The sequence below is a fragment of the Centroberyx gerrardi genome, chromosome 10 (genome assembly GCF_048128805.1).
Source record: "Centroberyx gerrardi isolate f3 chromosome 10, fCenGer3.hap1.cur.20231027, whole genome shotgun sequence".
NCBI lineage: Eukaryota > Metazoa > Chordata > Actinopteri > Beryciformes > Berycidae > Centroberyx > Centroberyx gerrardi.
In genome coordinates this window covers 29,262,990-29,369,747 of record NC_136006.1, presented here as the reverse complement: position 1 = coordinate 29,369,747, position 106,758 = coordinate 29,262,990, and the positions used below count along the sequence as shown (strand labels likewise).

At 41.8% G+C, this 106,758-nt stretch overlaps 5 protein-coding genes across 5 annotated transcripts; 3 read left to right on the top strand and 2 right to left on the bottom strand.

Annotated features, from left to right (window-relative positions):
- Window positions 1-1,226: 1,226 nt before the first annotated feature.
- chpfa (chondroitin polymerizing factor a) lies at window positions 1,227-10,391 on the bottom strand. The gene is made up of 4 exons (XM_071915602.2): window positions 9,952-10,391; window positions 7,451-8,015; window positions 5,493-5,675; window positions 1,227-5,293 (listed from the first exon to the last, which is right to left on the bottom strand). Exons 1-4 carry the CDS (start codon window positions 10,239-10,241, stop codon window positions 4,031-4,033), a joined length of 2,301 nt encoding a protein of 766 aa, XP_071771703.2. The 5' UTR covers window positions 10,242-10,391; the 3' UTR covers window positions 1,227-4,030.
- Window positions 10,392-12,906: 2,515 nt separating this feature from the next.
- LOC139924650 (pyridoxal kinase-like) lies at window positions 12,907-24,312 on the top strand. Its single transcript, XM_071915745.2, has 11 exons — window positions 12,907-13,125; window positions 14,426-14,480; window positions 17,162-17,266; window positions 19,191-19,274; window positions 19,371-19,405; window positions 19,999-20,084; window positions 20,345-20,390; window positions 20,588-20,699; window positions 22,073-22,209; window positions 22,554-22,620; window positions 23,457-24,312. Exons 1-11 carry the CDS (start codon window positions 13,045-13,047, stop codon window positions 23,567-23,569), a joined length of 921 nt encoding a protein of 306 aa, XP_071771846.1. The 5' UTR covers window positions 12,907-13,044; the 3' UTR covers window positions 23,570-24,312.
- Window positions 24,313-28,284: 3,972 nt separating this feature from the next.
- On the top strand, window positions 28,285-51,124 carry LOC139924487 (1-acyl-sn-glycerol-3-phosphate acyltransferase gamma). Its single transcript, XM_071915524.2, has 10 exons — window positions 28,285-28,473; window positions 38,610-38,667; window positions 38,929-39,161; window positions 42,603-42,772; window positions 43,404-43,565; window positions 45,168-45,321; window positions 45,432-45,534; window positions 46,235-46,310; window positions 46,806-47,004; window positions 47,220-51,124. The coding sequence occupies exons 3-10, from the start codon at window positions 38,984-38,986 to the stop codon at window positions 47,309-47,311; spliced, it is 1,134 nt and encodes a 377-aa protein (XP_071771625.1). The 5' UTR covers window positions 28,285-28,473; window positions 38,610-38,667; window positions 38,929-38,983; the 3' UTR covers window positions 47,312-51,124.
- A 406-nt stretch (window positions 51,125-51,530) lies between these two features.
- LOC139924711 (GTPase IMAP family member 8-like) lies at window positions 51,531-54,711 on the top strand. Its single transcript, XM_071915828.2, has 4 exons — window positions 51,531-51,558; window positions 51,970-52,686; window positions 53,324-54,065; window positions 54,138-54,711. Exons 1-4 carry the CDS (start codon window positions 51,531-51,533, stop codon window positions 54,709-54,711), a joined length of 2,061 nt encoding a protein of 686 aa, XP_071771929.2.
- Window positions 54,712-68,841: 14,130 nt separating this feature from the next.
- On the bottom strand, window positions 68,842-106,310 carry LOC139924527 (aryl hydrocarbon receptor-like). The gene is made up of 11 exons (XM_071915593.1): window positions 106,270-106,310; window positions 101,640-101,827; window positions 87,868-87,974; window positions 82,503-82,592; window positions 80,499-80,631; window positions 78,425-78,558; window positions 74,180-74,382; window positions 73,552-73,661; window positions 72,439-72,580; window positions 70,497-72,108; window positions 68,842-68,991 (listed from the first exon to the last, which is right to left on the bottom strand). The coding sequence occupies exons 1-11, from the start codon at window positions 106,308-106,310 to the stop codon at window positions 68,842-68,844; spliced, it is 2,910 nt and encodes a 969-aa protein (XP_071771694.1).
- Window positions 106,311-106,758: the final 448 nt, after the last annotated feature.

The following is a 106,758-nucleotide window of genomic DNA, read 5'->3' as shown; positions in this document are numbered from 1 at the left end:
GGGTGATGCAACCAGCTGTCAAGATTTCAAAGTCAAGAGGCAAATCCATCCCGTATGACTGACAAATGGAAATGGACAAATCACTCCAATAACAAGGAACGCTTACATTTTGTACAGAAGTCTAATCTTGTGACTGTTTCCTCTGTTAGAACACATTTTATAAATGTTAAATATGGTAAATACGATGACTATTAAAGTTTAGATTGGTAAACCCAATGCCTCCTAAATCCAGAGCCAGATTCACTTTGTAACTCCATGGCAAAGCTCATTCATTTGGATCAAAATGTTTTTATTTCATTTCTTTTCACTCATTTTCACCCCTTTCCACCCCCCATTAAGAGCCGATTATGATTATGATTATTACGATTATCATTTACAAGGTTCCAAGAGGAGCGAGGGCATCTCAAAGGTACATTTTGTTAAGTGTGGGCCAACTCATAGAGGAGGAGGGTATTTCAAGAAGTACGATTATGCCAGATAAGTGTGGAAAGCCACACCAACCGATAATCCCTCATCATGATAATCACTTGACAAGTGATTTCATGATCATTCTTTGAGTTATCTGCCTAAACGTGTGATCCTGCTTCTTGAAACGCACCCCCCGGCCAAGTCTTAAGTCGCAGACATAAAGAACCGAGTTGTGCTTCTTTTAATTCTACTATTCCGAGGACTTGAAACAACCCTGTGCCCCTGTGTGGGAGGAGAAAGTCCTGGGATTGTATGTAAAACAAAGTACAAAATAATGACATACAATTACGTCCCAGCTGCTCTGTAGTCATGTGGTTTTACAGCATGCCTCAGGGTTCTGCGTATAGACCCCTGAAATAACTAAAGCTGTAATTAGGCTCGCAGCGATTTCGCCGGTACTACCCGAGCCAGACGTCAGGAATACCTCAGGTCAGACATCACTGAGACCCTAATGTTCCCACTCTCTGGTCAACACGGGGAGGAATGTTAACTCCGGCCCTACTGAGTACATGCTGGGAAAAAAACGACTGACGCAACCATACCAGCTTGCAATAGAAATGTTATTTCTAAGCGCTTTCACTACATTGTTCACCTGAGCAAGCAGCAGAAGCCCATACTGGTCCACAATCTGTGCTGCAGACAGTAAACATGCTCTTCTGCTGACACCTAAAGGACAAACTGGAATTTGTAAATCCAATGCCCTCCTCAATCTTGAATAGGAGAAAATAAAACCCAAACGCCTGTTTATAATTAAATATTCTTTATTTCATAATTACAATAATTCACAGTTCATTGAGAATTTCAGCATACATGTGAATGTGGTATGTACATTTCAAAGCACTCGAAATGGTGTGAGTCGGCTAAAATAATTTATAGGCAAGAATGAATTAAATTAATTGCTTTGGTTACATTAGTACCCATATGCATACACTGAACATGTGAGCCTAAGTATTCGCCTGCTGTTGATAATGATTTGAAGTGATTAACATTCAGTTTGGAAACCCTCACTCTATAGTGTGCCACTCAAATTACAATTACAATAGAATGATTGATCAGTTGTAACCAAATACATTACTTCATAGTAAAATGACATATTCAACACACAAAATACAAAATATAAAGCAAGTTATATCTTTGATGTTATGTCAGCAGAATAAAATATCAATCGGTGTGTAAATAAAGCTAAACAAATTTCAGAGTCTATTTATATATTTATATACACGGAATGCGATGGAAGCCTCCGTTCTGAATCTGCATAATTCAATCTCGTGGTCTAGAGGAAATGATGGACACACGTTATGGTCAAAACACAGGAAACCCCAACATGGAGACTTCCCTCAGTGATGGTGGCTCTGTAACAGTCTGCCATGGTCTCAGTCTGCTTCATTCCAAGAGGGCAAGGTCAATGCAAATCACTACAATCATTCCATGTCTTAATCTGGGCCCTCCTCCTTAAACAACGGTTGTGGAAGATTCAGCGTATCATTAGTGTCGTTTTCTTCAAAGCATCGAGGTGAACATTTGTACTTTGTCAATTGAGGCATTGTCACGCTGAGCGACGCTGCTGTAGTCGGGAAAGAAATGCATTATGGGAAGGTGAAAGCGATAACTCACAAATGTAAACTTGGTGATTAGAGTTCAACTGTTTGCCATTTTAGAAATGACTGGGTTCCCATGGCAGTAAACAGATCCAACACAATTGAGGACCACTGTCGATGTTGCATTTCCACCATAGATTTTGAATGCAGTTACAGTTAAATAAAAAAGGACTTGCCTTAATTTTATCTGTATTTTAGTTATTTGATGATGAAAGTGTCTAGTGTTTATCGCAGCAAAATACAGTAAAGTTTTTGTCCAATAAATTTACAGTGTATTTAATGAACAAAATAGAAAGCATGAACCCTAATCTTAATTTAGGCAATATCACATACAGTGTTATGTTCTAACAGAGTTGTGTAAGTAAAAATATAAAAAATAACATGTTGCTGTACTAGCAGCACACGTCATTTAACTTAAAAGTCCCGTCCTCGATTGGACAGCTATCCGATTGTGTAATCTGTACAATATTGCACATTATAGTTAACTTAAACTGACACTTCAGGTGTCCAGTACCTGCTACGTCCACCACCATTGTATACTGTAGAAAAGGCCTCTCATTGGATTACACTAGGACGGGGAGAGAGCAACTATTTCTAACAGAGCACAGTTGATAGAGGACTACGATTTCAATAATTTACAAAAAACATTAACACAACCCAAAATGCCTACTGTGTAATGATTAAACATCTTTTAGAATATAAAAACTGTCTGAGAGACATGAGATGACATGGCCAAAAGTTAATTTGTTGAAGAGGACAGATAACATTCATGTAATATATGCAATCTTACAATTACATTCTTAATCTCAATAAATTCTAAAGAAAAACATTCTGGTTTCAACTAGTCCTGTTTTGAAAATACAAGGACTCTTGAAAAGAATGAAATATCCAGGCAATGACCACAGATATTTATCAAGGTGACCTTTTTCCATCGTTTTAAAATCCTCATTGCATTGAATTTTTCTTGCAATGTCAAGGAAGCGTTTTCAGGAGAAGAATCCAACTCAAATACACGCTCCTGGCTTACTGGGACACACCAGCCTTCGTCTATGACCTTTGGAGACATAAGGTAGACCCTGTCAAGAAACTCCAATCCCCACATTTGAGGCGCACATACAAGCTGTGGATGGATGGGATCAAGATAATTCCAAGTGACCTATAAGGAGTGCAAGGTTAAGCTACAACCGGTGCACTCTGGAGCTAACCGATACTTGATAATCTGGACATGGGCTTTCTGTTTTATTTTTTTCTAGACAGTGTGCTTGTAATAGCAAAAAGAACCATCTTCTCTACAAAAGAGTAATCTCTGTAAAATCATCTGAAAAATAAATCAGTGCCAACACTTGGTGCCTCCAATGAAGCATTTCCACTAAAATGGAATACCACTTGAATTGATCAAAGTCTCCTGGCTAAATAACAGGGTTAGGCCAGAGTGACAGTCAGATAATATCTCCTGCCCATTCAAATCCGTTGATCATATTTTGTAACAATATGGAAATTCAAATGGAACACATGCTCTGCACATCTCCAGAAGTGTTGGATTGCATAACTGCACATCCTAATGATGACTGCAAAAAACAAGAGCCAGCATATCAAAAACCCATGTCGAAGGCACATATACAAGGTTGTGCTTTGGTAAATACTCAAATGAGCAAATATCAAAAGCTCGATGTTTCAATGCCCTACCGTAAAGAGACACATGAATTGTGGTGCAATATAACAATGGATACCTACTGGAATTGCCATTTCAAAAAATTTCAGCAGAATAGTTCAAAAGCAAACACATTTGGTTCTAGCACCTCTTTTGTATGGACAAGTATTGTAAACATTTAGAAAAAGGTTTCATTAGGAATGTACTGCATTCATTTTTCCAAACTAGCTAAAAACCCCTAACAAACACATACAAAACACGCAGCTTTTAACACCCATTCACACACAGGAGCAACACGTTTCACAAGGCGTGATCAAGTGCTGTTTCCTTGTTCTTGCTCGAACAGCAACATGGCGAGCTGGGAGCGAGACCCGAGACCTTCCAGGTTGCTCTGAACGCACCGATGGTAGATGTCTTCGCTGAGCCGTGGGTTGCAGGCCTGGTAGCGGTACTGCTGGTGCAACGCCGGCTCCACCGCCCTGAACACATGCAGAACCGAATACTTTACAAACATGTCGTAGATGTCCAAGGTCTCTAGAATCTCCTCGTTCTCCTGGACGTCGGACGCCATTCGCGTGCGCGTTGCCATGTAGTCTGAGTTGTAGAAGCACGCCTCTTCGAATGTGCTGCGGTCAAAGTGGCCCGCGTCCTTGACCAGGTCGACTGTGGCCGGGGGCTGCTGGCTGTGGTAGGCCACGTCAGGGTTGTAGTCCTGGAAGTGGACGGGGAAGAACACCTGCCAGTTGTTGATGGAGTTCATGCGGCAGCGGTTGAGGAACTCGGAATTGATATTTGTGTTGACATTAGCCAGGAAGAACAGCGTGTCGACGGGGTGCTTCTTTGAGATGATGTCCATGAACTTGAGCTGGGACGGTGTCTCCGTCTTGACACTTATCCATGGGATTTTCACTGCAGGGTATTTGCGTTCGTAGGCATTTATTTGAGCCTTCACACTGGCAAATATATCGTTCTGGTTGACTTGCTGCGCCTCCACTGGGTCATAAATAAACAACAACGTCAAGATGGCATTTTCACTGGTCTCAAAGGCGTTTGAGGCAAAAACTTCGAGGAAATGGTTGACGTAGCTCCGGTCCTGAAGTGTCAGAGGGATAATGATGTGAACCCTTGTAGCTTCGGTGACATAGGGCATCGGGATGATCTCTATTCGGCTCAAAGGTCGCACCAGGTGAACCCGCTTGGTGATGGAGCGGCTGTGACCTTTCTGGTTGACCACCTCCAGCTGCAGGTCCAGCGTGTACTCCATGCCCCTGGTGGGGTCGAAGCGCCTGTAACCGTTAATCAGCTGCTGCTTCTTCAGATGCAGGACCGGCTTGTACTTCTTGTTCAGCTCTCCCATGGCTATGTCGATGACGTCAGCCACATCCATCCGGTCAATGCCGCGCAGTTCGCACTTGGGAGAGTCGTCGATGCATGAATAAATCTGCTCCTCTGTGAAGTATTCCCACCTCAGAACTTCAAACCGAGATTTAGGCTCAAAAGGTGGATTGATCCCCACCGGCCACTGGGCGCTTCGGTTGCCCTCAAAAGCAACCACGCTCACATTCTTTATTTCTGCCTGTGGAAACATTGGAAAAGTGTTGAGATCTATCGCCAACTCAGGTCTGCCCTTGCCTGCACTAGGTCTAGTAACTAAAATCAAAGACTCAAATTCTAATCTACTGAAATCACATGTTTTGAACCTATAGCACAGATGAGCAGGGGGATTTTTTTTCTCTGGACAGTGGATGATTTGTGACACTTGGAATCAGCCTTACCTGCAGTTTAGCAATCTCATCATAGGTTCTCTGGAGCTCAATCTCAGTGAAGTGTTTGTGCAGCCGGTACATCTGCTCAGGGTCAGACACTGGATGGACAGTCAGGGCGTTCTTAAACTGTTCATTCTCCTCTTTACTTGGATCGGAGTTCTTGCCCAACTCATAGTGGTAGTACTGAAGCCCCTGCGAAGAAATCGAGAGGTCTTTTCATGAGGAGACTTAAACATGACAGGAACATGGCTAATGTGATTCCATACTCAGTTGTTATGCTGTGCTACCTCCATTCATACAATCTTGACACGCTATCTAGGCAGCATCTCAGGCTCATCTCCACTGCAAATAGTGTGGTTTCAACCATAATTATACATTGGAGATGAAGATCCATTTTGTAAGAATATAATACTCTGTTGTTCTCCAACAACAGATTTTATTGTCAGTGTTTTGGTCAAGTTCAGAATCAAGAATTTGTTTCTGGTATTCAAAAAGTTAAATTAAGTTAAAGAGATACTATAACTTTACATTATATGGATAAATTACAGCCCTTGCAGTTAGGGCTGTTAAAAAGGCAAGGAAAAAACTAAGGAGTAAGGAATTTAAAGTCAACACTAAGGAGTAAAGAACTTAAAGACGATACTGTAGTGATCACCATTTGCGCCAGAATCCCACTTAAAGAGTCATTTAAGCTAAAACAGAGGAACAACCTAAGCAGCTTGAGTGATTAAAAAAAAGTGAATCCAACCTGATCAAGCTATTAAAAGAACAAGGAATTAAATCACCGCTTGACTGAGCAGTGAGGCCACTCCGTCTTGCCAATGTTTGCCAACAGCTTACCGTCTTTAGAAGTGCACTTGGAAGAAGCATTGTCAGTGCCTAACTGTCATCAATGGGCTCTCTCAGCAAAACAGATGTGTGGCTCTGTGCTCTTTATCAGAGGTACAAACATGGTGAAGTGGCAACTATTTTCAACTCCCCTCCCAGGCCGTTCTTTCAACTTTTCCCTCCCGACATCTCCCTTAACAAGGGTCTCTCTGCTGGAGTTATTCTGGCCCAAGGCACTTTGTTGGCCATGTAACTCTCTCTCCGTTTCTGACCGTTTAACAAAATGGTTTCCCGCTCAGACTATTAGCCACAGGAGAGAAAATGGAAGCAAAGCACATGGAAACATCCGTGGCATGACACTACTTAATAATCTAGGCCCACATAGCTCTTGTATGAATAGGACAAGGCTTATAATAACAGGGTGACTTTAAATTTGATTGCTGTTGTTAGAGTAGCTTATCAAGTAAAAATGATGGATCAATGTTGGTGCAGATATATGATATTTTTACTTTAGTGTGGTGAAGTAGACCAAAAATCTGTTTAGCATGGATCAAGCAAAGTGCACTGAATGCATCCTATAACAAGGCCATTGCCTGAACAGGTACTGGGACAAACCAGGCTTCCACGGAGCTTGTTTGACCTTCAATGCTAATGACATTACATGAGTAGAGCATGTTGACCCACAAGGGATTTTCACACCATTGAACCTAACCAAGGCTGAACTCGGTTGCACTGTGTTGACCTGTTTATCTACTCAGTACAGTTGCTGGAGCTGTGAAAACAGGCCACAGGGTATTAGCAACCTACTCTATAATACAGCTATCACCTCTGTTTTAGCACTGTAATTACAGTGTTATACAGCTGTCTTTCACTTGTCAGTGTAGCCCCAGAGGCGAAGCATGATTTCTGCTGTGACAGTTCTGTTTTCCCCAAGAAGATGTTCTTTCTGCCTTCACATTCATTTTATCAATTCCTGCACATTTTTCCCAAAACAAACCACGGGTAAAAAGCAATAGAGCTTTACAAATTAAGAATTCTATGGAAAAGAGATGTATGGCTTTCTTTAGAGAAAAAAGACAAGCATATTAGGAAATTGTAAGAAGCATCTCAACAGTGTCATGCACAAACAATCAACCTACCTCATGTTCATTGACACAGTTTGTGTTGGCGTAATCAATGATGCATCTTCCAAGCCACTCGTCGGGCCTGGCGCTCAGGATGTCATTCCTACAGTTCTCCAGGAAGTGCTGCAGCCGGAGGAGCAGGGTGCGTGAGAGGAGGTACCCAAACCCCCCATAGCAGTACCTGCCTTCCATCTCGCCACCTATGAATTCCTCAGGACTGCCCATGTAAAGCTCCCGATCCATACTCAGGTGACCCACCAGGTCTTTGATCCGGTCCGCTTCCGTGTAGGTGTCGTCTTGGACAAAGTAAAACCAGTCATACTCACTGATGTAATGTTCTAGAATGTATTTGATGGTCTGAAACATGTTCCATATCAGTCTCTCGTCCCCGTGAGTGACGACAAACATGCCATGAGGGATTTTGCGGTTGCGCATGCCGGTGAAGAAGACCACGGTGTCCAGGTGGTGGCTAATGGTGCGGTTGACGGCCACGCCCAAGGTGTTGATGGTGTTTTTGGACGTCAGGACCCCGACAAACAGACGCTCTCGCATCCCCAACTCTGTGCTTATGTATTTTGCCCTGAAAAATACACAAAACAGGTTTTGATAAGTTACTGCTTTTAGTAAAAATTAACACTCGGAGAGCGCAAACCTCCGCCAATGCTGAACAATTCTCCAAGTTGCCGTTACACCCAAAGACATGATCTTGATCACTTAAATGTTAAGTTAAACTGATTTCTTGACCCTGCAAACATACCCTTAGGATTTGGAATCAATTCTCTGTCTCTGTTACTTTCATAGTTATAAAACGATAATCGCCAAATAGCGTGAATCCCACATCACCACCAAAATATTGTTGTTCCTTGGCTCAAGGCCGATCTGTCCACCAACGTTTTTGTGATATCTTGCTGACAGACTAACTGATAAAAACATAACCTCCGTAGCAACATGCAAGAACTTGCATTGTGGAATGTCATTGCAACCAGTGTCAGGGTAAAGTCCCAACCACAGGTATTGTTGTTTTTGCGGTACGAGGCTTACTGTATAACACACTGAATGGGACAGGTTGCCTTTAAAACTTGGATGTTGGATACAGTCCAAAAATTACCACAGGTGGGCCTTCTACAGGAGAAAGCACTTTCTCAGGATATGGTGCAACCAGTTTGGGCAAGACGGCAGGTTACGGTTTGCAAATTGAAACGTCATATAGCTGATGAGTAAATGTGCACTGTGAACATTATGCAAACTATTTCAGTGACTTTGTTTGTTTTGGATGTGTGTGTCTATTAGTACGCCATGATTCACACAGGAGCCCAATTCAGATATTAAAGAAATTGTGTACCCACTGCAAATAGCTGACCGTGCATCATGTCGATATTGCTAACCAATGTTCCTGATTAAATACAGATGCATGGTTAGCTCTATAGACCTTGTAACATCAATGGCGTAAATGTGTGTTCCTATCATCCACGGACCGATGAGGACACCGCGGCCTCATCAGTTTTCTGACTGGATTTGTGTTGTTGATTAAATCTAAGTGTCTTAAATCTAAGTTTTTTGCTCATTTTTTGCTTGTACATTTTAGGAGTTACACAGGAAAAGTGGCCTGTAGACATTTCATCAAACCTTATGTGGAAACAAGAATCAGTTCCAATGATGATGGCAGGGAAAAAGATTACATTAGAATAATGAAAGTCTTTTATCTCAATGCTGGATTTTACAAATGATGCTGTATTGATTTTAGGCTTAATAGGTTAGTTAAAGGGTAACTCCTGATACATTCATGCAATGTTTGTTCAGGTGGTTCTTTGGCCAGAGAGCAGTCTAAGAAAGAAAGTAAGAATCAGGTGAAACTGGAAGGCCTGGCTTGGTTCTCTGGTAGCAGCCTCACAAACATCAGCAAAAATGATCCACCACTAATGCTACATGACTGGGGGTCAAAGGCGCAACCCTGGCATGTTTCAGATTTTGGGCAAAAAAAAACATAATTTAAGGTGAAACCACGTTTAAATTTAAGATGATTTAAGGAAAGAGACAAGAGCCATCTGAACATCACATGAAAATAACAACCATTATTATCCTTCAGGGCTGACTTGGGCAAGGGAACATGAGGGAGGAACTGACAAAAAGCATGTGAGGAAAGGAATGTAGAGGGCAGAAAAAAAAAAAGTTAATTGGCATCTTCAAAACGGCATGTTGTTAAGGAACTGAAACCTTCAAGGAGAAAATAGGCTGGGCCATCGTGGAATAGCTGGTTCAGTTTTTTATATCTTGTCAGTTTTGAATCTCATAACCACTTGGCAACCTTGTACAACGGGCACATTTGCACTAACAAAACTATATCAGTCATCATTTACTTGCAGTTGAGGATGAGCTGCATGCAGCTAGCTACTGTAGCGTGCCATGTTCTAATATGTAGCCTGTAAACCAAACAGTATCCGCAATGTATGGTATTTAAGGAATGTGTTCACTAATAAAGGAAACTTTAAGGTCTTAAGGGGAAATATAAAGCTTACCTAAAAAGTTTCTTCGGGGCACTTTGTTGGACTTGTTTATATGGGACTATTCTTGGTTCAAAATCCTCTTCGGACTCCACATCGTTGCCAGTCGATATGGAGTTGGGTTTTCGGGCTCCTTTCAGCTGTCCATCTTGAGCCACAGTAATATCATCGTTTGCTTTACCGTCAAGAAAGCACGATTCTTCCACCCAATTCACACTCAATAAACTCAACGTAAACCCCAAAGAAATACCGATTACAATCGGCCCGATCGGCCTCAGGACAGAAATAAACATTGAAAATCTCATCTTGCGCGTGTCCCCTCTTTGTCACTCCCGCGTCGCCGAATGCCGTCCAAACAGGCCTCTGCTCCTACAAAAATCAACTATACATTAAGCCAGGCGCAAAGTAGATGCATCCACACTTAACTTAACGAAAGATGTTGCTCCTTCCTTAAAATTCACGCAGGATTCTTACGTGTCAAGTATAGTCGCTAACTGGCTCCTCCCAAACCTAACGCAACGTCAGAAACGGGGTTTGTTCCAGACTGTGTTGCGCGGTCAAGCTGCGCTGGTCGAGCTACTATAAACCTCCTTGGTCGGCTGCGCTGACTCCATAGAAATGGGAACTGGAACGCAACCAAGGTCCCGCAGACTCCCTCTACCAGCTGTTGCTGCCTGTAACAAAATTATCAGAATGAAGCATTATTATTATTAGTAGTAGTAGTAGTTGTTGTTATAGTAGGAGGAGTAATCATCAATCATTTTATGTAAGAGGCCATAACTCCCATTTTTTCTACTGTCTATGCTCCCATGCCACAAGTCTGGGTGACACCAAACTTTGCAGCTGGTTTTGGTCTACAGCCTTGCAAATAGGACCATTAATGATGGTGGATGGATTTTCTGGTGTTCTGAATTTTTTGTAAAAACACATTTTTAACTGCTCCTCCTCCTCCTACATTGTTAGTCCAATTGCCACCATACTTGGCATCATCTCTGGACCAAGCTCTTCAATAAAACAGCATGACAGAATTTTGATATCTGTAATCATTTGGCTGTTAACCAGTGGATTTGCTAGCAGTGTCTATCACAAAAAGGGTCAAAACAGTTGATCTGATCATCATCATCATCATCATCATCATCATCATCATCATCACCACACAGTACCGCACACTAGAACTGCATAATACCGCATAATACCGCATAGTACTGCAAAATACCGCAAAATACCACATAGTACCGCATAGTACCACATAGTAGTACCGCAAAATAGCCTGTTTCGTGTTATTGCGCTGACCATGGTGCTGACTGACAAGTCCTTTAATCAATCATATAGAATTATGGCAACATTTTTAAATACACACAAAATTAATAGAAAATTGGATTGGACTCGATGAATCTTATTTGCTAGTGGCAAGTTGTCTCGTCAAGGTGGTAAATAGAAAACTACAAAAACTACAAGAGGCACCAGAGTTGAGTTGAGTTTTTCTCTTCATAAATATCTAGTTGTTAGATCCATTTACCTGCCAGATATGTTGTGCCTGTCTTTTATATCTTGCAATGATTTGATGAAAGCTATACTGCTCTGGATTCAAGTCTAAATGACAAGCTTCATTTTATGGATTATAGCAGTGATTTTGTGAATCATTATTATGGGAGCAAATTTAAAACTAGTAGCACCAAAGATCATAAACTAGCAAGAAAATTCACATCCAGTTTATGGAGACCGGAACAGCGTACAGTCATTTAAAAAGTAGAATGGTCAGCTTGCTAATGCAAATAGAGGTTAATTTATGCAAGAACCCTCATGAATATTCAGCCATAAATAAGCATGGTGATGACGCGGCAAAACCACGCCTACAAAATTCGGCACAAGTGCCAAACCCTATTCAATTTCTACATAAAAAAACAAAACAAAACAAAAAAAACATCAACAGTTTTTGTTGTTGCTTTTTCTGTTTTAATAATTGATGTGAAATGTATATGGTGTAAATAATTTGTCGTTTCTTGTCACGGTTGTCAAACAACAGCAGGATAATTAAAATGTTTTTTTCTTGAAGTCTCAAAATGCTAACATGACTCCTCTCTTGTACGAATGTTTGCTACCTTGTTAGCAGATTGTGACTTCCAGATAAGTTAATTATAATGATCATGCAGTTGTTTGACAGTCGTGAAAAGGTTAATTGACAACATCATATACATTTACGTATGTTACTAAGACCTTAAACATTAAGCCCGTTTGGCTAAATCCTACGGAGCCCCTCTGGGGTCAAATGGCAGAAAAAAAAACTTGTATGGTAGAAAAAAAAACTCGATGTGTAAATCCATCCGAACGGATTTGTAAACTGTGTGAACGGATATCTAAACCGTGCGAACGGATTTGTAAATCGTGCAAACGGATTGTGTTGTGACCATGTGACCCCAGAGGGGCTCCGTATAAATCAATTAAGCCTCTGGCAGAAAAAAGATAAGATAGTGGACCGAATATGAGGCAGCGTTAAAAACAAGCAGTGTAGGCCTAATCTCCCTAATGTCATTTAAACGACGACGGACGTAGGCAGGAGCGAATGCTCTTGCTTCACTTGGAGACTCTCTGGCAGCACACGCATGCTGCATTCAAGTCCCATGGGAATATCCATCTAAGCGAAAAGCAACAACTTGCAAGAGTTCGCGCGTTCAAAACCTATGGTTCGATCAATACACCATGATCGAAGTTTTCTGTCGCCTTTTTTGGACACATCTGAGTTAATATTTAGAAACCAGAAATGAAAATTACAGCAAGTAAGCTAACGTGAACGGCATTCTCCACTAGGAAGGAGACTCGTATCTACCATCTTTCTCTTGAGACATGAATGCAGCGCGTACGACTCTTGTTAGCTGTCCATGTAGCTGCCTGAAGAAAAGCTATATCCAGCAGTAGTAAGTCTCCTGGAAGTGTCAGCGGCACCGTTTCTGTCCTTCGATGTCGGAGTTGTTCTTCACACGCCAAGTTTCAGCGTGTGAGAGCCTGTCCATGCAGCTCCTCGCACGGCTTTGAATGCTCTATTAATATTTGTTACATATTGTTATATTGCTTAACTGTCTCGTAAACGCAGCCGGTGTCATTTCGGAGATGGAGTGTCGCGTGTTGTCTATTCAGAGTCATGTTGTCAGGGGATACGTTGGAAACAAGTCGGCAACATTCCCATTGCAGGTGAGTACTGGGTCTCCCATATGCAGCGGTGTATAGTAAAACGTGTCCAGTTCTGCACCAACAGACAGAATAGTAGAGTTATAATGAAATAGCCATGTTTGAGTGAGATTTGAAGTCTGGGCTTCCTGAATTGTGACATGAGAGTCTCGCACCAGTAACTGAATTTAATGAGCTATGTCTCTGGGTCCTGCAAAAACGTCCGCCGATCCTCCTTTTTTCAAATCTAACGAAACTGTAATTGTCAAACCAGACTTTTTTGGAGGTTTGTAAGACACAAAATACATAAACATTGCTAGTCCTAATACGTGCCGGTGTCTCATACATGGAGCGAACGTAATGCAAAACTGCATTCAAAATCTGGCAATTTATTAGTGGCTTTACTAGGCTAAAGTCCATACCTGGTAGATCATGACTTAAGACCTTTAGCAGCCACTCTTCAGTTCGGCATACAGCCAAAACACCAAGCAGCACTTAATTCAATAAAAGTTCAACTTTAAATTATTCCCACTGGCCTATAATAAAGTGTTATTCCCTGACAATCTTCCACCAACATACACCGTGGAGGGTGGTAGTGAGCACTGTGAACTAGGGGTGAACCGATCAGTCGATTAATCGCTTATAATTTTGATAATCGGTTAATCGCTTTAGTCATTTAACAAGTAAAAATATCAAACATTTGCTGGTGTTAGCTTCACAAAGAATTGCTTGCTTTTCTCTGTTTCATATCATTATAAAATGAATAGGCTACTTTGGGGTTTTTTGGTTGGTGGTCAAACTATGTAAGCAATTGTAAGACTTCACTTTGAGCTTTGGTAACTTGTGATGGGCATTTGTCATTATTTATGACATATTATAGCCTAAATGATTAATCGAAAAAAATAATCGATAATGAAAATAACCGTTAGTCGCACTTGCAGCCCTAGTGTGAACCAATTCTAAAAGTTAAAACATTATTGAAATCAAGTGCTACTTGGTGTGTATTGGATGCCGAATTTACCAGCAGCGACCAGCAGTGTTGATTCATAAAAAGTCCTATTCACAGGTGTACAAGCTGTACTTATGCCAGTTAGCAAGGCAACAGTAAATTACCTGATTTTTTTCAAGGGAGTGTGACGTTCTCTGCATAAAAGAGAGAATAGGACACATTTGGGTTAGAACTGTCATTGCTACACAATAGCCCACTATGTATTTCCCACAGTACAACCAAAATCAGAAGCTCATTTAGATGCAATCATGTAGAAACACACACACTGCATTGTTCACTGTTTTAACACCTGCCTCATTATCGCTCCTTTCTCAGGTGCTGGGCTTTGAAGTGGACTCCATCAACTCCGTGCAATTCTCCAATCACACAGGTCGGCTGAGCACTCTTCAATTGCCCTTTGTGAAACAGCTGAGTCGTTTTATTAGGCTGCACAAGTAGAATTGGTGGTGACTCATCATCGTCCCACTCCCGAACCACTCGACCTTATTATTCTAGTGCCAGCAAGCCATACATTTGTTTGTGTTATTACTGTGGTACTACATGGATGAAGAATGAGTTCAGGTCATCGGTTATCGTAATGAAAAATCATTCATTGAGATTCAAGATGCAGCTAGTGGTGTGTCACCCCTCGAATTGTGTGTGTGTGTGTGTGTGTGGTGGGGGTGGGGTCTACCCATCTATCATAAATGGAGACCCACTGGCCCAGTTTCACTCCGAGAAGAATCCCCCCTTTGTGCTTCGCCTTCAGCTATTTGGTTCCGCCAGGCTTAGGTAGCAAACTCTGCGTGTCACATCTAACATGAGAAGATCAGATGCAGAATAATGAAATGAAAAGTTTCTAAATATCCCAAAATGTACTATAAAGAGCAGTCTACTGACACACTAATGCAGAAAACAAATAAATAAAGATCTAAGACAAGTCTAAACTGATGATAACAAGCACATTTGGCAAAGCAAAATGAGGTACAAAACATTTTAAGGAATATTATTTGAAAAGTTCAGTTTTCTTTGACATCACACCTAACATTACCATTCAGTTCAATGGGATGAACAGTAATTTGCTTATTTAACGTGATTTTGCATATGTGAGCCATATTGTGATATATATCGCTATCGCAAAAAATTATTATTGTGATATTGATTTCAACCATATCGCCCAGCCCTAATGTAGATGCATCTTACACTGTTATGTATCATCAACATGTGATGTTCAATGCATTCCAGGAGTTCTTTTGTGATGAAGTGTTTGCATTGCATTCCTGTCTATTGAGGCTACTGTCAGCGGAGAGATTGGTATCTCTGCTGCACTGATTAAAACAGTGTTAAAGTGTTTCAGGGTGGATTCTGATTGTCCCTAGAGCTTTTAAAGGCGACATGTGTGATATGCAGTGACAGTGTGACAATGCACAAAAGAGTTAATCACAGTCCAGTGCTCTTTGGACTTTGACATAGCTATGTAGAGTCTGGAGGAGGGGATTCAGATACTGATACAGATTAACTCAAGAAGTTAATACGCTTTCAAAGAACTTGCCGTTCAGAGAGCGGCGTGCACTCATCAGTAGTTGCACTTTAATTTTATATTTTAACTTCAGGGCATTGGCATGTCCTTAAAAAGTCTGAAAATATCTCAAATGATCTTAATTGAAGGTTTGAAAAAGTATTAAAATGTCTTAAATCCTGATAAAATAAAATTCTTAAATTCTGGTCTGATGTTTTTTCATCATGTAATGCCAGGTTCCCTTGCGCTACATCACTCTTATTAATCCAGAACAGGGTTATTAGTACAATATGCATCCTATCTGCTTTACGAAACACAGATGGACTTCATACAGTTTCACAACTTTTATTAGCTGTGTTCAGTCAGTAATAGCCTTTGCTTCTTTATTTTGGTTTTTAAATTGCTCTTAAATTCCAAGTAGCAATAAAAAGATCTTAAATTTGGCTCTCTGAAACCTGCAGATACCTTGGACTTCAGTCATTTCAGTCACACACACTCACATGCACACGCACAAACTAACAAGTAGGGTACTTCTCTTATAATATCTATAATAACCTTTAGAAGTTATTAGCTTTAAGATGAGATTAGTGTACAGAAATTCAAGCTCATGCTGTTTTTAAGCAAATAGGCTCGAGGCAATACTGGTAATTCCTCCGTTAGATGAGTCCCATATATGTACTGTAGCAGAGATGGAAGTGTTTGCCCCCCTATCCCCCTCTACTTTCAGGGGCCAGAAACGGGCCTCCCCACAGACTGAATGGGATGTCTGTGTCCTGGTTGTCAGCTTCCCCCCTTTTCTTTCTCCCCCTTTCACCATTTAACCTAGAATAAACCTTCCTGGCTCTATTGACCGCAAATGACCGAATACAAGATGGACACACACACACACACACACACACACACACTTGAGTTGTTGACTTGTTCTCAGTGCACAGAGTTCTCACCGAACCCCAAATCTGACCCTGTGCCAGCGATTGCGCCTCCTGCAGTGACGGCTTCACAGAAAAGCCTGTGGGAAAGTAGAAGGACGTGCTGCGGGTGGAAGAGAAAGTGTATTTCTCAATTCCAGCAACGCTTTCCTGACTATTAATGTGTTGTTTAAGCACAGATTGATCAACTAGATGTGGGATTACAGTGCGATTTAGTCCCAACGCTCAACATAATATGCTGCAGAATGTCTGAGCGGCCGTTCCTGTTAGAATTAGCCCGTGCTTGTGGTTTAATAAGTTTCTGCACGAATGTGTCCAGCCCCTGTGGTGAAAACACATTCCTCAGATATTTTGGCACTTGAACCCGTAGATTGTATTTTTATTCACTCCGCAGGTGTTTGAGCCAATAAATTTCGACTTAACGAATGAAGTCCACCGTCGTTCTTTTCCATAAAGGGGCGACAAGTCAGGTTTTTACTGTCTCATTGCACAAAATGACCATAATAGTATCTGTATTAGGTTTATAGGTTTGTTAAAAGGTCTTAAAAAGTCTCAAATTTGTCTTTCTGAAACCTGTGGATACCCTGTGGTTTGACTCCTTCTGTTTGACCCCTTGTATCCCAGGCTATGCCCACTGGAAGGGGCAAGTACTGACGGCGGAGGAGCTGAATGTGCTTTACGAAGGCATCAAACTCAATAATGTCAACCACTATGACTACGTCCTCACAGGTGAGTCACGGGAGTGTAGCCACGTACACTAAAGGAACAAATGTACTCCAGTGTACTATGAGCTGTAACTTGAGGATTCAACATGGTGAACTTAAACAGTTGTTTTTGTCTTTGTTGTTTACATGCAGCTAGCTACTAATAACATTAGCTTCTACTAGATATCAGGTTCAGGTTCAGGTTACTTTATTTGTACCCGTAGGTAGATTTGGTTTGCAGTAGAGAGTCATCTATCTTGACACAGGATATGTTAGCTAGTGTGCAAATCAGATGTGTTTACAACAAACAACAATGTGTTTACAGCTGACCAGACACTGTGGTTAGCTAGCTAAAAAGTTGAAATTATCTTAACATAAAATCAAGCAGTGATAAAATAATCAGTTCCCAGTCAAAAAAAATCCTGTTGTTAAACCAGTTGTTAACTTCCAATATGGCCGCCAGAAGGTGTGTTGCGTCACCTGAAAGCACTGTATAGAAGAAAAGTTGCAGTAATGCTACATACTTCATACAGGTACACACAGTGGTTTCCCAGTACAACCACAGTCTTCTACTAAAACTATACAGTACAGTACAGTAAAGTACAGTACAGTATAATACAATACAGTACAATACAATACTATACTACTATACAACTTCAGCTCCACTGTACTGTACGATACTATACTATACTATACTAGAGCTGTAACGATTAATCAATTAATCGATTAGTTGTCAACTATTAAATTAATCGCCAACTATTTTGATAATCGATTAATCGGTTTGAGTAATTTTTTAAGAAAAATAAGTCAAAATTCTCTGATTCCAGCTTCTTAAATGTGAATATTTTCTGGTTTCTTTACTCCTCTATGACAGTAAACTGAATATCTTTGGGTTGTGGACAAAACAAAACATTTGAGGACGTCATCTTGGGCTTTGGGAAACACTGATCAACATTTTTCACCATTTTCTGACATTTTATAGACCAAATAACTAATCGATTAATCGAGAAAATAATCGACAGATTAATCGACAATGAAAATAATCGTTAGTTGCAGCCCTATACTATACTATACTATACTATATTATACTGTACTATACTATACTATACTACCGGTATACTATACAACTTTAGCTCCACTGGAGCGTTGGAGATTAAGGGCATCTTGATGGTAGTTATTAAGGGAGTGGTGAGTGTTTCTTGACTTTCCCACAAGTTTGCTTATCCAACCTTTCCACTACTGTTGCTTCAGCAGTGACACGTCATCCATGTGACTAGCAAGCTGTATAGCGCCTCCTGTTTTGTAACATTATTACAGAACAGGGTTTGATAACAATCTCATGGTACAGTCTACCAGTGCCTCCACATCCTAGTGTGACACTTCTTGCAGAATGTGCTGTACTGTCACCTACAGGGACTTGGTCAGTCCGTTACAAAACTTCTAATGATCCTTCTAGCTTTCCTTTTTAACCTTTGAATGCCTCTGGAGTTACGTCTTGGTGTCTTTACTGTAACCGTTAAACAGTACAAGATACAATCTCTTTGACAACATGTGTAGTGAATGCGTTGACCCAATTCTGTCATCATTTACTATAGTTTGATCTGTTTTCAGCATCTGTGCTACAAGACTTGATTCATGTTCAAATTGCAGTAAAGGTAGTTGTGATTATTGATTGAATTCATGTGCTGTGTGCAGTTTACAGTCATGTTACAGGGTTTCTGAGTATTGAAGTACAGATTTCCAAACGGTTACCTCTTGCTGCTATTTGGAGCTGCCAACAAGCAAAGTTTCCTAGTGCAGCTTTAACAAGATAATAGACTGCAAGTGGAATGGCGATGAAATCACGATACCATTGATGGTATTGCATTATGTTTGGGGGGAAAGCATGAAGCGCTATAATGTAATGTCTGTGATGTTGTCTTCCTTCTCATTGCGTTCTCTTCCCCAAGGCTACAGCAGGGACACGTCTTTCTTGGAGATGGTGGTCGACATTGTTCAGGAGCTGAAGAAGGCCAATCCCAGCTTGGTGTATGGTCAGTATAAGATGGGTCCATCCAATCTGAATGTAATTTTATGGAATGCAAATCCAAAGTTTGATTTTGTCCTCTCACTGTCATGTTTCTCCTCAGTTTGCGATCCAGTTATGGGCGACCAGGGTGTTATGGTGAGCATCCTACAGTCATTTCCTCCTATTCTTCTTCTTCTATCTTTTTCTATCACTGTGTATTAATTTTGGAAAAAATCACAATTCAAAGATTGTTATTCAATATCCCAAACAAAGAGGATTCAGTCTGTAAAACTGACATCATTTTGTAGGACATGGACTTAAGTTACCTGCTATCCTTTTAACAAGTATCATTTGTTTTCATTTTGGGTAATCAGTCATCTTGTAAAAGTACTCTTTGAAAATGGTAAATATTAGGGATGGACGATATATCGAAATTCAATATATCGCAATACAAAAATGTGGCGATATGCATCATGGGGCAGAAAAATGAATCATGGTATTAGCTCCATTTTATTCTGCTGTAGTAATCACAAATGAGACGCTTGACCATCACAATCCCAAGCTCTCCATCCAAATTATATTATTTGCACTTTGGAATGACATTTTTAAATTGTTATTTATCACATCGTATCGTGGTTGTATCGAATCATGAACCCCATATTGTGTATCGAATCGTATTGTGAGATAAGCATATCATCCCATCCCTAGTAAATATCTCAAGAAACTCTTGTATTTGTTCCATATTTCAGTATGTCCCAGAGGAGCTGCTGCCAGTCTACAGGGACAAAGTAGTACCAGTGGCTGACATCCTCACCCCAAACCAGTTTGAAGCAGAGTGTGTGCACATATGATCATTACACCAAAATAAATATTACAATAGGCAACGTAATTTGATAAAAACATTACAAAGTCCTGTTTATATTGATCTCCAAATACTTTGCCTGAAGTTGATGTACCTCTATGAAAAATCCTGTTCCTCTTTATAGAATGACATGTTTGCTAGTGAATAGATGATGGTAATGAGAGAAAGGGTATATTTGCCTTTTTGTCATCTGTGCCTGCACTGTGTGTCTAACCACTGAATGTTTCTCATAGGCTATTAACTGGGAGGAAAATCACCACAGAGAAAGATGCTGTTGAGGTGAGTATCATGATAAGTATTTCCCAGTGTGCTGTGTTTGGGTTTGGTTCGTGACACCAAGCAGAAAGCTTGAGGAAATGGCGGCACACTTTTAGTTAAACAAGTGTCATTTTACACTTTCCATGATAAAGGTGCTACTTCTTCCTGCGTGGTTGTCACAGCAGTGTCAGTAACAGTGATCCCCTCCTGTTCTCCAGGTGATGGACTTGCTTCATCAGATGGGCCCAGAGACCGTGGTCCTCACCAGTTCAGACCTGCCCTCCAAACATGGGGACCAGTTCCTGGTGGCCCTTGGTAGTCAAAAAAAAGGTAAAATACAGGGCTGCTGTTGGTGTTACAAACTGTTCATACAGTAATCTACTCTCCAGCCTATATGCTTACAGTCTGTCAGTACTGTGTCATCATTGCCGTTGGCACTGGAAGACCCGGTAAAATAGGAATGTTAAACTTGCTGCAACCTGTCAGGGTCTAACCACATTGCTTTTAATATAAAAAAAAAACAAAAAAACTTTTATTTATTCAGGGAAAGTCAACTGAGCACATGTTATGAAAGACGTGCACAGGTTATGAGGGAACGATATGTAACATGTGCCCCTAAAATGAAATAAAATGAGGACACAAGGCTTGCGTTGTACACATACAATACCATTTCATGCCCCCGCTCACTGCTATTTAGGAGACAGTTTGGATTACACTTTAGTGGTATACGCTGCTCTGTGCAACATACCACTACAAGGACAGTGGTTTGTCACTGACCATTGGCACTGCTCAGATCTTTGATATGTCACGTAGCAGCAGGCAATTAGGCAAATGCCACTTAGTACAAAAAGCCATATCAATTTGATGCTTGATTGAATTCCTCAAGCTTATCCAATAGGCCTACAATAAAGACTGACAATTTTCAATAGGTTAGTCTTTCAAATAATAGGTAGCGGGCTGGGCTTTGGGTTAGCTCTGGCTAAAGTATTAGCCTAGGATATTTTTTTTAATCGCCATAGACATTTAAAAATGATCTTACAAGCTACGTTACGAAAGCATCACACATAAGCTACTAGCTAGTTCTCAATCCTGATCCTCTGGATCCAGAGTCCTGCTGGTTTTCTATTTTACCTGCTAGTTGATTACATTCATCTGGTGCCCCAGGTATTATTCAGCCCCTGATTACATTTCAAGTGCATTAGGACAACAAAAAAAGAAGAAAAGACAGAAAAAAATACAAATGCTTATGGCTTCACCTGTTGTAAAGTGACACCGGAAGTCAAAGCGTATCTTATTTGAATATGCATGTTTGGGGTTGGGCTGTCGGTAGAGGGCGCGCCGAATGCCATTGACTGGTGTGGCATCTGCCAGCAGAAGTGCAGAGTTTAGTGACATAGCAATACTAACCAATAGTGGCATACCAGTAGCCACTTTTTGTTCTCACCGTCACTCTCTTTAAGTTCTGATTCATCATTTCCTGTGTGGAGAACATTTCCCACCAGTGTCCGTACCTGAATTCCAGAATTTAATTTAGGCAAATAGGGTGAATCTGTGGCGTCTCATTTAGGAGGGATGTGATGCTCTTCTCTGTTGCAGCCCCACTTTGTGATACAGGCTGGATTTTTACATAAAAATCTTGCCAGCTTTAAGTATTATCCCTGCCAGTTTTGACTCCACTACGCTGTTTGTCCTCCTCACTGTAGTGAGACCAGATGGGACCAACACCAGCCAGAAGATCCGCATGGAAATCCCCAAAGTAGATGCTGTGTTTGTTGGGACAGGAGACCTGTTTGCTGCCATGTTGCTGGCCTGGACTCACCACCACCCCAAAGACCTGAAGGTCAGAAACACACACTGGTCCTGTCAATCAGTACGCTAACATAGTATACACCATACATTTAAAGTACTTTATGCTGTTGTACTGTGCTGTTGTTGTGTAAACACCTCATAAGTTCAGTTTTGGTGAATTTCATGTTTTCACTTGAAGAAAAAAAAGTTGAAGGTGGCCCTACTGCCTTGCTCTAGCTATTGAGCATATAGGACCACCATAATGAAACAATGCTGTTATAGAGCCATCGAATCAATTGCTTACTAAAATAATTCCACTTTTTAAAATTATTTCCAGATGTAACAGAGATGATTTAATATGACAAATGACTTATTCTTCCTTCTGTTTTTTCTCAGGCTGCCTGTGAAAAGACCGTTTCAGTCATGCACCATGTCATTAAGAGGACCATTACTTACGCCAATGGTATGATCTGTGTGTGTGTATATGTGTGTGTGTGTGTGTGTGTGTGTGTGTGTAGACTTCTAATTGTCATGTGGTCTTCCTAGATTACCAAGAAGTCATTCGAGGAGCACTGTTTGCTTTCCTTAACTAGTAATACTGTTTTTCTTTATGGGGTCAATTTGCAAGAAGTCTACAATATGTGTGAAGAGGTCAGTCACATGTTTGGATAGGCTTCAATAGATGGGAGTGATACCTAGGTGTGAACTGGCCTGTGACCAAAAACAATGGCTATTGAGTTCTGGCCAGAAAGGCGAAGAAGAAACCACTAACAACTTTTTATCAGTCTTCTTAATTTGGATAATGCTAGTGACCTACTATCACTCAACATAGTGTATGTTGAAGTGTTTGCACTGGAGCAAATGATCTACACATGGATGGTTTTAATGATTTCCAACCATGGTGAATGTTAAATGCATTTTCCAGAGTGCCGTCGCTCCTTTATGAAGTTCCTCTGTGTTTTTTTTTTGTGGTAACCTGTAGCTAGAGAGATTTCATATATGTCCAAAGTTCAAAATTTAAGTACTGGAATACCTGGAAAACCAGCCTGTTATGTGGAGAAGTGCTTAAAAAGACCTTGAAATAAATAACTAAAATGTTTGCAGTGTTTGACAAAATGCAAGTCAAAACAGAAAAGAAGACCAATGTCGCATTGATGGTTGTTAAAACACAGTAAGGTTTACGGAAATGTCTCTTGCTTTTGTGTGGAGTCCTTCTGAACAGAAAAATAGTGCTGGAAAAAGTCATTGAAAGTCCTTGAATTGATTTAACATTGTCTGTATGAACCCTGTCTCCTCCAGACATGGCTGGCCCCGGGGAGAGGCCCAACCCCGCACAGCTGGAGCTGAGGATGGTTCAGAGCAAAGCCGACATCGAGAATCCTGCCATCGTAGTGGAGGCTACGGTTTTATAAAAGCCCGGTGGGACTGTAATATGTGTGTACTGTGCATTTGTGTCGTGCGGGTCTGCAATGACCTTAACACCAGGCAGTCAGCCAAACACATGTAGGGTTTTTACATCACGGACTGTCATGTGTCTCTGCCTTATAGGATCTCTTAGGGAGCGCAGCTACGTTTTCATGACAGGTCAGCAGTCCTGCACATACATACTGGAATCACTGCCATATCTGTGTCTGTACTATGGCCTGTGTTGACATCATTTACCCTAGGTAAATAAATGGGCATTAGCCAACTATGCTTAGGTTTAAAGATAGTTTAGGTGTCTCTATGTGTACTTGAATCCTCTTTCACATAGTGAAAGCTAATGATGCTGTACAAACACTGATCTTGGTTAAGAATGCAGAAAAACAGCGATGGGTGCATGACCTCTACCTGCTTTGGGTATGATCGTAAGTCATTACCAGAGGTGGGGACTCGAGTCACATGACTTGGACTCAAGTCAGACTCGAGTCACAGTTTTAATTGCTTGAAACCTGACTTGATGCATGAAGAGAAGACTTGAGACTTGACTTGACTTGGGTTCTGGTGACTTGGGACTTGACTCTGACTTGTACTTTGATGACTTGAAAAGGTTTCTAAAGTCTTGACAAAAGATCTTGTATTTGTGTAAATGACTTAGATTGAAAGTGATGAGATTTGTTCCAGCAGACGACTGAATTTAAATTCTGTTTTCTGAATTTGTATGGAATGATTGAATTTATTGGAGTTGAAACTGATTATAGAAATCAAACTCATGATGCTCTTACCAAGTTTTTATCCTATTAAAACCATATTGCATTGAAAAGTCCTAGGGTATGTATGCGTGTAATGTGCTTATAATGCGCTTGATGTCTGACAATGTACTTCAAGTAAAGTGTTACCGCCTTATCAGCAGCCAGATTCATCAATATGGGTTATAATCCCATAAAATATCAAACATCTTATGCAATACGAGTCTGTACATGTTTCCAGTACCATGATTCTTTTTACGTTGTTTTTACTTTAGACAAATTAGTCATTGTTGATTATTTAACATGATATGACCCTCATCATTAGTTGACACCTGAAATATTGCTTTCAATCCTTTTTTATGTCAATGTTTTCCCCCTCTTTTTTTAATTATGCATTGCTCTCTTACAGTGACAGATACTTAACATGTTATATCAATGTCTTAAACATCTCAAATTGAGGTATTTGCACAGATAATCATGAATATATTTACTAATGACGATCATTGTTTTCATTTGTGTCCATTGTCCATATATGAAGAAAATAGCTGTCCATATGAGAGACCACGCTGTATAATGGCCTTAACAGGGTCAGGCAGAAGAACAGTGGTAGTGAATGTTTTTTATGCCGATGTAAGGGAGTCGATCCTGACACACGACGCTAGAGAAGTTAAGTGCCAAACCTTAAGCTGCTGCTCTGATATAGAGCAATATATGAAGAGTAATAATAAATGACTAATCTTTTCATTAAACTGCCTTGTTGTTTTTGTCTCTAAGTGTTTGAGTCTCCCTAGGGTGGGACGTCCCACGGTATTGAGACCTGTGTCTTGCCTCTCTAGTCTAATAAGCCTGGGTGAGGGAGCGCAGAGACAGATACTGTTTTACATGATGTTTACATCAGGGAGCTAATTGATACCCGAGCTCTTGATACGATGTCTGCATACTAATAAGTCATAATAATGGATACTTTTTACTTTTTTGAATGTGCAAGCTACAGAGTTAGCATTTCAGTCCCAATAGAAACTTGATGTTTGGTTTTGAGAGAGGAACATGCCGTCTGTAGGGGAAAAAATCCATCTACGACATAAAGAAACTATGTAAATCTATATGTGGAACATTGTCAATATGTTTGGTCGACTGCTACTTTGCTGTAATTTTACCTGGGCGGAAGTAAAATCAAATCTACTTAAGAAAAAGTAAAAAGTAGCTCATTTAAAATGTAGCATAAAAGTTAGTTTAGTTAAAAAATGCCATTACACTGTATCTTTCCCATGCAGTGCAAAGAGGATGAAAGGAGTATTCAGACTAGTTACTTAAAAAAATACAACTCGACAAAATAAAGTGCATAAAGAAAGTAAAGCGTGAATCAACAATAATTTATGGATAGTGGTGGTGTTTGTACAGACCATTCCTCTTATCCTAATCAACATATTCAAACTGTGTTTAAATCTAAATCTGTTGATTTTCACTGACTTTCCCTTGCCCATTACTTCCACCCTTGGCTTTAGGAACATAGCAAGTTTCAGAATTCATCACCAGGAACTAAGCATGGGACAATATATCGAAATTCAATATATTGCAATACAAAAATGAATGGTGAAATTAGCTCCATGTTATTCTGCTGTAGTAATCACAAATGAGACGCTTGACCATCACAGTTTCACAAGCTCTTCATCCAAATGACACTATTGTCACTTTGTAATGACATTTTTAAATTGTTGTTTACATTCTAACAAGCCAATGGCATCGCTAGAAAGATTTGTGGCTCAGAAATAAACATAATTCATACTTTGTCATTGAACTTTTATTTATTACATCGTATCGTGGTTGTATTGAAGCGTGAACCCCATATCACGTATCGAATCGTATAGTGATACAACTCCTTGCTCTCAAGTCTTGGTGCTCCTGCTACCGAGTGCTTACTATATTGTGTGATTAGGGGCAGGTTACACAGCTTCGTTTTGCCAACACTAATCCACAGTATGGATAGCCAGCATTAACCCAAATAACCAGACAGGCCAATATGTCCGTCCAACTACAGCAACACTAAGAGGATGAGTCATGTTTGTGGATTGCGAGTGAGAAATTCCAGGTTATTATTGCGATAGAGGAGGGATGGATTTATCGTAGAGAAGGGGTCACATGTCTCATCTGCAGTTCAGATGTCACACAGCATAATAAAATAATAAGGTTATGGATGGACTTGGAGATTTGTCACACAAAAGGCCACACAGGCTACAGGCTCCTAATCCCTCAGCCTCTTACACCTTGAGCTGAAACTGCAGCTGTGCCAAAACGCCAGCAGAGGGCTAAAGAGGTCTGAAGATGATCAAACACTCAGGTTCCATTTCTCCTGTAAGGTCGAGACCAAACAGTGAATGCAGGGCCCCAGACATTAGGTGTGAAACAAGACGTGCAATCAAAGCCTAAGAAAGTGTTTAGAGTTATATTTCAACTATACAAAAACCGGCCAGGAAATGTATTTGTACATGTAGATAGCATTCATTAGGAAATAACTAATTCCTTCAGTGCATTAAGCCCTGTCAACACAATGCATTCTAACTGGTGCTATTTATTAAGACAGGGTTCACCCAGGTTCAATCCTGATTAAGTTATGGATCGCCAATCTGAGAAATTCTGGAAACATATGACATATATACAGTGATGTGGTGGTACATAAAAAAAGTGGGCAAACTATGACCTCCAGTCGGTGATCACCATAAGGAAAACAATCACCAATACAAAAAAATCAATTATATTTTCAGAAAAAAGTTTTGATGAATAATAAAAAAAAGTTAAAAATTTGCTTATATGAATAGACTAAATTTCTGGGGACTATGTGGATAAATTGACTGACAAGATATTATTTGGTCAATGTGATAAATGATTAGTAAGTAGGTCACCAAACTATCAACTAAGAACATTGGTCCTGAATGCTCCCCTGGTGTGACCTTTTTATATATACATACATATATATATATATATATATATACACACACACACACACATACAGTATACATACTATATATATTTACTGTATAGCCTCCAAAGAGATTTCTGGTGATTTTTGCTTGATCTTTGCTCTCCTTTATAATGATAAAAACTGCTAAATCAAATTTGGACTCAGGCAAACGTAATCACCACATACCCACCCATACCCACCCATACCCAAATGCCATCCACAAATTTTTGCCTTTATGACTTTTTTCCTCCCTTTAAGAGACCCTGACCTCATATAACTATGAATAACATCAGTTTGATACTTCTTACTATTATGTACACTATGAATTGGGGTTTTATTTAAGCCTAAAAAGGTGGTAAACGCTATTCTGTAAATTAACAGGGGGGTAAAATGAGTTTATCTGGGTTTAATCTCCACTACACAATGATACAGAGTTTGGAAAACTCAATAAAGGTTAGTTATTGATTAAGATACCTGTAGGCTAGCATAAATTCACATATAATCCAACATATGTAGGAGTATGAGTCATGTTTACATGACAAATAGCAGACTTCAAATTGTCTATTGATGAATACCAAGAAAAAGTGCCAGATAGTAGAAGTCTGGTAAAGTAGCCTTTTTATTTTCACCAGATTCGTGTAATGGTATAATCAATTTTCATCCTTACAACTCCAAAATCTTTCATGTTGGATTCACGTGACTCAAGGGTCTCCTGAAGTCTGCATCCACCAGCCAGTCAAACAGCCCCGTTCTGCTGTTGTCTGGTGCTAGGATTAGGAAATAGGATTAGGAAACAAAAAGGTGGGTAAATTGAGTTTATGTGAGTTTATGGTTTATCCTCCATCACACCCCTGCTTTGATACGTAACTAGTTGTCTCGCTGGCTGGTGTTGGGCTGAGGAGAGGATGCCCCTGTTTAAAAAGTTGGTATATTTGTGTGTGGATGGACGAGGGGCCGGACCGGATGTAGGGCATCTCTCCTTCTGATGGGCTTTGAGGGGCTGTGGGGCTTTAACCGACAAACAAAAGCACTCTTGCAAACCGTATTACCTCAAGTCATTTTTGCTGCGTTTTAGGAAACGGTCAAATTAAGAAGACTGTCTCCAGAGGAATTTCTTAGTGTCGGAAGGCATCTAAAAAAGTACAAAAGATCAAGGGACTCGTCAGACTCCCAAGTGGACTATTTTCAGGTAAGCCCAGGCATAGTGCCGTTAGTGCTGTCAGCTAGCCGGCTAACTAGCATAGCATAACGTTAGCAAGCAGCACAGGCCAGCTGCTAAATTACAGATATTCTACATGGGAAACTTATTAAAGCCAACTAACATTTGCCAGTTAAAAATCATGTCTCCAACTAGATGAAAATCGCTGAAATAAATTACCTAGCTAACTTACACAGCGTTAGCTAGCTAACGCTATTTGTTAGCAGCTCGCCCTGTCCTTGTGCTATTCAGTTTGTACATTAACACCAGGTTCTGGCTTATGTCAGCTAGCTAGTTTGCCAGCAGTAGTTTGACGGGTGTGTTCATTTTCTTTTCTCAGTTGTATATGTGCTTATATCGCTATTTGCAACTTTGCGTTCACTAGGAGCTAGCTAACGTTTGCCGGCCAAAGTCAAGCCATGTGTGTCAAATGATGAGACAGACCAGTCGCTAGCTAACGGGAACGCTGGCTAGTTGGTTATTGTGCACTGAGTAAGCCATACCGCACTGCCATGTACAGGGTCCAGTTATGCATTTTTATTCATGATTTGTGGAGCTGTGGAACTAAGTCGGTTAGATATCCAAGTAATATTAGCTAACATTACAGCATGCAATAGAGCAGATGGCAAAGAAACACCGGGGCGTCTTTAGCCTACAAGCCGTGTCCCTGGCTGCACGTCATGTGCGCCTTTTGGCGCTGACTTGACGTGCGTAACGATGTCGTACCACACAGAGGTTACTGGAGTTCACTCAAGTCTGCGGTTCTTTAAGCCAAGGCTAACTTTAGACATGAGTTTTAGCTAACAAAGCAGCCAGTGCACCCACTAACAGGCAAGTACCGTGAACATTCCAGTCAGATTTGGTTACCAATGATATACTTTATGGTCTGATGTTTAGCAGTCATCAGTGCTGATAATGATGTTATGATCTTTTCATCTTTTTGTGCAAAAGGCAGCTGCTCTTTGGTAGTGCTGAGATCTATTCCGCACAGCTAGTCCGGGTATATATTGAGTCTTTGGCATCCAGCCCAACCTCACCAAGTGGAATCTTAGAGATGCACTTAGAGTGCGGAGGAAAATGAATATCAAGTGGAAATGTATTTCCAGATTCATTTGGTTCCCATGCTATTATAGAGCCAGTCGACTGGTGTCATGAAATGTTGTATGTGTCTGAATGCAACAGAACTTGTGTAAACTGCAGTGCAAAGAGAATCGTGGTGGGGGTCTCAGATCCGGGTTTGGGGACTATGCTCATTAATCCCATTATCCTGTAGAGGTGACTGGAGTAGGGGGTTGTGGGCCAGACTTGGACAATGAACAACTGTGTTGCCCTTGGGAGTGATTGGAAAGCAGGGGCATAGGGAATATCACGAATACGAATATTCTCTTGGCCTATGTAGACTGTTATCACTGTTAAGCATGGTGCCAGCCTGCTGTCGACAGGGAGTAATTGTAATGTAATTGCTATTTCTGTTAATTGATAATGTGTATAGCCAACAATACACATTTGCACACCTTGCATATATGTATATCTGTATTGGTCTATACATATGTAAATCTTCTATGTTTTTGTTGGCATGATAAACACACTGTATCTTTAATATGCTTTATTTATTAAATTTTTATATCCCTTTCTTACCTGATGCAATGGTTCAATTTCTCTTCAGGGATCAATATCTTATCTTATTTTAGCCTAACTCTCCCTTCACAGTTCACAGTACTCCTGTGTGGGTTTATGGATGCAGGTATAACGGTGTAACTAGCATGTCCTAAAAAATACAAATAAAAAAATCTTTGGGTGTCATAACCCAAAATGCCAACACGACTAATATTTAGACATGCATGTGTTGTGATGACTGTGTTTTGATAAAGGCCAAATTGAAACCTCTACATTACCCCTCTTAGGTATTATAGGTTTAAATTGTACTTGTTTTATTCACTAATTAATAGGCCTACCTCTAGAACAGTATGTCTGATTGTATTGTTTTGGAGTCCAATAAGATGTCTGTTTAACCCACATACTGGAAATGACATGCCCATATCAGCCACTGAGCTCTTATATCAGCTTATCAAGTCAAAATATTGCTCTCCAGCACTATGAGGGAGGCATGCATAGATAAGCCTACATCTGAGTGCCAGAGAAAATCAATGCCAACTTGGGTTGTAATCCCACGCTTCTCTAGCTATGGGAAGCATTATTAACCACTTGCTCATGTTTTGTGACACTCCTCTGGTAAATTGCAAAGTAACTTGGAGCTTCCAGACCTAAGCAGTCTTGCTGCTTCCATCCATTCACCCCTTCGTCCCCCTGCTCCTATTACTCTCCCTCTATCACTGTTTTGCTGACGGCAGCGAGAAGCTCCTCTTGGATCCTTGAGTCTTATCAGTCATCGCTGCCTTCAGGTCATAACTACAGCTACGTCAAGAGCCTGGAGGGAACCTTGGAAAGGAGGGGGGGGGGGGGGGTGTAGCTAGAAGTGCTGCAAGGCCATTCTAGCACAGCCAGCTCTTAACCATGCACAGCCATGTACAACAGTGCTATGTTTAGGATCCAGAGCTCTTCATGCTTTGGAATCTAAATGACCTTCACTGTCCACCCATCACAACGTATTCTCATCTCCCTCCATTCATACTCTGCTTTTAGGCCCAGTGGTGAGGCCTTAGGACTGTACTCTGGCTCAGAGCCTTTGACCCGTTTGCTTCAGTAACGGCTTGACAGTTAATTTCTGTCTCTCTCTGCCAGCTTGTATGAGCCACATGGCTTGGCTTGTTTTTTTTTTTTGTTTTTTTTTTTGTTTTAAGATACATTTTTTGGCCTTTATTTGATAGTTCACAGTGGTAGGAGACAGGAAAGACTGTGAGAGAGAGGGAGGGGGATGACATGCGACAAGTGGGCCAGATTCAACCCCAGGATGTCGCGGAGACATGCTATGCGCCCTAGACCGCTGAGCCACCGGGACACCCCATGCTGTTTTGATAACCCAAAGGCTAGGAATGGGACAATATGCTAATCTCACAATTAGGGCTGAAACGATTCCTCGAGATACTCGAGTAACTCGATTACTAAAAATCATCGATGCAAATTCTTTGCATCGAAGCTTCGTTTAATCCATATAACTATATACACACTCAGTGTTTCGCACGGATGATTATTACTGTTGCACAACGCGCTGGAGAAAGAGAGAGAAAATAGCGAGGGGCGAAGAGAAGAGACAGGCCAGAGAAAACGACAGAAAGTGTCCAAAGTTTCGGATCCAGTGTTGCCAACTTGGCGACTTTGTCGCTAGACTTAGCGACTTTTCAGACCCCCCTGGCGACTTTATTTCTCAAAAGCGACTAGCGACAAATCTGCCGACTTTTTCTGACCATGGGAAGCAATGTTAATGTGTTGAATCTCAAACCATTTGGCAATAAATTGGTTCGGCTGATGCCGGTTTTCTCTACTTGCTTGTCTAATCCAGAGAGGTCTGACGGTCACAGCGCTTCCCACACAGTGTAGCTCCCTCCCTCCACTGAGAGCAGGGACTGTAGGATAGGGTCCACTTGTAATTGCTACCGGCGTACGCCGAAACTGGCCGGGTGGGCGGAGTCAGCACTTAATATTAAAACGGGATGAGATGAAGGCTAGTAAAGAATGCACGTTAATTATGGCTATATGTAATGGCTAGTTAAGAACGTAAATCAATATGGTGGCTAGTTATGATGTCCCTAAGTTAGCTAAGTTTTGCTCAAGAAAATAACCAGAGAAAATAAAATGCTGCAGTCAATTTGTGAAAGCCTGAGCTTCATTCATGTTATTATTATGATAGTCACACACACATACACACACACACACACACACACACACCTACTCCCCTCACAGTGATGCATAAAATACCCCAGAAAGCAAAATATCAGGTGGTGTAAGTAGCAATTGGAGCCTAAAATGCACCAGTCCAATACAGCAGGTATATTCAGTTTAGTTTGATTGCAGTGAGTAGGGTCAGCAGGTGTAGGGCAACCCTTCAACATAGTAAATAAATGTACATTAGCCAGTCTTATGAACTTGTATTATATTTAGGCCTAGTAATAAATATCAATAATAATTATTATTTCACCTCGTTTTCAGTAAATCACAGTGTCGTATGGACAGCTTCGTGCGGACAGCTTTTCTCTTTTGTATATTTACTATTGCTCTTTAATAAAGCAAAAGTATTTCTTATCCGATTACTCGATTAATCGATGGAATAATCGGTAGAATACTCGATTACTAAAATAATCGATAGCTGCAGCCCTACTCACAATACGATGTGGAGGTCACGATTCGATACAACTAGGGATGTCAATGGTTAACTGTTAATCGGTTAACCACCGAGAATATTTCTGACCGGTTACGCATGTCGGTCTATAGGTTAATTTGCATACACCAGTGTTTGCCAATAGACTTAGCGACTTTTCAGACCCCCCTGGCGACTTTATTTCTCAAAAGCGACTAGCGACAAATCTGCCGACTTTTTCTGACCATGGGAGGCAATGTTAAAGTGTTGAATCCCAAAGCATTTGGCAATAAATTGGTTCGGCTGATGCCGGTTTTCTCTACTTGCTTGTCTAATCCGGAGAGGTCTGATGATCGCAGCGCTTGCCACACACAGCGTAGCCCCCCTCCTTCCGCTGAGAGCAGGGACTGTAGGATAGGGTCCACTTGTAATTGCTACCGGCGTACGCTGAAACTGGCCCGGGTGGGCGGAGTCAGCACTTAATATTAAAACGGGCTACGCCGCGGCATGCATAACAAGTGCAGATATTTATATGCAAATTACAGCAAATGGACAGCGCTTCGAAATGCGGCGCCAAAGCTCATCTGTCTACTAAAGCAAGGAATCTCTGTCTGTCTGTCTGTGAGTCTGAATGAGTGTGTGTGTGTGTGTGTGTGTGTGTGTGTGTGTGTGTGTGTGTGTGTGTGTGTGTGTGTCCTTTGCATATCTCGAGAAGCGTTCGTCCGATCTACTTCACACTTGGCGGGTGTATTGCTGGGGACCAAGGACGTGCAGTGTCGGATTTGGTGCAATTTGGACACGCGACACGTTCAATATTAATAAACTTTGAATAAACAAGCGAACAGCGCTCTGTGCAGCAGCAGGGCGGACGGGCACTGCACTAGTTGAGTCAATGGAGCGCCGGACTAAAAGGAAAGCGCCACTTTCTTGTATTTCACGTCATTTTGCGTTTTTTCTTAAAAATTAACCAGTTAGTTACCGGTTAATGGGTGTCGGCCTGTCGAAAGCAAAATTAACCGAAACTGACATCCCTAGATACAACCATGATACGATGTAAATAAAAGTTAAATGACAACAAAGTGTGACTGTTCAGAATTGTGTTTATTTCTGGACCATAAATCCTTCTAGCAATTAGGGATGGGCATGAGTACTCGAGTACTCGATTTGGACGTCAGTATTCGTTCAACGGTTCAACGTGTACAGCAGAATAAAATGTATGTTATATCACGATTCATTTTTCTGCCCATATACCTATTGTCACCTTTTTGTATTGCAATATATTGAATTTCGATATATTGTCCCATTTTATTCTGCTGTAGTAATCACAAATGAGACGGCTTGCCCATCACAATTTCACAAGCTCTTCATCCAAATTATATTATTTTCACTTTGTAATGACATTTTTAAATTGTTGTTTACATTCTAGCAAGCCCTGTGCCATTGCTAGAAAGATTTGTGGCTCAGAAATAAATATAATTCAGACTTTGTTGTCATTGAACTTATTTATTACATCATGTTGTGGTTGTATTGAATCGTGAACCCCATATCCCTGAATCGTATCGTGACATAAGCATATAGTCCCATCCCTACTTAAAAGAGTTGTCCAAGTAAACTATTTAACCTAGCTTTCAGGTCATTGCTCCCACCTCATGCTGAATGACACTAATAGGTGGCCAATGGCAAGGTGAGGCCAGGATTGCCACCTCGTGATTAGACCTTGTAGCATAGCAGGTGTCATTCTTCTAACTCCACCCTCGCGCAGGAGAGCCCAGCCCTCTGTTTTGTTGATTGTAATGAGATGTGATATATCCAGGGTGCCTGTAGCCTGCTAATCAGCACTAATCCGATCCACTGGATTAGAGGAGGGGAATGCATGTAAGATACTGCTTACATGTGTGTCTCCCTCCTACCAGAAGCGAACCATCTTCCAGTCTGCTTAGCATTCATTAGTGGAGTCTTGTGAGAGTCTACAGTGGGCTTCTCAAGTTTGCGGTGATTCTGTTTTGGTTTCCCTCATTGGAAATCCACCCACTTTGGCACTTTTTATGGTGACGGAGACTTCTGTGGTCACCAATCCACTCTTGCGCTGATTGGGCAGTTCCACCAGCGGGATCTGGCTGTGTTCTTGCTGTCATCATCATAATCTCCCTCGTTCCTTCTGTGGGATTATCATGGCTATGAAGCAGGACAGCCTGTGACTATCCACTGCTCTCCAGAGGCTGTTTATTTAGGTTTTATTCTGGTTTTGATTTGGTGGGATACTAAGAGCCAAAATGTTGAACCAGAGTGCTGTGATGATCTTCACTGGGATTTGTGGGGCGTTGGTGGTCATGGCAATGGCCTACTACGTCTACTGGTAAGTTAGACTCAGGACAGGCGGGTTGGCCTCTGGCCACAGCGGGCCAGGATGGTTCTGGTCAGTTTTAGTAGAAGTCAGAAAATGTCAACGTCTTGCTTTGTGTAGTTAAAATGTTCAGGGTAGGTTCCTTTTTATCAACTGGTCACAGCGGTTAGCGGATCCAGAAATTCACCAGCCAAATGAATTTTTAGAATTGAAAAAATTATTGTGCACAGTTGAGTTACTAGGATGCAACCAAAATTTGCCAGAATTCAGCTGGTGGCCTTTACGACTCATTTCAAGATGCTGTTTCTTCTTATCACAGGCTCCCAGCGAGTCATGATAATTTGGATTTGTTAGAGGAAAAGCTGTATCCAGGTGATGTATCCATGTAGAGCAGAGGCAGCTGTCCTGCCGTAAGCAGCTTTAACCCAGTCAGCGTCTCTAATCTTTCCTCCAGGCTGAGTAGGGTCACAGGTGGGCCCGTGCTCCCACAGCTTCTTCAGGGAGATGCAGCTCCACTAGGGGTGTTTTTGGGTCTCCGGACTGGTTCCTCCATGGTATTACTTGTGAGGCTGTTAAAACTCTAAAAGGTATTGACTAACAAATGAAAATCCAAGGGCTTTTGTCAAGTGAATACCCAAAATTAGGGTAAACCACTCAAAAGGAAAAGTTTGAGTGAAACTTGTAATTGTAGGATGAGAGGGGTAACGTGACATGGTATTTGGCCAAAACTGACGGGTGAGATTCTTTTAGGGTCAAGAAGGAAGGTCAAGTTTGAACATTTTGATCAAAATGGTGTTTTCACACGGGTGGAAAGAATAAAGATGAGGTTTTTGAATTGATAATGCAGTCCTTCAATTCGGATTGCACAGATGCCAAGTAAGGTATTATGGAAATAGAGTACTGATTCAGTCGATCACTTTGACTGAACAACATTGACTTAGTTATAATCCATTTAACTCTCTCTAGAGAGATGCACACCGTAGCATGGTTTTTATGTGTATATATTGTGTAGAAAAAGGCAGAAATTCAAGGGGTCATTTCATTTTTTATTTGACAATGTTACAAGGCCCAATGACTGATACCAGTAGCAATATTGCCACACCCCTATCTAGGCCTAATCATAGCATGGTTAAGATACTTTTAGAGTTAAGATAGTCAAGTGTTTGCAGAAACAATTTGATTGAGACTTACATTTTTACTGTGAATAGAATCAGAACAATGTGCACTTGTCCTCCAAATGTTCATAAAGGCTGCCACAAAATCAAGTATATTTTGATTACAATAACCACCAACTCAAATCTTTGAGGCAGTTTTAATTTCCTCTTAATTTCCAGTTCATAGTTTTGCAGGAAATTCAAAAATTAAACAAATAAAAGTATTTAAGAATAAATAATTAGAACATAAGCATGATGAAAATGCATCACAGCTAGCTTGTGTGCTGTCCTCTCTACTTGGCATGGCTGCCGCCCAAGTCTGCCTGTTAGTGATTTATTTGTTCCCTCTTCTTCTGTCTCACAGGGGAGAGCTGTGCTGTCGCTGTAGCACAATATGAGTGGTTATGCTTGATTGCAAATGAGGCAGCATGAGTAACTTTCTAAGAGCTGATTGAGCAACCTTTTCCCCACCACTCACCCTCGACTCTCTATAAGCAATAACACATTTACCACTTCTACTCCTTATTGCTGGCTGATTGACAAAAACACATTGCAAACCGCATTTAGCTTACCAGTCGTCTGATGTAGGCTACCATTTAGGCTATAGCATTTACACACCACATTCTTTGATTCTTTGATATTGTAGCTTGGAACACTTCCAAAAGTGTTATGGGAGCCACGAGTGATATGTGTAATAGTGTAACTGTAGCTCTACGAGTCACTCTCTCTGTGGCAACAAGGGTCATGCCTGTAACATAATACAGCCCTAGAAGACACTGCCAGGGCTAACTGTGGAGGTTTGGGCTTATCGTCAGAACCAGCAGGTGGCACATGGCACACAGACACACACCTGATAGTATTTCAACACCGCACCGTGATTCCACTCCAAAGATTGAGAAACACTTATTTTCTTTGGCCTAGGATATTGAACAGAAGTATCATGCATGCACGTTTTTATTTCATTCAGGTCCAGGTTTCTTGTCTGTGCATATTGTGTTGCAATGTTTGAGAAGGATAGATTGCATGGGATAAGACATGCTACCTGCCCACAATGAATTGGCTTTGTGTTAACTATGCGGCTTAATTCAAGGTATGGCCGTTGAGTTGTACTTGAAGGAATATGACTCAGATCTGGGCACATTTAGAGGCTGGCTTAGTATTTGTCCAGATGAGATAAAGCACCTCAAGTAGTTCAGATATTTCAAATATGTTGTTAGTATTCATCCACTCATGCTAATCGTCTTCCATGCAGGCTATTTGACAACCATCAGTATCCTGTTAACATAACCACTCTCGGGTTGTGATTGCTGAAAGATATGTAAAGCAAGAAATTTGTTTAAACCTGCCATGACAGACACTTACGAACTAGACTCCTCTGTGTCTGGTGTCAGGGACGGTTAATGTGAGCGTGACACACAGGCACACAATGTTTCTGTCTCTCCCTTGTTCTCCGGCTGGCAGACGGTGTCCCACACATGCTTGTTCCACGATGAAACGGCAGAAAGTATTTTCCTGATTTGCTGACACAATTATTCACCGCATGTGGCAATGAGTGCCTGGTAGATACCGGTGACTGTACGGTTGATGCCGTGGACACCTGACAGAGCGAGATGAAAAGAAGAGCTGAAGGGACGATGAAAGGAAAGGAGATGGGAGGCCCAATCAAAGGCTTGGTCAGAGATGTAATGGAGACTGACCCACAAAAGGCAAATCAGGTTTTAGATGAATGGATGGATTGAGATAATGGAGCTTGATAGGTGCTAATGATGGAGGGCTGGTGAAGGCGGCCTGCAGAGTTGTGTGCATGCTGAGGCTGGAGAGCTGGAGTGAATTGACAGGGTCCGAACTTAATGTGAAAGAGCTTTAGAGACAGTTGCTGTTCTCTCCAACACACATGAACACACACTTGCACTGACAGACGGCAATGTTTGCTTTGTCTGATGGCACACAAACATGCATGTGTATTGTGTGTGACAGTGGCATTGGCAGAGCTTCAGCTAGCAGGCACAACACAATGCAGTTCCTTTTTTTTTTGACATGTCAACATCAGGCCAGCCACAACGCAAAATAAAACTGATGGACTCCAAAATTCACCACCCACATTCTTTGTTTTACCAACACGTGATTAGACTAGACTAGAGCCTATGAACAATGCCTGATTTCTTACCGACGTGAATGGTCAATCATTTCCCACCCGGGTCAAGATGGGTAGACACTATATAACACTTCTGGGTCAATAGAAGCTAACAAACTTTTGATGAAGCAAGTACCCTGCCCCCTCACTTCCTTAAATTAACTGCTGTAGGGAAATAGCCTTTATGGGGTAATTTTTTCACTTCTGCTTCATTGACCTCTCTACTACTGTCTTCCTCAGGTCCGTAGTATTGGCTGAAGGTCCGTGTAAGAGGGGCTTGTAAAAGGATCCCACCGTGGTAAGAAACCTTGATGTCTTTTTTTTTTGAATTGCTGAAAGCATGTTTTCTCACAGAACGACAGGCAATTACAGGCCACATTCTTTTGTCTACCCTTTCCCATTGGTCTCTCTCTAATTCTTTCATCGCTACCTTACCCTCCCATTATTTTCTCCCTCCTCCCACCCACTCTTCTCTCATTCACTCTCCACACCCCTCACTAATGTCTTTTTTTCCCCCCCAATGGCACTGCTTCATCTTTTTCCCCTCTGTCTGTCTCAGGTTGGTCGTAGTGTGTGCGGAGAGGAGCCTACTCAGCTCTCCGGGCTCCTCAGCCATGGCTCTGCTAGCCTACCTGAAGAGCCTGTTCATCCTGCAACTGCTGATGGGCTTTGTGTTTGTGGTGAGCGGCCTCATCATCAACTTCATCCAGCTCTGCACCTGCATCCTCTGGCCGATCAACAAGCAGCTCTACCGCAGAATCAACTGCCGGCTCTCCTACTCCCTCTGGAGCCGTGAGTGACCACAGTCTTGACTTTGATTTTAATATCTAAAAATGCATTACTACTATGATGCCAGGGCAAGCAAGACAAACCGTCAAGCAGTGTGTTAGCACACTGCCTTGGACAGCTTTGTAGCAACTTCTGCACAGGGGTTTTGATATTTCAGTTCAGGTGTCTTAATCGGCTCTGTAAGTGAAATAGTTCCATATTTCGCTCCTGGCACCAGCTTACTCAACCAATTTAGGTGGTTTAGCAGTTTAACTGACTGCTGCAGTCCACTGTCAAGAGCCAGACCACGGCTCTGTTTATTCCAATCCTTCTTCTTTTAGCTATTTGAATCTACGTGCCATTCACATGTATATGCCCTCTGGAGGTGACATTGAAATGGAATTTCAGCTTGCAGAACACGTTTGTTGAAAGTATTGAATGTTAAAGTCAATATTGAATTCAGTCTTTCACAACGGTATCGATGTAGTATTGAAATTTAAGTTATCGTACAATGTGACGCCATCCCTCTCTCCAACATTTGACATTTTTACTATCATTATGAGAAAATTCAAAATATTAATAAACAAGTCAGCCTGTGAGTAACAAACTGCAGGTCACAGACTGACCAGCACTTTAGTGAATTACGGCTGTGCGCAGGACTCTTCATCATACTGGTTTGCTACCATTCTCTCCTTTACTTGCTTTATCTATCTGATTGAGCATGTACTGTATGTATGCAAGGGTACTTTTTATGTGCGGTAGTTTGGTGGTTGGCATTTGCAAACCTTTAGTTTGAGCTTTCATTGTGCAGTGTGACAGGACTAATGTTGTGGTTGCAGTGTTGATAGTTGTTACACAGATCGCATGCAAAACTGCCTAACATTAGACAGGATATTCTTTTCAATGAGCTTGTCCAGGCGCTTCAGCTCATTAAGTTCTATGGGGAAAATAACCAGAATGAATTCACTGAAATGACTACCATGTCTGCCCCTGCTGCAGTAAGTGCACTTGATAAATGAAAATGTTTGTATTTAGGAATTCATTGAGTTAACCAGATATATATATATATATATATATATATATATATATATATATAATGCTATAATAGCTCCTGCTTACAGTATAAATAAGGCATTGCCTGTTGAGTTTGAGGATTTCTTATGGAAAACGATTAAGCTAGTTTCAGCAGGGATTGTATTTGAATTTGAAATTTGCATAAATTTGAATTGAAGTCTTTGTTTGAACAGTTGCATTAAAAAAAATGGATTTGTTGAATAAATGAATTCAAAAACTGAGTTTGTCAGGCACAATTTGAAATTGAATGCAATGGCTTGAAATTGTGATTATTAAATTTAGCTTTTAAACATAATTTCCAATTCAGTTTTCCCAATTCAGATTCAGCTTCCTGAGACACTCTTCACTTAACCAACCACAAGCCATGTGGCACTGTGCCTTGCTCATCTCCTCAGCCAAGCATTGAGCCTTATACTTCCCACTTGGTGAAAGAGTTGCAAACTGTTTCTTAGCTAACAGTACTGGGCTGCATAGAAGACTCAGTGCATCAGTTTGCTACCTTGCAGACAGCTGCTGCTGTTTTAAAGCTGTTTATTGCAGCCTGGCAGGCCAATAGTTGTTTGCAGCATTGTCGTATTTGAATATTTAGCGGTGATTGGAATATCAGTGAGTATCACTAAAGTATGTGGGCATGCATCATCACTATAATGCGGGATACAACATTGATATGTTTTTCTGGAAAAAATTTTAATTACCATTTAAAACTTTAGCTGCCCAGCAATCTAGTTAGCCATTAGCCACTACCTAGCAGCTGCTAACTAGGCCATATGTTTACATGTTTTTAAACAACAGTCAGTTTTAGCTTGATTTGTCAAGTATATACAGTATATATTCACTAACCTAAAACAAATGTCAAGATTTGAAACTCTGTCACCAAGTGGAAGAATAAGACTCAATCATTGGCTGAGGAGATGAACAAGTGAAGTGTGTTAGCCCGCTGAGGTGGCAGCTACCTTCGAGTCGACACTCTGGGAAATAAAATGCCCTTGTGTCCAGATGTGCATCTTATTCAATTTCAAGCCATTGCATTCAATGTTCAAATTGTGCCTTACAAATTGAATTTTTGAATTAATTTATTCAGGACATCTATTTTTAAAATTCAGCAGTTCAGTATGAGTGTGAAGTTCTGCTGGCACCAATCTCCATTTTTCTGTTGCGTGAGAAAGCTGATTCAAAACAAAGCTATTATACGAATAAGTAGGATTGTGAGAGACTTATCAACACCTACAGGGTATGAGGGAGTGTAAATTGATGATTAAACTGACAGATATGATGCAATTTAAATGACTTATCTAAAAATAGGAATTTACTGAAACAGGCATAGCTGACCGCTGTCTCTCAGACATTAGCTGTGTCAACCCAACTGTAAATGTACCGGATCGGACTGTGATTTATAAACTTAATGAACTTCATAATTCGCCATCAACAAACCTTAGTGTCAGCATGCCACCCAGAAGTAACTTTCATAAGGAACAAATTTGTCTGATTTTGCAGGATCACTACTACAGTGGATTGTAGCTGATGTAATGGCAGTTTGCCTTTTTTGCCTAACAATAGACTCCTGACATCTTCTGCCAAAACGCACACCAAAGTGTCTGAGGTTTTGCATAACACCAATAGAATTTCAGTTGAATACCAGTTTTGCTTTGCAAAATGCAGATCATGTCATTTCAATCTCCTCACAAATCAAGATGTCCAATTTTACTACTGTTTTACATTTGACACAGCATTGATCTACTTAGCTTATTATAATACTATCCTGCTCAACCCAGTTGTTTCAACATTCCCATCCCGAATAGAAGAATGTTAAATCTCTTCAGCAGAGAAAAATGGATTATAACTCAATCATTTGTGTCAAAGTCTATATCATTAAGACAAAATGACAGATTGGATTGAAATTCTGTCACCTAATAATCTGCAAAATCCTCATTTGTGTGTTTTTTGTTTTTTTTGGTCTCCATCTTTGCTGTGGTGTTTTTGCACTGCACTTCCCAGAGATCACCTGTCATCAGTTTGTCCAGTACTGTACATCTTTTTTGGGGGGGAATTTTCTGTTGATTAAGTTTGAGTTTCTGTAGGTGGCGCTCTTTTCTTTGTCTGTTCAGCCATGGTCGCTATCACTGCTCATGCTAACTACCCAGTTCTATTTATTCCAAACAAACCGGAAACATAAAACGCATCACTTCCTGCACGACAGAGGATTTTTCCAAGGAAAGAGCTACCAGACACCGGGTGTTTAGAACAGCAAATGTAAAAGCTTTCATGAACTGGATATAGGTTGAGTCACTACGGTGTTATGCTTAAGTCTAGCTCTTGTATTCGGTATTGGAGGTGATAAAGCGGTATTGGTGCATCTCTAACATGGACGGTGTGTGTGTTGTCTCCGGGCAGAGCTGGTGATGCTGCTGGAGTGGTGGTCGGGCACAGACTGCACCCTATACACAGACCAAGCCACGGTGGACAAGTTCGGCAAGGAACACGTCATCATCATCCTCAACCATAACTTTGAGATCGACTTCCTCTGCGGCTGGACCATGTGTGAAAGATTTGGCATCCTGGGGGTAAGTGAGGCACCAAAAACTCAGCGTGTTTCCGGTGGCTCAGAAAAGTCACTAGTCATTAAATCATTGCGCTTTTGCCATTTTGCTTTCACCCCCCCTGTCAGTTTAAATAAGTACTGAATAAGAAGAGATTTAGTGTTGAAGAAATTGTGTATTTCCTTCTTTGCGGGGGGTGGAAGGTAAATGTTCCTCAGAGCCAGACACTGTCTGCATTCATTAATTTTTCATTAATTCCTACAGTGAAACCCCTAGTCTAGATTCTACCCTGTTTGTGTAAATGAGTATCTGGTTCATTTGCAGGACACCCAAATCTTTAGTTTTTGAATCTGTGCTTGTCACAGACACTTGGGACATACTGAAATTACTAATTTCTAATGCATGTGTACACTGTTAACAGTTTTCATGTTAATATTCAGAATATTTTGTTTCTTCAATGCATGTAGGTTATTTGTGATCAGGTTTAAGAATACATAGAAACAACTAAGCTGGAGTAATACCTTGACAGGGATATGAGCTACTATTCTGAGTACTGTGTGCTTGTAGATCCACTTAATGCGAACAAGAATTTGTCCTTAATCGACCTGTCTGGTTGAAGAAAAGCCGATGAATAGAACTTTGTTTCACCCCACAGAGTTCAAAGGTGCTGGCCAAACACGAGCTGCTGAAGGTGCCTCTGATTGGCTGGACCTGGTACTTCCTGGAGATAGTCTTTTGCAAGAGAAAGTGGGAGGAGGACAGAGACACTGTCTTCAAAGGCCTGGACAGGCTCAAAGACTACCCCGAATTTATGTGGGTAGGTACATGCACGGCTGCTGGCTGGTGTGTTAGTCTAGATTCTGGTGTGTGTGTGTGTGTGTGTGTGTGAGAGAGAATGTTAGGGTTGAGCCATTCTGCTGCACATTTCATTGAGCCAATGTGATTTCACACTTTGTTCCGGGGGGATTTGTTTGTCTGCAATCGACCACCTCTAGCCCAGTCTGCGCAATGCAGCGTAAGCATGATTTTAGGGTGTAGGCTGGACTCAGTATCCACTTGGGAATCTTCAAGCACAATGTGGATGAAGTGGTTCACTAAAGCCGCTTTTCCACCTCATGGTACCGGCTCAACTCGACTCGACTCTACTCGCCTTTTTTGGTTTTCCATTGGGCAAGTACCAAATACCATATTACCTGGTACCTGGTACTTTTTTTGGTAGCACCTCCGTCGAGGTTCCAAGCGAGCTGAGGCGATACCAAAAGGTGACGTGAAAACACTGCAGACTACTGATTGGTCAGAGAGAATCGTCATCATTGCGCGATACGGGACATCCTGCACAAACCCGCCATATTTAAAAAGCCAAGCTACTGTAGCGGCCGCAATTTTTTAACTTAATTTAACTTAACTTAATTTTAATTTAATTAACTACTATTAAATGGCAACCCGCACGTTAGCTACCAGGTTAGCTTACCCTCTTGCGTCGCCTTTGAGCAACCAGTATCGAGTTCATTTCCTTACGGTTTCGTGAAAGCAACTCTCCTGCCACTGCGTGAGGAAATCCAGATGCTGCCCTTTCACCGAGTTTCTCTTGCCTGAATTGATCTCCACAGTGGTGTTATACAGGTCAAACTGTCTCAAAGTGCACCAGCTGTATTCAAAATAGCGTGGCGGGAGACTGTGTGTTTATTTTTTCCGCAAAAACCTCACGAACTGTACTCGAGCGTTTCCCACTGTGCTTAAACACTCTGAAGAGGGGTTCACCCCGCTGCACTTTGGAATGCAAAACTGCTCTTCTCCCTGTAGGGAAATAAGGGGCTTAGTTTCAGGGCATCTTGCCTGGAGGCGCTGCGCCCCACTATTCCACATGAAGGCATGACTCGAGCAGCATATATAGGTCAGTGTGATGCTGGACGCATTCCTAATAGACCTTTCCTAGAGGTGTAAAGCACATTGTGTTGCACCAAACCCAAGTTTCCACTGCGATTCTTAACCAGCTTGCCAGGCGGGATTAGGCAAATCAGCAGTTGATCTGATTACTGCTAAAAGTCGTTCATCAGGCCACTGCTGATGACAACGTTTTGTGTGGTCAGACCAACAAGTGAGCCACACTCTTTGACATACTTGTAGTCCGTATGCCCACTTTGAGACCAAGTCATTGAGCTAAGATAGTGACTTAATTTTAGCGTAGTGTTTCAGTGAGGTGCACTTGATCTGTAATTCAAGCTAACAAAACTAGGGTAGTGGATGGGATAAGAGAAAGGAGGTCACCTCAAGTATGTGTGGATCTTTTTAGAGATGTGTGTGTGTGTGTGTGTGTGTGTGTGTGTGTGTGTGTGTGTGTGTGTGTGTGTGTGTGTGTGTGTGTGTGTGTGTGTATGTGTGCACGTGCATGTATTAACGCACTCTTCTCCCTCCATAGTTTCTGCTGTACTGTGAAGGCACCCGCTTCACAGAGAAGAAGCATGAAATCAGCATGCAGGTTGCAGAGAGTAAAGGCCTGCCCAAACTCAAATACCACCTACTACCCCGAACCAAAGGCTTCACCACCACACTGCAGTGTCTCAAGGGCACAGGTAACACATATACACACACACACATACACACACTACTCCACTATCCTCAAGACGCATATAATTAATTCATCTGTTAATCTGTTCTGTTTTGTTTTGTTTTTTGCTCATAGTAACTGCTGTTTACGATGTGACTCTCAACTTCAAAGACAAGCAAACTCCCACTCTGCTGGGCATCGTCAACGGCAAGCAATACAAAGCTGACATGAGCGTGAGGTGGGTACCACTAACACATCCATTGACTTATGAGTCATCAAACAGTTATTATAACGATGATGCATTAGCCTGCCAGCCTAACCCCCTCCCGAGTTTCTTCAAATGGAAACTGATGATGTATTTTAAACCCCCTTGGCTTCCTACCAAGTGCATTTTCGTGCTGTAACAATGGGAGAGACAGCGAGAGCCCTCAAAATGTTGGAGTCCTGCCGAACACATTTATGGTCTCGGAACAATAACTCCTTTTGATGGCTAGGGCAGTCCTTCCTAATGCCTAGAGTAAAGAGCCGAACACGAGACGCAGACAGATCGGCTGCCACTGGAATCTCTGATGCTCCTTTTAAAACGGCTGGGAAAAGCACGTCTTTTGTCCTTGAAAGCTCGATTGAATCAAAGACTTACAGTATTTCCAGTCAAATAAAACTGCATGGAGTTGAGAGAAACCCAGAATATCTAGCATTTTTATAACAAAACCCTCTCAAGAGGAGAGAGGCAGTTTAGTTGACTAGAGCCAATGTAGCATAGACTTAGATGGGTATTGAGACCGAAATCACTCAGCACAGTAAGTACTTAGTTGCTGGTGTTTGGTGCAGAAAGAAGTGAGTGGTCGTTGAGGTGAGGTCGTCCTCCGGTGGTCAGAAATTGCTATAGCATTGTGATGATAGATTTTTCTTTTGCTCTCTGCCTCCCTCCCATCCAGGCGGTTCCCTGTGGAGGACATCCCAGACGACGAGAAAGAGTGTGCCAACTGGCTCCACAAGCTCTACCAGGAGAAGGTAAAACTGGAAAAAGGCGTCTTTTTAGTGGTTACTTCATGGCATTACCAGTAGATGTGCATAGAAATTGCAACCGTCACAGATTTAGGTGCCCTTTCTAGCAATTGCATTGGCTTGCTAGAATGTAAACAACAATTTAAAAATGTCATTATAAAGTGCAAATAATATAATTTAGATGGAGAGCTTGTGAAATTGTGATGGTCAAGCGTCTCATTTGTGATTACTAAAGCAGAATAAAAGGCGCTAATATTGCAATTAATTTTTCTGCCCCAAGATACATATTGTCACATTTTTGTATTGTGATATATTGAATTTCCATATATCGTCCCATCCCTACTGATTACAGTGCGATCATCCAGGATGCATGTTAATGCGGGTGTAAAGAAGGTTTTAGAGGGGTTGCTGTTACTCCATGTCAGACAAAACAAAAACATACATGATCTCAGGCAAATCTCAGATTAAAGTGCAAACCGTCCCCTCTCGTGTCCTGCTCAGGATGCCCTACAGGAACACTACCACAAGGAGGGCTGTTTCCCCGGGCCCACCATCATCCCGCACCGCCGGCCGTGGACGCTGCTCAACTTCCTCTTCTGGGCCACCGTGCTGCTCTCGCCCCTCATCAACTTCGCCTGCGGGGTGGTCGTCAGCGGCTCCCCTCTGCTCATCATCGGCTTCATCCTCTTCCTCATCGTAGGTAGGTAAACTCTGCTGTGGCAGCATCGGCCGTTAAAATGGAAACGACGCAGCTTCTTCCTCTGGGGGATAGACCGAGCTGACAGTGGCACTTTTGCCTTCAACTGCAAAAATTGTTTGCATTTATTAACTTATCCCTGTCCCGCAATAAAGGCGCAGCGCTTGAATCGCCCTCTCTAATCCCCCCCCCAACTCTTTTTCTGTTTTCTTTTTCAGCCTCCGTAGCTATCCGCCGCCTCATAGGCGTCACCGAGGTGAAGAAAACGGGCTCCAGCTACGGCAACCAGGAGGCCAAGAAACAAAACTAGACCCCGTCACCCCCCTCTGTGTGCGGCGGTATCTGTCCTGTCGCCCTGTGGTCCCCCACCCCCCCAGTCCAACTCCATTCTCCTCCTACTGTCGAGTCGGTCAGTAGGCCGGGCAGGGGGCCAAACCATTAAACATAGAGACCAGAGTTAGAGATATTAATAACGACACTAGAGGGAGAGAGAGCGTAGAGCGTCTGTGGACCTAGCTCTCTGGTGTAGAAGAGAACATAAGGACTACTTAGACGATGAGAAGGGGAGGCGCAGTACTGTATGCCCCTGCTTCTTGCCCCATAATCAACCCGTCACCCTCCCTAAATTCCCCCTGCTAACGCCCTAGCTTCAGCTCCTGACCCCTCTGAGGTCAGCACGGACAGCCAATCCGCTCGCCCCACGCAGCAGACTAGCCCATTTCCCGCTTTGCACTACCGACCTCCACTTCCCGTCACACTCTCCAGCCATCAGCCAACCAGGGAAAGAGGTGAAGTGCTCATCCTCTCGCCCCCGGAGCACAAGCCTGTCAGTAGCTAATCTTTTTAACCCTAACCTTCACCTAGGGGGGTTTGCGTGTTGCTACAACCGCAGGCTGATGTGGTTTACCTTAGCGGCCACCTCGCGTAACATACAGTACATCTCCCTCCTTCCCTCCGCTAACTGGAACTTGTAATGGGAACCAGTGCTTTGAGGCCCAGCCTGGTTCCCTTTATTCATTTTAACCTCTTGGGTTTTTTTTACTTTTAAATGTATATTCTGTCTCTGCTGTTCAATGCCGCACCCTGAAACGTTTGTTTGTGAGTGCAAGTCATTGGGCTAGAGCGAAACATCTTGGTAAAGGTTTTTGTTTTTATCAAGATGAGTTCCCGGTGTCCATCAAGTTGCGCTCAGCAGCAGAGACAGGAGCACTACAGAATTTTTAGGAAAAACAAATGAGAGGCTGGTGTCTGTGTTAAACTACAGTAAGGGCTCTGAATCTGATAACTGTCCTCATCAAGGACACCTACTATCTGTTACAGGTCCCATATTGGCAGCCTGCAGTACCAACACCCTCCGATTCATTCTGGCGAATTTCATTTGTTTTTTCCAAATTTTTTTTCTTCCCATTTTCACTCACTTGCACACAAATAGAAACTTGCATGTCGCCATGCAATTCAGATGAACCAATGATTACGACCATCTCTGAACCCTCAATGTGATCTTATTTTGACCAGCAATGCCAGTCCATACACTGAAACAATTCAACATAACACCTTCCTCTCACGCCTGTTTTGACAGTTGAAATGCAGTACACAAATGAGTTCATATAATGGTTGATGTGAAGTGCTGCTGCCACTGTTTAAAAGGCAGGGGAACCAGCTTACAGAAACAAGCCACCTACTGTCCTCATGTAGCCTCGCAGCTGTTAGCATCATTTTTTTTTTTTTTTGCTGTCCAGACTGTACAGTAGTAATGTTTAACCTTTGCCTTAATTCAAGCTTGCTCAGGCAAGGGATCGCTCATTTGTCACCCCTTTAAAACACAACTCTGGCCCCTTCCCTAGGCTTTATTTCTCTATCCCGTTTGCGCATTCGCCCTCTTCCTCCCGTTACAGCAGCGCATGGCGGAATAGCAAGTATGCCCCGTCGGTTTGAGAGCGCCAAAGCGAGTGAAGTGTTGAAAATCTGTTTTTTATCTACCAAGTGGTCGGCCGGGAAGCTGTTGGTTTGGCCTCCACAGCACTAATGACTAAAGCTGCTTACAGACCTGTGCTGGGCAGCTTTTTTCCCCCCCCTTTAAGTTTTTCTGTTGCTATAGGTAAGCACAGCGACACCTAGGCTCAGACATCGTTAGTGCACTTGCAATTCAATACATTTCACCCTTTTAGGATCATTCATCCTGTAGTTTGTTCATTTTTACTGTGACTCTAATTAAGCACTGGCTGCTGCAGCACATGAGTGGACTTCTCCCAATGTGACACGCCACATTTTCCTGGTTCCACATGCAATGGTAGCAAGACACGGAGGGATATCTTGTGTCCCGCTCGCCCCCCCCCCCCCCACATATTTTGCTTTGTTGATTTTATTTTGTCGGAAGCTGTTGCGTTATCACTCCTCTACAGTGATATCCTGTGTTTGTCTCCTCTAGAGCTTTCGATACACCAAGGCTCTCCCACCACGTTTAGTCCTTGGTACTACATTATTTTCTAGAGTTAATCTTAACCAGGACAGATTCATGCAAGCCTTAATAGACAGTGCTGCTTCATTTATTTTGTGTGAATATGTAGATGCTTCCCGAGCCCCCGTGGTAGCAAGGAATTTGAAGAGGGGGGATAAAACGATCCCTCCCTTCCACTATAGCAAGCTGGCAACCCAGTTGCTATAGGCTTCTAAGGTTGGAACATGAAGGATTAAAGATGTCACGTGAAAATCTGCTCTTAGAGCTTAAAGAGCTTCATTCGTAAGCGACCCACACTTTTTACCTGGCGATACTTTGAGTTGCATTACCTCAAACGTCTGTGCAAGTTAAAAGCTTTAGGATTCTAGCCTAGAGGATTATTTTTTTTTTTGTTCAAGAGATTCATCTTTCCCTCTTTCTTTTTGATCCAGTTACGCAGCATCAGATGCTAGTGCAGCCCCCCACCCCTCCCGCAGGTAGACATTCAGCAAAAAGGAGTATATTCCAGAGCAAAAAGGACCTGGACAAGTTCATTCATTTGAACACTTTCTTACACTGGAGGTTTTTTTGAATTCAGAGAAAGAAAAAATCCCATTGTAATTTATGGTCAAATTTTTTGTTCAGAGTTCTCGAATCGAATCAAATAACGTCAGAAAATTGACACTGCTACATGACCTTTTTCAGCTTGAAGGTAATTCAGTTAGTGACACCTCTTGAGTCAGCTTTTATTTATTTGTCTTTTTTTCTAAGTCTATTTGTATCTGTTTTGTTCAATTAAAACAATTAAGAATATTAAAGAATTTAATCACAAAGCGATTCTCACTCTTTTGCTTTATTTGGATTTGTGTGAGTTTCTCTGTGCGCACTACAGTTTACTCAACGGGGCTGCAGCACAGTGTGGTACTGGGGGGGAAGGACAGCTGAATCCACACAGAGCAGTCGTTTCACTCGTTTCTTCTTTCCATCCACACCGCCATTTTCACGGAGGCACCATCAGCATCCATCATCCCTTGTTTGTCATTACACATCCAGCACTTTTCCATCCATTAAATCTCCACAGGAACTCTGAGATATAAAGGCACACCATGAGTGTGCCAGTGTGCTGAGAGACTGTATAAATTGAAAACATGTACATAATGTAAATGATGAATGTCACATACACTTACAGAAATGTACCTAGCTGTTCTTTTGCTATAGATCTTTTGAATGATGGGCCATGCATTGAGGCTACAACCAAATGTACCATTGAAACCAACAGCTGATGAAAAAGCCACTGCAGAAGAAGACTAAACGGAGCTGGCCTCTTGGGTACGGCCTCCGAAAAGATCTGCAAAGGTTATGCTCAACACTATCTCACTTTTTATGTTTTGAGCTGTAAATACCTTCAGTGACTCCTATCTTGTAACAAAAAGCCCCAGAGGGGGAACTTTAGTCGTAGATGATGCTTATGAAGCGTTTTTCAAACAATGACTTTGTAATTAATCATGATTTCTTACAGCATAAAACTGTAGTCCTATTACTTTTTGCATGATGTGCGTTGTTGCACAGTCACTGAACTGAGTTAATTCTGACTCAGGGATTCTTTTACAGACTGGCAATGGAACAGCTGTTGCATTCACTCTGAATTTGAATCTGAATAAAAAGGGTTTCTGAGGAAGCTGAAAATGTGATTCTGGTTGTTTTTGTTAATGTACCTTTACTGGCTGAACATGTTCAAAGGCCAGATCTTTGGAGTTTTGAAAGATCTATTAATATTGATTATTAAAGATAATAAATCAGCATAATTGAAGTGTAGTGTTAACTTAATTACACTGTTACAGAGATGAGTATTGTGTATGTTAATTCCCTCTGATCTCGTCATAGTGGAAAGAGTAACACAACTGGCTGGGGTCGCTGGACTTTGACCACCAGATACAGCAAGTCAAACATGAATACGCAGTCTGACACTAAACACAGTGAAGGTGGTTTTACTTCTTAATGTCTGTGAAGCATTGATCTAAAATGTAATGGAGATACTTGTCAGCTTTGAACAAATATTTCAAGGGAATAAAAAGTGGCAGAAAGGGTTTCGATGGCCTGCAGAGCGCAGAAACGGAAAGGTATGTCACTGAATTACATCTGCACTGTTTGAGTGTAAAAATCTTGCTAAGTATAAATCCTATCCTAGCATATTTTGTGTCTTGCATCTTCAGTTAGATCTAGTTCATTCTCTGTAAAGTCCTTTGAGACATACTGTGATAATGGGCTAAATAAATAAGCAAACATGAACTTGAACTTGGCATTACTGAATCAGATTTAGTCAAGTCATGGATGTCAAAAACTACCTAATAAGAACACAGGTTCAAAATATTCCCTGAAGCTTTCTTTTTGCTTCTGCAATAAGGTTTTGAGTAAAAGAGAACTGTCATTCATTAATCCTGCAATGGGGCTGTTATGACTAGCTCTGACCACCACCTCTGTCCATGATAAGACAACACTCAACACATACTTTGTACCATGTGTCCCGACAGGGGACAAACACAGTGTTCAGGAGCTGAGGCTTGTCCTCCTGGGGCGTAACTGGCTGGAGAAGAGCTTGACGGCAAACACTATCCTGGGCCGGCAGCTTTTTGACATCAGGAGGGACGTGGACATGTGCGTTAGGAGACAGGGCGTTCACGGCGATGGGCGTAGAGTCACCGTGGTCAACACTCCCGAAAGGTGGATCCACTACTCTGTCCAAGACCCTGTCCTGGTGGACGGCAACGCGGCGGCCTGCGTGGCCATGTGCCAGCCGGGACCTCATGCCTTCCTCATGGTCATCCCCATCAGCTCTCACCAAGGCAGGGAATGGACAGTAGAGGGCCCTCTTGAGTTGCTCAACGACACTGTGTGGAGGAACATGATAGTCATATTCACCAGATATGAAAAACTGAGGGGGACGTCAGTGGAGGGCTACATTGCAAGGCATGGGTTTCTCAAGGCGGTTTTGCAGAGGTGCGGACATAGGTACCACCTTCTAGACACTAGCACTTGGGGGGAAGATGACGTCACTCAGGTTGCAGAGCTTTTGGGGAAGATCGAGGCAATGGCGGCGAGGAACGCAAAGGGAGGAGGAGTTGGTTATGTGGCGATGAATGAGAAGTTGTGTAGAATCACTGAGAGGAAGAGGAAAGAGGTGGAGGAGAGGGCGACCCTAAGGGGGATGAAAATGCAGATGAGCAGAAATACACTGAGATCTGTAATGGGTAAGCAACTCTTAAACTGATAACAATCCATTAGATTTCCTAACCCAGTGGTTCCTAGAGTAGGGTCCAGCAACCACCAGGGGTCCTTGAGGGGGTTCCAGGTGATTCCTGCCAAATTGTGGAATAATTTCATGGTTGTCTCACTCTGTAGAAATCAGCACAATGACAGAATGTATCAAGATGATCATAGGTCTCACTCTCCCTGATGTTATCACTTCATCTACAGTATAGACAGTTATATAATTCTACAGAAGAGGATTAGGGCCACATGGAAACATACATGGATACATGAAAAATGTATTTGAGTTCTGAGATTAAAGTCAGAATTTTGAGATTCTGAGTTTAAAGGGAGAATTCTGAGAATAAAGTCAGAACTCAGAATTCTGACTTCAAGCTCAGAATTCTGACTTTATTCTGGCCCTAATCCTCTTCCGTATAATTCTACCCTGTCATATCTAACAACCAAACTCTTCTCAGATCGGATTCCTTAGGGCAAAATCTTACCCAATAGGGGCCTCTGGTCTAATGCATACCTCTTTGGGGGGTCGTCATGCAAAAACATTTGGGAACCCCTGTCCTAACTGATCCCTACAATAACTAATATTGTTGCCTAAAACTTCCATCCATGCTAATTTAGGAAAGTCACATCCCATTTCTGCACTGAGGATTCTCATAGTGGGACCAAAGCAAGTTGGGAAGAGCTCGGCTGGAAACACCATCCTGGGCGGTGAAGTCTTTGGTGCTGGACATCCAACATCGCAATGTGCAAAGAGACAGGCTGATGTTCGCAAAAGACGGGTCACTGTGGTCGACACACCTGGCTGGCATGGGAGATACTGCTCCGCGGACACTCCACAAGAAGTACACCAGCAGATTACCCACGGTGCATCTCTGTGCGCCCCCATTCCTCATGCTTTCCTGGTGGTCATACGCAGCGATGAGACGTTCACTGAAACAGACCGGCTCAAAGCAGAGGAGCACTTGAGCTTGTTGGGACACTGGGTATGGAGTCGAACCATAGTGCTGTTCACCTGGGGGGACAAACTTGGGGTAACTGCCGTTGAGCAGCACATCGAGAGATGGCCTGCCCTTCAGTGGTTGGTGGACAAATGCGGGAATAGATACCACGTTTTGGACAACTCAAACAAGGTCGGAGGCACTCAGGTGACAGAACTACTGGAGAAGGTTGAGGAAACAGAGGCTGGGAACGATACTGGACACATGGTAAGCATGTTCGCGAAACTCCAAGAAAGCAGTACGCATCTGACGCAAAGCTCCAAAGAGATGGGGAGAAGGCTGGAGAAGGCTGAGATGGAGAATGACCTACTGAGGCGAATAGTCGCGGAGAAGGAGAGGATAGCGGAGGACATGATGAAGACGTCTACAGAGAAAGATGAACGGATAGAAGATCTGAAGTGGAGAGCAGCGAGGGAGAGGCAGGTAGAAGAGAGGACAAAGAGAGAGTATGAGCAAGAGATTGGCAGGAGAATAGTGGAGGTTGAGAGGGACAACGACCAGCTCAAGCAAATAATTTTGGAGAAAGACAGGACGCTAACGCGCGTGAAGGAAAGATGTGCTGAGAAAGATTACATGATAAAAGCTGCAGAGCAAAGAAGTAAGGTGAAGGAGAAAGCGCTAGAGGAGAAAGCGAATGAACATAAACGTGAGACCGAGGCCTTTAAGAAAACATGCGAGAAGAAAGATGAAGAATTGCACCGGGTGAAGATGGAGCACAAAAGAGAAGCAAAAGAACTCGGAGAGAAACTTGAACAGTCGCAGAGGGAAAATGAAAAGACAGAGAGGCTGTTGAACGCCACCATAGAAGGGATGCACAGGCACTATTGGGAAATGAATCGCGCGGATAAAGCAAATGAGGTGAAAACTGCAAACCTGAGCAAAGGGAAGCACTGCAGCAAAGCAAGGATTCACTTCGAGCCTTTGAAAGAGGAGCTCGGCAGAGAGCAGAGATGGGCGTTAACAGTGCCTCTGAATGGCCATGCGAACATCACAGAACCCAGTGAGTAGAACTTAGTATCAGTATCACTGTGTTGATCAGACTTTAGATGATTGGATTTTCAACTCTTTTGATGCATTGAACTTCATTAACAACCGCTTTCTTTTCCCCATCTGCCTTGCTTGTCTACTTATCACTGGATCTCTGTCTCTCCTAATTCAATTCAATTCAGTTCAGTTCAGTGTGTGTGTGTGTGTGTGTGTGTGTGTGTGTGTGTGTGTCTGCTATTTTTGTGAGGACCACTTAGAGTTTTAGAAATAGGATTTGGGTTCAGATTAGAATTAGGATTAGGATTAGGTTAGGATAAAGGTTGAGGTTATAGGATTAGGACTTGAGTTTAGAATTAGATTTAGGTTAGGGTTAAGGTTAGGCATTTAGTGAAGAGAGTTAAAGCTATAATATGCAACATTTTCTCTTTAAAGATTTTTTTTTTTGCCTTTATTTTGATAGTCGACACTATAGATAGACAGGATAGAGTTAGGGTTAGGAGAGAGGGGGATGACAAAAAATGTGCAAAAAAGCCCCAGGTCAGATTCAAACCCAGGATGCCACAGTTATATGGTATGCACCTTAGCCAACTGAGCCACCATGACAATATGCAACTTTTTTTTTTACATTAAAATAACATGAAAGAAATGTGTGTGTGTGTGTGTGTGTCAGGGCCTGAACAGTAGTGGATCAGATTTGCTGCGTATTCATTTCCTCCATTACACACTGAGTCTTCTGTAGTGTCAGTGTCAGTGTAGAAATAAAGATACAATGTGCATGAATCCACTTAGGTTAAAAAAACACAAGTGTGATGTACTGTAAGTGATGTGTATCACTCAGATTGACCGTTACCTTGTTAAGTAAATGCCTCTACTCTCTCTAAGTCACAGACACAGGACAGAAACAGTCGGTGCTGCTGCAGACTGAAGTAATGCTGCCACATGAAGAGGTGGGTGGGAAAATAAAGATACGTCTATTTCCCACATTTTTATAATAGAATCAACAAGCCCTAACAGATGGAAAAAAAAAACTCCTGTAATGCCCAGAAGGTTGTTTCATTGCCTGTGTGTGATTGTTTTTGATTCATTTTGATTCAAGTATTTCTGTAGGCTAAATATTGTCTGCATGTATAAACTTCCTTTTACTTGTGTACATTTTATATTAAATGCTATTAAAGGGGGGTATTTTTCAATTTTGACACACTTTTATATAATTACGTTGACTCTAAGAAACACACCTTTGTAGATTTTCATGTGAAAATAATTCATAGATATTTTTAGTAATTTATATTCTAGTGCCCACTAGGGGCCTTGTGGCCATTTCTAGATAGCCAGATAGAGCCTCTGCTCTGATTGGCCAGTACTAGAAGGTCCGCCCCCTCCCTTTGCAAACTCAAGATGATTGGTCAACTCGGTAAAGTCAGCTTTCAAACCCAACCATATTCTGACTAATCTACACAGACAACAAAGAATACAATTTTCATTTTCTTTTTTTTTTTAATGCCCAGGAGTGTAAAACCCATGAAAAACATTAGATTATCCATTTTTAAGATACCTGCTACCTCCCCTTTAATATCCATGACTGCTTGTAGACTCATCAATTCTAATAAAACCTGATTTTGGCTCTAAAGAGGGAAACAGCAGGAGTGTGGCAACTGGAGGCTGATTGGATAGAGTCATGGCTGAGGACCGGAGCTGCTGCGTTGGGGGCCGGGGTTGGGGCCGCAGTCGGGGCCGTGGCCGGCTCTGCCAGGGTGGCTACCGGATCGGCCACCAGGTCAGCCATCGGGGCCGCAGCCGGGGCTCTGCTGGGGAGCTTACTGGTACGAGACGCCAGGCATCGGGGGAGGAGAACGGAGTCAGATACCAGCAGTAAATGAGACATGAAACACCTGTGAGAGACATCAAAGATGCTCATTTCTACATTACAAGCACAGCCTCTGGATGAGGCTAGTGTAAATAATGTGGGTAACACTTTCTATGAGTGCCATATCTATAATGCAGTGTTTATCCACCTTTTTTAGGCTGGCATAAATCTTTATGATGTAAATTCATAGCGTAGATCAAAGCAAGTCATATCAAATTGATGCAAGTTGAAAGAGGATAGGGTCTTTTAAGGGAAAAATACATAAATAAATGCTTTTCTGAAAATGCAATTGATGTTTGTCTTGATGATGATCAACACCTGGTTTAAAGGTATTTTAACCACCTCTAAAGATTCCATTCACTTTTCATGATTTTATTTTCAAATATACTCTGGCTCACAATAAGATGCATATATGTGTAGTTTGATTAAAAGTTGAATCGTTAAATTGAATGAATTTGAAGACCAAGTCCTCACAGGCAGAACAGTCACAATACTGGATCCTGATTGGTCGACGACAGCAGGTCCTCTAGTTCAAATGAGGTAAACCTGCTGACTGGAGGCTTTCCAGTTCAAATTCTGCAAACTGGCCTGACTGGAAGGGTTTCAGTAATTATTTAGTGAGGGAGCCAATCAGGACCAAGTCCAGTCGTGATGCGTTTCCTGGAGTTAGCCTGAAAATGCCTGTAAAAAAGGATGGATTATTGAAAATGCAATAACTTTAAAATTAACCACTTAAATGAAATCTAATTTTAGCAAAGTTTTCATTAAACATGGTTGATCATATATGTATATAAATAGAGAAAGTGTGAAAGAAAGAAAGAAAGAAAGAAAGAAAGAAAGGGTGAATTCCTATAATAGGGTCTCTTTAACTTGACCACTTCATCTTTGCGTATTCTGTAAGAACACATAAAGCTCATTGAAGCATTATATCACCACTTATAAAATGTTAGAGATAACGTACAATGAATAATAGGTACAAGCATCTTATGAAAGCACTAGTTATCTATCATGAGGTTGTTCCACTGAGATTAAAAGTTGCCAGTCTCTGATAGATAACAAATCATAAACATTCATAACATTCATCTGTACTGCATGCATTATATGTTCCTATAAGGCATTATGAGTCCATTATAATTCTTTATGAGTGCCTTTATAATGCACTACAGATATGGTGGTTATACAAATTGTTTCCATAATGCATTGATTCTTTTTTTTTTATTGAGTTAATGTGTCTACTATTTAATTTAGTTGGAAGGAAATTAAAAGACCTGTGTCACTGTTGCCTTCATTCAGCAAATCCCTCACACACACACACACACACACACACACACACACACACACCCTTGACTGTGTTAGATAGATTTGATTGTATTATATCAACTGAGGATGGTCTGATCCACTAGAGGGAGCTAGTCAACAATACTAAAGCTCATTCTTTTTCTTTATTCATTTTCCCCCATTATTTTCAAATATAACAGAAAACAAATTTGAGGCAGTCACATACATATCATCAAACACAAATATCAGCTGTTTCATGTGTACAAATTGTACTTCTTGAAAATTGTATGAGGTTTATGGCTTTCTCATTCTTCATTTTATACCAAGTAGTGCTCTACATTTTTATTTCTAATTAATAAAATTTAATTATAAAATAAACATTTTGATATATAAACATAGATTTTTTTAAGTGCAATACAATTAGGCTTGGATATAGACCATAAGACAAAATACTGAACATCTTTATCTGTCAAATTATTAAAAACATAAATCATAACATCAAACTGTACCAAAATACCATATCCACTCATGCATTTTCATTCATTTGATATCTTACTTTTCAAGAGAGGAAAACAAACAGTTGCAAACTGGATGATTCATTTTAGAATTGCTTAGCTGTATATTTCAATTTTTATATTGAAAACAGAATTTACATAACGCTATTGCACAGTTCAGTCTAGATTTGTCAACATGAATAAGTCTCTCCCAAAGACCGGAGCGGCTTCATTAACAGTGAATGGAGGGGGGAGGGGGCTTTGTGGATAGGCCTACAGTAACTGTTCCCATTAAGATTTTATGAGAATACAGACATCATTTCTTTCTCATAATTGTAAACACTACAATGAAATAAACCTCATTTGGATGTTAACATTCATGCAGACATTCTAGTAAGTCCACAAACACCAATCTCCACTTCAGTTTCAAGGCGGGGGGGGGGACTGCCCCTGCCCTTTTTGCTGTGAGTGCCAAAGTGCCCTTTTTTTTTTTTTTTTTTTTTAAAGCTATACACCTTTATTTAACCAGGGTAGGTCCAGGCCCTAATGGCCACTTCCAATACTTCATTATGTTTTTTTTTTGGCATTTTGGCCTTTATTGACAGGGCAGTAGAGATTGACAGGAAAGACAGCAGAGAGAGGGGATGACATGCAGCAAAGGGCACGGACCAGATTCAAACCTGTGCAGCTGCCTTAATGGTACGTGCTCCACCTGTTGAGCCACCGGGGCTCCGGCCCCTTCCATGCTTCATTTTTGCCCTAATGTCATACCAGAGGGGCACTGGAGCTGCTCAAATACAAATCTGGTGTGACATTAGGGCAAAAATGACTGAAAAATGAATTCTGTGTTTTTTCTACTGTGGGGACACCCCAGTAAAACATGAGACCCTCACTTTTTTCATCCAAAGGGACATTTTAATGGGACACTTCATTTTTGCCCAAAGTCACGAGGAAACATGTTTTTTCTACCATAGGGCCCTAACAGCTGGTTGATGCACTGACTCGCTGTTTACCTGTTGGTCTGTCAGCCAATCAAAGCAATTGTTTACGGTGCATCACTAGGGAAACACACAGAGAGCGAGAGAGAGAGACGAAAGCTACACAGAGAGAGATGACAGCATGTCTTGCTCCAAAATAAGTTGTGGGTTATGTGGGTTTGACTATGCATACTTATAATTAATATTATAATTCATATTTGTCAGGATTGCGACTGAGACCTGACTGGCATCCCAGAAACTTGTGTGTAGGTCCAAACCGTAACAACATGAAAACCTTAGTAGAAAGTGGGAAATGGCGCTGGGCTGGACCCAGACCAGGAAATGGAGGACTTGGAAGAAAAGGAGAACATCAGGAGGACAGAGTCGGAAGTAGGAAGGAGGCTTTGAGCGCCATGGAGCAGGCCAGAAAGTCCAAGGTCTGTGAGCAAGAGAAGGAGGCCCTCCGGCAAGAATTGGAGAAGGCCAGAAACAGACTCCACAATTTGAGAGCCACTATGCCACAGCAGGACAGCAAGCACGAGGCCTAAGGAGAATGAGACCAAGTTCACTTCCGCAGAGACTGAGCAGGTTACATTGTGTATCGTTAACCCGCTATGCAAATTACGTATGTTAATAGTATGAGGGGCCGTGTAAGTCGTTATACATTCTGAGCTAGTACTTTCAGATATACAGTATATAAGCTACTCTACTCTCCCATACATATGTTTTCACTCTCACATTCATATATTTTCACTTTAATGTGAAAATAGAATGTACGAATGTGAAAGGAGAATATATGTATGTGAGAGGAGAATATATTTATGTGAAAGGAGAATATGTGAAAGGAGAATGTATGAATGAGAGGTATGTGAGAGAAAGTAGTGGAAACGGAAGGCAGGTAGTTTATTGCATTGTGATTGGCTCAGAAGCTGGTACAGGGTCCAGCTCCCGCCTACCATAGAGAGGGGAGATCAGACAAAAATTACAACAAGCAATCAGAGTAATGGTGTGTACAATGATGTGCACAATTTGAGGGTATCAATAAAGCTGCGGTACAACCCACGGTATTGCGGGCGATACTGAAATGTCATATTGTCGTTACTGTGTCTCAATAGTTGAAGTTGAAGTTATGAAAGTATAGCCATAGAAGCTGTAACACAATTCTAGCATTCATTTTACATCTTTCAATCTTCATTGAAGTGTTTGTTTCCCCTCTACCTCTCACAGGTTTCTTCATAGTGCAGGTGAAATGAATCTACTTCAGATTCTTCCTTTTCTCCCCCAAAAACACTGAGCCCCATCTCCCCAATGTGGAGCAGGTTAGGTGATGTCACTAACTGACAGGGAACTCTCAACCTGATCTCACAGAAAATTACAAAATTACGAAATTACGTGTTGGTGGCATGTAAAGTGTTAAAAATATGTTTTCCCAGCAATAACCTTACATTTTCATTAATTTACATCGATTCAAGTGGAAGGAGACACAACTATAACAGGAAGTGTCACATTGAAGTAGCGTGGTGGGGGAACGTACGGTAATTCAATTTGTGGCGGAGGAATGTTACTTTCACATAATACGTGTCTACAACATACATCTGTTTCAGAGTTTGTGTTTTCACATATTTCTGTGAGGTTATTTTGCTAACTCTGCTGCGGGCAAACTGCTCACACACACACATACACAGGAACACTGCTATGCCGTTTCTTGAGGGCGTTTTCACCATAGAAGATTAAAGATAGGGTTTACGATCGCTGCCATGTTGACATTTTTTAGAGCCAGCGCAGCCAGAGCAAAGCCAAAGGTCGTCCACAGAGCCGCAGCGCCGCCTGCTACTGGTCCGTAATTGGCGACCTGTTGGTCAGTGGACAGGCGACCTGTCAATCACTAGGAAAACAACCCTGTTTTAACTGTTATATCACGTTAATGACGCAATTATTTTGAAAATCGCCATAAGGACACACATTAGAAGAAGTGAAATCAGCTACTGAGACCATAACCTCTTGTCAAAAAAAATGATTTACTTTATATTTCGAATGAGAAGTTGGGTTGTGGTCCCATTGACTTGCATGAAGTTGGGCAGGGTTTAGAGTGTTTTTGGAGCCGGCATCTAGCGGACATTAGAGGAACTGCAGCTTTCAGCCACTTCCTTATTGGCTTCAAAATTCAGTATGGTTTTGGCTGCTTGGCTTTCACACTGCAATCTGCTTAAAGTCTGAACCAGAGTTCGCTAGGTTGTTATGTTGTATTTGTCCGGTTTGTTTCACACTGCCTGATATCAAGCGGACAGATCTTTGGCAGGAGTACAAAGAAAATCAAACTGCAGTGGCACTCAGATCAGATCTGTGAGTTATTGCTGTTAGTGACACACAGAGGCACAAACACACACACACACACACACACACACACACAGGCGATTACAAAAATATAAATAGCTTTGTTTATAGAACTGCTGTGTATGAAATGTGCTATATAAATAAAGTTTGCCTTGCCTTGCTTATGACTTCGACAAAAAGGCAGCAGAGGATGAAGTCTCAGGGAGAATCATCTCTTTTTCAGCACACTATACCCCCCCCCCCCCCCCCCCCCGCATACGAAGAGGAGAGTGGCTGATTAATAGTGACTGTACTGGGTTATGCACTGTCACAATGTTACTGCTGCTGTCCCGTTGCAGCGACAGATCCACTTCACTCTGTATTTAGCAAGACAAACGCTGTGGAAAGCCAACGTTGCATCTGCTTACTTCAACATTTTTCATCTCTCCGTCCTCGCGGGGGCTCAGCAGCGTCGGAGCATTTAGCTCAGTGCTGATGTTAGCTTGTTTAGTCAGACGCACCAGGACTCGCATCAGACTAATGAGCCTTTGAGTGACTTAAGGGGGCGATATCCAACATCAGAGGCCTCGCCGAAGCGCTTGTCCTCCATCTCGAACTCCTTCACTCGCAGTGAGCTGGGGGAAAAGAAGCTCTCGATGAGTAACGAGAGTCAGTGAACTGGCCTGGAGAGGGGAAAGGAGAGATGGTGTGTGGGCCGAGAGCGAGCGGGGAAAAGAGGTCAGCTTAGACAAAAGGTCAAACCGACAAGCATGACGACGATGATGACTAAACATTTACATCAACAAACATCAGCAACACCACATCATCGCTCTCACAAGACTCAACAAAGTACGTTTGAGGAAAACAGGCGATTCTAAAGGTTTTGCCGTTTCAAAATCGCAATCGAAATGAGTACACATGCGGCAGCAGTAGCCAAAAGGTTAGAGAAGAAATTTGGGAGCATAAGGTTGCCAGTTTGGATTTATCTTCCCTTAACTACCATCAAAGTAGCCTTGAACAAGATAATAACTGCTCCAGAGCTGCTCAGTGGCCAGTAGAGGAAGACTGTGGTTGTATTGGGCAACTCTGAGGTCTTTATGTGTCTGTAAGTAAGTAAATGTAAGTAAATGTAAAGCGGTAGTTGCCAGTGGTGTCATAGTAAATTAAAAAAGTTTCTAAACTATGACCTTCAGCAAAAAACAAAACACATGTATACAATTAATTTAAATATAATAACAACCAGGCAAAGCATGTTGTGGTGTGGCTGTAGATCCATTCAGTAATATTCTAAGTAAAAGTGAATAGTGTGATAAGGTCAATTTGTTTCCAAATGTAGGTTACTGTGACACAGTAAACTGTCTTGTCTTTAGCTCTAGTCTCTACTCCAAAACATTCTGAGTTGTAGCTTGAGAAGAGTCAGAGAGTGATAGCTAACAAGCTGACATTACCTAAACACAAAATCCCCAGTCGAAGCAGCACAGAAATGAACCATGTCTGTTCAATTCTGTTGAGACAGCCAAGTTGTACGTTCATCATCATATACTACATCATATACATACATCATACGTTAAGAAACACAATCAGCTATTCTCAGCTACTGTTGCCCAAGAGCTGAGGATCTTAATAAGTGAATCAGTTCTTCCTTGCCTCATGACCAAACTTTCCACATCCATTCATAACTTCTGGAGTTATCCTGCTAACAGACAGACAGACTGACAGACAGACGGAATGGGGCAAAAACATAACCCCTGTCCAACTGCTGAAAAAGATCATGCATGGACAGTAAAAAACAAGGTTTTTGGGAAAAGGTTTTACCAAAAAAAAAAAAAAAAAAAGCATTATTACAGGGCAAAGCTCAGTATTTCCAGCACTTCAAGAATATACTAAGATCCAGACATAGATAATGCTGCACAGAAATGATAGGTTGTCAGCCCTCCAACTGCAGCTATGTTACAGTCTGTGATTGAAATTTATAGAAGCATATGGAATGAGACTCTATAATCTGACGTTCTACTGTCAATAAGCACAGTTTGTGGTTGATGCAGTATCCATCTAAGAAGAACACAATTTTTCCTCTCTGCCTTGGAAATAGTCTGAGCATCCCACAAATACCACACTAGTGTGGCCAGGCCGGCTCTGAGAGGGAAGAGCGGATGTGCTGGGGTGATGATTCACTTGTCCCAGGCCGTAGTCCCTTCTCCCTCTAGTCCAGAACAACTAATTGGCTAGTCATTATCTAAATATGTCTACCGTCTGCGCAGCCGACCGAGCCTGACGAAGCTCACATCTCTACGCAAGACCATTATATCTATAACAATGTCCCTTGGGTGCACGTAGTCCCATTTTGTTCTTTCTCTTTGCCTTGTTAGTTTAGAGCGAGGCAAGACAGGCAACGTCTCCACGTGTCCTCGCATAAACGAGGAGAGCTCTAGTTCCCCGCCTCCCCCAACCCCCCACCCCACACTGGAACACGCTCCTTCACCCTTAGGAGATTGGAAGTGACATTTCCGCTGCCTCTTTCTGACGTTCCGTCTAAAAGCTCTGATTTGCGCTTCCTCTATTATTGGGGTTATCATGAAAAAACGATAATGCGAGGTGAAGTTTTCCATGGCCGTATGTCAAATAGTAACCTAGAGGAGCTAATAATAGGATTACACATGCACATGTTTATTTTGCCCCCCTATCCCCGGCCCTCTGCCCTCTTTTCCTGCCATTTAGTACGAAGATGGTTCGATTTGGAATGCTGTAGTAGCTGTGATGTCAGTGAGCCTCGGGGTATTCCAGGGAATCCGAGGTATTCCATATTGTAGGATTACATGTTCAAAACATGACTACATCCATGCAAAACAAAACATCACTGTTTTTTTTACAGCATTACTGAGTGGACACGCCCTAACATAAAACAGATGAGCAGTAGACACAGCAGCACCTACAGCTTTACTGTTGCGGTTTGAACACATTTTAATTAACTGAGTTCACAGAGTTAAAACAGGGATCCTGTAAACAGGCACATTATTTATTAATAGCTTGCCCACTCATGACATGTTTTTGGCATAGACTTGAACCATAATCGCTGAAATGTAGCAATCAGCTGTTGCTCATCCATGGGTTCTTGAATTTTGATTTTATTTTAATAGAGTTTGATGTATGGAATCCTGCCATCTGCTGATTTTACAGTGGGTAAGTTCATGTTTTGTATGCTGTAATCTTATAGAAAAACCACAGGAGATGGTCGCAGGCACACTATAAGTCCCTACAGGAGTATTATAGGAATATTGTAGTGATTTTTCATTACGGGTTGCTTTGAATTGCCTCCTCTCCCAACCATATCTCCTTTACTGAGACAGGAGGAGACCTGAGAGTTGAGAAAACACAGCAGAGAAAGTTGATCCTATAGACCAGCGGGGGTTCATGTGCTTCCAGAGGTGAGGGGTGTCCAACACTAATCAGGTCTGATCTAATGGATCCCATGCGGCTCCTCTACTGCTCCAGCACTAACCGTGGGGAGGAGAGTGATTGTGTGTAGAGCCATGGCCTACTGAAGCGTAACTTGCGATAGCACAAGCACCATCACAATATTGTGACTGCTCTTCCTCTCCTTCCTACCCACATTGCAGCTGCTCCCCTCTGGCGGCCCACTGATCACAAAGCATTACAGTGAAGTCTGTAGACAGTGTCTGCAATGTTGGACTCACTCAATCACTGATGCAGTAACAGTAGAGAACGGGATGCAGGACTTCTCTGCGGTTCAAAGTTCATCTAGCTTCGTTGGTATCGGTTTGTGGAACTGCCTTCCCCTGCAAATTAAACGCTGTGCTACCAAAGCGATATTTAAAAAGGAGGTGAGAACATTACTTTGGAACAAACTAGTAAATCAACACTAAATCACATAGGGCAGAAAATTGCTTCAGTTGAGTTTTGACAGTTTGCTAACAGACTCAGCACAGTTCTCAAGCACACACTTTATGGCCTTAATGCCCAGACTTGCATTGTCACCATAGCAACTGCAAGAGCCAAATTACCATGACAAACAGTGGAAGGACCGTTCTATCCATTCAAGTTCTGTGGTTGAAATTTTCAAGCACGTTGCACTTCTGGCCACACCCCAATCTGTGATGTAAAAGCAGGTATTTTGTCTTTGGTACCTTAAGACAGTTTAGCTAGTAGCATGTTCCTATGATCTTTTGGTTGTGTTTTAGTTGTGTTTTGTGTTGTATGTCAAGACAAGTACAGTACCAGTATTCACCTCCTTGAGTTATTTCAAAATACATTTATTCAGGATTTCTAAATCTATATAAATAAATATAAATCATCTCTCTCCCACCGTCTTTTTCCTGTCCAATTTCTTTGTTGACTTCCATAGCAAAAATGGTCTGGAAAAACACTGAAACTGCACCTTCTGTATTTTCAATCATAGTGACTGGAAAGGGATGATTCATATTTTCATGACTCTTCAAGACTCTGTCATCCATAAATGAACTATTTATCCCATACCATGCTCAAGTATTCTGGTGGAGAGTCCATAAAAAAGAAAGATAAATAAAAACATAAGTGAAAGAACCACTAAATACAATCTAAATATGACGTCAGAGTAACAGATTATAAGAAATCTTGAACCATTTTTTTTCAATTTAGTCCAAATGAAACAAAGGGGGTGAATACTTACGCAAAATAGATTTCTCTGTTATTTGAATTTAACATCAATTTCTACACATTTATTATCACTTTAATGTGCTTTGCATAGAATTCAGACAAAAAAATCCTGAATAAATGTATATATAAATAACTTAAATATACCGTCAAATATACTGTACATGAATTGTTTCCTTTTTATTATGTATTTTTCTATATCCCAAATCAAATTAAATCAAATCAAATCAAATCAACCAAACCATAGAGTTTAGAACAAGCTGAGGTTCTGCAGGATATGTAAACCAAGATTAATACACCAACAACAGCATCCTTGTTCACCATGGCCAGCCCAGCTTGACCTCTGACCCCTGAGAAATGAAACATTGTCCATGTACTCTGTAATCAGTGGGGATGTGATGTGAAAACACACTTTGTCACGTGATTTAAGAGACTGACAATGTTCTCGTTTGTTTGTTTACGGTAATTATACTAATGTCTCAGAATGAATGTGGTAATGATTTATTAATGGTAAAATGATACACATAGCACCTTTATATGTAGGGGTCACAGAAATGTTCTATCCTCAGTAAGGAGGCATCGATAAAGGTTGCAAACCCCTGCTGTATCCCAGTGACTTCAGAATGGGAGGGTGCAGAGAGGGAAACGTCTTATTAGCTGCCAGAGTTATATGCTTGCAAGCCTTTTTTTGTTTTTCATCGTGATTTGCAGAAATCCTTTATTTCAAAGGATGAAAATAATACATTTCAAACAAGCAGTCAAAGGACATGGGTCAAAATGTCATCGTAACATCTACATCTTGTCCTGTTAGCATGTTAAAAGAGCTGCGGCTAAGCAAAAGACAAAATTAAACTCCAACGTTATATAGCCTAGTTAACAAGTCTCAGTAGTATGGCACCATTTTCAGACTGTCGTAAGAGTCCAACTGCTTTGTGACAGGAGAGTATTATTTACAATGTACAATAAAAACTGAGTCAACACAGGAGTTCGATGAGCAGCAGTGTGTTTTAAAAATAGTGCTTGAAACAAGTGAATTGACGTAAAACTATGTACATACCTGTATTTGTCAAAACAAAGCTTGTTTGCCTTTTTTACCACATTGTTAATAGGTCACATCAATCATATTAAATATATCAAACATTTCTGTTGTAGAAAAAAAGAAAGGGAAAAGAAACGAGTCGATTCTGATGACATGTAACCACTTGTGTATCACATTTCAACGCAAAACATAGAATAAGAATAACATTAATACCAATAATAAAGACATTATTTTAATAACTACATGGAAATCTCTTTTCAGCATCTTTCATGATGAAATAATTCTACTCTGCGCCGTTTCCCCAATCATTTACTATGTACATGAAACATTCAAAACTGTATCCTTCCAGAAGAGATCTTAAAAAAAAAAAAAATCACATTTGGTTTTCAGTGTTTGCCATTCTGTAACTGCTCCAAGATCATGTGTAGACTTGCAATTCCTGACCTGATATTACCCTGTTCACCGAACACTGGGTCAAAATAGTATGGGAATACTTTCAAAAACTCAATGTAATGGAGTTGGGACTGGAATGATTTCACTGATAGCAAGTGCAATTACTGTTTAGCGAAAGGATGCCAAAGTAATTCAATTTCCCATTTTGACCGAGAGAATGTGTTACCCATGAACTCACAGTGTGTGCTTGGAAGAAAATCTGGAAAAAAAAAAAAAAAGTCAAGATAGCTTAATTATTGTAGGACATGAATAAATACTGAAAATTTAAATCAAGTGTCTTATGCGAATCAGTCACAGTTCAACCTTAGCACGGGTAAAAAAATACTCACCCAGAGGTACAAGATCATCAATATCAACAAAAAAAATAATTCAAGTGGAGGAAAAAAAAAATAGTAACACTAACAATTGTACTGAAGTGTATGTGCCTGTGAGGTCATCAACCCATCACCTGAAATGTACCTCGAAATAAGAATAAAAAAAAAATTGCAAACTGTTACAGAGTTCCCATCTTATATCAGTAACGACTACAGCATCTGCATGAAGTGGGTGCTTGAAATAAAGTGCAGGATATTTCTAGCCTTAATTTCCATATTCTATACTTTTTTCCAAACATATATGACTTAATCTCATCGTTGACAGGTTGTACAACAAAGAAACCGCTGACGTTGAAAGATTACATTCCTGTTGCATGACTAAAAGCATTAGCGATGCTGATGTTGTGTCCATGTTATACTTGCTCTGGGTGTGGAGGGAATAGGGGGGTGTCTGTGTATGTGTGTGTGTGGGAGGGGGGATCTTATAAAACTCATATTTACCTCTCTGTATTACTCAAAACGGAATAAACTCAACTGCATTATTGTAAACAAAGGACTCAAATGATAATATTACTTAAAATACAAAACATCAACCCCCAACCCCCAATCCAAAGAAAAAAAAAACTAAATAAAAAAAAAGCATATAGGCCTACATTATTTAGCTTTGTTTTTTCGTGTTATCTAGTTGTAAAAGGCTGGTCCAGTCATTGGGTGCTTCTGGCCATAACAGTGTCCCGCTGCATTTTGTTCCTCCTTCAGTGTCAGACGGTCAGAGGTAGAAGCCGGTGGCCGGTGGGTCTGGGAGGCTGGAGAGAGTCTCAGGGCTGGGCATCTGGCCATTAGGGGGCACTGCTCCATTCCCATTGGGCAGAGCACAGCCTGCTGGGTAAACACTGTTCAGGATGCAGCCATTTTCCATCTGCAAAAGTCAAGAGGAGGTCAGGGGCAAATACACAGAGCTGCAGCGATGGGAAGTTGCTTTGTCAATGCTGGACAGGAATAAATCATTTTCGAACTTTGCAGATATGTGGAATTTGTCATGGAATTTCAAAATGTTAAAGATTTGTAGCCTACTTTCAGATCTAATATACAGTATTTATGTAGAGGAGCTGAACTCTAAACAGTCTGCTTAGAATTTGCACAGCATTTGCACACTGAGAACCCAGTGCAATGTGCTCTAGATCTGTAGGCCCATATATTTCTGTGTATCTTCTTTTACAGACTTCCATAGCTTCCTATCAGTGCAATCACTCAGGCTCCAACAGAGACCTCTTGCATATTGTATATAGAAAAGAGACCTATTTCCTAACGTTACTCTCATGAATGAAAAATTAACTTCCTTGGTTCTGTACCAACGACTTCAAATCAAATGCTGATCTGTTCCCTTTAATTAGACACTGTCAATGGAATTACCAGACTAACCAGCGGTGCCCATTTTAGCATGGAGTCTCTGTCTAGGATCAAGTCACATAGAAATACTGTTGTATTTATAAGGGATACACTAAACAAACCAAACCTTAGCCCATCCCTTCCCATCGCATCCACACTCTTTCACTATCTGCAGCAGAAAAACACAACGAGGCAGGTGTTCCTTTTGCATGGAATTTGCTGACTGTATTTTTATTTGTATTTCCAGGCGTCACTGAAAGCTACTGTCACCTCTCTGATCTTGTATCCCCACTCTCTGAGTTGAAGCCTGTCTCTAATATGTAATGGCTGGGGAGCAAATTTGTAGGTCAGAGAGAGAGAGAGAGAGAGAGAGAGGGAGAAAACAAGGCCTGGCAGCACATGTCTTTTCTCTGTCTGAATACAGACCAGTGACCCTAAAGTAACACAAGGACACAAGAAATGGATGAAAGAAAACTCTTTACCTATTACTATTAGTAGTAGAGGTTGTAACAACTGTGGTAGTAGTCGTTGTAATAGTGGTAGCAGTTGTAGTATTAGTAGCAGTAGTAGTAGTAGTAGCAGTAGTAGTAGTACTAGTATTAGCGGTAGTAGTAGTAGTGGTAACAGTAGTAGTAGTAGTAGAACTAGTAGTAGTAGTAATTGTAGTAATATTAGCAGTAGTAGTAGCAGTATTTCTCCCATTCTTTCATTAAATCCAACACAAACACAGTAAAGCAACAGGGAATAGTCCACAATGAGCCAATGGCGTGCCTCCATAACATCCTAGTCAGGCCCACAAGGGCCTTTTGTCTCTTCAAGTTTACTTGTTGGACTTCAAATCACCAAGAAGCTTGTGACAGTGGTGTAAACGCCAGTGAAACCTGAACAATCATATCAATAAATGAAACAATGTAATTAAACATTGTAACTAACTTATACACATACACGCACACACACACACACACACACACAAACAGTTTGAGCTGGTTATGATTCTGACAATGTGACAAGATGCCAGTATTCCAGCTGCCTCACCTTACTGTGATTGGGGTCGTGAGGGATCTCTGAGGCCACCATCCCATAAGAGTCCAACTGCCGGCAGGGCTGGCCCACTCCTAGGATCTGCTCCAGAGTGGCGCTGGGGGGAGGGCATTGGGACAGGCTGGAGAGGACCTGGGCCAGGGGAGCTGGGATCTGCTCCTGCTGCCGTTTATGGTTCATCCTCTGGCAGGATGAAACTATGGACTCTGTCCCCTGCTGTTGCCCACTCCTCCCAAACAGGCCACCTCCATTGATAGCGTAATCCATGTTGTCAGTGTCAGGCATGCTGTAATCCATACAAGCGTCTAGTGAGGTGTTTGTAAGGGATGCTTGGCCGTTACTGAGGCAGGGGTTGCCGCCCAGGCTCTTGCTGAAGCTGTAGTCCTGCCATTGGGATTTGCCAGCTGGATGCTCAGGGTTTGGGATGCTACACAGTCCATTGAGGTTGGCTGCCTTCTGTTTGGCATGGCACTGCTGCGGGAGCATCCTGGATTGTTGCTGCTGTTGCTGGAGGTAGTGTTGATGTGCTTGCCGCTGATGGAGCCCTCCATCCAGCTCTGAAGCCTTGCCATTGAAAAGAATCTGTTGTGTACGACAGTGTTCAACCTGTAGCCCTGCGCTGGCTAGGATGCCCTGGGGTGTCCATTGTCCATTGGGGATAGGCTGATTCTGTCCCAGGAGCTCTCCATTAACCACCGAATGAGCCAGGTGGTTGTTTTGCTGGCCCCAGTCACGCGGCACTTTCCCCGGTCGCATGTTGAGGTGCTGTTGCATCTGCTGGGACAGCTGGACAATGGGTGCCTGCTCCACAAGAGGAGGTTTATGGTGAGGGAACTGAGTTTGCATATTGGTGTCAGAGGTGGGATTACTTTCAGGCAGCAATATTGTTTTTGTGGCTGTTGCAGAGGCAATAGTAGGAGGCGCCTGTCCTCCGTCCTCTGCAGTATCAGTCTTTGCCTCTAGGGAGTCATGGATATAGGAGAGGATCTCCTCGTTGGTCAGCAGGTCGTCCAAGCTGGGCACACGGTCGGGGTCCATTTCAACTCTGATCATCCGCTCGTCCAGCAACAGCAGCTCTAGGTCCTCAGCACTTAGTCCGAGGCCTTCCAGAGCTCCAAACAGCTCCCCATTTGAACAACCCTCCTCCTCTGCCTCTACCATGCCTTGGCCTCCCAGGGAGAGGGAGTCCAGGGTGGCTAGCAGCGGGTCAAAGCTGGTGGCTGGCTCTTGGAGGCCTGGACCCACCACACCATTGCTCGTGTCCTCCCAGCCTCTGTGCAGGCTGGAGGATTCTGATTCAGAGAAGCCCATTTGGTCTCCGAAGAAGCTGCTGTGGAATGACAGTTTGGGCTCCAGGGCGGGCTGGCAGACGTACACCGACTCATCCTGACTCATCAGTGCCCCTAGGAGGGAGCCAGGATCCAGACCATCCCTGACCATCCTCTCGGTCCGACTCTTCTTGGACTTGCTGCCATTTTTCTCATGGCTGCCGTCTTTGAAGCCTGCGATGGGATGGTTGGACTGGTAGAGCAGGGCCTCACCTGTGGCGTAGGTGAAGGGTAGGTGCATGGAGCGCTTACGCAAATGTTCTCCTCCCTCTTCCTCCCTAGAAAGACAGAACTGTTATCAGTAGAGCTAAACATGATGCTATGAAAGCTGTACAGCGGCCACACCAGTTAGCATAGATCAAGATAAAAACAGACAAAACACAATGAACAACACATGTGCATAGCTCAAGTATTTTAAAACGTAGGCCTTGCTTTGACTTGAATCCAGGCAAAACTACCTCCAGAAAAGTATTATCAGGGACCCAGAATGAAATAACATTATATAGACACACGTTTCCTTGGTTGTATGTGTTATAAGTGCCATTTTCAGACAATTCACACACTTATTTTGTTGGTTTACAAGGCAACATGATAGAATGGGAACGTACACAAGGGGCCTCTGAGTGGCGATGATATAGTCTGGTTTGCCGTTCTTGTAGACCAGCCTGGCATTGGCCTGGACCCACTTCCAGCGATTGTCCTTGGTGAGCAGCCTGAACACAGTCAGACCGCTCTCCCCAGTCTTCATCACTACAAGCAGAGAACACACACACACACACACACACACACACACAGTTATAATGAGTGGGGTTGAATTCCAAAAGTAAAACAAGCCCACTTAAAGCAACTTATTTCAGGGCTTACAAAAGGCCACGGTGCATTAAAGCTGTACTAGGCAATTTAGCATGTTGGCAGCTCCAAATGGCACCAAGAAGTTACTGTATGAAAACCTAAGCCACAAGGCACTTTTCTGTCAGCATTCTCAGATCTAGCCTCTTCTATTGTAGAGGACGTAGATGAGGCAGGATGAGGGAAAGTGGGTACACCAAAAAGTAAATTACACCATAAAATAACTCCTGGAATACACTGAACATCACAGACTGATGATACAGTATATGACGTGTGGAGAAGATTTCCCACTACTGACCATACTGAAACCATTATTTACTGAAGCCATTTAATTTGGGCAAATAGGGTGAATCTGCAGCATCTCAATTAGTGGGGATGTGTTGCAGCCCCACTTTGTAACATTCGGGAAAGATAAACTGACAGGTGATGGCAACTGGAATGACATTTGTCTTTTGCCCTTTGCACTGCAGTGAACTCTGTGATTGAAGAGAGATCAGTAATGCAGCTGAGCCTTGCAGTATTTCTGCCTCATTGTGTGGCTGTGTTGGTATATGAATCATCTCTGATGCTTTGCTCGTGCAGTGGATTTGTGGGCCCTATCCTATCCTCTAGCAGCTCTGCAGCTTTGCTCAATCTGGTCCGTAATCCAGTAGGATTACTTGGGAAAGCTGTCTGAACTCTCTGACCAGCATCTTTGACCAGGTTGGACCAGGCCTCCTCAACTTTTTTGACAGGACCAATTCTACCATAGCAAAATGTTTCTGTCAGTATTCTGCTAGACAACAATGAAAAGAGGCACTTCAACTCTAACTAACTTCCTAGGAAGAGGCAAATGGGCAGTGCCATTCTAGATTTATTGGTACAGGACTTACTTCTGACATGGTTCTCTGCGCAGTACAACATATCTGCTGCGTGGATGAACTGATATCCAGATCCTCGCACCCGTAGTTCAGCCTCTGTGTACCCCAGGACTATCTTTCCCCTGTAAAACAGGACAATGATTGATGTCCAAAACATTAATGACAGAAAAGCAAATACTTACAATCTTTCATACATACATAGTGAAGGATGTTCAAAGCCACAAAGACACCAAAACACACACCCAGGGGTATAAAGCAGCACCAAAGATCCTGAATTTGGCAAGTATTTTTTTTCATATTAATATAATCAGAATAATAAGCTTAATACATAATAATAATAATAATAATACTTTCTACTATTACTGCATTATTACTGCAAAATTACCCAACTCAACAAGCCATTTAGTCTAGCATTGAGCCTTAAATTCTTATTTCCCTTAGAGCAAGTGAAAAACTCCAATGCAGTTTCACCTATTTAGAGAATTTTTGTGAATCAGGTGACAATAAAGCAGACAACTCCTCTGGTATCAAGACACTTTGATTCAAGAAAATTCTTCAACTAAATGGCTCGTTAAGATTTATGCATTGTACACACATGTACGGCATGATATCTAGCAAGTATTCTGCAGGTTATCATTACTTTGCGTCACAGGCCATGGGAGTGAAGTCCAGCTTGTGTTTGGTTCTAAAGATCATGTTCTTGGTCCTGATCTCCAGGATGGATGGCGGCTGCAGAGGAGTGGCGATGGCGAAAAGGGCAAGCTGCGAGGGCGCCTTGCCCCCGTTTTCTTGCCGCTGGTTCTGTCCGTGCAGAAACTTCAGCCTGCCCTGGAGGTTCAGAGCCTGGGAGAAAAATGAACAAAAATCATTTTAAAACCATACTAGTAGAATCCTGACACTGGTTCTTTCATAAAAACATATTGTTTTGTTGTTCTCATCTCAAGCTGAGCTAATATCTCAATGTATTACTCTATATATTTTCTGTGGAATATGTGGCAGCACGACAGTAGAAAAGAGGAGGGACACACGCACATCCCAATGACAATCTTTGGAGTGTAGTCACTTAAAAGGAATCATGGAAAACAATGTATACTGCTTCAAATGCTACCACATATTAAATCAACTATTTTACTATTTCACTATCAATCTTAGGTATTTATCAAGGTTCAGCATTGGACGCAGTCTCCTTTTTCATGATTCCTTATAAGCATTAGAGTGGAAGACATTCCATGCAAAGCTTAACATGCTGCACACACAAGCCATTTAACCAGCGGCGTCGTTAGGCCTGGGCGTCTGAGCTACAGCCCCGAATATTTTATGAATAGCCCCGGATGTCAAAAAAAAAAATATATATATATTTATTTATTTTTTACAAAAATAAGAATAATAAAAAAATAGCCCCGGATCTATTCCTCTGTCATTCCGATCATGCATTAAAGCCCTCAAAAACAATATGATATCGTTGATCAAAAACGCAAGTACGTTTTGGGTCCTCTGTGTGTCATTCAAGCAGCAGATCTACTTCACACTAAGTTACACACGCGCATTTTCTGTGAGTGAGTGAGAGAGAGAGAGCGCGCGCGCGCACCGGTTACAGGGCTGGTGGTAGCTAGCTAGCTAATTTACTAAGGCAAGACTTGAAGGCTATGGATATAAGAAGCTTTTTCAAAAAGAAAAAGGATGAAGGCAACGAGGCGCAGGCGAGGCTGGAAGAGGAGGAAGAGTTATCTGCTGTTGCTGTAGCAGCAGAGTCAGGACGTGAGAGTGCCACTGCCTCATCTACAAGCTCAGGTTGGTGAAGAATAGGGCTCTTTAGCTAGCTAGCTAATCTAGCTCAGTGGTTCTCAAAGGTTTTTGTCACAAGGCACACCATTTATGAAAACAAGTATTTCCAAGGCACACCTTTACATATGATTATAGCTATGTAAATCATCATAAATAAGACTAATTCCAAGGAACACCTAGCCAGCTCCCAAGGCACACAGTTTGAGAACCACTAGTCCAGCACGACGCTGAAGTTTGCATCCGATTCGCAGCTTCTGATTAGTGATGTGACGTTCGCGAACGATCCGATGCTTTTCAACGGCTCTTTGGTACGAACGAAGGGAACCGAGTCGTACTTAAGAGCCGTTCTTTTTATTGTTGTGCCCAAATTTCACTGCCTGCCCTAAATCCACTTGACCTGACACGCCAGATGGTCTCGCGTGATCGTGATCTCGCGAATCCAGCTGCCTCGCAAGGCGCTGAAATATGATTTTTTTTTTTTACGAGAGGAGAGAGGAGAGGAGAAGAGAGGAGGAGAGGAGAGGGCTCCTTCTTATCTCTTTAGAAACTAACGTTATATTATTTTGCGCTACGGACGCTTCATATCCAGGTCAATTCACACACCTGTGAGTATTATTATGTTATTGTTTACAAGTAAGTAAGCCTTGTTTGAGCCGATGTGGCTCATAGGCCAGGAGCTCATCTCCTGTTTTTGTCAAAGCAGCTCAGGTGTACACACCCCAGGACAGTTCACTAGTCCATTGCAGGGTTTATACTAGTAGTATCTGTATATTTTTCTCTATTTTATTTTATTTTTCTCTATTTTTATAATATTGAAATGTTGTGCAGAAGTTGGCTGTAGTATGGGCCTATTGCCCATACAAGTATTATTATTTTAATAAGTTTACTATTTATTCTTAAAAATTTTCTCATATGAAATGTTTTTCAGATAATTGTTTATCTATCTGATTTGCACTAAAATCTGTTTTGCACAAAAGTTCATTATACTTGTATTTTTTTATTGTGCCAATAAAAAGTTTTCTAATATTAGGTCTGGTAATACGAGTAATTTAGTGCTGCTAAACCTAGTTCACACATACGAAATGAAATTATATTGGTGGGATGTCTAAATTTGAATCTGATCCAAATCTTACCCTATCATTATCCTAGTGATTATTTCGCAGATAAACCTAGTAGCCTAACCCCCGCCCCCTAAAAAAAAGAAAAAAGAAAAAAGAACGATGAGCCGTTCTTTTGAACGGTTCTCGGAAAGGAACGGAGCCATAAGATCCGGGTCCCATCAAAGAGCCGTAATTCCCATCACTACTTCTGATTGGAATTTTCCGATCCACCTTACAAGTGGCATAACGCCTGTAGATGGCGTTGTTCACTCATTTTCAAGCTAATTCATGAACTGAAAAACATAACAAATAGGGGGAAGATGAAATGAGAATGAATCATAGAATAAAATGGTCTTTAATTGATTTACAATCCTGGATTTTGATCATTTTTACTGTAGCATTTTTTTCTTATTGACCTCGAAACCTTTATTCTATTTGTGAAAATGCAAAAAAAGGAGATTTCACTGCTTTTTTCACGTCTAGACCACACTAGACCAGGTCCAGATCAAAAACCTGGACCTGGTCTAATGTGGTCTGGATAGAGAAATATCAGTGAAATCTCCATTTTTTGCATTTTCACAAATAGAATAAAGGTTTCGCAAATCTGAAACTGTGTTTTAATGAGTCTCTGGAGTCTCCTTGGTAATCTAGTCCAGATTTGACAGGTCTAAGTATAGTGGTTTTTGATCTGGACCTGGTCCAATGTGGTCTAGACATGAAAAAAGCAGTGAAATCTCCTTTTTTCTGCATTTTCACAAATAGAAGAAAGGTTTCTAGGTCAATAAGAAAAAAATGCTACAGTAAAAATGAATAAAATTTAGGATTATGATACCCTGTGATGTCCCCTGTCATACTGGAGTATTGGTTTCTTGAGACTTTTTAATACTGAGCAGGTAGGACCACAGCAAAAGAAATAGCAATAAGACTGAAAATCAGTTTACCATGAGTAAGGGCAATAAGAAAAAAAATGCTACAGTTAAAATGATCAAAATCCAGGATTGTAAATCAATTAAAGACCATTTCATTCTATGATTCATTCTCATTTCATCTTCCCCCTATTTTTTAGTTTTTCAGTTCATGAATTAGCTTGAAAATGACTGAACAACGCCATCTACAGGCGTTATGCCACTTGTAAGGTGGACCGGAAAATTCCAATCAGAAGCTGCGAATCGGATGCCAACTTCAGCGTTGTCGGTCTAGCTAGCCTGCACTCACTGTGATATTAATGTGGAACATGGGCTAAGCATAGAAAGAAAGTGGGATGACCTTACTTTGCCTTTGTAGAATCCAATTGATAAGTCTTCAAGCCATAATTTGTTTCCCCTGAAGCATATGTATGAAGCATATGCATCTCTGCAACTGATTTGGCGATTGAAACATGTATTCCACTCAGATGGGTAGCTAGCTAGGTACCATAGTTCACTTTCAATAGCAAGCAGAAATGTCAAGCTAGCAACAGGTCATTACATGCTTCCATTGCCAGCAGCAAGGTAGGCTGCTTATAATCACTTATTATTATGATTATTATTATTGCCATTGTTATTATTATAATATTCATATTATTTACAAAGTCAATTACTCCATCATCCTACAGGAAAAAAAATGTCTTAAAGTACCATGTTATGTTCCTTGTTCATTGTGTATTAATGACATCTAGTGGACATTTGAACACTTGGACACTACACAGACTAGTTTGTGTGTGTGTGTGTGTGTGTGTGTGTGTGTGTGTGCGTGTGTGTGTGTGCGCAATAAGCAATTAATAATAATAATACCTTTATTTGTATAGCGTATCACATTTAATAAATAAAATGTAGCTCAAAACACTTCATATAGGAGGAAAAAAAGAGAGAGTGAAATGGAAGGATCTCACATCTTATATTCATTTTACTCTGAAATAACTTGAAAATGGTGCAATTATCGGGTGAAAATGTAAAGATTTTTGGGCTGGGCTAAGCCCCCAATGTTTCAAGATCCTAACAACGCCTCTGCATTTAACCTACCAGGAAGCCAGAGGAGTTGTCCAGCAGGCAGCGGAAGCGACACACAAAGCTCCTCTCCAGGAAGGAGGAGTTCTCTGGGGGAAGCTGCTCAGGGTTGTAGGTGACTATAGATGTGCTGCTGTCAGGTTCCATTTCTATAGGAAAAAACATCAACCAGTATGTGAGGACCTGGCTTTGCTATCCCAACCAGCTCACTCTGAATGAGGCTTACTTTAATGGAATTATCCATGACATTTTTATCTAAATACATATCTGTTTTGCAACGCTCTATCATTGATTGACATAACACAATTGTGATTCAACCTATATCCAGTTCATGAAAGCATTTCCATTTGCTGTTCTAAACCCCGGTGTCTGGGAGGTCTTTCCTCGGGAAAAACCCTCTGGCACACAGGAAGTGATGCGTTTTATGTTTCCAGTTTGTTTGGAATAAACAGAAGAAGAAGAACTGGGTAGTTAGCATGAGCAGCGATAGCCACGATGGCTGAACAGACAAAGAGGAGAGGGACTCCTACAGAAACTCAAACTGTATCAACAGAAAAATGGAAAAAGACGTCACAGTACTGGACACACTGTTTGATTGACAGGTGATCTGTGGGAAAAGCAGTGCAGAAACACCACAGCGATGAACGCTTAGCACCAAAGATGGACACAAAATTTAAAGAAAAACAAGGAACTCAAGGATTACCGCTTTATTGACAATTATGGCATTTATAGTCATGCTATGAGGGCTGACTGTAGCACTTTATCCCATGTAAATTTAAATTAATAATATGACAACTATGAAAATTCAGAGCATACTAACAGTTTAACATTGGCCAGGCCCCCTGCTGCCCCTTTCAGTCATTCTTGACCTGGATTTTTGCACTGCCTCTCCTATCCTCAGCAGCCCCTCCATTGTTGAAAATGCACTTATGTAATTAGGCCTTGAGCTAGCGCCGACTTAACACGCCATGTGACAGCTTTTGTAGCAGTTTAGGGGGGAAACTGCGAACAGCTCCTCTAGTGGAGGTGCGGGGTCAGGGCTGTGGGTCTCAGAGCAAACAGATAGGCCGGAACCAAAGCACATAGGCCTAAGTATCTTAAAACCCAAGTACAGATCTGGGACCACTTCACCTCGTAAGCCACAGTGAAGATTATAGGGTCATGTGACCTGACCACAGCAGTGATCTTATAGCTTAATGCCTAAACTGTTTGTGCTTACTAACCATCTGATGCTGGTATGGTAAAACACAATCTGGGCTAGTGTGGAGTGCAGCACATACAGCGTTGGTGTAGATTTGGGGGGGTTGGGGGACAATATCAGGGGATTCACCTCCCTAATTATTTCTGCCTCAAATGCTTAGACCGTGTTTTTACTCACTCCCAAACACAAACACCCTTCCCCTTTAAATAAATGGACCCCTTCACTTTGTTGTTTGGAACCCCTTTTAATGCCTTTAAAGGCACTTTGACCACAAATTATACTATGTACTTAGGACATTTTTGAATGTATAATCCATGCCATGTTTCATATTTTAATGAATGTTTGTTTAGCAATGTCTTACTGTATTTCACACTGACCAATAATTTTCATCCCTCTCTCATACCTGCAGACATTTCTCATGTAAATTTGAATTTCAACCTTGCTGACAAAGTGAGGGAGAATAGAGCTGCATTTAGGCTGCTACTATGCCCATAGTATGTCAGTGTGATTTGCTGCTCAGGGTTTGATGCAGAGTGTGGCCCCCCGCAAAGTTGAAATTACACATCTGCCTTTGACATACAGGCAGGCATCCTGGCTAAAAGAAAGTCGGTAAGTCTATAAGGGTGTCTAGGGCATACAGAGAGGTCCTACGGCTAAACTAGAGTGCAGTAGGTACAGGCAGGCACCCTGACTCATGGTTTGTAGCACGTAACTACACTTTGGCTTTCAGTAACTTAGAGCTATAGTATAAAGACCTAGCATAATCTTTCTTAACAGCATAATCTCTCTTGGAAAGGTGGAGTTTAAAAAAAGATTTTGCACATGAGACTTGGTTACAAAGGCTGATATGGGAGCGGAGGAGAGGAGAGGAGAGGAGAGGGACGTCACCTTGGGGGGAATCCTGCGAAATGGCAGCTATGGTGGCAGGAGGAGGATTCAGTGCCCAGTGCAGGTTTCTCCTGAGCTCCTGCTGGTCCTCGGTGTGGACCAGTTCGTATACACTCTGGTGCATTACATCGGTCTGAGAAGAGGAGAGGAGAGAAGAGAAGAGAAGAGAAGGAGTGAATTAGCTTGTGTCAAAACCAAAAATACAGGCAAGACGGGATACATACATTGCAAGTGTCCAGATGTCTGAACAATGCTATACTGTGTCATACAAAATGTAATGTGTGGCATGAGCTGTTTCTTTGAGCAGTAGAGAAATACAAATACATTCCCTCTTTAGTCTTTTTTTTTTTTTTGTTTCATGCCCCCAACCAATCCTTCCATTTGCTTCTCACTCTCCAACGGTCCAAAGAGGCCAAATCTATCCCGCTGGGTTAAGCTGTGTGGTGTGGAACACTACTGCCTACTGCTGACTCCTGCCATGGCTGGTGGTTTTCCACTAAAGGCCAAGCTATAAATAGGCCAGGTCTTTCCACCGGTCCCTGCAGAGCCAGCCGCTGCACCATGCAGGGAGCAGACCCCCGGCTCAACCCGAGACCCCCGACCGATCCCAGCAGACGTCGCACGCGAACCCTCCATCCAGACGCACTAGAGGGCTTCAAACTGCTGTTTTACCATGTATGTGTGTGTATGGCACCGCACCGTGTGCTCGGATGTACGCTGAACTGGAACGCAAAAGGATACAAGAAGCAAACTAGAAAGTTCTAGCCCACTTTACTACTGTCTGCGTCTAGTTTCTATTTGTCTCAATCATTTTGCAATACATGCTGTAAGTCATTTTTAACATTTACTCATTTTTTGTTGTTTTTAAAATACAAACTTTATGGTGTCATACCTAGCTTGAAATTAACAAAGGCACCCTAAATAAAAAGCAATGGATGTGACAGTAAGTGTTTTTACTGTGATGGATTCTCTCGCTCTGTGTACGTTGTTTTTCATACTGTATAGAAGAATGAATGGCAGCAAATGGCTTCTTCTGAATGGAGGAAAATGAGACCTGATATCTCCAACTATGCTGACTGTGTGCAGACAAACCAGTAATAATGGAAAGGAGCGGGGAAACTACACCATTGGTACAAAAAACACTGGTATTATATGTATCTTTTGAACTCAACAGCCCCAGTAAGTAGTTACTGTATTTTGAAGGCATCTTGCTTCCATAATTCACTTTATACACACTATGATATTAATGGTTGTAATTTTTATGAATGTTTACTGGATTGCAATGAAGTAACTATTAATAAAAAAAGAATATAAAAAATGTCTTTTTTTTATTTATTGTTAAATAGGTGTAGGTTATATGGAGGATTAGGTGGAGGACAGCAAATGGTGAAAAGGTCAAGGCTAGGACGACAGGATCTCTAAGCTGAGGAAATCCTACATCACGACTTTGAGTATCTATTTATAACTTGCCGAGGAGGGTGGCACAATATTTATAGGGTGGCACAATATAGATTTGCAACAATACAAAGCATCAGCATTTTCAGCATCACGCACCTTGTGAAAAATACCCAGCAGGGTTTGAAAATCATTTTCATCCCTCCTCAAAGAGGCATAAATCAATGAATGAATTAATGAGTCCACCAATCTATTTAATCAGTCAGCTAGTTTATCATCTTTCAGAGGACTTACCCAGTATCATGGCATATTATGCTCATGAATGCAAAAACTATTCAGTCTCTCAGTAGAATAGGTCTGTTTGCACATTAAACTCACTATGGTGAATGCATGTTTAACTGCTGTGACCCAGTGCCTGTAATGGCATTAGCCAGCCAAGACCCTAAAGGCGATCAAGCTGTCCTGCCTGTTTTTACTTTATGAATGTGATGAGCCACTGAACTAAGGTATGCTTTTTACACTGTACAGTATGTGAGGTCCTGTTGTCCTGTGTTCGGTCACTTATTGGAGGGGCTGAGGAATGGGAAAAGCATGGTAGAGATACGATACCTGGTGGAAGCCCAAGTAGTCCTGGATGGTGTGAGAGGAGTAGAAGATGGTCCCATCGGCAGTGACAACCAGGACAAAACCGTTGAGAGCCTGTAAGCCAAACATGCAAGATCACAAAGACAGTTAGGTGGAGAGCTGGGAGATCCACACGTGCTTATGATTTACAGTGCTTATTTCTCATTGTACCACACCTGTCAGTTCAGACATGGAGAGCTGCATTATCATCGCCGAACATGAATTTCCTACAAGAGGTGGACTTGCAACTAGGGTTAGACCGATATATTGGTTGCCTTGACCTTTCATTAAAAATCTGATCTGGTCCAGTCAATGTCATCCACCTCTGATATGATGATATGATGCAGTTTGATTGATTACATAATTATTGTTGAATTAATCAATACTACACTGGTTGTCTATGGGAAGACCTGAACCTGAACTGATTCTAATGAGACATTTTGATTTGAGTCCACACAAGTATGCATGAATATGTTGTCATTATTATTATTTTTATTATTATTATTATTATTATTATTATTACTGTTGTTGTTGCTGTTGTTGTTGTTGTTATCCTGTGTTTCAATTGAGAATTTTAGTTTCCCAGGATGGTCTAAATGTTGTTTCAGAGGCTTTTCCACCCTGATAAGAATAAACACTGGGGTAAATACTGATTTTTTTAAATATTTTTTTTTTATTAAAGTGGTCAAATTTAAACATATTGAATACCATCACAAAATATCAGCTACCAGCAGCTTCAATCCAAGAATATCAGGTATTTTATCTCCCTTCAAAACCCATATTGGCCGGATCCTACAAGCAGCAATATTTAGTAAAGCAGGGAAATTATCCTATTAGCTTATTTATAGTACAACTTCCGGAGGCTGTGCACCTCAGTGAGTACATGTGATGCGCAGATTGAACATGAGTCGGGGCGAAGCTAGATGGCTAATCAAATAATGCAAGGGAAGATTATTCACTCATTGTTTCTCTTCAAATGGGAACAGCTGGTCCCACGTTTCCACCTCACTAAACACACAAGTGCTGTCCACCCCCCGCCCCCCCCCCCCCACCCCACACACACACATATGGGAACATTTGGTAAACAAACACACAAACAGACATGTACAAACATTCTGTTCAGTCACACACAGCATGGTCATCATTGAATGCACAAACACACACACACACACACACACACACACACACGCAAGCACCCACATTCTGCACACTAACATAGAAACAACACATCCATACAAACACACTCATCTCTTCCCTAAATCTGCCCACGGGGTGAAGGATGACTAATGCTGGAGATGCAATGTTGTTCTTCCTGATAATAACCAATGATTCACCACAATTATCTGTGTAAGCAGTCCAGAATAAACATAAACACCCAAATGTCACGGTTGAGCGTATCACCAAAATAGCCGCCCTACTAATGGTACAATCCTTTTCATTATATGCAAGTTCACTTTCTGAGTCATTCTCTCACCACACTAATTTAGAAATAATTTAAAGGAAAATCCCACCTCTTACACTGTCATTGGATTCTGGTCTATTGAGGCTACTGTTGGTGCAGAAATTGATATCTCTTCCTCTTCTATGGTAGATTTCTCCCTGTAGGATTGTTGAAGCCCTCGCTCTTTGATTCTGAGGGACTGACACCAAAACCTGATGTTTACCGTTGATGTTTTAGATCGCTGAAAAATTTTCTATCAAACTCCATTGTAGTTCGTATTGTATCGTACGTATCGTATTGTATCATATCGTACGTATCATATTGTATCGTATCGTACGTATCGTATTGTATCGTATCATATTGTATTGTATCGTATCATATTGTATCGTATGTTATCATATTGTATCGTACGTATCGCATTGTATCGTATAATATGTGACCTGCTCTATCATTTCCAGTCACATTGACCCCTCAAAGCATTTTGAGTTTAATGCACTGTTGGAAAGAGGAGAATTTAAGCTTTCTGGTGATATCAAAATTATCTTTGTACTCCAAAGATTGAGAGAGATGCATCCCTTGATGTCTTGACTGTTTCCAAACTATGTTTTTGAGAAAAAGGGCCTCAAAGTTTGAAGTCAATTCTGAGACATTTATTCAAATAAAGAAATCATTCACACACACACACACAGGTTGAGATGCCTGACAACTACGTTTTCCCGCGGATGAAACAATAATTTTGATTAGACAATAAAGTGAACGATGGTCAACCTGTTACTATGCAGATGTTCATTCATAATTTTAAGGGACACATAGTAAGGGAGAGAGGGACGGGGAGAAGTGTTGCCAGGTTCTTAGCGACAAAACCCTCCCAGTGCCAATTAAACCCAACCCATAAACAGCCCAATGATCAATGAAACTAGTCCAAAATAACAAACCAATAACAAAACTCCACAATACAACCCTAACAAACTTTATAAACAGTGTTTTAAGTCCTACAGCATTTATAACATTTCCAAGTACATTAAAAACCGTGAACCTGACAACATGAGGAATGCGAGCTTTGTTGACAAACTAAGCTAGTAGTTCTGCTTGTCACCCTACCTTTATGAGCTTCAAAACTATATTTAGCGTTTGAATTTCACAATAATCTTTACACAGAATGAAAAAATAAATAAAATCACGTTTATCCACAAATAAGCCGTTGCGACTTCCGACTGAAAATGATAGAACGGGTCACATATTGTATTGTATTGTATAGTATCGTACATATCGTATTGTGTGTCGTATTGTATCGTACTGTACATATCGTATTGTATTGTATTGTACATATATCGCATTGTATTGTATCGTATTGTATCGTACGTATTGTATTGTATCATACGTATTGTGTTGTATTGGATTGTATCGTATCGTAGTTGCTGGATATATCGTGACGTGACATCATGTTGTCTATGTTCAGCCAAATATCCATGGGAATAAGAAAAATACACCATCAAACAACAAAATTGACCCAGAAATGCAAAATGTATCGCCAACAGCTGTTTTTAATAGTGTTTAAGTGTTTTAGGGTGGATTTTTCCTACAAGGAAACAGGGTTGTGGTGTTGCCAAATGGCCACACAGTAGCAGAAGGCCTGATTTCTGACTAGCAGCTTTTGTTTTTTGTTTTTTTCCTGATGTGACAATTTTGTTCTCCCAAGCTTGATCTTTTAGAGAACCATTAAACACAGAAATGATGATCTTTTTTGGTAACATTTAATGCGAGGTCACAGACTGTGCAATTGCCGGAAACGAGGCCACATCCCTTAATGCCAGATAGTCTACTCATGTGTACTCATTGACCTCACAGCTGCAAATGATTTCATTTGGACAGTGATGATTTCCAAATTGACTTTTCATGACGCAAGAGACGGACCCGCGTTCATAAGATCAGGCTGCTGCCGGTTCGCTTTTTGAAAGATAACCCAGGATGTTCTCGCTCGTGTTTATTTTCAACGATGACAGTGAAAAGCGAAAGCACAATTAATACGTTCTGCCTATCTTTCCTTCTCTTTCTGGGTCTGAATAATTGATGCGCTCACAGTTCCTCTATAATTCAGCAGCGTCTGACGTGAGGCACGGGGAAGAAACCAACTAACTCAAGGCTCGGGTCAGAAATAGCCCACACTTTCCTCCTCCACTGTCCTTCTCTTCTTCCGTCCCTCGCTCACCTCCTGACTAAGTCTTTCTCTCCAAATGAGCTTTCGTCCCTCATTACCAACAAGCCGGGGAGATGTAGGTTTATCATAATAATGAAACCTCCTTTGCAGGGTCGTCAGGGTATGGCAGGCAGGCTGTTTCCAGTCCTGTGGAATGCCAGTGTGGTGCACATTGGGAGGAACTGGACTGGAAAATCAATGACTCCAGCAGATCCCAAAAAGATTTGGCAGCCAGCTAGCTCGCTCCCCCCACTCAATCACACATACAGTAAAGAGGGCACAGAACTGCCATGAATCAGGAGCACATTTTTTCAGGTTCCACTTGAATGGAAAATGTCAATTGTCTCTTTTTGCATGTGGGATTATTGTGTCCTGGGATTCAGTTGGAGTAAATAAGTAATGACATAGAACAATTTCCAGCGTTAAAAAGTGTTGATTTTTCAGTGACAATTATTTGAAGTTGACAAGTGTTGATTGAAGAGTTGTTTGCTCACTCATTGAGCTGATATGGCTCTCAAATCTATCTGAAATGTTCGATTAACTCTGATGTGCGTGGACTAATAGAAACACTGGTGATTTTTACACTCTTGGATTTACATTAACACTGGCAATTTTGCTGCATACACAATGATTGAGATGGTTTTTGAAACTTAATTACATGAGATAAATCCTAGTCCAGCTGTCGACAAAAAATTGTCTGACCTTTGAAACAGAAGTCATGCTTGAAATAGTCCGATTTCCATTTAAAAGGATCCATATTTAGGCATGTATTCTCTCAGAAGTGCTGATCTCCTTTAGAGAGCGTTTAGTCCCAGGGACACTTTTACCCAACAAGTTTAGCTGACTCATTTGTCCAAACAGTGCACCAACATTTCATAAGGGCACACCAGACAGCACCAGACATATTGACTGGTAAGCTGCCCTGAGCCTCTGTCATCAGCCTAAATAGATTTTGGGCACTTGTCAGGGGAAAAAAAAAAAGAACATAAGAGCTGTCCAGACACACAGATTAAATTAACAGAGTTGCCCATCATTGCTGGCAGTCCCTCAAATTTATGTCTGACATAGTTGTTTAGGTGTTTGGATGTAATAAGGAAAATTGAGTACTTCTGATAAAATATTTTAGATATTGGTCCATTTATTATGTCTTTGAGACAATGAAAGAATTTAGTCACTGTAACGTCAAAATACATCAGGAGCTTTCAAATAGGTTGTGGAGGAAAAGAAAATCACACCTTACACAGACATATAGATAGATAGATAGATAGATAGATAGATAGATAGATAGATAGATAATCAGAATCAGTCAATACATCATTATCAAATGAATTGTCATACCTTGGTATAATTACCGTAAACAAATGAGACGCCAGTGGTATTGTTAGTGCTAGTGTTTCTCAAAATTAGGACTACATTCCCATAAACCCCATTACCCCATTGGAAGTGATTTTTCCATCGGCCTTTCCCTCACTTCACACCATCTGCCTTTGCTCTGAAAACTTTAGCTCCGTTTGCTCTGGAAGAACAGCGCCCTCTTCCTGCTTTGTGCCGTAATTTCCCTACAAATCCTACCTGCTGGTGCAGTGTAGAGGCTGACAATCTTCTCGGCGATGGTCTCGTTTGTTTAAGGTAATTATACTAATGTCTCAAAATTAATGTGGTAATGATTTATTGACGTTCAAAATGCTACACATGGCACCTTTAATACTGACCTGCAGCAAGAGCTCGCCTTCGGGCAGCCAAGAGTCCGACCCCGTGGCTTTGTCGTTATTCTCACCATTGGGAACCACTCCGTTGCAGGTTCGGCTGCTCAGGGCAACTGCAGGCAGAGAGGGTGGGGAGGAGTTGGTGGGGAGAGGGAAACCGGCTTTAGTCCTGTAATAATGTTTGCAAAGCACTGCTGTGAATGTCAGAATGCCTTATGTTTAGTACAGTAAACACGCTGCATGCGCGCCTGATCCCGGCTCATTAAAGATTCATCCGATACTATCTTATGAAATTACTCTCAAAATCCAGACCTTTTATCTTGTCTAACTTGCTTACATCGTGATTTTTGTGCGGGCACCGTGACATCAGCACATCGACGATACAGAAAAACAAACTGCACGTTGTTGCTGTCTGCTGAGAAGCTCTGTTGTGGCAGTCTGACATTATAACAGCGATTTGAGCTTTCTGTACACAGTTTGTTTGGTACAAATAGAGTGACTGAAGTGAATATATTTCACTCTCGACATCTTCCATGCCATCTATTCCCTGATCTCTCATTTCACATTTCAATTTAAGTGTGTCAGAAGTCCATGAAGTGTAGCTTTGAAAGTCAGCCAGTCGGAAGCGATGCTCCATCTTTAAATATCTTATATTGTAGAAAGCTTTGAAATGCTAACATCTGGAACGCGCTGGACGTTATTCCGCAAACGTGCCCTCGCATTCGCTCCTGTGTGTGTGTGTGTGTGTGTGTGTGCTGCACATGTGCACTGGCAAAATGATGAGAAAACATCAGCATTGTCGAAGAAGAGCTCTCTCTGTCTCTCTCTCTCTCCCGGAGACGCGTTAACGCCACGTTAGAGTGAGATGAGGCGACAATTCCTTCAGGCGTCACTATTTTTGCACTTTGCTGCTCGCTCAGTTTGCACCCCCCCCCCACCCCCCCCCCCCCCCCTCCGTCCCCCATGGCTCCTCCTCCCCTCTCCTCTCCGACCTCACCGCCCCCCACCGCCCCACTCCCACCCCCCCCTGCTTCCGACTTGTTCATTGGCTGGTGGCCCCAGCTGTTCTCATCCTAATGGGATTCTCCTTTTCCCAGCGTGACATCATAACTTTTTTTTTTTTTTTTGAGAGAGAGAGAGGATGCTCCATCCAGCTTGGTGCTCAAGGCGTACGAGGGGGTTAGCAGGCTGGTGGGTTGAAAAAGAGGAGGGGCGCCGCTCATGCATAAATGGTTTCCTTGATATTATCTTGATCCAAAGAGAGTGTGCTCTAGTAAATTGGTGGACTGAGCCTTGACTGAGACCTTGTGTGCTGCCTAAAGATGTGCATTAGCCATCAGAAACTCTGGGCAATGCAGGATTATATGATCAACATCGGACAAAGGTTGCTGAGACATTATCCTTGGAAAATAAACTCCACTGTAATACTACTTGCTATACAGACAGTTGAAAGTTTTTGCGATGTTTAACAGCGTTATGTTTCTCAAACCAAGCATCCCAAACAATGTCATCAGCTCATTCTGGCCGAGCAGCTATCCTATCTATCTCTGTTGCATCAGTTAAATGGGAGCGCTCGGTGAATAAAGCGAGACGATGAGAATGATGTCATGAGAAAGAGAGCAGCGGTCAAGCACATTAATCTCTGACCCCCGTAGGAACACCATGCTGTGACCCATTATGACCCTCGACCCCGAAGGTGATGTCTTGACATGATTGGGTGACTGGGTTCTGGGTCAGGTCCTTTGTTGTCTGCGAGGGGTCAACGAGGAGCGTATTTGCAGGGTGGGGCGGACCAGTGTTAGGAGTGCCAAGAGCAGACACTTGATGGCATATGGACTTTGTGTGGGAGCCTGACATGGCTTGTCCCTTCACACGGGACAGGGCATTGGTTGGACACCCCTGACCTTATTCCCATATCCCCACCTTGGACCCACTTTTAGAGGACTATCAAATACCCTGCTTAACTCTTATGGCCAACGCAGGAACATAATCCAACGTATTTGTGAGGAGATGGGGTAGGAAAAGCGTTAGATATGCCATCATATCATCTTCACCTCATGATATTGCTTGTGAGGCAATGTTTCATGAGATATCTGTAGGGCTCATACATTCTACCTTAGCTGTAATTCATCCGAAGTGAGACCGATATAATCCTCTCTCTCTGTGTTTCAGCTTATGTAACTGCACACCCCACTACTCGGGATGGCAGAGTTGTAGCATGCATGAGTATGCCTTGCCCTGCTTTTTGAATACACAGGTAGGCATATCCGCACTGGCTTTATAAGGCTGAATCCACAGTCACGCCAAAGTTCCTTGTGGATTTCATTGCAGCCTCACCCTCTTTGTCCTACCTTTTTATTCAGACTGTTGTGATCTGTTGACATACATTGCATGACAGGCATTATGGCAATGTAATGTCATTATGGCAACTCAGTGCAGTGATCCTGAGAGCTGTTTCTCTAGCTAAGCTCTGTTGTTGTTGACACCATTGTAGAAAGTCATTGTAGAGTGTTGCACGGTCTCTTATGCAGACTCCAAAGCACATCCATGATCAAGAAAAAACGGAAACCTCCTGTTTAGGCCAACCTTTGTTTTCACAAGAAATCTTATATTAAAGGTGCAATCCTGGAGTGGAGTACAAATTTCCATTTGTGTCACTTTTTTGGGGGGGAAGATCACTGAAGTAAAATGATAATTTGTGATTCTTTTATGTCAGCTTGTATCATCTTGGCTGATTCAGCTGGTCTGGCAGATAACCATGTGCACTGGCTATTGTGTGCGTCTCTGTGACTGTCGGCTCCTCTTGTTTGTGCTTTGGGAGTTAAACATAAGAAACCGCAGGTAAGCAGTAGCTACCGTAGCATAATCCAGCCATGAAAAGTGGGCCAACACAAAGCCTATTGAATGGCCAGAGGAGGACAAAGAGCAGATCTTGTTATCAGGCTTCAGTGGGCAGCGGTGTACATAATGAAAAATTTACATTGCCCACTACATACATGTGGCATAATAGCGCTCCGGCAATCACCCAGGGGTGTTTCCAGTGCATTGAATTGAACAGCTTGGCTTTCCCAAATATGCTTATCTTAGCATAATGGAGCTCCAGAGGTACTGGCCAGCAAGGAATATATACATCAAAACTCCAAAGTCACCTAATATGACATGGGCAGGTAACCCAGGTTTTTTCAGACGGTCTTTTCTATTCTAAAAACTACTTTGGCTGCTATAAAGTGAATTAGCTGTTTTTTGGTCACCAATCACTGTGGCTAATTGATTCATGCCTTGACTTCATCAATGAAAATAAGGTGCTTTTCATACTCTACTAAGATTCAGGATACTGGCCATCACCATAAGTGTGTTGCTTTAATCTTTCATCAGAGCAATATAAATCATTGATTCGGTGTCAGGCAGGCCTGTGAACGTGCTTCCAAAGCTGCAGTACTTCATACAATGATGCAAAGCTTTATGAATATTACCACTGAATCCAATGGTAGAAACAGTGTTGTTTGTGATCACTCAGAGCCGAGAGCTTTCTCTCACAGGGCCCCCCACCGGCCCACTGCTAACGTGTCAGCTCCAGAATCTGATTGAGCAAACCTGACAAACAAGCAGTGACCCTGAAAATCAGACAGTTTGTGCACTCCAACCGTCTATGGGGCATTTTTCCAGCGTGTGGTGTTGGCCGTGGAGGTGGTGATGATGTGGCTGGATGAGTGTTGTGGTGGACCTGGACAAGAGAACTCTACTTCAAGCTCTATGGAAGTGTGGGAGTGCAAGAAATTCCAGATTCTTTCCAGGGTTTCCCGCAGGGTGGAGATGACCATACCAGGTAAAAGGTGGATAAAGAACGCTTGAGGAAACTGATCATTATTACTTCTACCCCGGCTCTGCTACGGCATTTTTAGCCGGGTCAGCTGTGTAAAGGCGGCTTAGGGCTAAAGACAAGACCGTTTACGGTGTCACAGTAACCTAAATTTGGAAACAAAGCTACTTTATCAGACTATTCACTTTCACTTCTAATCTTAATGTACTGACATGAACCTACACCACAACAACCCAACAATTTTGAAATATCTGTCTTTTTCTAGCCAGTGTGTTATATATTCAACCATTATTTGTGGTGCACAGTCAAGTCCGATTCTCCAACGGCAGAGGCATGGTGGCTTGGTTGTTAACACTGTTGCTTCAGCAAAAAGATCCCGGGTTCGAATCTGGTGGCCCTTCTGTGTGGAGTTTGCATGTTCTCCCCATGTTTGCGTGGGCTTCCTAACCCTAACCCTGGAGACTTGTCCAGGGTGTTTCTCTGTCCCGCCTTGGCGTTTGGGACAGATTTCAATAGATGAAATGAATTCTCCAATGGACCTCCATGGTTGCAAAGTAGGGCTGAACGATTTTGAAAAAATATCTAATTGCGATTATTTTGACTGATATTGCAATTGCGGTATGATTTGCGATATTAGAGGGAATGATAATTTTTACATCATTATTCTCATTTTCATTGAAAAACATATTAAAATGATTATGGTTTGATTTTTGCGGGGATCTGTACCAAACAAAGATGTTTTCTTAAGTCTGTAGAATATAATGTGTAGGCCAGGACATCTCTGCACCACAACAATATTTAATTTAAAATGGTATTTTGACACACATTTTGCCTTTAACAAATATTGCGCCTCCTGCGATTTGAAAATTGCAGTAGGCCATATTGCGATTTCGATAAAATTTTGATTAATTGTTCAGCCCTATTGCAAAGCCTCTATTGGACCTTAACAGAACCAAATGGAGTTGCTAAACCAAAAGAAGTCCAGCCATAGACACCTCCAGAAGACAAACCTTCCCTCCTGGGAGTCTGACCCAGAGGCCAGCTTGGCTCGGCTCCAAGCCTCCATCATGGAGCCACCACCGGCATAAGGCTTACTGACGCCGCTCCACGGAGAGCCCCGGCTGCAGGGTATGTTGGGGATTTATTCTCACAGCAAACTGGATCCAAAAACATTTTGCGCACTGCAAATATTTGTCAAATATTTGTCAATTTTCAATTTGTGCCATCATGCTATTTACAACAGGATTAGCGGGGATGTTCTGTGCTTGTGTCCCATCAATTTCCTGCCCAATCCCTACATGTGATCCTGGCATCCTTCCACAGCGTCATCAAAGGCCGCGACGTACACTTGGTAACAAAAACACACACAAGACCCTGCCAAGACAGACTTTGCAACCAGTCACAGACAAGATTTTGGATAAAATGTTACTGTTGCAGGCCAAATGAAATTGCTGTTAAAATGAAACCAGTTGAGATTTCTCTTGCCGGCCATCGTGGAATTATTTTCAGGTATACAGAGTTGTGCAGGTTCTGATATTAGAAACTGCATTTTAACATGATTTCTAAACTTATGCCATAGTGCTTACAAGAATATTAGAGGACAATTTATTATTATTGTTGTTATTATTATTATTATTATTATTACTACTACTATTATTATCATTAGCTATGCATGGCCAGTGCAAGTGCCCCATTCTGTGTATGCATTATACAGTCTCTATTCATTTGTGTGCTTTGTGAATGGTATGCATATGCTTGCAGTTCACTCATAAACACTGCGACCCTGGATTTTGTGCGAGAATTTTGATTGGGCTCCTATATTCTTCTTCTTCTACTCTGCTGCTCTTCTACTATTGCTAAAATATCTGCTAATTAAATGCCCTCATTTACAATTGATAAATGGATTGTTATTTTTAGATTTCAGATTACTGTTTGTACATAGAAATCTCTTCACTGCTCACTGCATGAAATACCTTCTTGTCGCCACTTCAGATAATAGCGTGGTGATGAAACAGGAAATCTGCACACTAAAATATTTTTTTTATTCCAAATTAACTACACATCGAAACATCCCTGGTTCTATACAAATTTTGATTACAAATCTAAGGACAGTTACGAATAAGACTCTATTATAATTCTATTATAATAGTAATGCCCTTTCATTGATAAACATGCTCCACTTCCAAACTGCTGCTTTGGCTTTTCACAGTCATGCATATAGCACTTAGAGCTGACTTGTTTGTTTACGCCACATATTGCATGTCTCTGCCAGCAAGTCACACGGGACAACAAAAGCAGGAATCTGAATCATGAAACAGTGCTATATTTGGATGGCATTAACCAAACGCATTAAGCCCATGGGGGACGGGGCCATCGTGACAGAAACCCTTTTTAGAAGGCCGTCACCGCTGTGTTGATTGGCGATTAGAGGAACGGCCCCACCCAGATGGCCCATATGGGCGAGCCACTGGTTAAGTAGGCCTACTGGAAGGAGGCGGAGGCAAGCGCTGAGGTTTACTTTGGATCCCTGCCAGGACCCATCCAGCCTCTGCAGACACCAGGTAGCAAGGATGAGCGCATGTACAGTACATCTGCATATAACACAGGGCAACAAATTACTTTCATTACTGTTATTGAGTAGCTTTTTTGAGTATTTTTAAATTTTTTTTTGGAAGTCAGTAATTTCACTTTTACTTAAACACTCTACGCACCAGTAATCCCTTAAAATAACCTTACATTTTCATGAATTTACATAAATTCACCCCTTAATTCATGCAAAATTGATTAAAATTAAAATTAATTAAGGGGGTTATTAATGGAGCACATTCCATCGAAACCTCCTTAAACATCCCCTTAATCTTGACTCCTTACTTTCTAATTTAATTCAGGGAAACAGGAACTTTTCCATTAATTTCCACGCAATAACCCTGTAAACCATGCACAAAACGCATGAAAAATCTTAATTACTAATATCTCTGTGAATCAACCCATGAATAAATCCCATATAACCCCATGATACTAACCTTACTTTTTTTAAAGCTATGTTATTTTTAATGGATAATTAATGTTTCTGTAGAAAGAAATTGGAGAAATTAAGGACATTTCAGGGATCAATTTAAGTGGTTTGGTTTTGTAGTGATATGTTTTGAATTAATTTTAAATCACATCCATTACAGAGTAGAAATTTTGTAGGTTCTCCGTTAGCATTGCGTCTGAAACTAGCCAATTGTAAAATGCTGCTGCATCAAACTTGCTCAAACATGTGGAGGACATGCTTAACTGTAACATTAAACGCTCAAATGTATCCATGATAGCAGCTTAGCTAACAACCATCCAGCTTATTTATGTTGGTGTGTTGTGCCTGGTTGTGCTAGCTAGTTCGCCACTTAGCTAGCTCGTTGGTTAGCTAACAGTAAAAGAAACATTCACATTCTTGAATAATATGGGCAATTTCAGTTTTTTAAATCACATGAATCATGAATTTCAAAATCTTATTTTTTAACAGTCTATAAAAAACATATGCAATGCCACATATTGAACTCTGTGTCCTTTTTACATTGCATGAGAAAGATTATGTCGAAGGCCAGAGGGGTGTAGGCTATTTTGGGGGGAAATTAGATCTATATATCAAGTAAAAGCTCTTGAGGAGATCTATTTAGTAGTGTAAGTATCTCTTTATTTTCAGATTTATGGGATGACATTATCACTATCAAAAGATATTTACAACAGTCGATCGAAGTTAGTCGACTTTTTTTGTTTTGGCTCTCCTGTAGCAATATCTGTTTTTATTAAATAAGTTAGTAGCTAATGTTTACTTTTTGAATGCGCTACCTTTTACTTGTAGGCTACTTGTACGATTTTTACACCAATAAATTCACTTCTACATAAGTAAGATATCAGCAGAGTAACAGTACTTCTACTTGAGTGGGATAATTTGGTCGTCTTTCTGCCCCTGACAGAGACACAACGGCTTAGAGACAGAGAGCCAATGAACGTGTCAGCACGTACACATGCGTGCACACACAGCGCCGGCCTGTGCATATGTGTGAGTGTGTTTGTGTGTTAATTATTCTACCAGTGTGTGAATGGCCTTCTTTCTGACTGGCAGCGAGTAAATATAGAACATTTCAACTCCCTCGCCCTCCGCATACTGCAGTAAATGAACACGCGATGCACACACCCCCGCATCCACTGACATACACATGGATGCACGCAACACACACACACACACACACATACACACACACACATACAAGCTGAACATGAACACGCGGTCACTAATGCAGGGGGGGAAAGCACGCACCCTATGCTGCTTTCGTGTCTCCCGAGGTTTCGCGATCACATGGTCGCATATTTGCTTATGAGAGGCTATCCAGAGGAGCGGGGAGGTGGCGAGGAGTGATGGGATTTGGGGGCGGGGTGGGGTGGGGTGGGATGGGGTGGGGAGGGGGGGGGGTCATTACCGATTACCAGGTTTCCCCTTTGGTGGCCCGCATTCCACAAAGCGCCCTATTCCCCTCCCCCCTCCCCCCCATAGGCGAGCTGGGGGGATGGGGGTTCGGCTAAGCCTGGGAGTGGGTAGGAGGGAGAGGGGAATGATGGAGGGAGAGAAAGAGGGAGGGAGGGAGGGAGGGTCAGCATAAAGGGATGACCCACTGCTGATCATTTAGCCCAGATAGCTCCGCCTTTCATCTGCATGCGGATGACCTACAGGAAGGAGGGGGAGGGGAAGGGGGAGAAAGCCCCATCCCCGAAACCGGAGCGGCGTCGCCGGGTATCATGACATGTCACAAGACTTTCACAGTGACTTATGTAACGACTCAGCGGCAGCGGTACGGTTACTCCGGATACATCAACAGACGGCGGCTCCGACAGACATTCACAGTTGCGTGCTGTTTCTTATTGCGTGTCATGGCGGCAATGTATGGTGAAATTAATTTCATTAAAACAGGGCTGCTCTCACAATTCGAGCCTTCCATTACATAATGAGCGGTTGGGGGGTTCAGAGATGCTGATTTTTGTCAGATGGTATGCATACAGCAACATGTTCAGCAGATGTAAATAAATTAATTTGATTTGATGACTGTGAATTCGGCCTCTTCGCCTCTTTCGCCGAGAGCATTTCCACTGCTTTGAAAGAGTCGAGCGATGTTTGGTTTTGAAGGATTAAACGCAGGCTGGTATGTCAGTGCGCTATAGTAAACGTACTGTGCACAACAAAGCTACATCCTATTAAAGAGAATAGTGTTTTACATAATTCATTTTCTATAACCATGGCCTGATCCGCTGGGAGTTGCATAACGTGTGTGCTGTGCAAGTCCATGTTTGCCATCTATCTATTTATGGAAGACATTTTAAGCGGGTGGCTTTTACAATGGATATAATGGTCCATCTTATGGAAACTTGTGAAAAATTAATTTCCCCTCTACCCGCCATGTCATTTGTTGTTCCTCATGGCTTGCAACTCAAGTAGAAATACAAGTTGATAGGCCATTACATTGCATTACATTACATTACCATTCAATGAAAGACTTTGTAACGTTCACTGTCGATAGTACAGTATATGTTCAAGCAATATACTGTACTTGTTTGTGACCCTATGTTATTTCCAACTGCTTGTTCCTGCATCAGGTCGACACATTGGCCAACATCAAACCGCAGTGAACTGAATCCCGTTGCAGTCCAGAGGGATTATTCATCCTAATCCTCCATCTATATTTACAGTACAGTTTCAAAGGGCCGCAGTTCACCGCAGCAACAACAACAAGCATTCTCCCATGATATCATCGCTGGATTAATCACCCTTTCATCTCCGATCCTCTACAGGTTGCACCACGATCCGCGAAACACAACTCTCTTTGTTAGCAGATGCTCTCAACCAAATCACGTCCATTTGATATGTCATTTAGAGAGTGAGGCATTACACAACCGCTGTCACGTGACGCCAGCTCTGCTTGGCGCAACACGCTCTTGCAAGCCGGGGCGCCTTTCTAGAAAACACAAATCAGACGCACATGCCGCTTTAGCCCGAAAACTCAAAAGTAATAAACAAACGGGTGCCAAAATAGCACATGACTCCATTTAAGGAGGCAGAGTCATTGCGTACCTACGGACCTAAGGAGGGTTCAGCAGTTGCAACATATCCCACAATAAATAGACCGCTTCTCAGGCCTCAAGGCTACTGCTGTCTGCAATTGCGAGCAATTTGTTCACATTCATAAGTGTCCTCTGTTGGGGGAATCAAGCCTCCCCCCGGTTCCTGGCAATGCCATCTCTTCCAAGAAAGCCAGCACTCTTATAGGCTTAGCGGTGTCATTCAGGATCTTGGCCATGTCTGGCCTTCTTCCACTGTAAAGAGACATAGGGTGAAAAGAAAGCGGCTTTCACTCCGACTCAAAAACACGACGAAGTGACCGATCCTCACGCTGGAGGACGACCTGAACTGTAGAGGTCTAATAGTTATTCAGTTTGACTTTTGCCAAATTTCCTTAATTACTTTCAGTTTCAAGCAGATACAAAAATACAATGAAGAAAATATCACCGTAAAATTCGCTGTCCACTGTAGCTGCTTTCCAAGGTGGATGGAAAGCCTGAAATACAGGAGTGTGGGGGCAGCTAGCACAGCAGGGGAGGCCCATTTAGAGAGGAGGAGCAGGAAACACTGGAAACAAGAGCCAGATCGGATGTGTGTTGTGGGTACGATCGCATCCATTTTCGGCATTTCTTGGTAAGGAGAACACACACACTTTTGAAATGCTGACTCATTTGAATAAAACCCACACTGCGAGAGAGAAAGAGAGAGGTGGAGAGAGGAAGGGAGAGAAAACAACTTGTGCGATCCACTGATAATAAGCGCATCATTGATTCTCCGCACCAAATTATCCGTGAAAATAAGTACATGCGGCCTCGCTGGCAGAACCGCTCCAAAAGTTACAAAATCACCAGTAATGTGGCGTAACGCTTTTAGCCCCCCCAGTGTAAATCTTGCAGAATACATTGCCATCACAAAGCAGCTGACACTTGTGCATGACACACAGACGAAAACACACGAACGCTCCGACATTCATTGCCTTACGACCCGGGGCCATGGCACTGCCAGAGACGCAAAGTGACACGTTGCGATGAAACGGGCAGACTTCCATTTTTCAGCACTACAACAGTGTTTGCACTTAGTGGCTTGGGTGCAAATGTGCGTAGAATACATCCAATTTTGGGCAAAAGAGCCGGCACGAATGGTCCAAAAGGCAGACAGCAGCTGGGAAAATGGTGCATATGGGTGAAGACCCAAATCTAGATGGATGACCCTAGGGTGTTAGGGTTTTAGGCATAAGCGGAATTTGAATGGGTGCCGTGGGTACCTGGCACCCATGGCCAACAGTGTAGAGAATCCCTTGGAATGTAGTAATGTTGGTAAAAAATGACTCATGAGTTGAATAAGCATATGACGAACAATCATCAACTATTTTCAGACGCTAATTCACTCTTATATAACCTTTATTAATACAGTCACTGACAAATTTGCAAAGATGAAATCTAGAAAAATTAATTTGTAGGGTTGGTGCAATATGGCAGATTTGGAAAACACATGTTGTGATATTGAGGCACTTACATGACATGTATGAATTGGTAAATAAATACACCAAATTATGTCTAAACGCTCATGTTGTTGTAGGGGTAGACAGAGGTCACAACCATAGCTTGCACCTATATGAATGACAGGCAAGCTCCGCCCCTGGTTTTAGGGTTTTAGGGAGGTAACGCCCTTCTCTCCTCAAGGACAGGCCAGTGCAGGACCTGACAATGATAAACATGGCAGCTGGGCTGGATAATACTGTCAGACAGATTAACCAGGCTCTGCCAGGGCTTTGTTCAACTCCTGCAACATATTCAATTACATGCACAGCAGTGACTGAAGTTTGTTGTACACCTCAGACAAAATCACTAAAATAAATTGTGGTTTACAAAAAAAAGTGCTGAGGATATTCTGGAAGGAAAAAGACACTTGTCTTCTGCAGAGCTGAATTCAATTCTAATGCATTTGAATATTTTATGAAGGTGGGCCTCTCAGCATTTATAACCATTCTTCCCATCCAGATATAGAGGCAATGGCGACCATGGACAGATGCATGAATGGTACCGGAGCTAAGTCATCATTCCACAGACCGCCCACTTTGGGATTTGGGATGCCTCTAATCCCAGCCTGACAAGCAGTATTTACGCTGTTTACATACAACAAATTATGGCCAGCCACAGAGCCGGCCGGGGGCGACGGGCCCGCCGGGTCTGCCGGGTCGTCTCTGTGGAGCCACTTCCTTAATGTAGGAGCCCTCAGCTCGTTAATTACTTAGAGACTGTCCAGGAAGTAGGCTAATGCAGTTAGACAAGAGGGCCTGTCTATAGGCTACACTTTGACCTATTAGTACTGAGATCCACTATCAATAATTTATTCTGACAGGCCGCAGAGCCATCAAATACTTCCATATGCTATTGAATGTGAAATAATAAATGGGAGTCCTCCTATTAACAGATCCACAGTGTTTATAAAAGCAATCTATCAAAGGAAGCGAATGCTATTTACATTATGATTTAATTGACGATGCTATGCTATAGCACACAGTATGGGCTTTCATTTGCTCTTTCCTGAGGGCATCAAGAGCTTCTCCACATACAGAACATGTGAACCCAACCCACACACACACACACACACATAAAAAAGACATGCCACTTCCCCCTCTAAACACACTCATATCACCGGCACTGTATCCTGTCCGTCTCACCCCAAACAGCCATTTCAGAAAGCCACTGTCTTAAACAAACATTGCTCTCCCTCCATTTCATAAATTCTTTAAACTCTGGGGTTTCTCTCAATTATTCATGCCTGGAGAGCATCCGACGGGCCGCATTGCAGCATTCTCTTTTAAAGATCACCGCCTTAAAATAACGTAGAGGCGAATGTACACATCCGTCCGCTGGCATGCAACTCTTCTCCATGCCTTGGCAATACAGTACAGAACCTGTGGTTGGTTTTAATGGACGGCGAGCAACGCTCCATCTCCTTATCTCTCGAATACAAGAGACTCGATGAAATATTGAGGGCCCTTCCCTTCCCTTCCCTTCCCTTCCCGGGGATGAAGTCACGTGAGCGAGGCCGAGGCCGGTTCGCTCTTCTCTTGGCGGGGCTGCTCGGGTCTCCACGTCCCTGACTGATGAGATGCGCTCCGAAGGCGTCAGCAAAACACATCCAGCGCAAGTAGAGAGCGAGCGACTCGACTGTTGTGACACTCTCATAACGGTTGGAGGGAGCAGAGCGATAACCGAGGACCAGCTCGTCCTCTTTATTACAGACCGACGAGACTCCTCTGCCGAAGACGCTAAAGATCCGCCAAGATTCTGGGGATCGATGTTGCTTAAGTGCCTGTTAAAATGCTTATGTGAAAAAAGCCCACTGAATACTGTCACCAAACCATTAAACAGCATCATTTATTAGATAATAATTGAGATATCTTCTGTATCTCCAGTTATATCTCCATCTACCACATTTGACTACCACTCTAACACCATGGGCCAAATCATTGTCAGTGCTGTTCTATGGCAAGTGATAAGGGTTCACTTCGCATTCAGTAGAGCAGTGGTTCTCAACGTGGGGTCCGGGGACCACCAGGGGTCCTTGATGGGGTTCCAGGGGGTCCCCAGCAAATGGATGAATTGTTAAACGTCACCATTATTTAATTTACAAGAAGTGAACACAATTAGAGAATGTAGAAGAATGACTGTTTTGATCATAGTTTCACTGTTATCTCTCTACCTACAATACAGATAGTCATGAAATTCTGGACAAAATCATATCTAGCAATACAAATCAAATGGGGGTCTGTGGCTCTAATGTGGACTACATTAGGGGTCCTTGATATGAAAAAGGTTGAGAATCACTGCAGTAGAGTACAGAGAGTAAATTTACCAGAGAAGAAGTTCTTGGCTCGCAGGTAGCTGACACTCAGGCGGAGGATGGAGAGCTTGTCCAGGCTGGTGGTCACCTCCTCGGGGAACGGCAGCAGGCTGGCCAGCCTCTCCAGCTCTCCGTTCAGACGGTCTCGATGCCGTTTGGACGGGTTGGACTTGGCCCCCTCGGTCGGAGGCTGCTTCACCCTGAGGAGCCCGGGGAAGCGAAGAGGTCACGGCAAAATCAGAGTCAAGTCAGAGTTCATTTAACGAAGAGTGTAAAAAACAATGCGATGCCAGTGTTTCTATCAGTCCGGCACAGTTCATTTAACACTTTAGATAGTTTTGAACAGATGCCCCAGAGCCATATCAGCTCTGTGACTGAACATACGATTCTCCAGTCAACACTTGTCTACTCTAATTGCCACAGAAAAATCAAAGCTTATTAATAATGGAAAGTCTGCTGTGTTTTGCTCCCAAATGAGATATTAACTTTTTTTTTAACTTTTTTTTTTAAAGTGACACTTACTCTTAGAATTTAATGATACACTGGAATGGACAAACCATGGTCCACTGGTGGCTGTTTTGTTTTTTACAACGGAAATATCTCAGCTTTCAAAATGTCCCTCCATGCCTTTTCCTAGATCCGATTTCTGTACACATCAGATTTTCTAAATCATGCCAAGAAATAGAAATATTGCATTTTTTCCCCCCAGAAACAGATATATAGTACAGTCAAGGGCGTAGAATTGGGTAGGGACGGTAGGGACGTGTCCCTACCAATATCAAGCGACTCTGAAATGTCCCTAGCAATTATTGTGATTGACAATAAACGTTGTTTTGTCCGTCAGTGTCTAGTCAATGTTAACAGATCGCGTTCTCTACTACGAGTCCCGCTGCATTGGTGTAGTGCATTGCAGGTGCATTGGTGTCCCGCGTCGGCATAGCAACGGACGCTGTAATGAAACTTTAGTATAACAGCTGTTTTAGAATGTTATTGCGTCACCCGGATAAAAATTGGCGTGACACCGCCTCCCTAACCCCCCCAAAAAATCGCTGATTGGCTTTGCCATTTCATGCTAACGTATGAAATGCGTATATTATTATTATTATTATTATATTAGTAACAGTTGTGTTTAGCCATTAAAGTTAGTTTATTTAAGTACCGTGTCGCGTGCGTCTGTGACAAGTGACGACCGTAAGTAGCCTACATGTCACAAGTGAGATTGAACAATGCTGCTGTGTGCCACACTGGACACTGATGTAAAACAAATATGCCAACAGTTCATCTCTGTTAATGACAGGCGTAGGCATGTGTTTGGCTCCTTCAAATAGGAGCAAGGCAGTGGACACTCAGCTGTTTGTATGTAGGGTTTGGATATAGTTTACAATATCTTATTATTATTATTATTATTATTTTAAATGTAAATACAGATCGTTGGTTTGAATAGGCAACAGTACTACAGTACCTGCCTTAAAACAAAATGTGCTCTTCAAAGTCCCATTCAGCTGGCAAATTTGAGTAAAGGATTCATTAATGTGCTACACCCCTGTGTCTGTGTGTCTGTTAATGAGTGTATTGGCTACCATAACTATCTAGATCAGTGGTTCTCAACGTGGGGTCCGGGGACCACCAGCGGTCCTTGAGGGGGTTCCAGGGGGTCCCCAGCAAATTGATGAATTGTTAAACTTCAGCATCATTTAATTTACAAATAGTTAACACAATTACAGAATGTAGAAGAATGACTGTTTTGATCTTAGTTTCACTGTTATCTCTCTACCTACAATACAGACAGTCATGGGATTCTGGATCAAAATCAAATCTAATAATAAAAGTATTCTCAGATTTGGGTCCGAGAGACAAAATCTCATCACATGGGGGTCCATGGCTCTAATGTGGACTAAACTAGGGGTCCTCGATATGAAAAAGGTTGAGAATCACTGATCTAGATGACATGAAATGGCGGTCAGAAGTCTATCATAAATGCAAAATGCCTCAGCTTCCAGTGGGGGTTACATCCCCTCCGGACCTCCCCCATTTGTGTCCCTACCAATGTCAAAATCAAACCTACACCCTTGAGTACAGTGATTCTCAACGTTTTTCATATCAAAGAGAATTTAGTCCATATCAGGGCCACGGACCCCCATTTGATGAGATTTTGTTTCTCAGACTCAAATCTGAGAATATTTGTATTGCTAGATATGATTACGTCTGTATTGTAGGTAGAGAGATAACAGTGAAACTATGAAAAACAGTCATTCTTCTACATTCTCTAATTGTGTTCACTTCTTGTAAATTAAATAATGCTGAAGTTTAACACTTCATTAATTTGCTGGGGACCCCCTGGAACCCCCTCAAGGACCCCTGGTGGTCCCCGGACCCCACGTTGAGAACCACTGATATAGTACACTCTTAAATTGTATTGTAAGGGTTTTCCCTGGCTCGTGGTACTGTGAGGTGCTTTGGATACCAGACTATCAAATGGCATGTGTTGTTTTGGGGAGGGTGTGCGCATGTGTAGGAGGTTGAAACCTTTAAAATCACACAGCAATCTTATTGGCTAAACACAAGGCTATTGGAAGATATTATGGGCCCCTACTGCAAGGGAAATCCACTATTGGAAGTCATCCAGAGACCATATGCGAAGAACAAATACAAAATATTTGGAGTGTATATTCTTTCAGGTGGAAAATCGTGGCTGCTTGAGAGAAACCTCATCAGATTACCTGTAATCTGAAAGATTTTGGCTTCCATACAAATTATTTAAAATGATAAATATGCACTATAACCATGAAAAATTCAACCATATCTTTCTAAAGACACTGATAACTCCAGTCTTAATATTTTGGTAAAATGAGTGATGGGAATCTTCCTGAGTCTCAATTTGAAGCAGTGTAAAGGAGGCCGAAAATGTAAACAAAGGTGAAATAAGGTAGAATTTATTGGGAAAAAAAGAAAAAAAGCTTCAAAGAATTTAGTGGTAAGTAGGTATTTTATTTTTTCCTCTACCTTCTATTTTAAAGTCAATTTTGCCAAATGCGACCAATCAAATTTTTTTGTTCCAGAATGCTGCAAAAAAAAAAAGAAAAAAAAAAGCATTATGCCTCATTATGAAATTAGCAAAAATGACCATACAGGATTCCATAGTGTGATACCAATACGATAATATGACAAAATGACTCATGCGCTCCCTAATCATTTCAATAATGTTCTCACAGCATGAATTGTTGACACCGCGGCCTGCGCTTTATTAACGCAATGTGTGCGTAGACCGATGCATTGATATTATTAACATTTGCTCTCATCATGAATGACCAGTTATTGGGTATAAGAAAATACCAAGCCGTATTTTTAGGATTCAGGCATCATGAGGCTATTATTGTGCCTCTAGCTCACTATTGCCTTAATTATTAATACATGATATTATATATTATATTAATACACATTTATTATCTCCATTTTCCTGCTGTGACCTGTCTGTATTTGTTATTGTTTTGTTAATGTTACATGTTTTTTTTAGGTATGTAATGCTGCTGGGTGACATCCAAATAATAATAGACTACATCTGTATCTGCATGTGTTATTCCATATCCAAAATAATATGACAACTCTGCAATATTAACATATAATCATTAGCCAGTTCATTTTGTTAAGGCAATAATTGAGCTACATTTAATATCCAAGTTTAAACGTTATGTCAGATTTGTAGTCTTGCAGGACAATACACCTGCTCCCCTGGAAAAAAACAAAAAAAACAAAACAGAAAATGAGTTGGATGAAACTGTCCGCCTGATCAGCTGAAGGGCGTGTTGACAGAAAATGGCGCAGCCTGCCTGGGGTCCCAGTAAAGGGGCCCAGAAAAGTTCCACTGCCTATTTTCCCATCCAAACACTTTCATAAATCGAATGCACGATTTTAGTCGAGTTTGCAACACGATGAACAATTAAGTTCTGAAGGTTAAAATCCGCCTCTGCAGGCCGAATCCGCATGTCAAACTGCACAAGTGAAACCATGCAGAAATAATATTATTGCTATAGTAATCTTGCAATACATTTTAGACAAAAAACAGAGAAAACATCCTGTTTTAGGCTATAACTCTAATATAAAATGGCGTTAAGTAAGAAAAGGTCACTATAAATTCACTATTTATAGTATCACATTTGCACTATAAGCCCCTATAGGAATATTATAGGACTATTATAGTGATACCATAGGAGATTAAAAAAACACCTTAAGCATTAAAGGTCGCTATAAACTCAGTATTTACCACAGATGCACTGCAAGTCCCTATAGCAATATTATAATAACACCACAGGAGATTAAGAGAAAATTAATAAGGTCACTATGAATTCACTATTGAGTACCGCAGATACATTGTAAGCGCTTATATGAATACTAATAATACTAATAATCACCTTCTTTAAGGAAGGTGAATACAAGCAAAAGGGTTGTTTATCCAACATAAATCCACGGCTTTATTGGGGCCATTCATGTTGGTTTCATTTAATTTTCTATTACTATTATTCCATTAGGGGACGTTGAAGGCCTGTCACAGTCTCGTGCGTCTTAGAAACAGTGTCAGTGCTCTTTTATACTGAAATACAGTCAACATCATAGTGATGTAAAATGGAAAAAAAAAATTACTTACGCTCTCTGGACCGGTTTTCTCCTCTTGCGCCCGGCATACATGACGACTCTTTTCTTATATAAGCCTCAGATGAATCCTTCAGAAATACAACCTTGACGCACAGTTCCCCTTCTGCGCTACATAAAGCCACCAAGAAATGTTCTCCCCCCTCTAATCCCCTGCAAACAAACGAGAAAGTCCGGAAAAAAATACACACAAACGGAATAAGTTAAAAGGAACAGGACTACAGGCTAGTTTGCCTCGTTTTTTATGGGCTGCTCCACTTAGGAATAAGAAAAAAGAATAAGTTCTACAAGCAGGCAAATAGTCCGATCCGTTAAAAAATGGGAAAAAATATTAGTGGCTGTCCCATCAGTCGCATCAAAAGATGAACTTGTCAGCAGAAAAACAACGAGGCTTAGTTTTCATCCCCATAGAGAGAATGGTGATCTAGATTTGCAGTGCCGTTGCACTATGAGAGGCGCAGTCTGCAGAGAAATGCCCATCCAT

Coding starts and splice junctions, on each gene's coding strand:
- chpfa (XM_071915602.2), bottom strand. CDS start 10,241: ATGAGATTTTCAATGTTTATTTCTGTCCTGAGGCCGATCGGGCCGATT. Junction 8,016..9,951: donor GCCCCGAAGAAACTTTTTAG/GTAAGCTTTATA, acceptor TGTATTTTTCAG/GGCAAAATACATAAGCACAG. Junction 5,294..5,492: donor ATGAGATTGCTAAACTGCAG/GTAAGGCTGATT, acceptor ATGTTTCCACAG/GCAGAAATAAAGAATGTGAG.
- LOC139924650 (XM_071915745.2), top strand. CDS start 13,045: ATGGAGTGTCGCGTGTTGTCTATTCAGAGTCATGTTGTCAGGGGATAC. Junction 14,481..17,161: donor GCAATTCTCCAATCACACAG/GTCGGCTGAGCA, acceptor CTTGTATCCCAG/GCTATGCCCACTGGAAGGGG. Junction 20,085..20,344: donor CCAAACCAGTTTGAAGCAGA/GTGTGTGCACAT, acceptor TGTTTCTCATAG/GCTATTAACTGGGAGGAAAA.
- LOC139924487 (XM_071915524.2), top strand. CDS start 38,984: ATGGCTCTGCTAGCCTACCTGAAGAGCCTGTTCATCCTGCAACTGCTG. Junction 39,162..42,602: donor CTCCTACTCCCTCTGGAGCC/GTGAGTGACCAC, acceptor GTCTCCGGGCAG/AGCTGGTGATGCTGCTGGAG. Junction 45,535..46,234: donor AAAGCTGACATGAGCGTGAG/GTGGGTACCACT, acceptor CCTCCCATCCAG/GCGGTTCCCTGTGGAGGACA.
- LOC139924711 (XM_071915828.2), top strand. CDS start 51,531: ATGGCCTGCAGAGCGCAGAAACGGAAAG. Junction 52,687..53,323: donor TACACTGAGATCTGTAATGG/GTAAGCAACTCT, acceptor ATGCTAATTTAG/GAAAGTCACATCCCATTTCT. Junction 54,066..54,137: donor GCGGAGGACATGATGAAGAC/GTCTACAGAGAA, acceptor GGTAGAAGAGAG/GACAAAGAGAGAGTATGAGC.
- LOC139924527 (XM_071915593.1), bottom strand. CDS start 106,310: ATGTATGCCGGGCGCAAGAGGAGAAAACCGGTCCAGAGAGC. Junction 82,593..87,867: donor AAGGCGAGCTCTTGCTGCAG/GTCAGTATTAAA, acceptor TTTGGCTTACAG/GCTCTCAACGGTTTTGTCCT. Junction 68,992..70,496: donor ACGACCCCAATCACAGTAAG/GTGAGGCAGCTG, acceptor TGACTTTTGCAG/ATGGAAAATGGCTGCATCCT.